The sequence below is a fragment of the Esox lucius genome, chromosome 2 (assembly GCF_011004845.1).
Source record: "Esox lucius isolate fEsoLuc1 chromosome 2, fEsoLuc1.pri, whole genome shotgun sequence".
Lineage (NCBI taxonomy): Eukaryota > Metazoa > Chordata > Actinopteri > Esociformes > Esocidae > Esox > Esox lucius.
Window position 1 is genome coordinate 7,458,980 of NC_047570.1, and position 115,703 is coordinate 7,574,682.

Below are 115,703 nucleotides of genomic sequence, written 5' to 3' on the forward strand. Positions count from 1 at the left end.
TTTTTACTTGCTTCCTCCTCAAAACCCATGTAGGAGAGCCATCTGGTCCTTCAGAGAGGGGGAAGTGAGAAATATCACAATCTTTTCAGGCAATCCATTTTAGGTTGCTAGTGCATTTTCATTCATAACTTTTTTTTTTCTATTGTAAGTACATGTAGTGCAGAATAGCAACACCGTACATCCAATTGTTTCTCAACGTGACAAATACCATATACGTATTTCCTTAATAAGTTGTAATAAGTGAAGTGCTACTAAAATACAAGTGGGAGTGTACAAAGTGCATCTTGTAGAACTGTTTTGAATGCCTTTCTGTCGTTATTTGTCATTATTTCTTTTGTACATTGTTTACATACCCTGATGCAGAACCTTATCACTGAATACATTTTTCATTGAGAGCAATGCTACCATTGAGCTTTTTTCATGAATAATTGGTTCTTTAACTGTACAAATCATAGAGACACAGCAAACAGACCAGCTTCTCTGTAGCAAGAGCACGACAAACCCGGAACACACACATTGCACATAAAAGGGGAAGAACTCAAAGCTATTTCCTTGTTTTCACTTTCAACAGCATTCTTTTTCTCTGTACTGCTCTCGCCCCTCCCCCTGTTTTGTTGAGTGGAGTAGCAGGATCTGGTGACGCATGCCTTTTATGACCTGTGAGTAGAAGCATGCTTCCATCTAAGCATTGGTGGTTCAGTGGTAGAATTCTCGCCTGCCACGCGGGAGGCCCGGGTTCGATTCCCGGCCAATGCAGGAATCTTTTCCCCCCTTAATGTTTTCTATAATGAAACTAAGGTGTTAGATTTATAACGTTGACATCTTTTTCCTCAAACATATGGTGAAGATGAGCAAAAATGCTGTGTTTTGAGTTTATATTGATGATGTGGATCTATGCAGGTATATCAGGGAAAGTGAGTATTTCCTCGAAGCATTTTAAATAATGAAGTGGATGCATTTATGTAATTTCAAACAACACAACCAAGTTGGAAGTCAGTTCTCTGTAGTACAGAGACACCTTTGTTCATCACACAAGTCCTCAAAGCTGATATCAGTTGTCACTAAAAAGAATTTCACAAGGGTATCCATTCCATAAACTTGTTTTGATAATAATAATAATAATTGTAGTGTTGTTGACAATACTTCCAATGCATTTGCTTTATCTCACCACTAGAGGATGCTGCTCCTCTGGTGGTGAGATAAAGCAAGTACAATACAAGTATAACATATGTTACATGTGTCAAGTCAAAGTTTATTTATCAAATGCACCGAATAACACAGCATCATTCTGCACAATGAAATTATTCTGACATGGCACACGACATCTAGATAATAAGAATTAAGAGATATATAATGCAAAAATATAGCAATAATATACATAACAATGTATATACAGTAGCAGCAAGGTAGTGTGTGGAATATGAACAATATGGGTAGGGGTATTGAACATAGATATGGCATAGATAGATATAGTAAGTATGGCAATAATATACATAACAATGTAATTTAGCAGCATTACTAAACAAAGCAGGATGATTAAAGTGAACAATATGGGTAGAAGTCTTTAATTTTAGATACCGTATGCGTGTAATATGTGTAGGATTTATAGGTGAAAGAAAATGCAAGTATCAAAGCTATTCTAAATGTGCAATGAAGGCAAATTGAAGGTGCATGTGCAACTGAAATGCAGGGATAGCAACAATGAGGTTTCTGGGGTAAATATGAAGATATGTAGCAACTGAAAACCTCCTTATCCGACTTCGCAAAGTAGCATCAGAATCAATGAAAGTTTACAAGTATTAAGTATAATGTAATTTTTAAGTGGGATGTGTAGATGTGCAGTGAATGCAAATGCAAGTACAAATGACAATTCTAAATGTGCAGTGAAGGCAAATCAGAATCAAAGGCAATATCACACTTTTCAAAGCAGTATCAGAGTCCAGTAGTACAAAGAGAGTAGTGCAGCAAGGCCCCTGAGAGGCAGTATTAAGCAGTGGGCGGCTGGGTATGGTTAGTGTTGGGTCCAAAATTACAGTTGCTGGGAAGGAACTGTTCCTGAACCTGGTGGTGCGGGAACAAAGAGACCTGTACCATCTGCCTGAGAGAAACAGCGGTAAGCAAGATTATTGGAATTAAATCCTGACCCAAGACCATATACTGTATACACCGATCAGCCATAACATTATGGCCACTGTCAGGTGAAATTAATAACACTGATAATAACATTATCATGGCACTTGTCAGTGGGTGGGATATATTAGGCAGCTAGTGAACATTTTGTCCTCAAAGTTGATGTGTTAGAAGCAGGAGAAATGGGCAAGCGTAAGGATCTGAGCGACTTTGACAAGCGCCAAATTGTGATGGCTACATTGCTGGGTCAGAGCATCTCCAAAACTGCCGCCCTTGTGGGGTGTTCCCGTTCTGCAGTGGTCAGCACCTATCAAAAGTGGTCCAAAGAAGGAAAAGAAGTGAACCGGCGACAGGGTCATGGGTGGCCAAGGCTGGCCCGTGTGTTCTGATTCCAACAGACAAGCTACTGTAGCTCAAATTGTTGAAAAAGTGAATGCCTGTACTGATAGAAAGGTGTCAGACCACAGTGCATCGCATTGGTTTTTATCCTGAATAACTTAAATTTAAATAATTTCATAGTACATGAATATCTGTAAAACATCCAAACTATTCTCTGGGCTACTCTCAGAATATTATAATAATTTATTATTGCTACATCTGAAATGCTGAATGTGTATGCAATATTTGCAGGGCCATTTTTCTCAGCTTCATGGGATTTTTTTTTGAATTTCAGGAAATTAGCTTTAAAATAACAAACATTCATAGAATTTCAGGAAATTGTTTTAAAATATTATTACGGTAGGGAAGGGCCAAATCACCCATAAATTATGTTTTGTGAGAAATGGAGGTTTGGAGATGGTGTTTCAAGAGGCTGGCTACAGTGTGGTGCTGAGGCCGTGATGATGAGTTGTTCTGTTTGACACAAAAAGGCAATTTATTATTTTGGCCAATAAAAAATATTCTTGGCTGGTGGATTTTTTCATCTACCCATCCCCTTGGCAGGTCAGACAAAAAGTAAATTTTTGACACTGCCTGCACTTAAATCATCAGGTACTCCAGATTGGTGGGAAAGTGACTCCTGGTAATGTGTCTGTACACCATGCTTTGTTTACATGAATGCACAGGCCACCTCTGGTCTTATCGGAGTCCTCTGCGGTATGATCAGCCCTGAAGACGTCTCGCCCCTCTAGCCCAATTGTGTTGTTGGGTATGTTTTTTTTAAGCCACGTTTCTGTGAAAATCATGGTGCTGCAATCCATAATCCTTTTTTGTGAAATGATTCTTAGTCATATTTCGTTGGTTTTCGCCAGTGACTGTACGTTAGCGAGGAAAAGGCTAGTGAAAGCCCATGAGGGTTAGCTTTAGCCTAGCCCGGAGGCCACCCCGCTTCCCTCGCTTTTGTTTACGATCTCGACGCCGCCTCTGGGCACTTCCTGTTGGTGATGTAAATTGCAGACAGGGCATGTCCGCGATCTCCAGTGGAAGTTGGAAGTTTGTCAAAAACTCTTTCTGTGCATTGTGTTCCAATATCCAGGAGTTATTTTCAGCTATACAGAGTGTATGTCAGGCTTTGCTGACTGAATAAACTAAGAACTATTAAGTACATTTCTGGTAATTTGCAAAAATCTGGGTAGACACTGCCATCTTGGAGAGTATGGACACGTCAAATTCTCTGACTTCAGTCTGCACTTCTAGACCTCACTTGTGCCACAATTGAGAGGTGGAGAGAGTGGAGGGGTAGGTTGACTAGCAAGTCATCATAAATCACTCATAATAAGGGGCAGTGAGAATCAACCAGGCTGGTATATCAGAGGTCTGATGTTAACTCAACATTTGTTTAAGTGAATGTTGGATTATGTAAAACTATCTGCCCCCCCGTCTCTCACTGTATTCTGGTGGAAAACAAGTGTGATTGAGAAGTGTGCACTGAGGTGTTCTCGACTGACCGTCCATGTCTGTGTTGGAGAAGAAGGCAGAGGCCATTAGCGCCTCAACAAATGGAATCCTCTATCGTTGGAACAGTAAAGCAGTGAAATGACTCAGCAAAATGGGATTATGGAGGCACCGCTGGCTGTTACCTGGACCCAGTTCATCAATACCCAGCAGTGTTGTTAGGCCTGGGCATCCGTGTCTATAACCCCGGATCTCAAATAGATCAAAACATTTTTTTAAATAAGAAAGTCCCTGATCTATTCATCTATTATTCCGAACGCACATTATCATAATCTTTGCATATTGGCCACTAGCATGCGCTTAGACATTTTCTTATAGCATGTAAATTCAGAACCCTGTACTTTCAGTCCGGGGGGGGGGGGGGTGGGGGTTCAGCACTGAATGTATTGTGATCCTAGCAATGCCTCTGTCCATATCGCAGTGTATTACATAACACACACAGGGAGGCCAGTCCCTTCATTCATGTTTAAATCCTGTTGTTTTCCACTGTCTTCTGTTCACCTCTATACATTGCCAAAGCAACTTTCACTCAAAATGTCATAACTACTCCGTGCACTAATTTCTTTGCTTCTGCTTTCTCCATATGAACCAGTGTTGACCAGTTGCGGACAGATGTTTACCTCTGCAAATATCCAACAGCAGACCCCTCTGACATAAAAACTACAGACAGGTAGGACTTGTGCATTCCTTTTCCAAATCACTGCATGATTTTGGAGCAGCGGGGTCAGGTTACATTTGCTGGCTTCTAAGAATGATATGCTGACTATTTTCACCATCTGAGCATTGGTGGTTCAGTGGTAGAATTCTCGCCTGCCACGCGGGAGGCCCGGGTTCGATTCCCGGCCAATGCAGGATATTTTTTTGGTTAAACAAGGTGATTACATTCACAAAATGAACAGTCCTTTGTCACGGAACATATGGTGAGGTCGTAGTAAAAAGAGTAATTTGTGTTATATGGATTATGCAGGACTGCGGAGATCTTAGGGGAAACAATAACTTTGGAAACATGAATAATGAAGATTTGAACTGAACAAGACTATGTATATCCTCATAGAATAGACCAGTGCTCTGCATGTAGTATAGAGACAGGCCATTTCGACAGAATAACTTACATTCCGAACTTTACTCTTCAGCTGGTCAGATACCGTTAGAAAATACCTTTCTGACTTCGAGTCATCAACACTAGAACCCTCTGACATTAAAAACTATAGACGTTTTGAAAACACTGTAAACTGTAAATGTACTAGGCAGAATGAACATGACTAAGCCCTAGATTTTTGTTGTTGAAAAAAACTATTTCTTAACTTCATGTCAAATATTTGTGGGACTACTTGGGAACTGATTTAATTTATTTTTACATTTATTTTATTTCACTGGGGGGTCCTAGGAAGGTGTGCGTGTTGAAGACTCGTCATTTGATGTAAGGCGCAAAAAGCTCACCCCTGAGCAATGGAAAAAAATTATGGTTCAATAAGACATCTTTCACACTATTTCCTACATCCGGACTGTTTTATATTTGGAGAAATCTAAAGGATGTTCTAATATTCCAGGATGATAATGTCCCCACACACACTTCTAATCAAATTCAATAGTTTTTTTTTAACACCAGGATGACATCAAACATCTTCCATGGCCTCCCCCAAGCACCGGATGTGGACATCACTGAACCTTTGATGAGGAGTTCTGGAGTGCAAAGTAGACTTCCACTTCCTTCATCCTTGAAAGAACTGAAGGCTGTTCTTCTTGAAGAGGAATGTCCCACTACACACAGTTCAGGACTTGTATGACAGCATTTCAAGAAGCATTGTAACTGTTCTGAAGGTTTCTGTTATTTTTTCCACCCCCTGTGTATCTTTATTGTTTCTAAGTTTCACATTATTGAATTGAGTCAAGTAACATACAAAGACCACCGAGTGAAAGCCAAAGTACAACGTTTTTTAGGAAAGAGCCTATGGGATCTGCATCATCACACATATACAAATAATGAAAAACTGTCACAGGCGAGTATATCAACTGTCTAATCATTCTACTTACATCATTATTACTTGTGTTACCTGGAGGCCAGTAGACAGTCTATGCCACTGAAAGCCAGCCATACACTGAGGGACAAAAGTATTTGATCCCCTGCTGATCTTGTATGTTTGCCCACTGACAAAGAAATGATCAGTCTATAATTTTAATGGTAGGTTTATTTGAACGGTGAGAGACAGAATAACAACAAAAATATCCAGAAAAACACATGGAAAAAAATATATAAATTGATTTGCATTGGAATGAGTGAAATAAGTACTGGATCCCCTCTCAATCAGAAAGATTTCTGGCTCCCAGGTGTCTTTTATACAGGTAACACACTGAGATTAGGAGCACACTCTTAAAGGGAGTTCTCCTAATCTCATCTTGTTACCTGTATAAAAGACACCTGTCCACAGGAGCAATCAATCAATTAGATTCCAAACTCTCCACCATGGCCAAGACCAAAGAGCTGTCCAAGGATTGCAGGGACAAGATTGTAGACCTGCACAAGGCTGGAATGGGTTACAAGACCATCGCCAAGCAGCTTGGTGAGAAGGTGACAACAGCAAATGGAAGAAACATAAAAGAACTGTCAATCTCCCTCGGTCTGGGGCTCCATGCAAGATCTCACCTCGTGGAGTTGCAATGATCATGAGAACAGTGAGGAATCAGCCCAGAACTGCACAGGAGGATCTTGTCAATGATCTCAAGGCAGCTGGGACCATAGCCACCAAGAAAACAATTGGTAACACACTACGCCGTGAAGGACAAAAATCCTGAAGAGCCCACAAGGTCCCCCTGCTCAAGAAAGCACATGTACAGGTGCTGGTCATATAATTAGAATATCATCAGAAAGTTGATATATTTTAGCAATTCCATTCCATTTATTCCACACAGACTGATATATTTTGAGTGTTTATTTCTTTTAATTTTGATGATTATAACTGACAACTAATGAAAATCCCAAAACTAATGAAAATGTGAATATTGTGAAAAGGTTCAATATTGAAGACACCTGGTGCCACACTAATCAGCTAATTAACTCAAAACACCTGCAAAGGCCTTTAAATGGTCTCTCAGTCTAGTTCTGTAGGCAACACAATCAAGGGGAAGACTGCTAACTTGACAGCTGTCCAAAAGACGACCATTGACACCTTGCACAAGGAGGGCAAGACACAAAAGGTCATTGCTAAAGAGGCTGGCTGTTCACAGAGCTCTGTGTCCAAGCACATTATTAGAGAGCCGAAGAGAAGGAAAAGATGTGGTAGAAAAAAGTGTACAAACAATAGGGAGAACCGCACCCTGGAGAGGATTGTGAAACAAAACCCAGTGCTTCAAGAACCACCACGCACAGACGTATGCAAGACCAACTATTTACAAAAATGTGAGGGGTGTACTGTATGTTCTCCCTCAAACACATTTCTGAAAATACAAAGTCTGTCTGAATTCTGTTGGGTTATAAGGGAAGAATGCCTTTACTCAGCCCTTCAACTGTTTGTTAATGTCAGTTCTGGTAGAAAACAAGGGGATAATGGGTCAGAGTTCACTAGACTCATTGACTGAGCGCTGCAGTTGAGAAAAAGCGGATGTTAAATAATCGTGGGAATGAGGGGACTGGGTAGAAAGGCTCCTTGAGGCCCTTCAGACTGGCAAGGACATGGCAGCGAAGTGCTACAAAGCACAGTGGTGTGAGTTGTTCTCTTTCCGTCTAACGTCAGATTTATGACGGTCTTTAGCAGCTCTGTGTCTGTCTCTGCTCTGTGCTTGACTTGTCCGAAATGTCATCAGAGGACTTTCCCGACTGGGCCAACAGAGCTTAAGAAATACACATTTTTAGAGTAACCTTCTCCCTAGTCCTTACCCATTGGCCTGACCTCTTGGTAGCCTTCAGTCATTCTTATAATCTGGATAGGATGAGTACCAGTTCTGTTGGTCAGAAGACAACACAGTCTCAGGTGACAGGTGCCTGGTGTTGTTACATTATTGGGACATCGACTACTACAGGTCATGGTACCAATATCACTCTGCTTCTTAGTCCTGTAACATTAGGTACAAATGTATACAGCTGTGCTCAAAAGTTTGCATACCCTTGGATAATTGGTAATATATGTACCATTTGTAAAGAAAACATGAGTAAGCAGGCAAAACACGTCTAATGTTCAGCTGTAGGTCATAACAGAATGGCACAATCATAAAATAAAACATGGCAACAAAGAAAAAATGTACTGACCCCTGTTCAAAAGTCTGCATACCCTTAGTTCTTAATACTGTGTATTGCCCCGTTTAGCATCAATGGCAGTGTGCTGTCTTTTGTAATAGTTGTCTATGAGGCCCGGAATTCTTGCAGGTGGTATAGCTGCCCATTTGTTTTGGCAAAATGCCTCTAGGTCATGCAAAGTCTTTGGTCGTCTTGGATGAACCGTTTGAGATCTCCCTAGAGTGGCTCGATGATATTAAGGTCAGGAGACTGTGATGGCCACTCCAGAACCTTCATCTTTTACTGCTGTAACCACTGGAGTGTCAACTTGGTCTTGTGCCTAGGGTCATTGTCATGCTGGAAAGTCCAAGAGCGCCCCATGCTCAACTTTCATGCAGAAAAATGCTAATTGTCTGCCAGTATTTTCTGATAACATGCTGCAATCATCTTGCCATCAATTTTCACAAGATTCCCCGTGCATTTAGAGCTCACATCAATGAGCCACCACCATGCTTCACAGTGGGGTGGTATTCTGTTCACTATAGGCCTTGTTGACCCCTCTCCAAACAGAGGTTTTGACCATAAAGCTCTATTTTGGTCTCGTCACTCCAGATTAGTGTGCCAGAAAGCTGTGAGGCATGTCAAGGTGTTGTCGGGCATATTGTATCCTAGCTTTTTTGTGGCATTGGCGCAGTAAAGGCATCTTTCTGGTAACTTGACCATGCAACTCATTTTTGTTCAACTATAATCGTATTGTGCTCATTTAAACAACAACAGTTTTTTTCCAGAGCAGCATGTATTTCTCCTGAGGTTACCTGTGGGTTTTTCTTTGTATCCCAAACAATTCTTCTGTTAGTTTTGGCTGAAATCTTTCTTGGTCTACCTGTCCTTGAACTGTTGATCAGTTGATCCCCGAATGTTCCACTTCTTAATTGATTGAACAGTACTGACTGGCATTTGCAAGGTTTTGGATATCTTTTTATATCCTTTTCCATTTTTCCATTCCTTCATAAAGTTCCATTACCTGGTTACACAGGTCTTTTGACAGCTCTTTTCTGCTCCCTAGGGTTCAGTATCTTGCCTGCTCAGTGCATCCATTTGAGAGCTAACAAACTCATTGATTATTTATACACAGACACTAATTGCAATTTAAAAGGCCACAGGTGTGGCTTATGAAGATGCTGATTAGACAGCATGATTATTGCACAGGTGTGCCTGGCCACAATAAAAGGGTTACGGTTTTATTGTGGTTTTATTTTTTTATTGGGGTTTTATTGTTTTTAGAGTGGCCTTTTATTGTGGCCAGCCTAAGGCACACCTGTGCAATAATCATGCTGTCTAATCAGTATTTTGATATGCCACACCTGTGAAGTGGATGGATGATCTCGGCAAAGGAGAAGTGCTTACTAACACAGATTTAGACAGATTTGTGAACAATATTTGAGAAAAATAGGCCTTTTGTGTACATAGAGAAATTCTTAGATCTTTGAGTTCAGCTCATGAGAGCAAGATACGGTAGCATGGGTTGTCATTTTGATTTATTAGCAAAGCAATGATTGCCACCTGCCATCATTGTCTCATCTTTACAAAAATATGCTACGGTTTCTACTGAGCGAACTATTTCAACAAGGGTGGCGCGCTGTCCTCTGTGGTCGTGGGGCGCTGTCCTCTGGTCGTGGGGCGCTGTCCTCTCTGGTCGTGGGGCGCTGTCCTCTCTGGTCGTGAGGCGCTGTCCTCTCTGGTCATGGGGCGCTGTCCTCTCTGGTCGTGGGGCGCTGTCCTCTCTGGTCGTGGGGCGCTGTCCTCTCTGGTCGTGAGGCGCTGTCCTCTCTGGTCGTGGGGCGCTGTCCTCTCTGGTCGTGGGGCGCTGTCCTCTCTGGTCGTGGGGCGCTGTCCTCTCTGGTCGTGAGGCGCTGTCCTCTCTGGTCGTGGGGCGCTGTCCTCTCTGGTCGTGGGGCGCTGTCCTTTCTGGTTGTGGGGCGCTGTCCTCTCTGGTCTTGGAACGTTGTGTTGAGTTGTTGTCTGCTGAGTTCACTGTAGTTTGACACACTTACTGGCTCAAACCATAAAAGGCAATATCAGACAATTAAATGCACTTCAATTTACACGTCTTAGATCCATTGCAAGCATTGTTCAGTTCTCATCTGACAGACATATTATTAAGCTCTTACTGGAAGAGTTGTGCTATGAAGGATCCAAGAGACAGAGACATCCAGTCAAAAGGAAGCAAGAGAAACAGAAGGAGAGAAATAGAGACAGAGATGTGGACATGCATGCTGATAATGGCCTCCACATTCTTGCCAGTTGTCATGGCGACACTGCACTGCCTCCTCGGCCTTGCTGCGTGCTGTAGGATGTGTGTGTGTTTGTGTGTGTGTGTGTCAGGGTGAGAGGAAGTGCTTGGCCACACGAGAGATGCTGTGTGTTTGCATTCGATGGTCTGCTGTTTGGAATGTTAAATTGAGAAACAGTGTTCTGGTCTTTGATGGCAGAGACAAATGTTGGTCTTAATAAAGAAGTCACATCTTTCACCATCCTCTCAAAGCTGATCCAGAGACAGAGAAGGAGTGTGAGGGGAAGGAAGTGAATGAAAGGCAGATGATCGCGAAAGAGCAGAGGAGGGAGGCAGATGTAGCTGTGGCTGAAAGGAAATCCTGGCATTAAATCTAGTTGGCCTCCACCTCTCTTCCTGTCTTAGCCATGGATCAGTTAGTGAAGTCTATAAGTATATTATTTTTCACATTTACCTTTAGGAAAAGAATAGTGTGTATGTTTGTGTTTATATACAAGAACATAAATCATGTTTGGGACCTGGTTGATGGTTATCAAATGTTAGAAATGCTGACTATTCAATGTTCCCAGAGGAAATTCAGGGACTTATTAAATCATCATGGACATGTTAACACAGAAAACATATTGAAACTGAAAACATCAGGGAGTCATTACTCCACACACAAATAGTACCACAGGCGATGCACTTTCCCCATGTTTCTTCACAGAGCAACGTCCTGAGGACGTTCCTTCTACGACTCCTGTCTGGATTGGAGGTAAATAGCTGAACATTGAAATGGTTAGATAAATGTCTTAGATATCTTTTTGGGTAGTGGATCATTTCAGTTTTTAACACTTCTACATTGTCAAATGCAGAGTGCAGTAAACAAGTCTCCTGGTAAATATTTGTGCTGTGAGGTCAGAATGACTTTGAACAGAAATAGGAGACTGGGGGTGCGAGTGAACAGGAAAACCACACATTTGTTTTCCCTTTCTCTCTTGGAATGTCTCGAAATGTGAGCACTTGATTAAGGACATATTTTTCCTCATCTACTAGAGACATTGGCTCTGATATCGGGGTTGGTTAGTTTATTGAATTCCTTCTTAAGTAGCTTTCAGGGACTTTTGAGTTGTGGGTTGTTGTTTTTAATGTTTCTCCTTCTCCAGAGTGAAATAATCCAAATACAATCTTAAAACCGAGCATCCATAATATCTGACTGTATGGGTACCCATCCTCATTTCTTCACGGTGGGTCTGGCACTGCATCCTTCCCCTACTAGATGTAGAATGTGACCACACACAGACTTTTCTGACTTGTCCCAGTGACTGATGGCTTTCACCAGAACCAGCTGACATGATAATGTTATTAACTTGATAATCAGATTGTCTTGAAGAAATCTAACCAATCTAATTTGTCACACTAAAGACTTTCTTGGATTGCAGATTCAGACTGTAGCAATTGATATATCAGCTGGGTTACAATCAGCAGAGTCATCATGCAACCCTATCCTAACCCTTAAATCACAGTGATTAATATGATTGTGAAGAGATGTAAAAGGCAGGATGCTGTTTTAAAGCCTTAACCTTGACTCCCAAATCAGCTGTACTTTTCTCTCAGCTGACTTAAGCTAATGGCTGCTACTAAGGTAATGCTTTACGGTTCTACTGTGCAACAAGAGTGTTTAACTTTTAATAAAACCTTTCATGAGAAGTGCTGCAAAAGCTTGAAGTTAATCAGTTTATCAAAGGAAACTGCTATATACTCTTTGCTTTGATAGTTGGGCTCCTTATTCCATGCGAGGCTCAAGCCAAATCCCCTTCAAGCCTAGTCCATGTAACTTTTAAGAGGGGAACCCATTGTGAGGGTAGTACACATGTTTATTTACATCCAGACCTTCTCTTACATTGCTTTTCTCCCATAGCCCTAACTTCCTTTATACTCTTAAAGTAAAATGTTACCTTTTTATACAGTGGTTTGGTTGTTTTTAGTAGTCCTTGGTAGACATTTACAAAAAAACATTTTTCAAAGCTCTAGTCTAGATATCTAGCTTTTAATGTGACATTAACAGGTGACGTTCTGCTAAAGTTGATGGGATGATGTTGACTGATCAAAGAGTTCAATAATAGCTGTATAGACCGAAATTACCTGGCAGTGCAAGAGTATGACTGGTGCACAAGGCTGTGCTGGTTGCGTTCATGGGGTTTGTCATTCTTTGATTGAGATCTGTATGCTTCAATTGTGTCCCCTTCTTTGTTTATCTCAATATTGTGAACATATCCTTCCACTGCATATTGCAATGCCTTGATTGCATATTGCCTTGATCTGGAGGATATTGCAGAGGTATTAATCCAAAAAGAATCACTTACACAGACTGGTAATATACTGTACTACCTTTTACCTTCACACTTGGCTGTTTACAGCAGTTGCCGCTTACAAAGAAGCGCAGCTTGATGTGCGTAGCAAGAGTAACTAAGATAGGCGGAGCTTTTGAGAAAGGTCAGTTATGACTTGTACATTCATTGTAAATTAATTTTAAACATATGTCATAGGCTGCTACCAAAATGTATTTGTTGAAGAATAAAATATGTTTCTGAAAACCCTGTAGCGCCAATTGTATACTATTTGCTACATGGGTTTCTGAGACCTCTACGTCATCAAGCAATCATCTGTGAAAACGTTCGCCAGTTGAAACGGCTTTTAAAATGGAAATTTGTATATTAACGTAAACATTTTTACGAATTGTGCGTGAGGTTGAGAGGTTCCGACTAGAGATAGTCGGGATCACCTCTATGCACGGCTTGGGCTCTGGAACCACACTCCTTGAGAAAGGATGGACTCTTCACCACTCTGGAGTTGCCCATGGTGAGAGGCTGCGGGCTGGTGTGGGTTTGCTTATAGCCCTCCAGCTCTGCCGTCATGTGTTGGAGTTTACCCCGGTGAACAAGAGGGTCGTATCCCTGCGCCTACGGGTCGGGGATAGGTCTCTCACTGTTGTTTGTGCCTACGGGCCGAACGGCAGTGCAGAGTACCTGACCTTATCTGGGAAGGGTGCTGGAAAGTGCTCTGACTGGGGACTCCATCGTTCTACTGGGGGACTTCAATGCCCACGTGGGCAACGACAGTGACACCTGGAGGGCTGTGATTGGGAGAAACAGCCCCCCTGATCTGAACCCAAGCGGTGTTCAGTTATTGGACTTCTGTGCTAGTCACAGTTTGTCCATAACGAACACCATGTTCAAGCATAAGGGTGTCCATTAGTGCACGTGGCACCAGGACACCCTAGGCCGTAGGTCGATGATCGACTTGGTTGTCGTTTCATCTGACCTGCGGCCGTATGTCTTGGACACTTGGGTAAAGAGAGGGGCGGAGCTGTCAACTGATCACCACCTGGTGGTGAGTTGGATCCGATGGCGGGGGAGGAAGCTGGACAGACTCGGCAGACCCAAGTGTACTGTAAGGGTCTGCTGGGAACGTCTGGCCGAGTCTCCTGTCAGAGAGATCTTTAACTCCCACCTCCGGCAGAGCTTCGACTGGATCCCGAGGGAGGCTGGAGATATTGAGTCCAAGTGGACCATGTTCTCCACCGCCATTGTCGAAGCGGCCGCTCAGAGTTGTGGCCGTAAGGTCTCCGGTGCCTGTCGTGGCGGCAATCCCCGAACCCGGTGGTGGACACCGGAAGTAAGGGATGCCGTCAAGCTGATGAAGGAGTCCTATCAGGCCTGGTTGGCTTGTGGGACTCCTGAGGCAGCTGACTGGTTGTGGAGGCAAAAACTCGGGCCTGGGAGGAGTTCGGTGAGGCCATGGAGAAGGACTATCGGCTGGCCTCGAAGAGATTCTGGCAAACCGTCTGCCGCCTCAGGAGAGGGAAACAGTGCCCTACCAACACTGTTTACAGTGGAGGTGGGCAGCTGTTGACCTCAACTGGGGATGTTGTCGGGCGGTGGAAGGAGTACTTCGAGGATCTCCTCAATCCCGCCGTCCCGTCTTCCATTGAGGAAGCAGAGGCTGAGGTGGACTCGTCCATCACCCGGGCTGAAGTCACTGAGGTAGTCAAGAAACTTCTCTGTGGCAAGGCACCGGGGGTGGATGAGATCCGCCCTGAGTACCTCAAGTCTCTGGATGTTGTGGGGCTGTCTTGGTTGACACGCCTCTGCAGTATCGCATGGCGGTCGGGGACAGTGCCTCTGGGATGGCAGACCGGGGTGGTGGTCCCTGTTTTTAAGAAGAGGGACCGGAGGGTGTGTTCCAACTACAGGGGGATCACACTTCTCAGCCTCCCCGGGAAAGTATGCCAGGGTAAAGGAGAGGAGAATAAGGCCGATAGTAGAACCTCGGATTCAGGAGGAACAGTGTGGTTTTCGTCCGGGCCGTGGAACACTGGACCAGCTCTATACCCTCTACAGGGTGATGGAGGGTTCATGGGAGTTTGCCCAACCAATCCACATGTGTTTTGTGGATTTGGAGAAGGCATTCGACTGTGTCCCTTGCGGCATCCTGTGGAGGGTGCTTCGGGAGTATGGGGTCCTGGGTCCTTTGCTAAGGGCTGTCAGGTCCCTGTACGACAGAAGCAGGAGCTTGGTTCGCATTGCCGGCAGTAAGTCAGACTTGTTCCCAGTGCATGTTGGATTCCGACAGGGCTGCCCTTTGTCGCCGGTTCTGTTGATAATTTTTATGGACAGAATTTCGAGGATCTCCTCAATCCCGCCGTCTCGTCTTCCATTGAGGAAGCAGAGGCTGAGGTGGACTCGTCCATCACCCGGGCTGAAGTCACTGAGGTAGTCAAGAAACTTCTCTGTGGCAAGGCACCGGGGGTGGATGAGATCCGCCCTGAGTACCTCAAGTCTCTGGATGTTGCGGGGCTGTCTTGGTTGACACGCCTCTGCAGTATCGCATGGCGGTCGGGGACAGTGCCTCTGGGATGGCAGACCGGGTGGTGGTCCCTGTTTTTAAGAAGGGGGACCGGAGGGTGTGTTCCAACTACAGGGGGATCACACTTCTCAGCCTCCCCGGGAAAGTCTATGCCAGGGTAAAGGAGAGGAGAATAAGGCCGATAGTAGAACCTCGGATTCAGGAGGAACAGTGTGGTTTTCGTCCGGGCCGTGGAACACTGGACCAGCTCTATACCCTCTACAGGGTGATGGAGGGTTCATGGGAGTTTGCCCAACCAATCCACATGTGTTTTGTGGATTTGGAGAAGGCATTCGACTGTGTCCCTTGCGGCATCCTGTGGAGGGTGCTTCGGGAGTATGGGGTCCTGGGTCCTTTGCTAAGGGCTGTCAGGTCCCTGTACGACAGAAGCAGGAGCTTGGTTCGCATTGCCGGCAGTAAGTCAGACTTGTTCCCAGTGCATGTTGGATTCCGACAGGGCTGCCCTTTGTCGCCGGTTCTGTTGATAATTTTTATGGACAGAATTTCGAGGATCTCCTCAATCCCGCCGTCTCGTCTTCCATTGAGGAAGCAGAGGCTGAGGTGGACTCGTCCATCACCCGGGCTGAAGTCACTGAGGTAGTCAAGAAACTTCTCTGTGGCAAGGCACCGGGGGTGGATGAGATCCGCCCTGAGTACCTCAAGTCTCTGGATGTTGCGGGGCTGTCTTGGTTGACACGCCTCTGCAGTATCGCATGGCGGTCGGGGACAGTGCCTCTGGGATGGCAGACCGGGTGGTGGTCCCTGTTTTTAAGAAGGGGGACCGGAGGGTGTGTTCCAACTACAGGGGGATCACACTTCTCAGCCTCCCCGGGAAAGTCTATGCCAGGGTAAAGGAGAGGAGAATAAGGCCGATAGTAGAACCTCGGATTCAGGAGGAACAGTGTGGTTTTCGTCCGGGCCGTGGAACACTGGACCAGCTCTATACCCTCTACAGGGTGATGGAGGGTTCATGGGAGTTTGCCCAACCAATCCACATGTGTTTTGTGGATTTGGAGAAGGCATTCGACTGTGTCCCTTGCGGCATCCTGTGGAGGGTGCTTCGGGAGTATGGGGTCCTGGGTCCTTTGCTAAGGGCTGTCAGGTCCCTGTACGACAGAAGCAGGAGCTTGGCTCGCATTGCCGGCAGTAAGTCAGACTTGTTCCCAGTGCATGTTGGATTCCGACAGGGCTGCCCTTTGTCGCCGGTTCTGTTGATAATTTTTATGGACAGAATTTCTAGGCGCAGCCAGGGGCCGGAGGGTGTCAGGTTTGGGGACCACACGATTCCGTCTCTGCCCTTTGCGGATGATGTTGTCGTGTTGGCCCCTTCAAACCAGGACCTTCAGCATGCACTGGGACGGTTTGCAGCCGAGTGTGAAGCGGTTGGGATGAAAATCAGTACCTCCAAATCCGAGTGAGGGAAGGATGGAACGGGAGATTGACAGACGGATCGGTGCAGCTTCTGCAGTAATGTATCGGTCGTGATGAAGAAAGAGCTGAGCTGCAAGGCGCAGCTCTCGATTTACCAGTCAATCTACGTTCCTACTCTCACCTATGGTCATGAGCTTTGGGTCATGACCGAAAGGACAAGATCCCGGATACAGGCGGCCGAAATGAGCTTTCTCCGCAGGGTGGCTGGGCGATCCCTTAGAGATAGGGTGAGAAGCTTGGTCACCCGGGAGGAGCTCAGAGTAGAGCCGCTGCTCCTCCACATCGAGAGGGGTCAGCTGAGGTGGCTTGGGCATCTGTTCTGGATGCCTCCTGAAAGCCTTCCTGGGAAGGTGTTCCAGGCCCGTCCTACCGGGACGAGACCCCGGGGAAGACCTAGGACACGCTGGAGGGACTATGTCTCCCGGCTGGCCTGGGAACGCATCGGTGTCCCCCCGGAAGAGCTGGAGGAAGTGTCTAGGGAGAGGGAAGTCTGGGCATCTCTGCTTAGACTGCTGCCTCCGCGACCCAGCCCCGGATAAGCGGAAGAAGATGGATGGATGTTTACGAAATCCACGTATAAGCTGTGGTTTATAAACGGGAAATTACAGTATAAGTAAGGATTACAGCAACTTTTACAGTGGTTCCCAAAAGAAAACATGGCAGAAAATGTATGTAAAATACTTAGGCAGTAGTAACCATACATTTCTATGTTATGTTAATATTAAAAAGTCAAGTCACTACATCATGTCTGATTCACGGCACTGCAGTATTGCCGCACCCAGGGATTAAATTGGGATTTGGGAAGCGGGGAAGACCTACTTTCTTCGTTCCAGTTGTGTCTAAAATATTAAACTGCTGGCCAGTGAATGGGAGCTCAGCTCTCCCTAGGTCTCCTTTCGACCATATTTGCAGATGCTAAGCTCCTGCTGGCTCCCGACCAATTTAACCTTGGCTGCGCCATTACGGTCAGGTGTAGGACTCTTGGTTGCATCATTAATAATATACACCAGTGTCCAGCATAGGGTGAGGCAAATTGTCTGAGCACTTTCCTGCTGTCAAGGGTAGATGTTGAACAGGGCTGCCTTCAACTTTAGGGCTGCATATCGGCTTATAAGAGAGATTCTCCTGAGAATCAACGCTGGAGGACAGTCGCAAACCATTTGACTGATAAATACAGTTGAATGAGTAACTACAATGGACTTAAAGAAAGGTCACACTGACAATGGCTCTGCAGTTTGTAGTGTTTTGCTTACTATTGTTTTTGTATTTATTTTTGTTCATGCTGCACTGTCGCTCATACAGTATGATTGACAAGCACTTTTGGATATTCGTTCATCATTGAACACAGACTTTTACACTCCTCACCGGAGTGACTGCTGCAATTTTTCCGTGGGAATTCAGCTCCGCTATTATCACAGTGGTCTGTTTACCCCTGCAGGCGGATATAACTTTGCACGCTGGAAGTCTTATATGGATTAATGGGCTAGAGGACACCCACCCTGAGGCATCTGCTGTTTTTGGCGATTTTAATAGAGTAGATATGAGGAAAGTTTTACCAAAATACCACGAACACATTAACTTTCCTACCCGGGGTAATCAGACTATTGTCATTCATAAATACAGAATGATTACCAACCCCTCCCTTGCCCTGCATTTGGGAAGGCAGACCACACCACACCTTTCTTAGGCAGTTCAATGCTGGAATGAGGGATCCAATACTGCTCTACAGGACTGCTTTGAAAGAACAGATTGGCAGATGTTCTGTGATGTAGCCGATGGGAACATTGATGAATACACAGACTCTGTCTCAGCATATATCTCCCAATGCATTGATGATATCATCCCGAGGGTCAATGTCAGGACTTTCCCAAACCAAATGCCCTGGGTAAATGGTAATGTCCAGGCTAAGCTCAGAGCATGGTCCTCTGCCTATAGCTCTCGGGACCTGGAGGCCTTGAGGTGATCCAGATATGACCTACGGAAGGCTATCAGGGATGGACAAAGAGACAAAAGAGAATTCAGGGATAGGTTGGAGTTTAATGACCACAGCTCTGACCCCAGACACATGTGGGTAGGTCTGCGACACATCACAGAATACAAAGGGAGAAATAGCAGTGATGCATGTCACGCCGCCTCACTCCCTGACAAGCTCAACTCCTTCTATGCACGGTTTGAGGTGACCAACACAATTCCTTCAGGGAGGCTTGTTGAGGACCGGGACGGCTACACTCTGTCCTTGACCACGGCTGACGTGAGGAGAGTTTTGCCATCGGATGAGCCAGATGGCATTCCAGGCATTCCAGGCCATGTCCTCTGGGTGCGTCAAACAGACCACCGTCGTCCCTGTACTCGAAGAACCCTTCCATCAACTGCCTGAACGACTACCGCCCTGTAGCACTGACCTCCACCATCATGAAGTGCTTTGAGCGGCTGGTCAGAACTCACATCTGCTCCACCCTTCCTGACACCTTGGACCCCTTCCAATTCGCAAACCAATAGATCTACGGACGATGCCATTGCCCTGACGACACACCGCCCTCTCCCACCCAGAAAAACATGTATGTGAGGATGCTGTTTGTGGACTACAGCTCTGCATTCAACACTATTGAGCCCACCAGGCCTAAGTTCAGGACCCTGGGACTTAACATCTTCCTCTGCAATTGAATCCTGGACTTCCTGACGGGCAGACCCTAGGTGGTGAGAATGGGCCACCTCACCTCCTCTGCACTGACCCTGAGCACTGGAGCAGGGGTGCGTACGCAGTCCCCTCCTGTACTCCCTGTTCACGCATGAATGCGTGGCCAAACACAGATCCAACATCATCCTCAAATTCAATATATAAATTGGCTTGCTTGCTTGCTAGTGTTGTATGCCACCATTCATAAGCTTATTGCACTCATATGTATCTATAATAGTCAATAACTCTACCAATTACTGCTTGTTCACACTTATGTATATTACTGCCAATACTTGCCATATCTAAACGTTCAATAATACTACCCAGATTGCTGCTATATCAATAATACTACCCAGATTGCTGCGAGTTAACAGTACTCTTTTTGCCGGACTGTGTAAGCGAGCCGGCCAAGAAGAGTGAATGTCTCTTGGTAGGGATGGGCGAATCAATACCAAAGTATCGATACTTTCGATTATCACTTTTCTTTTTGAGAATCGCTTTTAACATAGAAATCGATACCAAGTGCTCTCTCTAATCAGTTATTATTATTATTTATTTTATCAATTTGATGTGTTTTTGGAGCTGAAAATAAGTTGTTCATAGGAACTATAAGTCCTGCAATCTGCCAAAAGATGTATGCCTCATACAGTAGCTACTTCCCCTTATCATTTATAAAAAACCTGTATGTCTTGAGATTTGCCTTGTGCTTACTTTATTATGATCATATTAGCTGTACGGACCTAATTTGAAGGCTGGCTCAATCCCGTCGCAATATATTGTTTTATGTAAACTTAGACGTTATTTCTATTGATTTGTAATGGGAGAAAACAAATTATATTATTCCAAATTACAGTAATGTGTTGTCAAATTAAAGAAGAGTGCATGCTCTTTAAAACAAAGTTAGATATTCAGTCATTCCAATTAATCCAATAAAGCTCTATCTCCCAGAATCAGACTTTTTATCTGAACATAACCCAAAATGATGATGCTATAATGATGCTTAAGGCTGTTGTGTTATTTGTTTCATTCATGTTTTTAATTGCTTCAAAACATTGTTAAAAAATAAATGGTAATTACTCAAAGGGTATTGACATTGTACATAAAAATTGAGATATCTATAGTTTTTCACGCATAAACTAAATCTGCAGTAGTCTGATGATTTTCCACAACCAACATTGTCAAAAAGTTTCAGTAACCCTCGACACGCAAATGCATGTTTGCAATCAGAAACACCCAAATAAAAATAAGATTTACCTGCGTGAAAGTAACCAGGGATTATTATGGCCACCAGTGATGGATTTTCTAAATGAAAATGAAAGAAATAAACTGAGATTATAAACCTGCACTCTTAACTTAAAGCAAATGACGTCAGCAGCAAATGATAACCAATGAACCCAATTTTCAGAGCTACAAAGCAAGCAGAATCACATGGCCTACCTGTATGGCCGGAGTTGATGTGGCCGCGTCAAATACAAATAATCATCCTTTGGCAGAGTGTGTCCCAACACACATTTTCTCCTCAAATGTGGTTAATTCCATATAATGTTTTATCTCAAAGTCAGCGCCATGTTACAGCTATCTAACAAATAGTTGCCTAATCTTCTAAACTATTTCTGTAAAAATTGTATGGTGCAAATCGTCCTGGCTGTGATGTTCGGTGCATTTGACAAATAAACCTTGAAACTTGAAAAAGATATAACACCAGGTAGGCCTATCGCCTATCACTGTTCTGAGAATTATGCGTAGAGTAGATAACTAATCTGTTACATGTAACACATTACTTGTAATCCGTTACTCCCCAACTCTGCACGGAGGCTACTTGTTTCTTCAAATTGGAGATAATCCCCCTACCCTTCTGTTCACCTACCCATTTCCTCTTTTGAATTCCATGCTGTTAGTGTGACCTTTCCATTCAAGCTTAACGTTGTCGTCATCTATCGTCTGCCAGGCGCTCTTAGCTTGACATGATTATTAGTTCATTCCCAGATAATGGCTGAGCTTTCATATTTTTGGGTGACTTCAACCTTCCAACATCTGCCTTTCAGTTGTTTCTTTCCCATTCTTTTTCCCACTCCATTCCGCTTCTGTCCTCACCCTTGTCAGCACCTACTCAAGAAGCAGGCAATGCACTCAATCTAATCTTTACTAGATGCTGTCTGCCAACTAATCTCATCACTGCAATGCTCCAATTTTCTGACAACATCTTTGTCTCGTTCACTCTCTCCTTCATCGGTACTTTCATCCCCCTCCAATGTCTTACGCTGCCACAACATTCATTCACACTCCCCAACTCCTCTCTTCTCCTCAATCCTATCATCTCTCCCATCACCTAAATCCTTCACCCTTCTCCAGTCTGCCTCTTCCACCCTCCTCCTGTGATTCTCAGTGTCCCCTTTCCTCCTGGCCGGCACGGCCTTCCCCTCCTGCTCCGTGGTTAAGGGATTCGATAATGGAGTTTAAACAAAACTTCAGAATTACCTAGCATCCTTCCAATCTTTACTTGTGACCTTATCTTCCTCCCTATCTGCTCCTAAAGCCAACTTCTATCACTTGAAATTCCAGGCATCTTCCTCTAACCCCAGGAAACTCTTTCCCACCTTCTCCTCACTCCTTTACCCTCCACATCCTCCCCTGCCATCTCTCTCTGCAGAGCTTTTTCCATCCACTTTCGGACATATCCATACCTCATTCACTCTGCGTTGTGGGGCCACTGGTTACTCACGCATCGAAGTAGGCCATGCACTAACTGTTTTTTCCTTGCTCTTTCCAGATGATATCCTGCATCTAGTGATGGCTGGCAAGCCAAAATCATGCAATCTTGACACCATTCTCTCCTTTCTTCTCCAGACCACTTCAGAAGACCTTCTCCCATTCCTCACCTCCCTCATCAACTATTTGCTAAGCACTGGCTGTGTCTCAGCGGACTTCAAAATGGCCAGAGTAGCTCCCCTTTTAAAGAAAACAATACTTCACCCCTGTGATGTCTAAAAACGATGGCTGGTATCCCTCCTGCCTTTCCTGTATAAGACACTTGAGCACACTGTCTCCACCCTACCTCTCTCAGAAAATTCCCCTCGACCTTAACCAGTCAGGATTCAAAACGGGACACTCCACTGAAACTGCTCTTTTCTGATCTGTCTGCTGCTTTTGACACTGTGAACTAAAGCATCATACTCTGATTTGGGCATCTCAGGCTCTGTTCACTCTTGGATTGCTTTCCTACCTGGCAGACTGCTCCTACCAGGTGACTTGGAGAGGATCGGTGTCAGCCATGGAGTCTCTTTCTACTGTTGTTCCCCGTGGCTCGGTTCTTGGCACTCTCCTCTTTTTCTATACAGTCTCTTTGCTCTATCACATGGACTTTGCTATCCCTGCTATCACTGCTATACAGATGAAACATAGCTTTTTTTCTTCTTCCCACCTTCCAACACCCACATGACACCATGCATCTCTGCATGCCTGGCCGGCATCTCCGCTTGGATGTTGGCCCACCATATCAAGCTCAACCTTGATAAGAGTTCTTTGCACTTCCTCCCAGAGTGCAAAGAACCTTGGCGTGATTCTCGATGACACTGTCGTTCTCTGCTAACTTCAAAGCAGTGACCACAGGATCATGCTCTACCTCATTCATAGGCTACTGCCTTACCTCACTCAGGAAGCAGCACAGGTTGTCTAGGCATTTGTTATCTCATGTCTGGCTTACTGCAACTCCTGGTGGGGCTCCTGGAGTGTGCATCCTAACCCCTTCAACTCATTCAGAATGCAGCAGACTGCCTGGTGTTCAACTTTCCCAAGGTCTCCCAAGTTCTCCCTCTTCTTCGCAGTGTACCCTGGCTTCCAGTTGAAGATTGCAACAAAACACCAAACAAGGTAGTATCTTTTGGAGGGCCAGTGTTTCCTCCCTTCAGTAGAGTTCCAGAGATTTGTTGAATCTTTGCCAAGGTGCATTCATGTTGTTCTGGTGCCTCGTTGCGGTGCAACACCTTACTTTGTTTTTACTTACCTTATTTTGAAGTGAATTATATTATGGATCAAGGATACATAGTTTTCACCAGTTTGTATTTCATTTAATATATATATTTTTTTTAATTGTCAAGGATATAATGTATTTTGTTTTGCTAATAAATATCTAGTGTAATATAATCTAGTGAAGCTGAATCATTGTCATGTTCTGTAAAATAATCAGCAAAAATGTATAGACTGCTGATGGGCTATGTTTGATGTTTTGTTTCACTCTTAATGAACGACAGTTATTTTATGAATTTGATTTGATTACTAGGCCTAGATGTAAACCACAAAAGGAACCAGGCAAGCAATCAAAAGTGATAAATGTTCTTGCCCTCCCACATGAGAGGCTGCATCTTTAACCACTACGCCACAGTATAAGTTCACCCAGTTGCTAGTACTATTAAGCATTGTGTTAAACTGACTAATGGTTCTTCTTATGTTTACCTCCACCACAAATAGCATCCATGAACTGAATGGCTTTTGCCACTGGCCGTTTTAACAGCTTATTAGCCGTTAATAGGCTTACTAGTATGTAATAACATACGAATAGTCATATGAATTGAGCAGTTCATTGTGAGACTGAAGATTACATTTTCCCTGCCAAAGCTATTTCAATTCATGGCACAAAAACATTCGTTTTTTCTTCATTTGTGAATGACATTGATACAATAACTATCAATAAAGATGACGATAACTGACTTTTTCGTCAAGTGAAAAGACGAGAGAATCGTGGAAACCCCTACTCTTTTTCTCGCCAAGGGGTTTTGATAAAGCCAATATTAACCCCAAAAGCATGCACGGAGGCATACTTCGAATATCCACCAGAAAGAGTCGCTATACTGTATAACCGTAAACAGTTTTAGTTTAGGCTTACTATTACGTAGCTACTGAATGTTGTAGCCAGCTAGGTTTTGTGTGTACTGACCCAAAAAGCATGCACAGATGTGTTCTTTGTAAATCCCCCAGAAACTGTCGCAGTATAAAGGTAAACCGTTTTATTTTAGGCTTACTGTAACGTAGATACTGAAGGTTATAGCCAGCGAAGTTTTTGTCTATCCGGAACAAATCCTAATGCATAATTTGTTTTGACTGTGAGAAGATTTGAACACAGGACCTATAATTTGCAGGTCTTCTGCTCTAACTACTACGCTACTTAACAATGGTCAGTCATTCACTCACTCACTCTTTTTAGTTTTTTCGACATCCTTCTGACAATTTCTTACTCATTGTTAAATTCAATCAAATTCAAAGAGGGTGATTACTGCCTGGATGCAGCGATTAGCCCTGCCTGGGTACGAGTGCAAAGTGCCATGTGATTTTGTAGGATTAGGTAGGAATTGTGTAGGATTTAGAAATACATGTCTTTTGAATGTGGAAGTAATAGTAATGATAGTCTCCTCTGCCTGTTGGATTTCTTGTCGGTGGTGGAGTTCTTGTCAGAGTTGTTCCTCTCACAGGAGGTCGAGACCTCACAGGTGTGCCTGGCATGAATTTAGACTCCAACATGACCAGACTCTCCACCACAGTAGACCAACTCTCCGCCACCACAGTCTAACCAGGGCCCCTTGGCTCCACCTTTGCCCATACCAGACCAGGGTGAACGGCTTCACTTCAGCTCTTTCCAGGACTCCTCCACAAACCATATTAAGGCCCTTCCTCCACCACTCATACCAGGGTCCCTCCACAGCCTATACAGGGGCCCTTCGGTCCATACACAACCAATACCAGGGTCTCCTGCTACCGGTGTGTGTTAGATATTTGATCTATTTAATATTATGTATTTAACCTAATATATTACATATTACACTTGTGCCCCGGGGCCTCATAGAATTTAGATTGGTCCTTGACCGCAACGGTATAGAATTTGCTTGTCAAAAGAAAACTATCAATGTAAACAGTCATTTATCATCAAAAATGTGTCTTAATGATATTGTTTGGTGGTAGGGTATATAAGGGAGATAAAAATTATGTGCTGTTTACCAGTGAGATCTGTGTAGTTACTTATGAGTACATTAGAGGCACAAACAAACAAAACGTGAAAGAGCACTTTCCTGTGTTTGCGTGTAATTACTTCAGTCATTTTGTTAGGTAGGAGGTACTTAGAGTTGCTATGCATTCTGGAACGTGGTATTTTACGAATAGACCAATACAGAGGAAGTGGAATTATGTAATCATAATAGGTATGTAATCATAATTTAATAATGACAATTGATTTCCGTACTTGCAAAACACTCTAGAAAGAACACAAGTATGCTTTTTGAAACACAACCAATTTTGCCAATTGGTTGTACAGCATTTTAGTAGTCTTAAAAGTTTTCTAATAAAACAGCTTAGCGAAGTGCTCTTATATGATGATAATTGCTAGCTAATAAATCAGCGAGCAAGGGGAGCAGATAGATAATATAAACATTAGCCAGCTTGTTAGCCTAGCTACTTCTGACATTGGCAACAACATCTTGTTACTAATTAATTTCCAGATGTGTAAATCATGCAAGCAAGTTATATTATTTATCATCATCATCATCTTCTTCCGCTTATCCGGGGCCGGGTCGCGGGGGCAGCAGTCTAAGCAGGGATGCCCAGACTTCCCTCTCCCCAGACACTTCCTCCAGCTCTTCCGGGGGGACACCGAGGCGTTCCCAGGCCAGCCGGGAGACATAGTCCCTCCAGCGTGTCCTAGGTCTTCCCCGGGGTCTCCTCCCGGTGGGACGGGACCGGAACACCTTCCCAGGAAGGCGTTCCGGAGGCATCCGAAACAGATGCCCAAGCCACCTCAGCTGACCCCTCTCGATGTGGAGGAGCAGCGGCTCTACTCTGAGCTCCTCCCGGGTGACCGAGCTTCTCACCCTATCTCTAAGGGATCGCCCAGCCACCCTGCGGAGAAAGCTCATTTCGGCCGCCTGTATCCGGGATCTTGTCCTTTCGGTCATGACCCAAAGCTCATGACCATAGGTGAGAGTAGGAACGTAGATTGACCGGTAAATCGAGAGCTTCGCCTTGCGGCTCAGCTCTTTCTTCACCACGACAGACCGATACATCAACCGCATTACTGCAGAAGCTGCACCGATCCGTCTGTCAATCTCCCGTTCCTTCCTTCCCTCACTCATGAACAGGACCCCTAGATACTTAAACTTCTCCACCAACCTGAAGTGGGCAAGCCACCCTTTTCCGACTAAGGACCATGGCCTCAGATTTGGAGGTACTGATTTTCATCCCCACCGCTTCACACTCGGCTGCAAACCGTCCAAGTGCATATATTATTTAATGACAACCAAATATACCAGGATAAGTGACAGAACTGTGGAACAAGTGTTCTAATAAGAAATACGTGAGTAGCTTGGGTCATGTCTTAAACACACCAGAGAAATGCATTTTGCTCACGAAAATATGTTGCAACAAAGAGTTTGTGAAACTCTGGTAGCATTGATCTAGCTTGTAATGTTAGCTTTGCCGTGCTAACATGGCTTGCTTAAGTGAGCATTATTTGTGTTTTTATCCTTCTGTCTTCTAGCTAATGAACTGAATAGAATACAGGGCAAACTTAGTTTGCCTTGTTTTTCATGACAGGCCTGTGAGATGTTACAAGTGTGCTGTTGTCTGTTTTTGAATGCTTGCTTGAACCAGATGTAAGGTTTATCAGGTCCCATCTGCTTTCTTTTTTTTCTCAAAAGGTCCAATCTATAGAGTGCTTGATTTTGAAAACCAGACATTCTTTTCAATACCCCAAAGGTGTCTATTAATAATGTGCTGTTGATAGTGCTGGTAAAGTACTTACAATGTCATCGGTGCAGACCTATTACTATGCAATCCAATGGCTCTGTGTAAAGCCCAACACTTGAGCTGCTGCTGGCAGGATAGTAGGTAACTAAAACGGTTGTTCTCAACAATTATTTACAGTTATGTTGGTAACATTATCTATAGATTACGTTATTATGTTTTTCCATCATTTCTTGATGAAGCATGTAATTATTTTGTAAGAAAGAGCTTTGCCATCATCATGTTGACACATGCACTTTAGATGGCAGTGTTAAAGGTTTGTCAAAATAGCTTAGTGAGCTATTGTATTTTAGTTAGCCTGCCACTGCATTGTGTTTGGTCATAAAAAAAAGTGTACACCAGTTTAACCAGTTGGAAATTTCATGTCAATGTGTAGAAGGTGTTATGTTTTACAGAAGGTATTCCTGTCAATTATGTTTTATTTGCAGATGACATGGGGGGTAAAGCATTAACTTAGCTGTGTATCCAAGTACAGTGTTTGCTTTATTTACAGTACCTGTGTTCCTTCTCTCTTTACGTACTCACTGTATGTGTGTGTTTCCGACCGAGCTCCTAATGGCAGTGAGACAGAGGACATTATTCTCCCTCAGGGATATGGGTCTCTGACAGATGGTGCATCTCCGGATCTGGGCTAATGTACTAGCACTTGCTCATGCTTCTCAACACTGTTTTAATGTCTTTTTTTAAATGTTATATTCAGCTGGATATGGATTATGGATATGGCTGTCAAATACCCAGCATTTTTGAATAGTGATTTAGGTTAGGCATTCAATCTTAATTGTAGGGTAACTGCAATACCATGATTTGCGTTGGCCCCTAGGTGAAAACATAAATGTAAAACTCAAGGTGTCTTACAAAAGTATCTTGCCCCTCAACATTACAAATATTTTCACATGACCCTCCCCTTGTACCGGAATACAATTACACTACCTACCCCCTTATAAAATGTATTCACAATAATGATAATGACTGCAAACAACAGTAACTGTTTCATAACTGTGTTTATAAACGTTGATGTCAGCTTTTCCACTTCAGTGTGGTTATGTGGTCAATGAGCTACAGGCCAGAAGGTTGAGGGTTTGCCAATTGCCGTGGCTGAGCTCACTTTCCCATCTGTCTCATTACTCTGCAATTAGAGCCTGCTACAGACAATGATAAGCTAGAGGGGAATCAAATTTTCAAAATGTTTATGCTACAGTATATTCATAATTTCCAAGAAGTGAAACACATTCTCAGATTTCTGTGCCAATGCACCAGTAAGTAGCACATAACCGCATACAGATGCAACACTTCAACATCCATCAACACCCAAACAGATAATGAGTCACCTCAAATTATAATACATATTTAAAAATGTTGTAATAACCTGTCATGTTTGTCAAATTTGATGCTGGATAGTTGACATTAACATCTAAAAGCCTGTCGACATGATGCACAGTATGGTCAGATCAAATTGATTACAATCTAAGGCAGTCAGCATTTTGAAACAAGTCAACAATTAAAGTAATTCTTAAAAACATGTACATTTTACCTAGTTTGATGATGCATGCGTACTTTGTTTCATTGTAGCCTAGCCAAAGTGTTCCCATAGACATCAGGTTATTATTATATAATCCATTCATCATAGACCATTTAGCTGCATTATTTTCTGTCATTTAAAAATTAATTGCAGACTTTATAGAATAAAAAAACTTAACGTTTCTTGTTTGGCCAAGCACTTTTTCTTCCTTCCACACTTTACTCTCAACGAGGAAATATTTGCTGATATCCATATGCTTGGAGAAGAACGCAATCACCACCCTAGATAAAAATTAAGCCAGATTAAGCTTGCAGAGGCCACCACCATAATTCTCAAGAGTGCGACAAGACCAGAATGCAAGAATTCAAAGAAGATAAGGTAGTGTGGTGCAGGAAGATTAAGAAACGTCAGGATGAGGAAGTGGAGTCGGAGGTTAGAGTCCCTGCTGTTGCTCAAGGGGCAGAGGTGTGCCCCTAACGCTGGTCCCAACCCCAGACCACCCCAGTGATTTGCCAGACTGCAACCTGGGCGAATCACAGGCACTAGCAAAACTCTGCCATTATGCTTCAACCAGACTTTGCACTCTTGGCCGCAATGACCCATTCAGTGCCTGTGAGGCACTGAATGTACTGATATGTTATGCTGGATAAATTTTTTGTTCATATTTAATAAATATTTTGGAACATACATTAAAACCCCCCGCACGTGCTTTGTTCTCTCCCAAAGCAACAAGACCTACTTGTGATTTTTATGGCTTTTGGTCAGACCTGCGATAGACAGACTACACTGGAATTGATGAGATCCACTAATTAAACTGCACTTCCCTGTGGATTCTTTTCAGTGAAAGGACCCTCCCTTCCAGACTCCTCTATAGCACTGACAATGTAATGTTCTTTCTGAAGTAGACCTGCCTGAAACCGTGTCCTTTAGGAGCCCTCAAGAAGGTAAATCGTTTCTTCTCCAGAGTAGACTGATAGAGATGCTCCAGGCTTTCTCACACTGCGGGAAGGGGGAGAGACAAAAGAGGACACAACAAGGTTGGATGTTTGCTGCGTAAAAATGCATCTAATTTTTTAGTTGACTGAACAAGGAGGAAGGTCACAGGCCATCAAGCCAGGCTCATTACCACGGTGAGACGGAGGTGGGAAACGTGAAATCCTTACTCTCTGTTCTATACTCTTTCTCCACGCTCCTCTGAAGCGCTGAGGGACTGCTAAGTGTCCTTTTTACTCTTCCACCAATTGTTTTCTATCTCTCAATTCTCAATCTCTCGCTTTAGATGTTCCCAGCCTTGCTCAATTTCTCTTACATTTTATGTCTTTCCACCACTATTACTTCTCAGTCTTATGCTCTTTCTCTCTCCCTCTCATGTATAACACTTTGATCAGATCTCGCTCCCATTGGATATCAAGAAGTAGAGATTTATCTAGGCCACGCCGGAGACATCAGAGCATTAGTAAGGTGTTTCTACTTTTTATTCTACAGAACTTGACAAGTTTCTGCTTCGCAACTAGCACACTATGCAAAAACCTTGGGAATGGTAACAAAAGATTATTATACAAACAGATTTTTCTTAACACTTCTATGCAATACTTCTGATTGGCTTAAATAGAAATCAATAGAAATATGATGAAATAAGGCTGTTCTGTCTCTTTTTAAAGCAGCGTGGTCAACACAGCAATTAGTGAATTTAGTTGTAAACACTCTCAAATGCCATAAACCAACATTTTTTTTCTTTCAGGTTCTATTGGTTTTAAACATTCACTGTTTAGCAAAGGCACAATTGTAGTCATATTTCAAACCCATGTAAGTTGTTCCGGCGGTTTGGAATTTGGAATGGATTATCTACCCCATGAAGTAGCTCCCATATGCAGTGTATTTGGAGAAAGGGATTTTTCACTGCAGTGAGCACAGAAAAATGAAAGAAAACCAGAATATGGTATGAGGAGGTCAAACACAAGATTGTAGCCAAGCATGGAAAACTCAAGGCTACGAGTCCAGCTCCGGAGATGATGTTCCTGTTTTTACTGTACGTAATGTTAGTCCCATATCACTAGCCAACCTCCTTGGGCTTGGCCTCAAGAGAAACCATGATGGAAGATTGCAGCGAAGAACTGTTTGAATGGCAGAGAATGCACCTTGATCAGCTGCCGCACAGATTCAAGCTGACCTTCAGACACAAGTTATGACAATTTCAACCCCATCCATCACCAACATTGAAAGGCACTTTCTAGTTTAATTTTCTCAAACATGGCTGGGAGACAGATCTGCCCTGAAGGTAGGAATGGATGTGATTGTTTGACTGAATGGAGACATGCATTTGAGACAATTGAATGGTAGACATTTGACCACAGTTACTTCTTGTCCATAACCAAAGTTCAACTTAATCCTAATGCTTGCCCCAACTGTTTTAGAAATATACTTAAATTGAGTGATTTCTGAGTTGGAATGTAAGTTCTGCCCCTTACATGTAGTCAACCAATCACATGAATTTCTGCCTCCAGGGCAGATCAGCCTCCAGAACATATTTGAGTGTAAAATGCACTTTCAAATAGATTACATTACCTGTATAAATTATTAGATCAGCTGCTGTTTTATTTATTTTTATGGTGGCAGATTTGTTGTTGCCTAACCTCACCATCTATCGGTGGCCCGTCAGAGAGTGTTCAGTACCTGGATCTTGAGCTTAGTGATAAGACTAGTATGGTGTTAAATGCTGAGCTGTAGCTCATTAATATCATTTTTGACAAAGGGACTATGATTGTTAAATAGCTAACCAGAATTCCCCACAAATATAGTAAAAAAAAGGAAAATGTTATAATGGAATATGTATTAAACATACCACAGAACTGACTAAATTGTCTTTAGATAGGTTTTATACATATAAAAAAATAGATAAACACTTTTATGTCTAATAATATGGATCTTGAGTAGAATATAATTACTTGCAAGCATTCTGGGTGCTTCACATTTACATGATTTTACTTGATGTGTGTTTTATACATGGGCAGCTCTGCTGTGCAAGACCCTTCAAATAGATTATTGAACAGAGAATATAACCATCTTGGGTGGTGGGTGTGCTGCGTAGCAGCTTCGACACCTCTGTAATCTGTTCCGGAGGGAGGGGGGTGTTGGCCAAGAGCAAATCCCATCAGAAAGGCCGGAATCCCGGGAGGGATACCTCAGGAGTGGCACATCCAGAAATGATGGCTGGATATGGCTGCTGTATCAAAGAAAGAAGCCCAGATTGTACAGCTACATAAAAAAAAAAATGACTGGGGGTTGTTAAATAATTCAGAGTGAATGAAAGTGAAAGATTAATGAGTGCAGCTTTTTTTTTGCAATGCTCCTCTTCTCCTAGCCCTCTATGTTGTCTGTGCCTTAACTGATCCCCCCCAGCGCATATTCTGTCTGTTTGCCTGTGTCTGCCTCCACGGATTCCCCCCACTCCACATTCTGTCTGTTTGCCTGTGTCTGCCTCCACGGATTCCCCCCACTACACATTCTGTCTGTTTGCCTGTGTCTGCCTCCACGGATTCCCCCCACTCCACATTCTGTCTGTTTGCCTGTGTCTGCCTCCACGGATTCCCCCCACTACACATTCTGTCTGTTTGCCTGTGTCTGCCTCCAAGGATTCCCCCCACTCCACATTCTGTCTGTTTGCCTGTGTCTGCCTCCAAGGATTCCCCCCACTACACATTCTGTCTGTTAGCCTGTGTCTGCCTCCACGGATTCCCCCCACTCCACATTCTGTCTGTTTGCCTGTGTCTGCCTCCAAGGATTCCCCCCACTACACATTCTGTCTGTTAGCCTGTGTCTGCCTCCACGGATTCCCCCCAGCCCCAGATGTTGTCGGTCTGTCTAACTCATGGGCTTAACACTCCTTATGAGGTAGATGTGTAGAAAGAATGCTGGTAAATGTTGTGTTGTTCTTGGTTCCTGTATGTCCCTGTTAAGCCATGACAGATTGTTACTATATTAAAATGTTTCATCGACTAATTTTCTGAAATGTGTAACATTAGGTAAATTCAAGGTGCCTTTTAATCATAATTAATCATAATCATATAATTTTTAGTTCATGTAATGGAATTGACCTTTTTTAATAGGATTAGTTCCCATAGAAAATCTTATAAATACTCAATTCAGTAGACTTCACTGATGTGGAAAGATGTTATTTACATTGTCAAAGTATACATGAAATTAGAGTTGTCAGATCAGTGTCAGACAAGCAATAAAAATAATGAAATCGTTTCCACCATTTACAGCTGGTACAGCAAAAATAATGAGAATAGTAGTGCAATAAATACTTATAAATAAACATTAGACTGATATGGTATGGTGCATGTTTTGAAATTACTAAAAAGCTTCAAGGTATAACATTAAAAACCAAACAAACTGTATAACTGTCTCTCAACATATTCTTCAGTCCTTTCTAAAATCAACAAAACAGTGAGGGTGTAACATGGAGAAGTGTATAGATCATGTGGATTAAAATCTTTCTAAATTACGCAGCGTGTATAAAAGGTTCAGGCATTTAATATCACAGGTTTTGCATCACTGGTATAGTTGCTATTTAAAATATCAAACAGAAGTATTTCATGAAACAACTCATGACCTGCATCTAATAGAAAGTTACTCTCCAACATTGTGTTCTTATCATTGGCACTTAGTTGTGGGGGGTCATGATAGCAGAGGCTCGTGATCACATTCGCTGGCCTTTTACCCTGTCCAATCAGCCGTGACCTGGAAATGACAGAAGCATCTATATTAAGGCATCATACATCAAACTCCATGACTCTTTCCACTGATCAACTGGCTGGTCAGAAATACATGTTTTTGGAACTTGGACCAATCCAGACTGTCATTTTAAAGGCCAAACCAGCACAATGATAAGGACGCCTGCCTGTATTTGGTTTATTTTAAAATGAAAACTGGTTCCCTAGTGTTTGAGTAATTGTGTTGGGTATGTTGATGTTCCTGGAGGTTTGATAAATGAACAAGTTTCCATGTCATGCATGTGGGCAGACGATGTTAAATGATACTGTATTTATGTCTGGCACTTGTCTGTTTCTCTCCGTGTGTGTGGGTGTGTTTGTGTGGGTGAGAGAGAGTGTGTTTGTACAGTATGTATTTGGTCTTTGTGATGTGTCAGGAACTGGGGCAGAACTGATTGTTGTTGATTGCTGTAGGCAGGCAGAGACCTACATTCTGCAGAGAGATGGAAGGAGGGGTGGAAATGGATGGAGAAGCCATGAGAGGGTCTCCTGCCTCTTGACTGGCCGGAGGGTTAAGGGATGTTCTCCGAAGCCAGAGCGAGAAAGAAAGAAAGCAAGGAATCCTTTTCGTAAATCACAGGTGACAAAGACAGACCCCTCTGTGGGTCATATCAGACAGATTAACGCATGAGGAGTGGCTATACTCATTCGTTTCTACACTTAGAAGGGATAATCATGACTATGACTATTTGATGTAGGCTATAAAGATAAGGATGAACTAGAAGTCAGAATACATGGAAGGATGTACATTGGTATGTTGAGACTGAGGACAAGCTAAACATTGCAGTTGGTATAAAGAAAACAAAAGCAGTTGAAAAAATATCTAATAAAAAGTGATCAAACGAGAGAGTTGTCCCATTGTCCCAGGCAAATAGCGATATGAAGGTGACTGAGCTTCCTGTCTGGCAGCAGGTGTTGGATCTGTCACCCCCTGGGCTGAGCAAATCTGTTCACTCCTCCTTGTGCTCCTCTCCTTGTGCGTCTGCCAACCCAGCCCACGACAGGATGGAACCCTTGGTGCCACCCCTCCTCTGGTGACATCACTTCCTGTCAGGGGTTATCACGTTATCTCAGAGGACAGCTGGCAGATGGTCAGCCTGTACCAATCCCTGTATCCTCAAATACTAAATCCTTTCTGGGGTGTCTATATTTTGATTTTCTTGGATAAATTACTGCTTTTTTATTGCATTTTCTTCTCTAATCCTCCATTGGCTCTGATTGTGTGAGAGTTATGCAACTGAAAAGTGAAACCACATGGCAGTCTTTTCAAACTGTACTAACTCTTGACATGTGCTTCCATGTGTGTTTTGATGAACTTGAGTTGACTTTTTGTGTCTGGGTATACCTGACAAAAACACACACAGGATTTCATAGTATTAACTCCATATAATAGGGGAAGCATGTTTTTTTTAATTATTATTATTTACTTGCATATAGATGTGTCATCATTGAATGAACCATAAATGATTCTTTGTATGAAAGAATCTTAAGAGTAAAATTCAGGCTATCCACCCATGGGTTGAATAGGAAGCGCAACTGTGTCATGCAGCAAGACAGTTATCCAAAACTCATGAGCAAGAATGACAACGGAGTCACTAAACTGCAATACATTTAGGGCCGGTTTCGCAGAAAGAGATTAAACCTAGTCTAGGACAAAAAATCTAGTACAATAGAAAACTCCATTGAGCTTGTTTTTTAGTCCTAGACTAGGCCTAATCTGTGTTTGTGAAACCGCCCCTTAAAGCTTTGAAATGGCAAAGTCAATTTTCAGAGTGAAAACGAATTGAGATGTTGTGCCTACAAAATCAGGGGTGCATTGAAGAGTGGGAAAATTCTTCCACAGCAGGTCTGTGATTGGCATGGAGGTCTAAGTCACTACCTTGCATCGCTGTGGCCGGTAGTTCGAATTTTGGTCACATCATACCAATACTGCCCTGGGGTCCAGCAGAGGGCGGCGCAAATTAGCTCAGCTCATTGCACACAGCCAGTTATTGAGTGTAACGGATCAATCACAGGGTAGCATTGGGTGTTGCATAATTTGGCAATTGCAAATGCAATTGTGTTATTTGTTTACTGAGGTTCCCTTTTTGATTCAACATCAGGAATCCATGCTATATTGAATAGAGACAGTGGGGGAAGATAGAGAAGAGTAGCTTTGCTGAAAGTGCAATGGGCCAGATTCAAACACACCAAAGACAGTGTGGCAGACCACCAGATCACATCAGTGACTGAAATGTGTAGAAGAAACTCAGTAAGGGTACATTTGTAGGCCTACTATATCAAACACAGGAAATTATATGTTTTGGACACCCTGGTCGACCTTCATTGGACCTTCATTGTCGAAAAGGCATTTTGGCATTTTAAGTTAGCCTAAAATATGTGAAATAAAGTTGATTTAGTTTATTTTTGCTTACATGTTATTGAAATAAAGTTATTCTTTCAGTATCCCATTAAAGTCAATGACATCTCATTGAATAGATCCCATTCAAGTGGATTTAAATTTCAACAACAATGTCAACAATGTTAAGTATTTTTAAATGTACAAAATGCAATGCAAGCAACCTGGTCCTGAAAGGACTTAATGTTTGAACAGTGTCTGTAGCTTAAACACTGGGAGGAGCAGTGTGCTATATAATAATAATAAATAATAATAATAAATCATTTGAAGATTGAAGCTGGGGGCTCTTGCTTCAAAAGCCCCAGTAATGATTGCCAATTAGTTTCTCAATCTTCTAGTCCACAAACCTGAAGAACTTTAGAACATGATCTGAATTAAAATCTTCAATGTTTCTTACAAAAATGCAACATAAAAACGTGTTCGGCTGGCAACAGCATGATCACCAAGTAAAAAGCTTTACTTTGCCCTAAATAAGGAAATATGTGCTTATTTATCCAGATTATATATGCATACATATTTTCTAAATAATTCAGGGTTCCTGGCTGGCAGTACTGTGGGGGGAGGTGATACAATATTTTAACAAACCTAATTTTGTTCCCATTTTGCATAGATTTAATCCTTTTCATTTTATGGGTTTATCTTTTATTGTAGGAATGGTAGTGGGACTTGTTCAAACATATATGGTACATCTCACAATAAGTTTGAACACACAAACACAGTACCATCTGCTTACATATCATTCACCTCCTTGTATTGACGTGCATCTGTCACGGTGGTGTCGTCGAGGTGTGTGTGAGAAGGGCTGTTTCTTTTTCTTTTTGAAAATGGCACGTGTAAAACAAGAGCGCACAAGCGCTAAACCAACGTGCAGACAGCTTCACACTTGTAACACCAAACATAGAACAATACCTCACAAAGACGCCCAGGAACACAGGAACTAATATAGGCAACCTAATGAGGGAATGGACACCAGGTGTGTGCAATAACAAGACATGACAGTGCCGTGGGAGGAGGAACGGCGTGACTAGAAGGCCAGCAATGACGCACGCCGAACACCACGCCGGGAGGGAGGGTGTGCGTCTCCCACGCGAGTCCTCGTTACAACACTGATCAGCCTTAACATTATGACCACTGACAGGTGAAGTGAATAACACTGATACACCGATCAGCCATAATATTATGACCACTGACAGGTGAAGTGAATAACACTGATACACCGATCAGCCATAACATTATGACCACTGACAGGTGAAGTGAATAACACTGATACACCCATCAGCCATAACATTATGACCACTGACAGGTGAAGTGAATAACACTGATATACCGATCAGCCATAACATTATGACCACTGACAGGTGAAGATGAATAACACTGATGCACCGATCAGCCATAACATAATGACCACTGACAGGTGAATAACACGGATGATCTCGTTATCATGGCACCTGTCAGTGGGTGGGATATATTAGGCAGAAAGTGAACATTCTTTCCCCAAAGTTGATGGTAAGCATAAGGATCTGAGTGACATTGACAAGGGCCAAATTGTGATGACTGGGTCAGAGCATCTCCATAACTGCAAGGGTGTTCCCGGTCTGCAGTGGTAAGTTCCTATCAAAAGTGGTCCAAGGAAGGAAAAGCAGTGAACTGGCGACAGGGTCATGGGTGGCCAAGGCTCACTGATGCATGTGGGGTGCAAAGGCTGTCCCGTGTTGTCCGATCCAACAGACGAGCTACTGTAACTTAAATTGCTGAAAAAGTTAATGCTGGTACTGATAGAAAGGTTGCAGAACACACAGTGCATCACAGTTTATTGCATATGGGGCTGCGTAGCCGCAGACCAATCAGGGTGCCCATGCTGACCCCTGTACCACAGCCAAAAGCACCTACAATGGGCACGTGAGCATCAGAACCGGACCACAGAGCAATGGAAGAAGGTGGACTGGTCTGATTAATCACGTTTTCTTTTTCATCACGTGGATGGCCAGGTGCGTGTGCGTCGCTTACCTGGAGAACACATGGCACCAGGATGCACTATGGGAAGGAGGCAAGCCATTGGAGGCAGTGTGATGCTTTGGGCAATGTTCTGCTGGGAAATCTTGGGTCCTGCCATTCTTTTGGATGTTAATTTGACACGTACAACCTACCTGAGCATTGTTGCAGAACATGTGCACCCTTTCAATCCAATCGAGCATCTGTGTGATGTGCTTGACAAACAGGTCTGATCCATGGATCTGATCGCAACTTGCAGGAGTGAAAGGATCTGCTGCCAGATACCACAGCACACCTTCAGAGGTCTAGTGGAGTCCATGCCTCAATGGGTCAGGGCTGTTTTGGTGGCAAAAGGGGGACCTACAAAACATTATGTAGGTGGTCATAATGTTATGGCTGATCAGTGTAGGTCTGCACTTTGTAAGTCATGCAGCCTAGCTGAGACATGTTGAGTGACAGATTGAGTTAGAGTAAAGATTTGACTTTATTCATGGCAGTTTTTCAACATGTGCATATGTCTTCATGAAGGACAACCTATGGTCTGGTTAATAGCCTCTAGTCCAGTGAGATATAAATATTTTGGGCCGGTTTAACACACAGATTAGGCTTATGAGATTCCCCAGTGAGCTTGATTTTTGAGTCAAGGATTAATCTGTGCCTGTGATACCATTCTTTGGTGTACTCAGTGACACCAACGGGGGACTACCGTGAACATTGTCCCGGCCCAGGCCTGGGGGGCCCCATTTGTTGGCCTAAATATAATTATTAATTAGTCACTCAATAACTGGCTGTGTGCAATGAGCTGAGCAGAATTGCAGTGATGAAGGGATTCATATATTTTCTATTTGCAGTTTTTTTGTACAGCATAATGATTCACCCATTTTCTGTAAAAATTGTTTGTTCTACCAACAGTGATACCCTAACTCCTAGTGTAGGACCCTCTATTATCGGCATAGCTCACATCAGTTTTGAAATATATCTTCTTGACCTGAATAATAATTTGATCCAGTTGTCGAAGTTTAGTGATTATTGGTGACATAAAAATTTTAACTAGCATTTCTACAATGTCAGTGAAATTAATATTTTCTGATAGTTGGTTAGCGACGTGGCAAAAAATACAACCCCCTATAATCAGCCACTGTCCCCTATTATTGGCCACTTAACTATTTTGTTCAATAACGTTTTCTTTTTCTTTTTAATTGTGTTACAAATTGTTTACTAGAAAAGTTGTATCTACCTTTAAAGAAAAATAGTCATTACATCTGAATACTTTGATGTTGCATTATGTCTGGTCTGTCGCACAAGTTGAATTTCACTATTTGCAACTTGTCTAAAACAATCAGCCAAAGTGATACCCTAACAATACCCTAACACACAACTTTGTTAAAGCTGCACTAAGTAAGAAAAAAAACTAAAGTTAAGTGCCAGTGGAATGTCAATTTATAATTTTTGGAGCATGCCGCTACTTCCAAGCCAGTTCTGTTCCAGCAGTCCAGTTCCAGCCAATTGCCTTCTGCAAGGCGGGCATTCCTCCTTGGCTTATTTTGTGAATGTGAATTTTACCTGGATGATATATATATATAGCATAATACGCCAGAGGGAGCATGTTTGCATACTGTAATGTCAGCTAGAGACCTGGATGACAAACTGTCAGTTAATCGTCTACTACAGCATACACTACAAAAACGGCAAAGAAGCAATAGAAGACTCTCTATAACTAGCTGCCATCAACCCTAAGCTAACGTTAGCAAGGCCAAGAAGAACATCGAACTCAGAGTTAGAGATTTTTTTGGAACAGGTAGGTTGGAATAGAATGTTTATGACCTGTTTGTAATATCATTACTATTTATTACCATTTATGTTTTGGCCCGTGGTTTGGGTCCTACACGTAAAATCCTGTCCTGGGACCTTGGATTCCTGTTGGCATCCCTGGGTGTACTGACAGCGAATCTGGGTTCCAGGTCAAGGTTTAGAATGGATCATTTAGCATAGTCAACATTTGGGAGACAAAAAGTCATAGATGCTGCTGTGATTTAGTAATAACATTACTACATTCACTTGCACCATTCGTACGCATTTTAGAGAGATTGAGCATCCCTGACTGATTTCCCTTCCAACCTTAGGCATGATCCTCTATTGCTGATTCCATGAGACTGTAGACATAGACTGCCTCTGTAAAGTGCTTCCTCTGGGTCGTATGTGCCAATCTGAGTCACAAGGCTGTGGGTTGCTGTGTGTTGTCTGGCAGGCTGGCCGATTCCTCCTGGGATCCGTCAAGCCTCTGAGAAATGGAAGGAAAGGAGAGGAGTGGGCCGGTTGGATGTGTCATCATGACCCACTTAACACAACAAGGTGGTTAAGCCGGCATAATGCTGAAATATGGTAATGAGGTTTCCTACACATGCAGATAGAACTGTAAAGGACTTTACATCTTTTGAAAGAATATGCAGTTTTCAGGTTTCTCAAGCCAATTCTCTTTTGTAATCATTTTGTTGAAGATGGGTGAATGGATTGAATTTTAAGTATTGCGTTTTAAAAATTGACTTACTGTATCATCTTGTATGACTGTATATTTGAAATAATTCTTAAAATGTCAGAGGCCCCTTGCTGAAACAGCCTGTCACATTTCTCTCCAAAAATAGGAATAAAATGTAAACAGAGGAGAGACACAAAAGCAAGACCAGAGCTTAAACTTAATCAAAGTGTCATCTTACTGTTCTTCAATAGTCCAAAACCACTAATAGACTCAGGGAGCAAAAGCCATTACATTATAACAAATAAACTGCCTGAAATTGACTTTTAACATTATAATAATAGAACATTTACATTCACATTTTCTCCGTTAGCAGACACCAGAGCGACTTATAGTTGTATTAAAGAACCAAGAAGAAAGACTAAATAGTATTTCAGATGTTTTATTCAAATTTTCAAAGTCTGAGAAACACAAAAAAAAATGTCCACTTTCTTCTCTGGGATGAGATATTAATAGAATTAGGGAGAGCATTTAAAGAATAGAAGATCTAGTCTAGAGCTGAACCAGACCTGATAAGAAGACGAGAGAGAGAAGGAGTTTCTGGGAAATAAGCTGGGGAAAAGTATTATGATAGCATGTGTAATATATTTATATTCCATATATAGTGTTCTTGTAAGTAGTGTCACCTAGACTGTGGTATGGATCCCCAAAATGAGACCGAGGTTTGCTTTGGCTGGCTCACTTTGAACAGTTTCCCAGAAATACTTGACATATTAAATCATTTTATTATTACTTTCCCCCTTCCATTTAATGTGGTCTTTTAACGGGTAAGTGACATCGGAATGTTATTAATGTTTTTTTTGTCAGTAAAATTGATCTGACTCAAAGAATTTCCTTGACTGTCCTGCATGTGTCCGATACATAGTCAGTTGTCAGTTTGTTAGATATACCCATACACTGTTTTGCTTGAAACGCACAGAATAGAGCCCTTTTTTGGAGATACAGGAACGAGTGAGGTTGCCCCGGAAACATGCTCATCATTACCTGGCACTGCACATATCATCCAATTGCTCAACTTCAAGCAAAGTTGGACAAAAAATATCTCACTCTTGCTGACTACTGAGAAGAATGGTCACAGTTCTGGTCTGCTTAAGGGGTTGCTTTTCCTTTGGCACAAATGCTGTCATTTTTAACCAGTAAAAGATTACCCTGTGAGATGTCTCCTTTCCTTTTCTCTGTGTTAAGCTATGATATTTTAAAACAGCTGTCTAATTCTGAGATGAAAACTAAAGAAACCTGTTGCTCTATAGGACCAGGACCAATAAAAAAATTGCTAGATAATTGTCACCGTATACAATATGAAATTGTCAATATTGAAGGCAGGCAGACATTTTGGATAGATTAGCTGTGTTGTTGCTGAATTTGAGTAGAAATAGAATATTTTGATGGATATTTGATTGGATGATAAAAAAATAACATATACAGTAGTATGTTGCTTTGTTCATTTGTGATAAAAATGCACAAAGGTATAAAACTATTCAGTAATTCATTATTGACATAAAGCTTGTGTCAGTTACTGCACATTACAATATACAGAATCCCTACCACTTGATAAAACATTTAGTCCAAATTCATTTGTCAAGACCTCTCACATTGAAACAGAGCTAAGAGCAATTGATCTGCTGTGTTTCGCTTTTTCAAATGTCCCCTTGAAGAAGCCAGTTCACTGGAAAGAAATTCTGAGAGATCTGTAAAGATTGATCTATCAAGATGGAATATTGAGTGTGCCTGAACTCTACTTTCACCTTCAGCATGTGGGAAGAGATAGCTGTTGCTACAGTCGGGAAAAATGCCAGGCGATGTGTGTTGCTGGTAATTTCTACCAACCTCTTTCTTCTTAATCTCAAGGTCACCACAGAAGTTCTCCAGCCCTTCACACATACATCTCAAAGATATGTTCAGACAGCCATATCTACTGGCCTCCCTCTGGATCTGCTAACGTCTCTATTTGCAGGATGTGACAGTTCTGCCAAAGTGAGCTCATTTTAGTCCCAGTCCTGATTGTGTCATCATCCCCTCGGAGGAACAGAAACAATGAAGGACGCTTCCTGTAACTCTAGGTTTAATGTGACACTGCAAGAGACCACTTTACTCTGCCTTTCATTGGCTTCTCCGTGGGCCTTGTTCAACTCTCTCTAATTCTATAATCCTTGTAACAAGCATTTATTTAAGATTCAACAGGTAGCACAATTGGACTTTCCCCAAATCAAATAGTACAGCCACTGCAATAACAAACAATGCAGATCCCAATCTTTTTATGCTGTCTTTTATACGTTAAAGGAGACAATGAGTGGCACGCCGGCTGGAAGCGACAGATCTGATAATATAACAAAACCGTGGTGTGGAAATGAGACAGGCCGAGCCAGGCTTGAGATGCTTTATGGAGATGTGGAAGTTGGTTGCTGATGCCACTGTTTTCAGGCCAGGCTGCTCAGTAATATGTTCCCTGCAGGGCGGAGGGCGAGAGGATCAAGCAGAAGGCAGAGAGACCCTGCCAGCTCCAGGGATAAGGGACGTCGTTTAGCTCTCAGAGGACACCCGGACCTCCGCGTCACCTCTAACTTCTAACTGCCATTCAGAATGCGCGGCGTCGTCAGTAGTTCTGATGCTGACCTTAAAACTGGAAATCTGCAGTTGAAACAATTACAAAGTGTTATAGCCGCCTTTTTTCACTGTGAAAATCTGTGGCATGAGGCTGAAGAATTGAACCACTCAAAAATTAATAGACAGAGCTATGGGTTCAAGGACCTATGATATCAAAAGAATAGTTTAGACATTTTTTAAAAGATGCATAATGTTAGTTTACATTCACTTTGTAGAAGCAATGGCTGTAATACAAGCTGACAGAGAGAGAGAATAACAACAACAAAATCTAGAAAAACGCATGTCAAAAATGTTTTAAATTGATTTGCATTTTATTGAGTGAAATAAGTATTTGATTCTCTCTCAATCAAAAAGATTTCTGGCTCCCAAGTGTCTTTTATACAGGTAACGAGCTTAGATTAGGAGCACACTCTTAAAGGGAGTTCTCCTAATCTCATTTTGTTACCTGTATAAAAGACACCTGTCCACAGAAGCAATCAATCAGATTCCAAACTCTCCACCATGGCCAAGACCAAAGAGCTGTCCAAGGATGTCAGGGACAAGATTGTAGACCTACACATGGCTTGGTGAGAAGGTGACAACAGTTGGTGCGATTTTTTGCAAATGGAAGAAACACAAAAGAACTGTCAATCTCCCTGGTTTGTCTGAAGTTTGCCAATTAACATCTGAATGATTCAGAGGAGAACTGGGTGAAAGTGTTGTGGTCAGATGAGACCAAAATTGAGCTCTTTGGCATCTACTCAATTTGCCGTGTTTGGAGGAGGAGCAATGATGCCTATGACCCCATCCCCATCTTCAAACATGGAGGTGGAAACATGATGCTTTGGGGGGGTGTTTCTGCTAAGGGGATAGGACAACTTCACTGCAAAAAGGGACAATGGATGGACCCATGTACCATCAAATCTTGGGTAAAAACTTCCTTCCCTCAGCCAGGGCATTGAAAATGGGTTGTGGATGGGTATTCCAGCATGACATTGACCCCAAACACACGGCCAATGCAACTAAGGAGTGGCTCAAGAAGAAGCACATTAAGGTCCTGGGGTGGCCTTGCCAGTCTCCAGACCTTAATTCCATAGAAAATCTGTGGAGGGAGCTGAAGGTTCAAGTTGCCAAACGTCAGCCTCGATAACCTTAATGAGTTGGAGAAGCTCTGCAAAGAGGAGTGGGACAAAATCCCTCCTGAGATGTGTGCAAACCTGGTGGCCAACTACAAGTAACGTCTGACCTCTGTCTACAAGGGTTTTGCCTACAAGGGTTTTGCCACCAAGTACTAAGTCATGTTTTGCAGAGGGGTCGAATACTCTCATTAAAATGGAAATCAATGTATAACATTTTTGACATGCGTTTTTCTGGATTTCTTTGTTGTTATTCTGTCTCTCAGTGTTCAAATAAACCTACCATTAAAATTATAGACTGATCATTTCTTTGTCAGTGGGTAAACGTACAAAATAAACCTACCATTAAGATTATAGACTGATCATTTCTTTATCAGTGGGCAAACGTACAAATAATTTTTTTCCCTCACTGTACAAATGTTTAAATGAGCTCATGCTTTTATAAGTTAACATCTTAAAGAATAAATGGATAAATATGGATCATTTATTGGTCCAGAAATGTATGCAGCTACTTCAGATTGCTCCTTTAATACAGTCATGATTAGAACTCATAATGGAGTATTTCATTAGAATTTCCACACTGAAATAATCAGTGATAGACAGATTGCAGCTCTGAAATTATGCTTTGAGTAAGCATTGTTTGACAGACTATCTTCTTTGTATACCACACCTGATTATTATATGGCAAGTGTCTGCATAGTAGTTAAAGACACCTATATGTTTCTGGTTTGAATCCTTGACTGAGCAAGCCATTTGGCCCTAATTCCTCATGCAAGTTGCCCTGAAAAAAAGTACAATAGGTGTAAAACTGAATTAAAGCATAACATTTAAAGCCATGGTCAAAATGAATCGTCGCTGTGTAGTTCAATGTCAGTGGTATAGAACACTTTTTTAAAATCTGTGTATTGCACCAATGCAGTTTTTGCATGATGGCAAAACATCATATGGGTAGACCATAGAGACAAAGGCCGTGACACAGCATATACCCAGTGTGGGACATGATTTCTAATACAGAAGATTTAATGAGTGCATATGACCGCATAATCTTCTTGATCCAAGAATGGATGAGACAATTATGATCCAGTGCCCTGCATATAAAACACTTATTAATTCACCACATTAATCATACTGGTGTAATTCTGATGACCAGTTCACAAACAGGGTAAGCACTTGTCAGAGATGCCTTAAATATCCCCCCAGCTTTTTCGTTTGGTGGTTATTCCAATAGCCCCCATTGTTTTTAACAACACAATAAAATGCATGCTTATTGACCCAGTACTGTTGTGCAATAGCTATACTGTGTGAAACGCTTTAATGAATTCAACCACAACAACTGAGCCATCACAAAGCCTTCCACCGCGCATATGCGCATTCGGCATGCGTCCCCATGCCATTGTTTGCTGGTAGCTAAATCTATTTGACGTTTCCTCCCTCTTGCATTGAAATTTGGGATGTGCTCGCTTGCATCGCTGTGTGTGAACGTATATGTATGTATGCGTGCGTGAGTGCGCGCACACCCACACCCATGCGCGCGCGCATCCCCTCCCCTACCCAACACTACGTCCATGTGACAAGAGCTCCTCGGCCCCTTTCGATTCCCATGGATCGAATTACTGGCTGCTCGCTCCACAGCGCAGCCCACCGCCTCTGCTCCAATCACGGGCAGGCTCGCGCTCCCCCCGTTCTCACCAACCTACTGGTTCACAATTTCATACATCGGTCTGGAGGTATTGCCTCACATCAACCCAACTTGATTTCTCATTGCTGTCTGAAGATGAGAGTATCCATCGCGGTGCCATCTGCATGCTTGACCTATCTCGGGCTCTAGACCCGGAGCTGGGAAGGGAGGGAGAGTAACCTCTCTCTTCTGTCACCATCGCTCGCTTTGCGTTCCACGGACACCGGGAGCAAGCCGACACTCGATTAGGAGAGAAATAATTGAATCGTATAGCGAATTTGTATCCTTTCTCTCTTAAACAAGCATCCTAATCCAGTCTTTCACACTGGAAACATATAAGCAGTGAGAAAATAACTAGTCTCAGTAGCCGCTATTTCTGCCGTGGAAATACAGTTGGTAGGGTGTTGAGCCCTACTCGTATTTGGTGAACCCTGGATTTAGTGAACATGGAGACGGTGGAGAAGGAGTGCGGGGCGTTAGGTGGACTATTCCAGGCTATTGTCAATGATATGAAGGTAGGTTGGAGATCCTTATTGTTCGCAACATGTCAGTTATTTTCCAAAAGCAATGAGGTTCCCCAATGATTACCGCATTTATTTTCCCCTTGATGAAATGGAACCGCTTTTCTGTCATAGTTGCGGCGATAGGCTATAGACGACCAGACTGTATTCATCCGAAACGACTTTCCCCTGCAAGGTTTGCGCATTCGTGGCGCTATATAAATGTTCCTTTGACAGGCACAATAATTGAATCCAATTTCTAGAGTAGCCTACTATTTCATGTGTTTTGTGTGTCAGCGTTGGGCTGCTCATAGATGGATACAGCTAAACCTAGTCACCATGTATGCTCGGTTTTAAATGCATGTGTGTGTTAGGGTGAATAACACACATTAATGGATTGTGGCTGTATGTATGATATAAATACGTTTCCATATAGGTTTCATTAACATAATAAATGCATAGTGTCAGATGTAGGCTAAGCACGCGAAACTCGCATGCCCTTATGATACCCTTCCGGTATGTTGCGCGTCTGTAAATATAGTCGCATTGTTTTAGGCTTTGTGTGTGAGAAACAGCGACTTTTCTCCCGCTTGTAGAAGGAAGCGCCATTGATTTTCTGTCAAGTTAATTTTTAAAGAGGCCGTGTGAGGATGAGAACTCCGACAGCCGTCATGCGTCCAGCAGTGCACGCCTCTGTCTCTCTAGATTGCCCCATAGTGTTGGCCTAGTCTACTGTAAGGTCAGGCCTTCAGGTTTTAAAACAAGGGTCCATTTGAGCAGCAGTGGTCCAGATAAGATGTCAAGCCATGCTCTTATCTACACCCTCAGTCACTAGCCTTTAGATTATCGGACTTACTAATGGGACAGTGTTACTGTCTTGACTGGAAGTGTCAGCTCTCACATGGGATGAGTAAAATGACTGATATTTCCATCATGGCCGTATCATGATCAGTGCCTTTGTTTCCTTTCTCTGAAAAACCATGGCTTTGAAGCTAAGACAAGGGAATTCTACGTCATCCGGCAGCCAGTCTCATGTGAATAGGACCGCAGTTAAACCCATGTTTTTCTTGGTTATTATTTCTGGATGCACCCTCTGGCTGTTTGCGCATCACAGGATTATGAGGAGCTAGGGACATGTAAAAATGCTACCTCAGATTAACAACATCCCGTATTAACAACCCATGTCACACACTCCACTCTCATGGTTACATCTCAAGCTCTCTCCTCTATCTTTCTATCTCCCCCTTTCTCCTTCTCTACTGTACACACTCATCTCATTAATAATTGAAGCCATATTTTCCATGGTCTTCATCTGATCTCTTACTCCGTGAAGGATACCTGAAATATGGGTCAAGTGGTCATGGCAGCAGCATTCATTCACCAGTGGTCACCTCTTATGTTGGTCATTGTAATACTGTTTTTGGTGGGTGTTCCCACAACAGAGTGAGATGCCGTCTGGTAAGATCTAAGCCACTGGCTGCCTGCTGTGTTAGTCCTCTAACTCCAGAGTGCAAGTTGTCACTTATGACCCACCTCTCAGGGGGCTCTTGTGGAGGCAGACGAGAGGAACATGCAGAATTCCCTATGATACCCAGCTGTTTGTCAGAGATTGTCATGCGAACAAGGGCCTCACCTGTTTGTTCTTTATAACTGTCTGTGCTTAAGATGTATTTACACTGGTAATAGTGTGGGGGGATGCTGGCATAGTACTCAACGATAAACTTGCACGATTACACCACCAGCGGTCAATGATTCTTTGTTGCAGTTGAAACATGGCCCACATGACAGCCTTAGACAAAAAAGAATAAAACATCTCTAAGCAATAGAATGAAAATAAATTTAATCACACACTATACAGACTTATCTAACTGAGAAACGCATTATTTTACTACTCCAGTTTTACATTCCTAAACAGTTGACCCTATACAAGTCTCAGGTAATCAGTTTCAAATGGAGCTGGTTTAGCTTCCATTCCTCTCATCTTCACCATCCCTTTGTTTCTGAACCAAATGAGACAGCCAAAGTGCATGCACAGCCACCAGTCAAATGTCATGTGTCTCCTCTCACTGGCTATGTTTCTACTCACACTGCAATACAGTAGAGCGCCAGGACAAGTGAACCAAGGTCCTCTCTGATATTTAAAAATACTGTACTGGAGAATGTGCATTGCAATCTCAGTGACATCAAGGACCCCCCCCCCACACACACAGTTCTTTAACGTAAGGGGTTTAGCTCTTTGTTTTCCCATCTTACCGCATGTGTGTAAAGGTGGGGTTTGTCAGCCTCCCTGTAAATAGATGCTGAGGCAGTGCAGGCTTAACATCCCTCAGGGCTAAATGTTATTATTGCATGGTTGTTATCTGTGTGTTAGTTCGATCAAGGATTGTGTGAATTTCATTTGAAGGTATGGGAGGGGTCAGATTCGCGGTGAGCTTTGTCTCCCCTTGGCCCCGGGCCGGTGTACTTTCAAATGCTCAGTGGGGGGCCAGTGGAGACTGCCAGACAGAGAGTCAGCAGTACATATGACTAGAGCGAAGATTTGGGCCTGGAGACCATGAGTTCGCTGCGGTCTGTCCACCAGCTGGACCAGTCGTTGATCCCTGCGGTTGACATTCTCAGGGCCTGCTACACTTCTCTCCAAGGTGTTTGCCTTCGCATGAGCACACAAACCCACACAACAGGCAACAACCATCTGTGTCAAAGGTTTTCTATGGTTGGGGGAAAAAGTTAGTGCACCTTGTGGAAATATCTGTATTTTTTTCAACAGCTGGTGTTGCACCCTTTGGCTAAAATAACTTCATGTAGCTCTTTGTTGTGACATACCTGGACTAGGAGGACTTCTTTGCATTACTGCCTCAACTGTGTCATATTCAAAGGCGTTATTGCAAGCACGGCCCCCTTCAACCCCCCCCCTTTTTTTTTTTGACACATAGCCTCACATGCTCAAGAAATCTCTGGTACAATATGGAATTTGTGATTGACTCAATAAGTTGACCAAGCCCTCAGGGAGCAAAGCAGCCCCAAATCTTCCTCGCTTTACGGTTGATATAAAGTTCCTTTGTTCAAAGGCTGTTTTTAATTAGGGTTAAGGGTAGATCTCACAGCACCGGGGTTAAGGTTAGGGTTAAGGTTTGGCCTACGGGTTAGGAAACAAAAAGGTTTAGGTTAAAGTTTGGTTAGGGTTACGTCTCACAGCTCTGGGGTTCAGGTTAGGGTTAGGTATCACAGCACTGGGGTTAAAGTTAGGGTTATGGTTTGGGTTAGGATTACAAAAAAAAATCACTTCAAACAAATTTTTGTTGTGACAACACCAATGGCCAAGGCAGGCTCCAGGTTCCTCAATGGAGCATTGGGTCACGCGCCTTTCTAGGATGCGGAAGGTTGCTGATTCAAACTGTGGTTACTGCTTTTTTTTTTCTCCATTGCGACGTTATTTTAACGTTATTTTACTGCACGTAATATATCTTACGAAATTCCCTGCCTAAAATGTACGTAAAATAGTCTACGTCATCCTTCTGAGACCAGGTTGTGTCTTGATATACTTAAATGAGATAAGCTGTAAAGCCCCAGTGACATTCATTGTGGCTAGAGAGGCCTGTAGATCCTTTATTGTTACTCTGGGGTTCTTAGAGACATCTGTGAGCATCTTTCTGTCAGCTCATTGGCTGAATTTGGTGGAACGACCTGTCCAATGTAGAATTCCAGCAGTCTACACTTTACTCCATTGAAAATCCATCAGACAGTGGAATTATGTACTTTGATTGCTTGAAATTTGGCTTTGTTAACCCTTCCAGTCTCACCAGCATCAATGATCCTTCTTCAGAGGGTTTGTGACCTTGGCATGATGTGTTACCACGCACCCAAATGCTTAAGACCAATCTAGACCAAGTTTCTAGTCTTCATGGAAGGCTAGACCCTCCTAAGTTTCTCTTTAATTATTTTATTTTCATGTGCACCTGTTTTGGTGCACCTGGTCCTAATTTTAGCCATTTTACATGATGAAAAGGGCAGGATTGTACTAACGTTTTTGCATTGCATTTCTGTGTATTTTAAGTCCACAAATGGTTTAAAAGTTTTTGTGTATTTATTGTTTGACTTGATAAATTGGGTTACCTTTATAACTAATTATGGCTGGGACTTAGCTCAAATATCCATACTTAAAAGAAAAGAAATACATTCACATGATTCAGTGTGTATGCGTGTGTGTGTGTTCTGTATAGATTGCCTTCTCAAATTAGTCTCTTTAATTAACAATTACTTTTAACCATACCCAGTGATGTCTGTTATAGATCATGTGGTTATGAGATGTATTGTTTGTGAGTGTTTATACAGTATCTATGTGTTTTATTTTTTGTGTTTACTTTCATCTCAACTGGGATGGCAGATCGCCCTGTAGTTCATTTACTGAAATCCTTGCTTCTTTGAATCCCAGAGCTGTCAAGGTAAAACATCTGTTGTTGTGCCCTTGAGCAAGGCAGTCAAACCTTTAGGATTCTTTAAGTCACTCTGGATATGAATGTCCTGAAGTGGCAACAACAACATAACTAAACATGAAAGTGTCTGATGAATCACAAAGTTTGTGCACTTAAAAAGACATTTAAAGTCTGACTTTTCTTCCTATGACTCATTGCATTAAAAATAGAACATACAGGCAGTGTGTATTTGTATGTGGGGTCTGGTTAGCTTGGGGAGATCCCATAGCATTGCTCAGAGTGCGTGTTAATGGCTACACATGTGTCCCGTCTCTGGACACTGCCTTTAGGCAGAGAAGCAGAGAGGACATGCATCCTCGTGACTCATGCATCTGCATTCCGTCAACTTCTCATCTCTTTGTTGGGGCCATTGATGCTATGACTACGTGCAGGGCCCCGGACCTCCAAATGAGCATGTGTTCTCTGTCTCTCATTAGGCTTGTTAGAGATGAATCGACTGGTTTCAGATTGAAAGATCACATTGGGACAGTGCCAGTGGTTCCCAGAGCAGGCTTTGTTGGGTCTGTCAAACTCATTTCATCAAATTAATTTGTTGACTGTAAAACCGGTCAGTACTGTGATAATTATGAACAGGAAAATAAATGGAGCAATCAATGTTTCTTTTTTCAAAATCGAGCTTCTCGAAGAACAAATTGAAGTGGTTGGTTTCTTATATGCACAATACAATGTGCTTTTCACAATTATGTCATGCATAAACTATATTTGTGTAGGTTCCCACACACAAGACCCTATTATTTTACTATGGGTCTTACTAACTACAGTTCAGTCATGCTCACCCATTTCCTCAAGGTCACCCCACCCTCCAACAACATCCACCTTCATTCCTCGCTGTCTCTTCATGACGGACAGCCATCAGTGACCAACCCCAGAGTTCTACAAAAACCTTTTTATTCCTCTGTATCAAAGTGGTTTCTGTCAATCAAACATAGAACCTCAGTGAAGACTCCCAATACATTAGGCTGAGTGGGGGCGGACCCATATTTGCACTATACGGATGCAACCATGTCTCTCTGAACCATGAAGATCTTTGCCTACCAGGCCAGAGAGCTAGAGTTAAGATGGACCACTTGAGCAAAGGCAGGATCTATCGTTAAGTATGACTGAGAGATGATAGGAGAAAATGAAATAAAATCAATAAAAACACATATAGGGAGAGAGAATGAGAGCGATAGACTGAGAGGGAGGCAGGGATTAGAGGAAGCGAGACAGGCATGGAGGAAGAGAGACAGGCATGGAGAAAGAAGCGGTTCCTCTCATGTTAAGTCATTTCCATTATTCATTTCTGCATGGCTGCAGGCCACTGTGGTAAATGGCGAAGAGGGAGATTATTTGCTACCAGTGAGTGAGATGCACTGCATGGGTGGGAATATGAGATTGAACCAAACCTGCTGTTTTTATCAAGTGCCTAGAACAGCCCAATACCACGCTACACTAAATTGAGATAGGATAAGCTGCAAATGCCCCAGCCAGACAGACCCAAACAGGCATCAACCTCCACCTGCCAATCCTCCACCCCCTTGGCCAACTCAGCTCCTTTCCATCCTCATCTCAATTCTTCCTTCAGCCTTCCATGCGGCTGAAGACTTAGAAAAAGAACTAGAAGCGGGTGTGAGCATTGGACCGTCTCAACCTTATCTGTTTAGAATGTCTGGAAAGTGGAAGGTCAAGTTCCGACGATCAGAGAATCATCATGGTCTCACAAAGACAACTGAGAAAGGTTTTGAACCAAGCCCGAGGAGAATGTAGAATGTGGCGAATGCATTCGCATATTTTAAAATTCGAAAGACTTCAGCGGTGTCTATATGTGATTAACCTTGCCCCGTAACAAAAAGTATGCATGGAATCTTTCCCACTTTATTAACATATTTAGATTGATAAGATCCTCGTCCTCATAATATTTCTGTTTTATCTGACAACGACGTGTTGCCTGCGTCCTAATGTCATTTGAGAGCAGCATTTCACCAACATGATGTCACCATCACCTAAAGCATTGGGACAGATTTACAGTGCAGTTTAAAGGGGTTTGGATGGTGACACGTTCTGTACTCCAGCACATTGCATTTGAAATGAAAAAATAACTATGTGGTTAAAGTGCAGACATTCAGCTTTATTTGAGGGTATTTATATCTGTGAACCAAGTGAAATATAGGTTGGGTGAATGATGTTTCAGAGATTAAGTGGTATGCTTTTTTTTTTTTAGCAAACTGTAACCTTCTGTACTTGAGGCTTACCAGTCTGTTGCATCTGGTGGTAAACTGAGGTCAATACTGGTATAGTCTTCTCTTCATGGTACTTTGACACATCTATGGTTACGTCCTTAAGAGTGTTCTTGTTCTGTTCGACAGATTAAAATAGGTTTTTCTTTACAATTGCAAGGACTCTTCGGTCATCAACTACAACTGCCTTCCGTGGTCTGCCAGGTCATTTGTGATTGTTAAGTTTAACTATTCTACATTCTCAAGAAAGTACCAAGATTTTTTATTCTGACACGCCTTATGTTTTGGCTGTGTGTGATGGATTTATTCTGGCGTCATGATTGCCTGTGGTACCGGCATTGACACCTCTTTTCTTATATTTAGAGACAGCAGCAAAATACTCCAAATTACAATGCTACACATAGAATTATCTCTAAGTACACTTGGGCAGCCAACGGGAACTTTTGTTTCCCTAAAATTTGGAGTATATAAAACAGCGATTCTTCCTACTGGGATCAAAGTTTATGGATGTAAATACTAGCAATGGACTAAAAATGATTGGCCAATGACGATATATAGAAAACACAATCGGCCAATGGCAATACCTATGTTTTGTCTTATCTGTACTTGTTTAATTAAATTAAAATGTTGCTTATTTGTACACTATTCCTTAAAATGGATTGGTACCAGTTGCTGGCTGATATACTGGTGCATCCTAGGGCAGGGTGATAATTTGATAAATATCGTTAATAATAAAAAAAAAATCAATAATGAAAATAGCATAATTGTTGATATCATGATATTTCTAATTCTGCTATTAATTTATTCAGAATTGGAAAGGATATATAATTTGGCATGAAGTTGTAATGCAGCCCACCAGTGTTATTTTATTTGCACTACTCCGAGTTTTAGTTTAGTTTGTTACAGAGAATACTATTAGTTAAAGTTGTACAAAACAAAACTTGACCTCTTGCATTTAACTTAAGGTTAAACAGTATATAAGTATGTTTTAAGATTATAATGACAACATAGATATACAAATAAATATATCGTTTGAATATATTGAATCAATGAAAATCTTGAGTATATCGGGGTTTGGGCCACACCCCGAGCCCTAGTGCATCCCTAGTAAAGTGTCCCAAATGTTTGCTGACACTTTAACTTCTTAGTGAATGTTTGCTTTCAAATCCAGTGTGGTGGATTATATCACCAAAACAACAAAACCTTTATAACTGTATATCTTTCTTTGTGTATTGTTGAACTGCAGAGGGCCTGGCAGTCTATTGTATTTAGTTAGCAGCTGGAGCAACAACAGTTGAGGCTGGAGTCACCTGGCAGGCAGATTGTTCACAGTATCTCTCCTTGTGACAGTTGGTACAACGTTTTAGAAATGCCCTAATCCTGAGTTTGAATCATTGGAGAATTGGGTTTGGTCTTGAAACTTGATGACACCAGTGAGCATCTTGGGAAATCTGAATGCTTCCATTGAATCAAAGTCAGTCATTTACTTGTCAAGTGCACAGAATAGCATACGTCATTATGAACAATGAAATTCTTGTGACATGGCACGCAACTTCTACATAGTAATTAAGAAATATATAAAGCTAAAATAATAACAGAAAATACAAAATATACATACCAATAGTGACTAGAAGCAATTTCAAATAATGTTGAAAGGGGAATATGGACAGTATGAATAGAAATCTTAAATATTATAAATATAATTGTTGTAGTGCCTATAGATGGATATATTAATGTACAGAGAAAGTGACCAGAGCATATGAAGTGTACTTGTGGACAATAAGTCCACTCCTTGTTGAGGAGCCTAATGGTCTGGCGGTAAAAGCAGTTTTTGAGTCTGGAAGTGTGTCCTGATGCTCCGGTAACGTAAACCAGTCTTGTCATTTCGTTTTGCCTGAGTCCAGAACTTCAGCTGTCTTCATGAGGTCTATGGACTTAAGACAAGCCCTTGGAGAAGTACTGTCTTGGAACTAAGTATCAGGAGCTCTCCTGGACTGGAGTTTATGCAACACCGTGTAAAAGAGTATGTGCTGTGCCTGCGTGTTAATGTGTATCTCAGCTTCCAATTATTTAATCAAGCTTAGCTGCATGTACCAATTAGTCTTTTGTCGTTCACCCGTCTGTAGCCTGTCTGGGTTTCCCACAGCCTATAAAAGGTCATCCCAATAACCCAGGGCCCATTGACTGGGTCCTCGTCTAACAGTTGCTATTGAGGTTAGAGTGCGGTCAGGGAGATGCCTATAGCACCCACCCCAGCCCATCCAAAATGGGATTCACCCCCCCCCCCCCCCAAAAAAAAGCCCTGGATAAAGAACTGTGAAATTAGACTCTATTGTTGGGATGTTTTATTTGTCTTTTAAAGTCTGAATTGGCCTGATTAAAGAGCCGAAATTGGGCTAATCCAGTCTCTCTACTGAATCTGTGTTTTATGTCATCCCTCAGAGAACAAAAGAACAAAGGGATGAAGCTGTGAGCTTTTCATCCACTTGAGTCAATATGGTTGGTAAAAAAAAAAGTGAACTGAGTTTAAATGTCCTTTTTGCACAAAAATAGGTCAGTGGCCGGTAAAAGCACTGGAGAATTCTGCTGAGTCTAGCTAGCCTGTGTAACCTTTAACCTTTCACCTTTGAGGATGGAGAGAGTGCTGATGGAAGAGAGAGAGAGAGACAGAGGATTTGCTGCGTATGCGGGAGCGGTCGGGCGTGAGTTGTTGCAGTGGCGTTTTCTGCGCGCTCTCACGACTGTCCGGACGTCTTTATGTGCAGGAATTAGTGATGTAATGTGTTTTCAGTGGCTGACTGGCCGTCATGGGGAGAGCACAGCTGCAGACCTGCCCTGTGGCAGTGGGCCTGCTCCGGCAGAGCACCAGCACCCACACCAGTGGTTCCATCAACGTCGCAGTTACGTCAAGCTGCCGTTTGCATGCCTTTACCCCCGGTGATGGGAACTGTAACGGATCGCCAATGAGACACCGCCGCTGTCGTGTAGAAAGATGCATCACATCTGCCTTCTTTTAGTTGCCTCCGCTCTACGTCCTCAATCTGTGTCTGAATTTTCACTTCATAGATTTAAATGACTCTCCAAGTGTTCCACTTGGGTTCCACTTGGTTAAGGTGAAAGGGAAAGAGCCCGCTGTATTTACCTGCGAAAGGTGCATGCTGGCCAAATGCGTGGAGGGAAAGCGGCCCTTATCTCATGGTTTTTGTAGGTCACGTAGCGACTCGAGTGGGGGCGTTTGAGCTTTTTTTTGAGGATGGAACAGGAATACCTCAAGCATGAAAGGAACCCAGCGCGAGACATTACACAATCAGGGACTGCCAGGCTCTCCTCAATTGGATTAAAATGCCCTAATATGCTAATAAGGGACAGGCCAGCAGGGTTGTTATGGGGGGTGTGGGGGGGGCGTTGCCCACTCCTTATCTCCCATCCACAAGGCCCCTCCTGATGGACGTCAGGCATGCCACACAGATTAGAGTGCTTCAAACACTGACGGGGAGGCCGTGGGGAAATGGGGCTCTGATTTCAGACCAAATTAACTTACATCAAACACTGAGAATGAGACGAGGGATCAAAGGGCGAGGCGTCCGCTGTAGCCCCCCTGTGACATCACCACGGTTGGGCCCCTTTTCACTTCCCCTCTCGTCTCCCTCTCTGCCCGACTCCCTCGCTCCCACCCTGTGTTTTTTCGCTGTATCCACCTTTCCCATTATCCTCTTCCTCTCTTTCCTTTTACTGTATCCCTCTTTCCTATTTTCCTGGGTTGTTTTATTTTGTCCCTGGTTCCTTTCTCTTCTACCCCTCTTTCTCTCAGCATGCAGGGGGTTTGAAGGCGGGTGGCAGGAGAAGGGTGGGGGGGGTTGTTTGGCGGTACTTGCTGGCGGAGATCTCCAACCCCCAGCTGTGTGGTGGGGTGAGGCTTATTTTGCCCTTGGACAGACCGCAGTCTGATGTGCTGATAACAGTGGCAAAATGAGGTGGGGGGGGTTTGAAAACATGCTCTGCCCTGCAGGTGGAAGAGATGTTATAGTCGACATGTAAGAGGATGCACTTTCCTGTTCCTTCTGGATAATTGGCGTGTGATAATGGCTGCGACCGAAAATAAATTGCATTTATCTAGGGGGTGGAAAAGAAGAGGACTCTGTAGTGTCATTTCTGGGGGAGAAAATAGGCTTTGATTTGTGTTGCTGTTCACTGGTCCCTTTGATGCCTGCAGTTGCTAGTGGCCGGTGGAGACAGAGGCTGCGTTGCCCAATCACAACCAGTGATGACTCAGACCGGAGAACACACTAGACATATTTGTCATCCTGACGGTTTGCCGTAACGTCACTCAGCCCAGGAGTTTGTTCTCTTCACAGAAGGTGCAATGTAGCTTATAAAGCCATCATAATCATATTAGTGAGCATACACAGGTGGCGTACGCCATTGGGACCAACTCCATTGACATAAAGGACGTGCGTTAAACCCTTCAGTCCTGATATTTTCACTGTTTGTGTTGCATACTAAAAATCCACCCCTAACGTATAGTTCTCTCTGTTTCCAGTGCTCCTACCCGGTGTGGGAGGACTTCAGTGCCAAGGCCACCAAACTGCACTCACAGCTCAGGTAAGCCCCAGCCACTGTCCTGTGTATGGATCAGTACCAGTCTGTAAGCCCCAGCCACTGTCCTGTATATGGATCAGTACCAGTCTGTAAGCCCCAGCCACTGTCCTGTGTATGGATCAGTACCAGTCAGTAAGCCCCAGCCACTGTCCTGTGTATGGATCAGTACGAGTCAGTAAGCCCCAGCCACTGTCCTGTGTATTGATCAGTACCAGTCAGTAAGCCCCAGCCACTGTCCTGTGTATGGATCAGTACGAGTCAGTAAGCCCCAGCCACTGACCTGTGTATGGATCAGTACCAGTCAGTAAGCCCCAGCCACTGACCTGTGTATGGATCAGTAGCAGTCAGTAAGCCCCAGCCACTGTCTTATGTATGGATCAGTACCAGTCAGTAAACCCCAGCCACTGTCCTGTGTATGGATTAGTACCAGTCAGTAAGCACCAGCCACTGACCTGTGTATAGATCAGTACCAGTCAGGAAGCACCAGCCACTGTCCTGTGTATGGATCAGTACCAGTCAGTAAGCCCCAGCCACTGTCCTGTGTATGGATCAGTACCAGTCAGTAAGCCCCAGCCACTGTCTTATGTATGGATCAGTACCAGTCAGTAAACCCCATCCAGTGACATTAACTGCAATGTAATCCCCGATCTGTCAGTTCTGAGGCTACAGGTGAGAGCGTTGGTGTGTTCATTGCCAGTCATGTGTGTTCTGGTTTGCTCTGTCTCCACTCTCAGAACCACAGTGCTGGCAGCAGTGGCATTCCTGGATGCCTTTCAGAAGGTGGCGGACATGGCCACCAACACAAGAGGTACGTGGGCTTCCGGATGTGTATGTGTGAGCGATCTCTGGGGACATGAGTGGGCTTTTACTGCACTGTATGGTCTGAATGGGCCAGCGAAGGAGCATGGCTGTAGCAGACGCCATTGGGGGGTTTGGGCATGTTGGCTGGAGGGTAGGGGTTGAAGGGCCTTGTTCTGGGGGTATCCCAGCCGGGTTCACGTTTAAACCCATGCCAGAGGATTAGGGATCACTTCTCCTGTAGTTGTGAGTGTGTGAGTGTGTGTGTGTGTGTGTGTGTATGACTGAATTACATCCGTCATGCTTGGATACCACCTAAGGGAACTGGTCCTGCTGAAGGACGCTCCATGCGGATGGGAACGGCATCTCATGTTAATTGTATTAAACAGGCACTTAAGATGCTATCGGCTTTTAGAATTTTGTTAACCGATTAAAAAGTTACGTTTGGTGCCGGAAGTTAAATTCTCCACAATCTTTGATGAGTTTTCTGCCACAGAATTAGCTGCGTTTAGGGAGTCCATATGGAGATGAATAGAGCGCCGTTCCACATGAGTGTGTGAGGAGCAGAGAACAAAGGCTTGGTTTATAGGAGGAGATGTGGTAGGTGGGTGGGTGGCAGGGTTATTCTTGGCCGGGGGCATTGTTAGGATACTGGGCCGAGATCCTCTGAGGAGCCCTACCAGGCTATGTTCTATGGAGAGAGGGACAATCGAGACTGGAGGCGTTATTTTAGAAACATTGTTTTTATTAAGGGAGGTGGTTTCAAACTGGGTCTTATTGGTTCTGGTTCTTAGTGTGTGTGTGTGTGTGTGTGTGTTTTTCCACACAGGATGCATTTGTGTGTGTATGTATGAGAATGAATGTGTGTGTGTGTGTGTGTGTGTGTATGTGAGAGTCTTTTTTTAATGAGCTGACAGTGGGTACCTCCTGTCTGGGCTGTAAAACAGTATGGGGAACATCCTAATGACCTATATCCTCAAGTGACCACAGGAGACCTACCTGAGGCAGAATACACACTCACACACAAATTAACCCAAAACCTAACCTTAAAGGGATATTAACATTTTTAGGACGTTAGACTTCTTTTTCCACATCCTTTTGGTGTTAAAGCATCATCTAGACATTAGGTTTGGTCAACGTTCCATTCTTAAGATTGATTTGGCTTTATAGCTGCATGGAAGACCCATACTGCTGTAGCAGTCAACAGAATAATATTTCTTCAAAATGTCCCCACAATATACTACCCAACCCTATCATGGTCTTTGAGGTATATGTACCAGGGCTCCACAATAACGGTGGCCCGGTGGCCCTGGGCCAGTAAAAAGTCAAATTGGGACTAATAAAACTAGCATGTCACTGTCCCGATCGGGCCACTGCAAAATAAATGGAGATTAAAAAAAATAAATAAAAAATCCTCCTATTGTTTCATATCTGGCACACGCACAAATAAATACCTTGCAGCTCCTTTTGCGCACTGTTGGCCAGTAAAGCGTGGAGCAGTGATGTGACGCGTAGCTGTCTGGTATTGTTTTTCAGTAAAACATTTAAAAAACTCAAATCACTCAACTGCAGACAGCGAAGGATAACTACAAGCTCGAATTTTTTTTTTTTTACCTCAGTGCAAAAAACAATTGACCTGTTTTGACTTTGATGGAACTCACTGTACCGTCTGTCATACGTTCACGGCTGGAGCGGACAAATGTGGGCCTTTTTACAAAGGCACTGACAAATTTCACAAACAATACCTGACCCTGACCAGTCATGCCAATAGCAAACAGCACCTGGTCTGCATGACAGCCAAGCAGGTGGCTGGCAATCCGTCTTCAGGGCCCTTGACCGTACTGGTCAGGAATTTAAATGCAGATGCCCCCTGGGTGATTGCACAACTTATAACACATACCTAGTAACTAAGATGGACCAGCCACTCACTTTGTTCTCTGGGGATGAATGAGTTAGTGTTTTGTTTAAAAGTCAAATGTTTTTTTTTATGAATGTTTATAATTAGAAATATTATGAAAATATTTTTTTATGTTTTATATATCCAGAATGCATTTCATAAAGGATTAAACATATTAAGTAACGAAAATATTTGGTTATATGTTGTAACACTGATACATTTTTCTTCCTCCTCTGCCCTTGTATGTGAGCTCATATCGAAATTTGCAGAGACTCTACGTGAAATCCGTGTAGAGTCAGTACTGGTACACAAGGCTAATGCAGCAGTGACACTACAGGGGGTACATGACTAGAAGTACCATGGCTGAACATTTTAGTCTTTGGAATGTTACATTTTGCAGTTTTTGGGTGAGTGTGACCACTGCAGTTTATGTAGCGAGCATGCAACTAGAGAGCCGAATAAATCTCCGAAATGGAACAATGTCCAAAACAACTGTCTGGCTGATGCTAGCCTAAACCTAACAGTTAAGCCAGAACAGATCATTTTCCAAAATGGGGACAGGGAAAAATTCACCCATGTATTGAATTTTCCTAGTTTACCACAGTTTACTAGACCCCATTTAGATAGCAAAACCTGTTCACACTCAAACATGCACTCACATATTAAATACCTCTTTTGACATTAAACAGTCAATGTTCTTTCTGCTGCTAAGCCTTTGATGCAGAACGGTACCTCCTAGTTGCTTTGCCTTGGTTTTAGACAGGATTGCAATCTGAAGGCCGAAACCTCTGAACTACCAATGTACACTGATACCTAAAGACGGTCACCAGGTGTTGGTGGAGTCTGAAAAAACATTATGCACCCCTGATAAAGGTTAGCAAATAGGAAAGTATTAAAAAATATCAACACTAAACAGTATTGTAAGTTGTTGAGGCTATATATATTGGGCCTGTGTGTGTGTGTGTGTGTGTGTGTGGTGGAGCCTGCATGACTGGTCAGTGTTGTGGCTGTGACTGTGGCAGATGCTGGCTGTGATTAATATAGATTTGTGGGGCAACCACAAGGCACTGTTGCCTCATCCAGTGTGGTTCACAGTCCTACTTGCTCACACATGCACACACACACACACACACACACACTCAAGCACAGTGTTTATGTGGCGCGCATTACTAGGTGGACTGGACTGAATGTGGTCATGGAAATGGGGGATTTATGTATGTGATAATTGCAACCTTTCTCAATGCTAATACACAATCAGCCTTAGGCCTTTCAATAGACTTTCCAGTGAATGGAGCCTGTTCAACTTTGTCTCTGAAGTAATTGTCTCTTTAGGCCGTTTAGAATGGAAATGTCTTATTGAGAGAGCATTTACAGTAACTGGCTCCGTCTGTCTTTTTGTCTCAGCGCCACAGGGAAAATATACGCTCTGTGTCTCTTGTCTCTGTCTGTCTTTATGTCTCTCTGTCTCTGTCTTCTCAATTTCATTTTGAATCAAAATTGGACTTCATTGGCATAGGATTTTGTTTTTTGTGGAAGCAAGTGGAAGAAACATTTAATACAAAACTGTGAAAACAAAAATAAATTGTAAACAATCTGAAATACTCAGTATAACATTACGGCCATATTTTTGAGTATTATTTTAAGATATGTACAATCTAGTAAAAATGTACAAATAGTTACGATTAAGCTTGACATGGAAAACAGGTAAATATAAGAATACTGGTTGGATTTACAATGTCAGTGCTCCAATGCTTGCTATGCTTTCACCTAACAGATACAGGAGTTTATCAGTGTTTGATTTTATTTTGAATTTTGTGTGACAGTATTTTCTTAGAGTAAAATATCTGTTTCCTACATTTTGCAGGAAATGCAGCTCTATTTCCACCTATTTTTGTGGACAGTGTGCGCTTTGTCTTCTCTGGAGAGCCTGGTCTGCCTGTGGAAGCCTCTCTTGATAGCAAGGCCATGTTCAATGAGTCTGTACATAGTCAAGGTTTTTTCTTAATGTTGGATCAGTGACAGTGGTCAGATTTATTGCCTCTGTCTACTACTCTCTGTTGAGGGCAAGATTGGATTCCAATTTGCTTAGTTTTTTGGTTTATTCTTAACAGTGTGTCAAAAATATATTTTTCTCATGATTCGGTTGGGACTGACTGTGTTGCTCTCCTTGGGGCTATGCTGCTGTCTCTCTGTTTTTAGACAAACTGTTCTGAGCATCCACATTTAGTCCTAGTCCTTCTACGGTACAGACCCTGTAATTTCCTCAGGCTGGGTGGTGACCAGTGGTTCTCGGTACTGAACCATTCCATATTAGTGGTCCCTGAATTGAAACCATTAGCCCGGAATTGAATGGGCCATTCTGTGCCAGCGGAGCTACATCCATTCTCTTGGCCCAAACATGTTTTACCAAACCAGATCTGGATCCCCTCAGCTGTAATCCGACCAGGTGTTCTGCAGAATACTGTGTGTGCGTTATCTTTGCGTGCGTCTTGCTGTCCAGACCACTGTGGTCCAGTTGGGATGAAACGGTGTTGTGCGTTGTCTTTGCGTGCGTCTTGCTGTCCAGACCACTGTGGTCCAGTTGGGATGAAACGATGTAGTGCGTTGTCTTTGCGTGCGTCTTGCTGTCCAGACCACTGTGGTCCAGTTGGGATGAAACGGTGTTGTGCGTTGTCTTTGCGTGCGTCTTGCTGTCCAGACCACTGTGGTCCAGTTGGGATGAAACGGTGTTGTGCGTTGTCTTTGCGTGCGTCTTGCTGTCCAGACCACTGTGGTCCAGTTGGGATGAAACGGTGTTGTGCGTTGTCTTTGCGTGCGTCTTGCTGTCCAGACCACTGTGGTCCAGTTGGGATGAAACGATGTTGTGTGGAGGTATTTGAGGAGACGGGGCTGAAGCAGCCGGGAGATGACAGAGGTTGCCCGTTGGATCCCTGGGCCCCTCTGAGGAGACTTTACCAACTGACTGACTGACTGGGAGCACTTCAGACACATCATGAATGGACACAAAAGGAGAGGAAAATGGGATGGGAGAAAGGGAGTGATCAAAACGTACTGCGCCGTGACATGAACTATGGAGGTGATTAGTATTAATTATCACTTTTTAGCTCTGACTTATACTCCGGACGGATTCGGCTCTATCTAAGTGACTGAGCCTGAAATGTCTCCCTGGTCTCCCTTTTCACTTGATGTGTACCACACATTTGTGTCACAAATGATTTGATATTTACAGACGTATTAGGGACGTCTGTCTCGTTAGGGAACACCACCTCTGCAAAAAGGTTGACACATTCTGGTAATGCGTTTACTGCAACGGCTTTGATTGACACATTCTGGTAATGCATTTAATGCAGTGGCTTCGGCTGACGCATTCTGGTAATGCATTTAATGTAATGGCTTCGGCTGACACATTCTGGTAATGCATTTAATGCAGTGGCTTCGGCTGACGCATTCTGGTAATGCATTTAATGTAATGGCTTCGGCTGACACATTCTGGTAATGCATTTAATGCAGTGGCTTCGGCTGACACATTCTGGTAATGCATTTAATGTAATGGCTTCGGCTGACACATTTTGGTAATGCATTTAATGCAGTGGCTTCGGCTGACACATTCTGGTAATGCATTTAATGTAATGGCTTCGGCTGACACATTCTGGTAATGCATTTAATGTAATGGCTTCGGCTGACACATTTTGGTAATGCATTTAATGCAGTGGCTTCGGCTGACACATTCTGGTAATGCATTTAATGTAATGGCTTCGGCTGACACATTCTGGTAATGCATTTAATGTAATGGCTTCGGCTGACACATTTTGGTAATGCATTTAATGCAGTGGCTTCGGCTAACACATTCTGGTAATGCATTTAATGTAATGGCTTCGGCTGACACATTCTGGTAATGCATTTAATGCAATGGCTTCGATTAACACATTCTGGTAATGCATTTAATGCAGTGGCTTCGGCTGACACATTCTGGTAATGCATTTAATGTCATGGCTTCGGCTGACACATTTTGATAATGCATTTAATGCAGTGGCTTCGGCTGACACATTCTGGTAATGCATTTAATGTAATGGCTTCGGCTGACATTCTGGTAATGCATTTAATGCAATGGCTTCGATTAACACATTCTGGTAATGCATTTAATGCAGTGGCTTTGGCTGACACATTCTGGTAATGCATTTAATATAATGGCTTCGGCTAACACATTCTGGTAATGCATTTTATGTAATGGCTTCAGTCGCCTGGTTCGCAAGATTCTGCTCAACATGCTAAAAGAAAATTGGTGGGGCCAGCACAAACAACGAAATCAGGCGTTGTGACAAAATTAAAAACGCCTGTGTGATTTGTTGTCAGGGAGCTGAGAAAGGGACTCCCGGACACGGTGCAGAGTTATGGAGAGTGTGTTAGTTCAGAGTGTGTTAGTTCAGAGTGTGTTAGTTCAGAGTGTGTTAGTTCAGAGTGCGTTAGTTCAGAGTGCGTTAGTTCAGAGTGTGTTAGTTCAGAGTGTGTTAGTTCAGAGTGTGTTAGTTCAGATGTTCTCCTCTCACTCCTTCACACTTTCCCCGGAGCAAACACAGGCCAGGGGATGGCTGGAGGGGGTGGCTGGGTTGACAGGAAATCATAGGAAGACGGAAGCAAACTGTTACACACACACACGCACACACACACACACACACAAACACAAACACTGGAGACTTCATGTTGTCTGGTGGGGTCTTGATGCGTTCTCATTTTGCAGTCTTTTGGTCATCTTCCCCCTCTTCCACAGACAAATGGCTTCCTTTTACAAATGTACTCATCGCTCACTCTCTCTTCCACACCCACCCAGACAAGCTAGAGGACTATTGAGTTTGTAATGATTTCAACTGCATATTTTCATTTCCTAAACAAATATAATTTGCCAAACCCTGTCGCAGAATGATACTTATTGAGACCTGTAGTAAGTACCAGAAGGAGACGTACTCACTGAATGGCTGAAATAACTGTGGCCTCTACACATTCAAACCAGTGTGTATGGCCCTTTCTGAGCTGACAGAACCTTTCTGTCAGACTAATAGCTAATCCATTTCAGAGAATTCAATTGAGAAATGCATTTTTTGGCTGTGACATTCTGGGTTCACAATGTACAGTCTATCTCTCTCTCCGTCTCAGTCTCTCAAAGTTCAATCCCCCTTTCTTTTAACCTCTATATCTACGTCTCTCTATCTCTCTCTCCCTCTGTTCTTGGCTTCCACAGTAGCACAGTAAAATGGGGGGCTATCCCAAAAGCAGTGCTACCTCCCCACAATCACGGCCAAGGCAGCCAGGTCATAAACGTTCCAGCCAGATGTGCTCAGCCTGTGATGAGCTCGTACACGATTTTATCTGGGTGTTTTACGGCCTATGGGTTGAATAGGAAGGCCTATAATGAACATCATAAATCTGAGTCATACGAAAGGGTGTAAAATGGCTCCCCCCAAAAGGCAGAAGAAACATGGCTGCCGGCTCAGCAAATGGTTGCACGGAGCCTAATTGAGGGAAAGACGAGCAAAACAGTTAGTGTTTGCATATGTGACTTCTGGATAATGTTTAATGCTAAGAAACATAGAACTAGTTTGCTGACATGTAGATTAAAACGTAGGTTGACAGTGAACAGGCTTTCAACAGCTGCCATGTATGTTGTCAAAGATAACATCAAATGTAAGAAATCAAACAGGGATGGGGTGTTGTGGGCGGTAACAGATGCTGTACCTTAGGAAGATCAGCCTGTTGTTGCAGGAATTTGTGGTTTAAAAAGGCCCGCATTTTCTTCCTTGTACTATACGGCATTTAGTATAATATAAAGATTCACAGACTTGGTTTGGCGTAAATATATTGAAATAACCCAAATTACAAAGATGTATTCAAATTTTTCATAAAATATGTCAAAAGTAATGTTGTCAAGAACGAAATAGTTTCACCAAAAACTCTCATTGTAAGATAAATGCTTTTGCAGACTTCAGTTCCTCAGTTTTGTCCATCAATAAGCTCAGAGAACAGTGTACCAAAGGGATGTCTACATGCAGTTATAAACATGAATGGGTTGATTATATTCCTCATAACAGTGCACAATTAATGCTGCAAACTGGCCCAAATCAGCTACAGCATCTGTAAACTTCTGTAATATAATTCTCCTAACATTTCAATGGCCTGAGCATCCTCATGGCTTGGCACGATTATATCTGTCAGTGGAAGCTTTGTGACAGACGTGTAAAGGAAAACGACATTCATTTGCAAAAGGGATGATTACTGCAGGCTCATACTGGTCTGTGTAATTTCATTTGAAGGGAGGAGGCCTTTTGAAAAGGCAGCATCTTGCTGCTAATGCGTCTGTCTCAGAGACAGAGACGGATGTTGTGTAATTGTTTCTGGGAATAGAATGATAGATAGACCCAGAAAGAAAGACGGGGGTGGCATGAAATGAACAGAACAATGTTCTGTTGGCTGGAGTCAAGGTCAAGAGGAAACCCTGGATGTTGTTAGCCTGCGTGCGTGTGTGTGTGTCTGTCTGTCTGTGTGTGTGCACGTGCATGTGTGTGTGTGTCTGTTTGTCTGTCCGTCTGTGTATGTGCGCGTGCGTGTGTGCACGCTGTGTTCCTTCAACACTCCCTCATTAGGCAGTGCTGGGTGGGCGTTCCATCTCCACATGTACTAAATCAGGACTGGGTAATAACGATGCCCCCCCCCCCCCCACTGGCTTCATCGTGGTCGTCCTGACTCAGCTGCTTTGTGCCTCCCCCCAGGGAACACCTGCTCCCCCTCTAGGGGGAGTTGATGTTGGGATCAGCAGTCTAAGGCCTCCCCCTGGTAGCCCACAACACCAGCACAACATCATTAAGACGGAGACTAAACAAAACCTTATCACGGACCGGCCAGGGTTTGTTGTCAGAGCGCCGCGGTAAAAACATAACAACACGGTACTCTGTGATATCTCCTTAATACAGGCTAAATACACTTAGTGTCCTAACTGGAACTATCCTTTTACTTACTTTGAAACAAACAAAAAAAAAACACGTCTCCTTCATCTCTGCAATACAAATTCTTGAAATAATTAAAGGAGTAGAGTTACGGAGAGGAGGAAAGACGAAGAGGAGAGATGAAAGGCGGAGAGGCCGCTGTGATGACCTCATGTTGACCTTTGAGTTCACAGGGGTCGTACCAGGCGCGGCCTTGATCTGAAACTTAATCCCTAAACGCTCAGTGCTGGTCGGTCGTGATCGTCTAGCTGGTGGCGGGGGGTTCCGTTTAACTGCCCCTACAGCGCTCTTTCACCTGGATTCAGCTTGTTTTCTTGATAATCTAATTGATTACAAGAGAGAATATGATTTGTGTGAATAGCGCCCTAAAAGATGTGCTAGCTTCTAGAAATTGCCGGTGACAGCTATTGAATTAAAGAGCACTCTCCCCATTGGTTGACTCTGTGGTTGTTTGACGTGTGTTAGACATGATGTAGCTTCTGTAAAAGTGCTGATGGTTCTCAAATGCAGGGGGGAGACAGACGTGGTCGTGTGTGTTTTTCCATGGAGGCTTAGTCTACATGGGCCGGTCTGATTACAACCTCCAATGCTCCTCACGGAAAACCTGATGAGACCTGGAGCGAAGAAAGCCAAGCGTGAACACCGAAGGCAGCAATGGGAATTCTCTCTCCCTGCTCTCTCTTTCCCTCTCTCTCTCTTTGTATTTCTCTCTGTATTACTTGTCTGTCTACCTAGCTATTTTTCATGTCTGCTGTCCCCCGCTCCTCATCTAATGATATCTTGCTGGTTGATTTTTACAGTGTAATATGGTCAGCATGCTGGTTGTAATGTGTTAATCACTGTCGGGTTATGGGGGAGGCTTCAATGGCGACTGTTAGAGAGAATTCATTTCTAGTCCTTTACCGAGTGACTTGAACGTGTATTTAGAAATGGTAGATCTATGATTGCAATATTAGGGTAACTTCTCTTTGGGAAAATAATCAATTCAATTACTAAAATGTAATAATCAGAAATATTGGGTAAATATCAAACACAACATTTTTAAAAGGATAAACGCATTTCAAGTGTTATTTATTAGCTATGAACAGTTGCCCTGACAAGCAACTGTCTAACTCTCTCTGCCTGAATTATTTCTTCTATTTCTCAATGTTTCTCTCTCTTTCTGTTTATGTCTCGCTCTCTCTCTGCTTTCAACCAACCAACCAGAGAGAAGGTGGATTGCAGGCCCAGTTGCCAAGCAACGAAGAGAAAGAGCGAGTGAGTGGTGGCAGAAAAATAGCTGTGTTACCAACCAAGTGAGAGGAGAAATTTGAGAGATGACTTCTAGTATTTTAGAAACGACGGGTCAGCCGTTGGGGGATGGTAACGTTGACTCCAACATCACTGTGCACATCCTGCTTTACCACACCGTCGTATGGCCACTGGCCTCAGTTTTTGTTGATGGGCTGTAGGCTCCCCTGTGAAGTCCAGTGCCTGAGAAATGAGAGGCTGGGATGGGGGTGGGGAGATGGGGAGTACAATGTTTGGCGTTCCCTGCACAGCTCTCTCTTCCTCTCACCCCTCCGAACTCTCCCTCGTCTTTCTCTTGCTCTCTCTCTCACCCCCCTTTTCTCTCCCTCTCCCAGTAGCAGTCTCTTCTCTCATTAAGAGGAGACTTGGCCTTGGCTCTGAGGACCAGTGAGCTTCCCAGGTCCATAGAGCTGGCCTTGTGCTGGCCGCCTGGGGACAAAAGAGGACTGTGACACCAGGAAGTGTCCTCGCAGAACGGCCAAAAGCACAGAGGAGGGAGTGAGAGGGAGGAATAGACAACCATTGTGACTGTGGCTTAATTGAAGACAATAATGTTGTTTTTGTTCCCCCGAAGACAATCTCTGGAAGTGTCGATGGCCTACTTAGAAGGGAGAGAGGGGGAGTGTTGATGTGTGGGAGGTGAGAGACAGGGATAGAGCGAGTTTGTTTCTTGCTATAGCTCATTGGGTCTGTTAGATTCTCTGTTTGTGTGTGCCCTGACACTGTGGGGGGGTTGACCAGCGTCAGCTGATTAGTTGTGATCACGCCTGGGCATAGTTGACGGAGGTTCTGACCCTGTCAGGTTTCTCCTTGCTCCTCTGTGTTTATAGAGGGCTGAGAAGGTCAGAGGTCACATAGACACCGGTTATTACTGAAGTAGACCGCTTTGAACCTATTAACAACTCTTGAATATTTTTTTTTTGTTTTCTGTCAATGAATGCTAAATGATTCCAGTAAACTGAGCTTTAAGGAAAAATAAACTTGAATTTGATTTTGGATCAGGTCAGTGAGATCGACTTGTGTGTTTTTTTGTGGAGTCACATGGCCCTGTCCCGGCTCGGCTCAACCTGACCTAGCTCCAGCCCACTCCAGCTCCGCCAGGCCTAGTGTAGCCCATGGCACAGCCCATCCTAAACCAGCCCAGTGTAGACCATAGCCCAGCTTAGCCCAGTCCAACTGCAGCTTCCCAGCCTATGCAGGTTATGTTGGCTCACTAGACAGGAGGGGTGTAGGGGGTTGTTGTAGGGTTAAGGACTGTGTGTGTGTGTGTGTGTGTGTGTGTGGATCAGACAGGCCAGACCAGGGTAATCCAGGGTATTAAGTGTTGGCAGTCAGGCGTGATCTCCCCACTCCTGCAGCTACTGCTGGCTCAGCTGGACCTATCATCACACATTATATTAACCCTGGCCTGCCTGTCTGTCTCCCTGGCTTCCTGTCTGTCCCCCTGGCCTGCCTGTCTGTCGCCCTGACCTGCCTGTCTGTCCCCCTGGCCTCCTGTTTGTCCCTCTGGCTTGCCTGTCTGTCCCCCTGGCCTGCCTGTCTATCCCTCTGGCCTCCTGCCTGTCCCTCTGGCCTGCCTGTCTGTCCCTCTGGCATCCTGTCCGTCCCTCAGGCCTGCCTGTCTGTCGCTCTGGCCATCGCTTTGGCCTCCTGTCTGTCCCTCTGGCCTGCCTGTCTGTCCCTCTGGCGTCCTGTTTTGTTGCTCTGGCCATCGCTTTGGCCTGCCTGTCTGTCCCTTTGGCCTGCCTGTCTGTCCCTCTGGACTGCCTGATGGTCCCTTTGTCCTCCTCTCTCTGCCTCTGTCCTCCATTCTGTCTGTCTGTCTATCTGTCTGCTTTCCTGCCGCTCTGTTCCATCTCGCTGTTCCTCCTTGTAATTTGTATGGTGTTTTGTTAGGGCAAGTACAATCAACACTGCAAGAAATAGCCCTGGTTCATGATCGGACACATCTTAACACACATTCCAACAGCATATGTCAGTGTGTATCCAAATGGGTCCAGGCTTATGTTGGAATGTGTGAGGAGAAAAAAAAACTATAAAACAGACTTTACACTGATATTGGATTCAAAATATTACATGGTCTTCAAATATGAATATTGCACTACTCAATAGTAACATTTTGGTGAGAAGTAGATTGTGCAGCCCTCCTGTCTGTCTGTCTGCTATACTCCTCTCTCTGTTCCTCTCTCTTTCTTCACCCCCGTTCTCTTGAGACTGAACCATGTCTGTAACACACACACTTAAGTCCCTGTCACGTTTCTTTACTCAGTGCTCACTGCCCATATAGGGTCTTGTAGAAAGGGAGACCAGTTGAGCTTGCAAGTCCCATGGATCCAGACCAGACCAAACATACCAGACCATACCAGATCACACTGCACCACACCAAACCACACCACACCTTACCAGACCACTTCGAACAACACCAGACCTTACAAGACCACACCGAACAACACCAGACCTTACAAGACCACACCGAACAACACCAGACCTTACAAGACCACACCGAACAACACCAGACCCTTCCAGACCACACCGAACCACACCAGACCAAACCAAACTACACCAAACCTTACCAGACCACACTGAACCACACCAGACTTTACCAGCCCACGGCAGAACTTAACAGATTACACCAGACATAGATTTGTGTTCGTAAACATTTGGAAAACATTCCCATGCTGGACATTTTCCTTTAGAGCATCATGGGTTCCACACAGGATCAGCACAAAAAGAGCGAATGGTTTCATTAGAGGGCCTGTATTTTGGGGAGTGAAGGGATTAGTTGGTGGGTACATGTATTACAGGATGGAGGGCATGACACACAACAGCAGCACAGCAGTTTGACAGAATCTCCTTCTATAGCCCTGTTTCCCTCCCCTAACACTCTCTTTCTCTCTCTTCCGTCCCAAATGAAAGCATTTATAGCTACTTGACCCCCCCCCCCCCCCCAAAAGGCTGTCAGTATTTCTTTTCTTCGTCTCATCTTGGTCTCCATTCCTACCATTTTTGCCCCTCTCTGTTTTCCTTTTCATCCATCTCTCTACAGATCACTCCCTCCATCCCTCCACTGTCCTCCTCCTCATGTTAAAGGCCTTAGTGTGGCCCCATAGCAATGCTGTTATTCTTTTGGATTCGGGTTGACATGGAAACAGTGGCTGTATTTTATGAGGAAGGGGTCGGCCCGGCATATTTGGTCTCTCGGTTCTTTCCGCTGACTGAACCCGTGTTTCACGTCTTCGACACTGGATTTGTCCTGGCTTGTGCTGTTAAGATGTGCTCTGCTTGATTATGTGGTTGTTGTTGTTTTCTTGATGCGCGACGAACTAGAAGAGCAGCAGGCTTCTCTGTCTCTTCTGCTCTGCTTCCCATCCTGGTTGTCCCTTAGCCATCGCTGGAGGGGGCAGACTTCAGTCCAGCTGCACATGCTCTGCTCCAGTCTGTCCCCTGCCTGCGGGAGAGTTATTCAGAGAGAGGCCACTGCACCTTTTTCTTTCCGTTCCAAAAAAGTCAAAAAGGAAGGTTTTGAGTGAGAAACAGAAGTGTTAAAATTAAGAGACCACTGCAAATTAAACCCTCTGTTCCTCACTCTTTGGAAAAGAAAGAAAAAGGTGCATTGGTCTCTTGATTTTTTCTGGAGCTGTATGGGGAGGGTGATAGCCACTGGGAAATAGAGGGAGATAGAGACGGGGATTGGTTTGGAGCAGAGTTTTTACAGGGGACTGTTTGATATGTGCTGGCTGTTTGGGTGAGATACTTGAACTTTCCAGTGGACGGCAGGGAGTCAGGGAGAGCGTGGGTGTTTGGAGCCTGTCTCACTCACTCACCCTCTCGCCCCGCCCCCTCACCGGGCTGCGGCAGAGTCTGGGAGCTCCTGAAGTGGAGATGAGGTGGAGTGGGGCAGTACGGATTCCTCTTCCAGGGGGGTGAGGTCGGCCCTAAAAGACCCCTTTTTTCGCTCCCGGTGTGTTCCCCTGCCCATTGTCCCGCAATGTTTTAAACTCAGAACACGAAAGGTCGGAGGGAGCTCCTGTTCTTCGGGCCTGTTGAAATGATTCGGTGTCTCTGGAGCTTGGTGCCGTTTCCCACAGCCTGTAGAAAGACTCTGGAGGGCAGCCAACCAGGGGCTGCTTTAAGCTGTTCTCAGGGATGCTGCCTGGCCCCCTGACCTATCACAGGGGAGCTGTAAAGGGGCGGGGCTAAGGGTACTGTTCTGTTTGTTTGGGACGATGTCAGCGAGTCTTCTCTCTGTGGTTGTTGGGCTGAAAACTGGGCCTCTTACTAAATCTCCCCCTCCCTCCCAAACCTCCCTCCCACCCTCCCTCCATTCCTCTGTGTCTCTCTCTCTGTCTTTCTTTCCCTCTCTTGCTGTCTCCCCCTCTCTCTGAGAAGAATCAGCTGTGAACTAGTCCTGCTTGATTTACATTTCCATTCTTATTCTTTCATTCCTCATTCTGTCTCTCTCCCTTTCTCTCCATCTCCCTCTCTCTTTCCGCTCTGCCAAGAACAACCCCTCTGCTTCTTGTCCGCTTCTGACAGGAAGAGTGCTGGAGTCCCTAACCCAGATGTCCGTTCCCTGGCCACGGTTCAGTGTGACGCATGCTGAATGCCTAGGGTGACACAAAAGGTCACTGGTTCAGAAGCCTGCGAAGACACAGGATGCAGAAACAACCCCAGTTGCTATTACTGTCTCCTTGGTTTATTATAAAGAATATCTTTGTTTATGGGTTTCGTTTATGTGTTCAGCAGTTTAGTTTACATAGTTGATAATTGTTTCGGGAATTCACTGAACCCATTCCTGCCTACTGTCTGCGAAACACACCATGAAAGCTGTCACGGGACCATCTGAAGTTGCATCTTTTGAAAAGGGTTGTGAGGAAGTGACGTGTCAGTGCGGTGTTACTTTACGCTGCCTTGTCATCCAGTGGTGATGGAGTGTGTGCGTCTTCTGGAAAGTGATGTGACACAGGTGACTGTGGAAATCGAAAGACTGTAGCGTTGTTGGCGTTGCTCCTTAGCCCGGAGCCCCAGGGAAAAGCCCCCTGTCTCTGGATATGACCTGTACCGCGTGACAGCGCCCGGAATAACCATGTGTGTGTTTGTGTCTGTGAGCTGTACAGGGACTTGTATGGAGGCGCTTGTTGGTGTGAAGAGGTGATTATGAGACGGTTGATGTGAAATTGCCGTAGATAGTCGTGGGCAAAGAGAATTCACGTGAGCATGTGTGTGTTTGTGTTTATTGTTTTTGTGTAATCCTCTTTCCCTGGCTGTGACACACACAGCGAGTTTTGGGGCGTTTGCGCTTGTGTGTGCGTGCGTGTGTGTGCGTGGGCACGCGTGGGTGCATGTGTGTGTGCGCAGAGAGGGTGGGTTATCATGCCTTTAAGCTGCACTGGTGGTGGTTGGTGCCTTTGAAAGGATTGCTTAACACGTCACATGTTCGTGTTCGAGAACTAAAGCTTGGTAGGCTCCACATTGTGGACGGCGAATGGTAGAGACAGGCTGCAGCTTTCTGTCTGTGGTTTTTTCAGAGAGCACAAGGAGAAAGCGTTAGACAGCATGTTTTCCTCATCCCCTCTACGCCTACGAAGAGCTGGCTGTGTCTGGTGTGACTCCATAGACCGATGTCGGTATTGATTGAGTGACATTAGCCTGTTCATACAAAGTGTTCTCTGTGTATCTCCCGGCTTGAGGCTTCGTGGGCTGTGGTAATGGCCACTGAGGACGGTTTTGATGGTCCTCGCAGAGCTATTCCGGTGGCTCCTCAGCTGATTAAGGGTCTTTAATCTGACAGAACCAGCATTTAGTGTGTTATCTGTTACCCCCCCCCCCCCCCCCCACTACCTTCGGTACAAACCCACAGACTGTCGGGATGGGGCTATTAACTCCTTGTTGGGTGAAAGTGAATGACCACTATTTGAACGCTATATGATGCTCCCTTAACCCTTTGTGAAGGACAGATGAGTCACATAGTTTGAGGCTCACCGTGAGTATGGAGCGACTCAGATCAGCTCTGCTCATTCCGCTCTGGCATGGTTAGGCCAGAGTCCTTATGGAGCCAGCAAGTTGTCATATTTTCCACGCAGTCAGCACTTCTCCTGCCCAGGTCGTCTGGACGCCGACAGACATTTCCACCCAACCCCCACCAGCAAACCCTTTAGCAGCAGCCTGGGAATCCGAGTGGAAGTCGAGTTCAAGCCCTGGATGTCTGGAGATCGGATTGGGAAGCAACCCCCTCTTCCTGTTGGAGCGTAACCCACCCACCCACAGGACCGACCCACCCACCCACAGTACCGACCCGCCCAGAGGAACCTTGAAAACAAAGGATCACAGAGGAGAGGGCAAGAAAGGATGAGATCAAAACCCTCAGTCCAGGTCTTACTAACATTTGTTGTTTTTTTAATGCAAAATATGATATTACAGACGCAGCCGATAAATATCTGAGAAGCAAAAAACAGCGGGTAAGATGCTTTTTGTGTTGGTGAGCTGTGGCATTGCCCTGACCATAGTTACTGGTATTGACTACTGTATAAAATGACACTAGTGTCATCTTCCGCGCTTTGTGACCCACATAATCCCCTATACGGGGTACAGATTTGATGGCAGGACCAGTGGCTTTTATGGTTGTTAAGTGACACTTGAGCTCATAAATCTGGAATGTGCTCAAACACACATTTTCAGTATGTACATGTTAACAAACTATTCACAAGCTCAGAGTGTGGTATATGTAGGTGCATCTAGCCCACACACAAGCTATTAGACACTAGGGAAGGATTTATTGTACTTCTGTCAACGTAGTTCATGTCTCAGTGTTTTGCAGGAGACCACGTGTTGTTTGAAGCCAGAGTGTAGCCTAGAGTTAAATCATTACTGTGTATTTGGGCCAACAATCACATTGAACTGTATTCACTAGGAATTCAGGTGGGAAAAGAGCTTGTTACACGGGAAGAAGACTGTTTAAAAATCATGCCAACATTGTTTAGTTGTCAATAAATATATTTACATTTTGGATTGTGCGAAAAAGTGCGATGTGGTAAAAGAACGAAACAACAACGAAAGAGCAACATTTAGCTGCTATAATAGTCTGTTTGTGTCCGTTAATCTTTTTACATAGAAGGCATGGGGAAAGTAGAAAATTCCCTTCCTGTCCTGGGAGTTTGCGGGTTCCAGGGAAGGCATTGGTTGGGATGTGTTTTAGCAGCACTGTGGAGACGATAGGATCAGTGGCCTGTGTGTATGGTGCTTTCTTTGGGATGGAGATGGTGAGATCATGTCCTGTGAGCCGTGTTTATGTAGCTTACTATACACGCACGGAGCCTCTGCCGCTCCGGCCATGAAGTCAGCCGCTTTCCATAAATACTGTGGCAGCCATCCCAGAGAGAGCCAAGAGAGACAGACAGTGAAAGAGTGAGAAAAAGAGAGAGAATGCAAGAGCGAGTAAGAGAGCAAGCAGTCCATTTGCTTGTTCGGTAGTTGCTGTAAATGGATAGCTTTACTTTTTTATTTTTCAACCCTTTTCGGATTGTAATGAAAAGCACATCTGGTTGGGCAGTGGTAGTGTCAGGGTATTTTTAGCAGCAAGTCCCTTGCCAGGAACTTCCTTTTGGAGTAAATAAAGGGTGTCCGCCCTGTCCCTCGCCCAACCCTCACTCCCCCAGGAGACACTTTTAAAAACTCTTTAATCAAACCAAGGGAATTACATTCTTTCTCTGGCCAAGCTGATTCCACTCTTCCCAATGGCCCCGGCACTATTCCATATCTGGCCTGCTGATTGGTCCATGGGTGAACTGATGGGGCATGCACCAATGGACTTCCTCTGCTCTCCTTTGAATTTTTTATGTAGTAACTCAAGCTCTTTGAAGTAACAGTTGCCAGCCAAGCTGCCTCCTCTACCCTGGTTGTTCATCTGGTTTTTTATCTGACACACATGGGGGAACTGTGAAAAGCTGTGCTGCCCTGGTGGTGTTTAACAAGGCCAGCCTGCCTCACAGCTTTTTGTGACCAGGGAGCCAATGATGTTATCTTCATTAGTCGGCTACATTGTCAACCACCATCATTGTCCGACCCTTAACCCCTGACCTTGCAGCTTCAGTCATCCTCTCTTTCAGATGGACAAATGAAAAACACTGAGATGTTCTCTCCGAGGAGGGGGTACTGGTCAGCTAATTCTCTGGTGCCAGCCAGACTTAAGAGAATCCATTTGGTGTTTACCGTAGACAAGCATTCCCCTAACAGGAAACATTCAGCATTGGTTTGGGTGACATTTGCTTTTGAGGAGCATTTGTTTTGCCTCAGCTTCCAATTAAATTACTAACACTGCTTTTCTGTGTGGACTTTCCAGTGAAATGGCCTCCAGTCGATGGCCTTCTGAGTAGATGTTTTTTGAATGAACCAGCCTCCGTTATTTGGCCTTCCAAAGAGATAATGTTTCGCTGATATGGCCTCTCAATTAAATGGACTCGCTGAAGTGGTGTTTCAATGAATTTACCTCTGAAACAGCCTTTCAAAGAACTGTCTTTCCTTGGATGGCTTTCCATTTCATTGAAATGGCCTTCTGATAAAATGGCTTCACTCTTTAACTCATTAATGAAATTACCTCCTGTTGGGACCATGATTCAGTGAGCCATACTTCCTACCATAATGAATCCTGATGAGGACCTCTGAGTACACAAGTATTTGCGCTACGACTAACAAAATTTAGGTTTGTTTCTGAGCATGATCAGTACATCAACTCATCTTTGTTCTGCAGATTGTGTTGACCACACCTACCCTTATTCTGTTCTCCATCACATAATCAAAGTCCAGTCAACATTTCTCTGGGCTTGCTTATATACAGGGTGATAGAGAAAGAGTAGGGTTCTGACCCACTTACAACTGGTCCCTGGTGGGGACTGTTATCTCCAGCCATGCCTGGCAGCTATTTCAGCCCAGGCCATTTGAGTGGGTGGTCAAAGGGGATGTAGTCCCCTAATGAGTCCTCTGGCTTGGTGGGCGGTTAACGACACGTGCTGTAACCACACCTTGGCTCCTCGTCCAGGGAATGATGACTGCTCTGTGAGGGACGGATGGTCCGCGTCATGGTAATTAGGAAGGTGGGTGGAGCTTGAGCCCAGCGCCTCTTGCTCTACCAGCCACCTCAATTGGTCAGCTGGTTCCCTCAGAGAGACCTTGCTCTACGAGCTGGGATGACCCCTGGTTCACTGTGCCTGGGCCATCAATTGTTGACGATCATTTAAGGAAATGCTAGGGCCCTGGGAAATGTGAAAAAGTCTCGTGAGGAAAATGGGAAATGTCTCATGAGGAAAATTGGAAATATATTAATTATTCAACTGTTCTAGGTCTGAGAAAATTGTAAAAGTGAGGTGTTATAAAGGGTGAGTAAATGACAAATGAAACACTAAAATCTATTGTTTTGTTTGCTTATAGTAGGCAAAGGAAATTATGTAACTCTTTATATTTACCTATCCTTTTTAATCATGAAATAACCTTTTACTGACATTCTTTATTGGGAATCTATAGTAAGCGGAGCCAGCTAAGAAGAGCGAATGTCACTGACTGACTGACTGGCTGCTCAATTCTTATGCTTATTCCTAAGAAGTTATTACTGGCTAATAAGCTGTTCAAATGGCCAGTGGCAAAAGCTAACAGCTAATAGACACTATCTCTGGTGGAGGTAAACTGAATAAGAAACGTTAGTTTCAATGCTCAATAGTGTTTAGCGACTATGGTTATGGTTAAAGACAGTGCCTTTCAAGTGGAAGGCTCAAGTTCAAATCTATTGTGAACAACAACATTTATTTATTTTATTTCCACGATTCTCTTGTCGTTTCACTTGATGAAAAAGTTAGTTATTGTCACCTTTCTTGATAGTTATTGTATCAATGTAATTCACAAATGAAAGAAAAAAGTATGTTGTTTTGCCATGAAAGAAAAAAATATGTTCTTATGCCATGAAATTAAAAGGCTTTGGCAGAGTCGCTAGCAATTGCTCAATTCCTATGACTATTTCAGTAAGTTAGTAGATACTAGTAAGCCTATTACTGGCTAATAAGCTGTTAAAACGGCCAGTGGCAAAAGAGGATCTGTTCAGGATAGAGGCTATACTGACACGTGTTGAATGTAGAGCTCTGTGGTGTAGCCTTTCATGTGGGTGACCCACGTTTGAATCTCAAGAGGGCAATACTTTCTGTTGCGGTCCGGCTGAACTAGGCTTGTCTTGTTTTTCAGTGGGAAAGTTTGAAAAGAGAAACTTGAAACTGTGACACAAAGTACTGTTACAGGTACAGTATACACTGTACATACAGTTATGATAACTGGCCTTCCACCCATGTTGTTTGCTTGGAAATGGAGATCGGTACATAATAATCATTGCGTAACCTAGCGTTTATAGCAGCTACATTTTCATAGGCTGATTATCCTTTTACCACAATCGTTGACAGAAATGTATTACTGGATTTGATTTAATATAAGATGTATACTAGACAACTTTCATATATTCTGAATGTCTTACATTGACTACTTTAAGAGAGAATGATTGATATTTAAAAAAACAGTATTTTTATTAAACAACTTTTTCTTTAAATAGAATAACAACAAACAACAACAACAATAATTTATTTTACAGTTAGTTTAACTTGTATTGAATATAGTGTCCAAATGTTTGGGGTGGACCGGTTGACCTCTACAAGGCCAAGTTGTCTAGTCTCAGTGAAAGAAAGTACACCCCACCCCCGCCTTGGAGACTGTAGTCTATATATATATATGTATATTTCCACGAGTAACCAGTCCCAGGCACCTATTTACTGCTCATTCCATAGCTCCTCATTGATCTGGGGTCAGCAGCATAACGTTCTGGGTGTCCCGTGTCGCCCTGGCTACGTTCTTAGCCTGCTCTCCCTCCCATAGCCCGTTCCATGTCATGCCATTCCATCCCCATTTAAATAGAGTGCACATTTCCAGCTCCTTCTGGCTCTTAGTAAATGAACAGGGCTGAGCTGTGAGTAGGACGGGCTGGCCAGCTATTCAGCATAGACAGCCTTGAGCCCTGGGCATTCTTGGGATTGCATTCTACCAGTGAAAAGACATTACTGTGGAACCCTCTTCTCCTTGTACTTATTGTATTCATACTCGCTTCTCTATGCTCCAAGGTTCTAAACGCTTGCAGCTGGACCTGTGTTCTCCGTCAGTGGTGTCTGTTTCAGCTGCATTGTCAGACGTTCTTTTAGTCCGTTGTTCACTTTCTCCTGCGTTGTGTGTAGTCCAGTCAGAATGTCATCTCATCTGCTTCAGAACTATTTGCGATTCCAGTTGTAGTCACTTGCGCCACAGTATTGGTGGCTCCAGTCTGGGGTGTGAGGACTATGGAGGGGTAGTTGCCTTTCCTGTCTCTCTCTCATCCTTCTCTCATTGTTGCTGTGTTATGGGCTGACCTCTCTCTTTATAGATAGATTGCAGCTGCAGTCTCACCTGTGAAGGTGATATCCTCTGGGACCAAAGCTTGGTCATCCAGCCTCCACCTCTTCCCCTTAACCCTCCTAATTTATTTTTGTGACTCTGCTTCTTTGATTTGCATGTCAACCCAAATTAATGCATTTAAAATGCTTATTTTAAATTTGTAGCTAGCCATGCTGTGTTGAATGCCTCTTCAATAAATGAGCTGAAAATAAATATCAGACTATTTTGTTTAAAAGAGAGCGTTTGCACACGTTGTTATAACAATAATGATAATTGTTGGCACTTTTTCAACAATGTCAGTAAAGTTCTGACATTATCAACGTTGAGGACACCTCCAGCGTCATTTGGCAGCCTTTTGGCTTTCCGCGGGACTACAACAGTGATGGACTGAGGTGTTGATAAAACATTAACTTCATGTCGCCTCTGCTTGACAAGATAGCCTACACCAGAAAAGCCTACTCCAAAATCACTACATTATCAATATCCCCAGAACTCGGATACAAAAAGAAACAACAAAACTTCGTCTGCCCATTTAATTCATGTCGCCCTTAGCAACAGTCTGATCAGGCTAGAGAAATAACAAACTGCAATACGTAATCCTAAATGCTATTCTAGAGTACTATAGGACTCCAAGTACCTGTCTTTTAAAGAGTGGGCTGGGTGTTTTCACCTAGGAGCAGGCATTGTGTGATAGTGTGTGATCCAGGCCCGGAATTATATTATTTGAATTCTTATTCAGCCCATCTGTCTTCACTTTGACTTTTAATCTCTCTGATCTGGGCCTATGCCTCTGGACTTCCAATGTTGGCTATGGTGGGCGTCTAATGTCCTGATCTGTGGGTGTGTTTGTGTACATCTTGGCTCAGATTGACCAGGGGTTAAAACCATACGGTCGCACTGGGGATTAGGAAGCTGCTTATTATATGTGTTGCAACACATGCCTGTATGTCTGCATATTAGTGTTTTTTTAAGCTCCGTATCTCAGTGTGTTTCAGTTGACTACAGTGCGTGGGTAGGTCCTGTCAGCTTGGTTGTTCTCACAGGGCCAGTCTACCATTCCACCCTGAGGCTAATGTTTGGACTGATGGATGTGGGACAATGCTTTGTCTGACCAGACCGTCAATGAAGACCTTCGTCAAACACAGGTTGTGTTCTTGTGTATGTTGGTCTTTGTGTCTTTGTTTGTATTGTTGTGCGTGCGTGTGCGTGTGTGTGTGTGTGTGCGGGTGTGTGTGTGTGTGTTGAGGATATGAGGGCAATACACGCAGGGTACTCAGTCACTAGTGAAGGCTGAGTTCCCAAACATTGTGCATTAAATCTTGTTCCATGCTCTTTGGGGTTTCAAGCTGGGTACCTGTAAAAGCACTTTGTGACAGCTGCTGATCTAAAAAGGGCTTTATAAAATGTGTTTGATTTATTGAATTTGATATACTGGGCCTACCTGGCATATTGTGACGGACCAAGATTTTAAAAGAGAATTTCATCCAACCAAATCCTAAGGTTAGAGGATATAATTTATATACGTGAATAACAAAGCACTCAGACTTGAACTTTGTTAGTTATTAGAGAATTAGATCCAGCCCTATCCGTTACGATGGTCTATGTTCTGTCACTAACATCATTTTGAAACCATACACATGATTCCATAGCCATGCCAAACAAGGTCTGTTTCTTCATCAAAATGGAATGATCAACCATATCAATAGCCTTTGACAGGTCAATAAAGAGAGGCACAAAATTAAATGTTTTATCCTGTACTTTTGTAATAACATTTAGAACAAATGTAGTAGCAGTAAATAGTACAGCTCCTAGGTCTAAAACCAGATTGATATGGATTCAGAATGCAGTTGTCAGCTAAAAAAGAATGCTATAATGTTATAATTTTAATGTATTTCTTTTTTATTCACATTTGGGGTAGTAATGGCAATTATATCAAATATAAAATGGTGATCGAAGGCATCACCAATTTTAACCAGTAATGAGCACATAGTCCAAAACAATCTGTAACTAGGTGAGCAAACTGTATCAGGGGTCTTCATTGTTTTCCAGAATTTGGCCAGATTCCTCTTACAATCAGTGTGTTTATATAGTATTACAATGTTACCTTTCAAACAAGCTTTATACATACAGTTTCTCAGTTGTTTAAAAGTCGACCTGTTAGAAATGTAAGCCTTTTTTCCAGTCTTTGACCCTGCTATATTTATTTTCCAGTCTTTGCCCATGCTGTATTTATTTTACGAGTAGTAGCATCTGATATATATTGAGTGAACAAGTGGTTGGATCTGTTCTACACCCTAACACTTGCAATGTATAAGACCTACAATTGTAACATTACAAACATTACTTAACTATTCAAATTGCTTAGGAATGGAGATAGACTTTAACAGAGAGATTCTTATTTTTTGTATTATTGCAAAACCTCCAACTTTACCCATCCTATCTACTTTAAATACATTGTATCCATCTAATGCCATATCTGCATAATTTGTCTTTGATAACCATGTTTTGGATAATAGGAACATTTCTGAATCTGACAGAGATGGCACAATCTCAATCAAGATCCAATGACCATCTACGAGCAGTAAGAAAGTCTTAGGGCTTCTCAAATAATATTATTTCACTCAACATTTAATTCAATGTTCTTGGGTTGGGGTGGTCCTTAAAGGGAAATGGCCAGTTGATAGAAGATAGTCTGCCTGATGGTGAGAGACCTGTCAGCCAATGCGATGTGCAGCCATTGGTGTGGAGGAGAATGAGAAGTTAATTAATGTATGCTAGCTATCTGTTTGTTTGGCAGAGCAGTTTCTTCCCAGTAGCACTCAGGGAGTAAGCAGTTTTCACACTGAAAGTCTAGGCCTGGTTCATGTTTATCTCAGAACCAGGGCAAAATACACACATACATATTTTCTGTCTAAAGTGTCCAGCATTGCAAAACCAATTAAAAAAATAGTTGAGGATGAAATTGCTAAATCCGGGACACACAAACTTGCCGTCCTCGTCTCAAGGCCAAAATGTTGCTTGTTAAAATTCAGTATGAAACATTATCCTACAAAATGACATAGAAATGAACTCAATTTAAACAAAGTAAAAAGATTTAAAAAAAAATAGTAAAACAAATAAAAACAAGGCATTAGTAAACATGTTGTCCCTTACTTTTGCTGTTTTACCGATAGTACTGATCTCAAACAGTTTCATTGGGGTATGTATTTAGATCTTCTTGAGTTGTACAGAGACACGATCACCACTGGGTTACACAGCAGTCTGGCGCAACAGTTTGGCGCAGTGAGCAAATTATCAATATATAAACAAGCAAGCTGCAAGATATATTATGTACAGTATATGATTGTGCCAATCAACGCGTAATTTTGAAAATGCCAGATCTCAACGGTAAGACATCATTCCAAAATGTTCTACATTACAGAACTGAATTTATTAGCATAGCGTGACAAAAGACATCACTACACTCAATCGTAATGACAATTTTTCACTCCCCAGAAGGTTTATCAGCAGGTTCCCTCTAGGGAAAATCTGATTTCCGGCTTAGAGGTTAGGCATTAGAGCGAGGTTAAGTCCAGATATAAAGGTTAGGTTTTTGAGTTTTGGCATAGGTTAAGGTTAGGACCAGGGGATCAGGAACATGTGTTTCTGGGTTTCAGGTCCCCACAAGGAACGAAGAAACGTGTATATGCTGGGTTTCTTAGTAGCAGTCTAATCCTGTGTCTCCCTCCCAGAAGGACTGTAAGTCATAAAACAGCACTATTAATTCTCCCAATCCTACAGAGGCTGGCTCAGGATAATTAGCAGCAGACTTCTCACTCCGTAATGCCCTACAAGTCTATTCTCATCCAATCATCCATCTATCATCCATCAGCATCTCTCGGTCTTTGTCTTTGACTATCTATCAACATATGCACAAATACACTCCCTCTTCTGACTGAGGAAGTAACAGGATGTAGAGTGGATGAGTTGGTCAGATGACTCCTCTGGGGAGATCACAGACCACAGGTGTAATTTTGTGTGTGTGCGTGTGTTTCTGTGTTTGAATGGCGCAGAGGAGGAAAGGGGCTGACGAATCCCTCTGCAGATTTCATCTCCCCGTTGCCATGGAGATGCTCTGGCGGGAAGGCCACAAAGCCTGAGGCGTGGAGAAAAGGGGAACGTTTGTGTGAGTCAGAGAGAGAGAGCGAGAGGAAGTGGTGATGGCGGTACTGAGTCTAAAGAGGCTCATTGATATTCTCTGGGAAAGGGAAGAAGCCCTCGCTGGGTGTGTTTGTGGTAAACAGGCCAGTTCGAGGAGATCTGTCCATCCCTCTCTCCATTTTCCCCTCAGTCACACACTCGTTCTTTCTCTCTCACTTAATGAAGAAAAGAGGTTTGTTTGTGGGTGTTGGATAGCTGCATTAACCCATGGTTATGCAGTGGGTAGCCATTTCCTCTCCCACCTTTAACCAAATTTTCCCTCCCCTTAACCCTGTCAGTCCTCTCTTTGACCCCTGGCTTCACTTGCTCCCGGTAGCCTTCAATAATGACCCAAAAGTAAACTCCTGAAACCACATCACTATCTTCCTTAGCTCAGGTCAAATTGTGTATATCACATGCATCGTAAGCAGGTGTGGACTGACAGTGAAATGCTTATTTACAGTTCTTGATCCTCAACAAAGTGGTGGTAAAAATGTTGAGACCGAAAAGAATAACACAAGGACTGTAATGAATATTGATTAATACGTCACACTCACCTGCTTACATCTATATTCTGGTGGTACTGTCTCGATGTCGATGTGATGGAGTACAATGTTGTTGAGGTTTGTTTACAGGCAGGGTTGAGGTGAAATACGGGGGTGGGGCTTCCTGGTAAAAGCCACCTCACTCTGTGATGTCTTAGCCCAGTGGAGCAGGAGATGGGACTGCAGGGAGTAATGCTAGTGAGTCTGGTGCAGATGTGTGTGTGTGCGCTAAAGAGCTATTTTCTACCCATGCTGTAATCCCTAAATTATGAATATCAACTTTATGATACAGTGTGTGGCAGTCACGACATGGGTGTGCGTGCGCTGGTCTTTCTGTTTGTTTGTGTGTGTTTAAACTGCTTGTGTGTTTGCACTATAGCACTCGAGGAGAGTGTTCCCTGAGTAAGCACTCAAACATGCGTTGGTGTGTTTTCGGTGTGTTTTAATGTTGGTGTGTTTGTTTGACATGTGCGTGCGACCCGTTTTCTCCATCTCTGAACGTGGAGTGCCTTTCAAGTTGTAGTGTCAAAAATGGGGGGTTTCTTTGAAGAGTTGCGGAGACGTTGGTGGGCTACTTGGGTACATGAGGCAAACATGGGAAGAGTCGGGCCTGTCAGGCCATCCTACCTGATCCACCCTGACCTTGTCACGCACGCTTCCTTGACGCAATAGACACAGGACCTCATATTATGGGATGTATCAGCGACGGGCTCAGTTCCATGCGACGGGCTCAATGCAATTTATTTTCAATTCTTCTCAATGAGGAACATTGGAATTTGAGTTCTGAAGTGACTGGAATTGAAATGCATTGACAGGAATTGACCCAGGGAGTTACTTGCATCGTTGCTAAGACACTGTACTGTTCAGCAAGCATGTGAAATCAGTTGCCACGGAGGCGTATTTCTCCTCGCCGCGGTCCTAATGTCATTACACAGTGGGAACTGTGACGCTATTTCCTGATCAGATGCTCTGACTGTTGACTTGGATGCGAAGAGACATTGAAAGAATGGGTAGGAGGTGTGCTTGACTATAGTGTTTGCTGTGCGCCTTAATGACGCCAATACATTTCATGGCGTTCCCATCGAATGACATGGGACAGCATGTGAAACCGCAGCCACCCACCTTGTGTAGGAGCAGAACATGTCTGGGTGATGTTGTGACAAAAAAAAAAACACAGGCAGGGAGAAAATGAGACAGGGAGACCAGTACGATCAACCATCTAGCATCCTCTAACCAACTGTCTGATAATCCGCCACGCTGATTTGAATGTAGACTCGTGCTCATACATTTAGAGTGCCTGGTGTTTAATGCACTGAATGTGCTGTTGGGTGCAGAGGAGTGGAAGCCTACTCTGCCACTGTGGCCTTGGTAACAGACAGCCTCCCACCGACAGTCACGAGGAGGACTGGGCGTTCTGCACTGTCACGGAAACCAACGTCACTGTCAGTCTGAGGGGGGCGCTGATAGACCACGGGAGGGAGGTGCGATTGGGTGGAGTCTGTCTGTCCGTCGGTCATTGTGTCTGTTTTTCTGCCTGTCTTTGTCTGCTCTGGTTTGCTGACTGTATCTCTCTAATGAGGAGGAAATGAAACTGTTACCGTGTATTTCCCACCCACTGCTATCCGCGTGGCTGTCCTCGCGGTGAACCCACCTGCCAGTGAGGCTTGCTGTGCCTTCACCAAGTTGGCATCGGGCTTTAGCGAGTATTGGTTTCTTGCCAGTTGCCAGATACAGAGTTTATCCTCTTAGGTTATTAAGTTCATCCACAGTGCAGACGGAATGAAAATGATCACTCGGCCACTCTCAAACGCGGATGAAAAGAAAACGCTTGGCACCTAGACGAGGACAGTGTGTAGCTAACCCTGCAATGTTTTGGGCTGTTGAGATAGCGGGTGCACTTTGTCAAAACCTGTGCCACCTGTAGAGCAACCCTCCCCAGCAGATCGCTGACCCTCCTTTGCTGCAGGGTGGAAGAATGGCAGCCAGATGCTGAGTCATGGCAGGAAATGGGGGAGGGAGGGAAGCAAATAGAGGGAATCCCTTCAGGGAGTCCCTTCCTTTCCCCTCCATTCCACCGAACCTGTCAACACCCAGCACAGTCGCACGGGGACACAAACACAAGCCCTTACAGCCATCTGATTGGGGACATCCATTAAAATCCTGTTTACTCACCCTTCCCCATAACCATAACACCTAAACCTAACCCCTAAAACCTAAAACAAACACACTGTAATAATGTTCATCCATGCACTTACCTCTCCTCCAGGTTTGTTGTTGATAGTGGCCTATCCCTAATCCCTGTTCCTCAAGGGGAGTTATACTCACAAACACACACAGACATTTCTTCCGCTATTTTATTGTCTCTTAATATGAGACCTACAACTTCTATAAAGCGTTACTATGTGACCCGTGACCACTGGCACGGATCCGTACCTTACTAACTGCTTTTCATTCCTTTTGTAGGCTTGCTATCTGCAAGCCATGTACTGTCAGTCTGTGAACATAGCACAGCTTCACAAGTATCAGAAATCACAAGTTTTATGCTGACTCCCAGAGCTGTTCAGGTGTTACTTGAGGGCCTGATACTACAGTCGGGAATTGTTCTGCTCTTTGTAGCAGTCATATTGACAGCCCACTTCCAGAATGAGGACCTCCCTGAAACACAACTTCCACTGAAATACTTCTACATACAACGACCACTCTGAACAATACACACGCGCGTGCTTACACAACCTATGGCATCACCATGATAAGGTGAAGCACTGTGATCTTGGGTATGGATCTCTTTTAATCACCTTGAAAACAGACACGCACACACAAGGAGAAGGTCCTGGTTTTTACAATGATTTATGACTTCAGCATGTCGAAATCCACTTGCCATAAACCCTGCAGCATGCCAAGTGCCCACTGCATCTACCGTATATCATATGCAAATCCGAGCATACACACAAAACTCAAAGATGAAAGGCAGTCTGTGTGTGCCTGTGTATCTGTGTGTGCCTGTGTATCTGTGTGTGCCTGTGTGTGTGTGCGTGCCTGTGTATCTGTGTGTGCCTGTGTATCTGTGTGTGCCTGTTTATCTGTGTGTGCCTGTGTATCTGTGTGTGTCTGTGTTCCTGTGTGTGCCTGTGTATCTGTGTGCCTGTGTATCTGTGTGTGCCTGTGTATCTGTGTGTGCCTGTTTATCTGTGTGTGCCTGTGTATCTGTGTGTGCCTGTGTATCTGTGTGTGCCTGTTTATCTGTGTGTGCCTGTGTATCTGTGTGTGTCTGTGTTCCTGTGTGTGCCTGTGTATCTGTGTGTGCCTGTGTATCTGTGTGTGCCTGTGTATCTGTGTGTGTCTGTGTATCTGTGTGTGCCTGTGTATCTGTGTGTGTCTGTGTATCTGTGTGTGCCTGTGTATCTGTGTGTGTCTGTGTTCCTGTGTGTCTGTGTGTGTCTGTGTTCCTGTGTGTCTGTGTGTGTCTGTGTTCCTGTGTGTCTGTGTGTGTCTGTGTGTCTGAGTTTGCCTGTGTGTCTGTGTGTGCCTGTGTATTTGTGTGCCTGTGTATCTGTGTGCCTGTGTGTGCCTGTGTATTTGTGTGCCTGTGTATCTGTGTGCCTGTGTATCTGTGTGTGCCTGTGTATCTGTGTGCCTGTGTTCCTGTGTTCCTGTGTGTCTGTGTGTCTGAGTGTGCGTGTGTGTCTGAGTGTGCGTGTGTGTCTGAGTGTGCGTGTGTGTCTGAGTGTGCGTGTGTGCCTGTGTGTGCGTGTGTGTGTGTTTTAGGGCTGTGGTTGGGCACACACAAGCGGCAGTGGCTTAGTTTTGCCATATTCCTCTGCGGTTGACCCCCATTCCTTATCGCCAGGAAAGAGTCTTGAGGAGATCTTTACTAACCACCAGCAGCTGTGACAGAGAACAGATGAAAAGACAGGGTCAGGAATTAGGATGTACTGTATGATAACAAACGCACATTTTCCCATTCACCCATTTCCCTACTAGCTACAGTATCAGTCAAAGGTGTGGACACACCTACTCATTCAAGGGTGTTTTCCACATTGCAGAATAATAGTGAAGACATCGAAACTATGGAATAACACATATGGAATCATGTAGTAACCAAAAAAAGTGTCTAACAAAAAAATTAATTTATATTTTAGATTATTATTTTAGATTAAGTAGCCATCCGTAGGCTTGATGACAGCTTTGCAAATTCTTAACACTCTTTAAATCCACTTTAGATTAGATTAAGATTAGATTCAACTTTATTGTCATTGTACAGTACAAAATGCAGTCAGCATTTAACCAGAAGTGCAGCTAGAGGAGGGCAGAAAATGTACAAGTATTAAGTATATGTATATTACCAGTGGAATGTGTTGATGTGCAATAAGGCAAATAGAGGAGGGCAGAACATTTACAAGTATTAGGTATATGTATATTGCCAGTGGAATGTGTAGATGAGCAATACTAAATGTGCAGTATGTCAAATAGAGGAGGGCAAACATTTTACATGTATTAGGTATAGTGTATGTTACAAGTGGGATAATAGTTGTTCATGTAGAAATGGCAATTTCCAAATGGCATTCAAGATGTGCAAATGGGGTAAATGAAAGAGTGATGTATTAAGGTAACATGTGTCCCTGTGATCCAGAGATAGCAGCGATGAGGTCCCGATGTAGACGTGTGTGTAACAACTGTAAAAATGCAATGACAATGGCAATTCTAAATGTACAAAGAGGCAAATTGAATGAGTTTAATGGCAATTTCCAAATGACATTCAAGATGTGCAAACGGGGTAAATGAAGGAGTGATGTATTAAGGTAGCATGTGCAACTGAAATGCAGGAATAGCAGCATTGAGGTTCCTGAGGTAGACACATACTTTTAACAACTGAAAACTCCCATTATCAGGCATAGCAAGGCAGTGTCAGAGTAGTACAAGGGAGTAGTGCAACAAGGGCCCTGAGAGGTGGGGGGTGTATGGTAAATGATGGTTCAAAGTTTTCTCTGGGTCACAGAGTTCAGCAGGGTTACAGTAGATGGGAAGGAACTGTTCCTGAGCCTGCTGGTGTGGGACCAAAAGATACCTGTACTCCCTGCCTGATGGTATGAGGGCAAAGAGTTTGTGGCATTTGGGTGAAGGGTCCCTGATGATCCCGCATGCCCTGCGCACTCTGCTTCCGCTGGAGGTCTGCGATGGCAGGAAGTTGGGCACCAGTTTTCACCACCGGTTTTCACCACCCGTTGCAGGGGCTTCCGGTTGGCTATGGAGCAGCAGCTAAACCACACTGTGGCGCAGTTTGTCAGAATGCTCTCGATTGTGCAGTGGTAAAAGTTATTGGTGGACAGGCCGGTTTTCTTCAGCGTCCTCCAAAAATACAGGTGCTGCTGTGCCTTTTTGACCAGGGCTGAGGTGTTGAGGGTCCAGGAGAGGTCCTCGGAGATGTGGACACCCAGGAATTTGAAGCTGGACACACTCCACCTCAGTACCATCAATGAGGACTGGGGCAAGGCTGTACCCTTTAGACTTCCTGTAATACACAATTAAATCCTTGGTTTTCTTTGCACTGAGGGCCAGGTTGTTGTCAGAGCACCATGCCGCCAGGCGCTAATCAGGCCTACCACAGTGGTGTCGTCTGCGAACTTGACAATGGTGTTGGAACTGTGTACAGGAACGCAGTCGTGGGTGAAGCTGGAGTACAGGAGAGGGCTCAGTACACAGCCTTGTGGAACACCAATGGTCAGGATCAGGGTGAAGGAGGTGAGGTAGTTTAATCTGACAGACTGGGGTCTGTTGGTTGGGACGTCCAATGTCCAGTTCCAGGTTATGGAGTTTGTTGACCAGCCTAGAGGGGACGACTGCCCAGCACATGCTCTGACACCATTAGGACCAGCAGCCTTTCGTGCATTCACCCTGCTCAGTGCAGACGACACTACTGCGTTGGATAATCTCAGGTGCGGGGGACGTCTGGGTGGAGTTTAATGGCTGGCTCTTTGTTGTCCCTATCAAAGCGAGCGTAGAACCTGTTTAACTCATCAGTGAAGGCGATGTTGCTGGTTGCAGGGGTAGGGTTTTTTGGCCAGTAGTCAGAGTTCTGAGGTTTTGTGGAACTGTTCCTCGATCCACAGTTTGTGGTCATTTTTAGCCGTCTTAATGCCCCTTTTCAGGTTGGCCCTGGATAAGCTGTAGGCCTCTGCATCGCCGGATCTGAAAGCAGCATCACGAGTCTTTAGCAGTTGTCAGACCTCTCTGTTCATCCACGGCACCTGGTTAGGGAAGGTCTTTATTAGTTTATGGGTGGTGACATTGTTGGTGCAGATGTTGATGTACGGAGGAAGCATGTGCTTCATTGTCTGTATGGGAGTCAAGGACTACTTCACTTCATGAGGTAGTCCAAATTAATGCTTTTCCATCAGTCATGAAGGGGTTCCCACATATGGTGCAAACTTGTTGGCTGCTTTTCCTTAACTTTGGGTTGAGGTCAGGTGATTGTGGAGGCCAGGTCATCTGATGCAGCACAATTAAACTCTGTGAAGCATTTATTTGGGCTGCAATCTGAGATGCAGTAATTTGCCGATTTCTGAGGCTGGTAACTGTAATGAAATTACTTTCTGCAGCTGAGGTAATTCTGGGTCTTCTTTTCCATCATAGCAAGTTTCATCAGACTCTTAATGGTTTTTGTGAGTCCACTTGAAGAAACCTTTTTGAAATGTTCCAGATTGATTGAACTCAATGTGGAAAATAGTATAACTAAAGAAATAGCCTTGAACGAGTAGGTGTGTCCAAACTCTTGACCGGTATTTTACATAACACAGTGCCTGCCGATAACTTCATGTAAGTTGAGTCCTATAGCTATTTACTTAGATCTCTGTATTAAGGAGTGGTCAGGTTTGGCTGGAGCGGGTGGTTGTTAACTATTAGCATCACAATGTGTATTTGAAAAGCTGCCTCGAAGTGATGACTTAGCTTATTTCGCTGTTGTCGTTCCAATCTCCAAGGTAAATCCTCACTGTGGTGACTCAGACTTTCTTCTTTTGACAAACCAGGAAAGGAGTCAAGTCATGTCCTTCTACTGGGAGAGATGGTCAGAGATATACAGAAAAATGCCTTTATAAGCCTATTTGTGGAAGTCCTCACAAGTACAAATTATACATTTACAAATACTACGAATATCCAAATCAGGAAAGACAAATTATTCATTTTTTGCATGAATCATTCTAAGTAGAACTCCAAAAATATGAAAGTCATGTAAACAGAATATAAATAAATGGAAAGGGGCCAATATTCAGCGTCAGTGTTTACAGTTCTCACACAACAACAGAATAGACTGTTTGTACGTGTGTGTGTGTGTGGGTGAATATATGCACAAATAGGGATCTAGTTTAGGGTTAAGGTTATGGGTTAAAAAAAATATAATTGAAATACATTTAGGTTGCAAAAATGTAAAAACGATAGGAAAACTTGTGTGTGTTCACGGATAGTATTTGTGAGTGTGTGCATGTCAAGTTTGCAAGGATGGGTTGAAGTGTGTTTTGAATGTGAATGTGAAGAAGGGCCAGGGGCCAGAGTTATGATGCTCCTGAACCGTTTGAACAGCCCACAGCTCAGGTGGCTGAGGTCCACGATGATCTTTGTGACCATTCCTGCAGCACCATATGGAGTGAAGGTAAAGCAAAGGAGAGCGATAGACGGAAGTAAGAGCGACAGACTGAATTGTGTGAGTAGCTTCGAGGTGGCAGCGGCCTAACCGGCTATATGGCTGAGGGAACTGGGAGAAAACTAATGCCAGCGGAAGATGACTGATCGCTCCGTTCCTGCCCTTCATTCCCCACGTTACGGCCTCCTCCGTTACGCCTGCCCTCTCCCTCCCTTTCTCTCCCGCTCAGTCACTGTCCCTCATACCGACCCAGTGCTCCCACCCGCAGCTTGCTCCCCCCGCTCTCACCCCGACTTCCCTGGCCTCCTTCCAATTTCCCCCTCCCACTTTTGGTCCTGTCAGGGTTTCTTAGCCACGGCGCTGGTGACTGAATGGCATGAGAAAAATCAATATGTGTCTGCTCTCGGTGGGTTCACTGTGGGAGGGTTAGGGTTGCAGGGGGGGGGGGGGGGGGGGTAGAGTCCCGGAGGCTAACAGATTCATGTTAAATACAGGCTGGCTAGCCTGAGGCTCAGTCAGGAGCCGATGGACATGACAACCATCGGTCGATAAACCAACTTACTGGATAGGAGTTTGTCGCTGGTGTGTGGAACTTTTCGACAGAGATTAGCCTACAGTCCAACTAGAACCATGGAGTCTAGATGGTGAAACAGAAGGAACTGTGATGACATGGAGTTTCTGATGAGGGTTTTAGGGTCAACCAAATGACAATAACCATTCAAATAGCGGAAAACAAAAGTGGCGGCTAGGTCTGTTTGGAACAGGGTGGGGAAACAGTAGAAAAGCTGTTTTTCTATTGTTTTTAAGGTACATTATTATCCAGAGAAGAGCGAGTGAGAGGCAGTTGTAGTGGATCTCTTGCAGATGTTGTTAGCGGAGAGAGAGGAAGTGAATTAGAGCAAACAGGAAGAGAATATAATACAAGGTGTAAACACACACCCACACAGCCATGGTGATTTCTCTCCCCATCAGTCCGGTCATTAGAATGTGTGAAGAGATTCCTCTCAACGCTTGTGCTAAATGTGTCTCTGTATATCTCTCTGTCTATCTCCTTCCACTCTTTCTTTCTGATCCGCCCTCTCTCAATTTTCCATGTCAAGGTGCTTTATTGGCATGACATTAGACACAATTTCAAAGCATGGTCCCTTCCCATTTGTGTGTGTTTGGTGGGGCTGGGGGCGGGCGAGGGTTGAGGGTAACTGCTGTGTAGGGGGAGGGGAGTTTGCCCTGGGCTGGATTAATGAATGGTTGCTGGGTAGAACTGGGGGCATGAGGCAAGAATGTTTTAATTATGAATGGATCTTCACTCCGTTTCTTGACAGTGTGTGTTCATTTAGACTGGGGTGGGTGAGTTGGCGGATCTGGCATTTGTGTGTCAATGTGTGTTGCATAGTAGTAATCTCTGATTTGACTCTAGCCTTTAACGTGAAGGAGAGTCCATGAGGCTAATTGCTTTGCCAGCCTGGTCAACAGTAAATCCTGTCCTCGTTGTGTCAGCAATAAACATTCTTGGTTTGGTTAATCTCTTGGGAACATTTGTCAAAAACAACTGTCACAAATGAGCAGGTGCTTTTGTCCCTCACTTGTTTTACATTGTCCCCTTCTAGCTAGGTTGTCAATGTGTGGGCTATATGAAGCCCATGTCTGTCTCTAGTTCTGTATTCATTACCTTACCAAGGCTAGGCCAAGGTCACTGGATCCCCAGATCACCTGCGTGTTGTGGGGTGATGTAACGATGGGGCCCAAGACAAACTCAGACAGGATCCTGCCGTCTCCCACCTCCGGTCATTCTAAGGAAAACAAAATGTCAAGTAAATGAGCTACGAGATAAAAGGGCCTAGTTTGATAATATTACAAAGTTGAGGGAGCTTGCATACTTATCTGATGTGGACAGGGGTATATTAGTTGGGGTAAACACACCTCCTTCTCAACTTCTCCCTTGGTGCATGTGTAGGGACAAGGGGTATAGTCCCTGCCCCCCGAGGGAGGGATATAAAGGTGTGTGGTTTGCCTTGTGCCCTGTGAATACAGCCCAGTCCCAGATTAACCCCTTTAGCGGCTGGATCTAGGACATAATGGGTCAATCTTGTCAGTTGTAAAGCCTTTGTGTTGCATCCTGAAATCTTGGATCAGCTTTAGCTTTTAGCTTTGAACGTACAGGCCCAGCTTTAGGCTAGTGGACGTGTTTCCACCAGTATTTTCCCCCAGGTTTTTCTGTGTCAGGAGTGTGGAAAAAAGCAGGGACCAGGAAGAGGCTGGATGTAACCCTCACTATCGCCCCCTGTTGATCTTCCATGGTTTTCCCCTCTTAAAGACAGTTTGAATGACCTGATCAAATCTCGGCATCAAAAATGCTAAGAGCTCACCCTGAAGCTGAACGTTATCTGACTGAAGAGAATGAATTAAGCTGCTTAAGATACCATGACTCCAGATGCTTCACATCCTCCCTACCCAATAACAGTCACTGGAGTACATTACTCCTTCATGAGAGGCTCCCTGAGGCGGTCTCTAGCCTTTAAAGTCAGCAGTTGTTGATCGTCAGCGTTGCTCGACTCTCCTTCTTTAGAAACAAGAGCAGTGGCTTTCTCAAACTCAGAGGTCAGCTTTTCCAATGGTGCTTTTCAGCTGAAAAAAGCCTGATGTTTATTAGAGTACTAGGTCACACACACACACATGAAGACCTCTGAAAAGGCTGTCTTTAATAACATTATTTGGACTAGGCAGAAGTGCTTATATTACCTCCTGGTTGCTGCTATTTCTGTAGTAAATATTTCACAGACCTGTGGTTTATCTGAAGGTCTGTCCATCTGTGGGGTGGTCTGTATACTGATGCTGTGTCTTTATTTGAGCCAGTTAACTACAGGTAGGAAAACAATCCGACATTTAAGGTGTTAAATGTTCTTTGATCCTGTTCTGTATTATCAGTGTAGTTGAGGTCTGTGCAGATTCAACAGATCCACGTGACTCGTTGGTCAGGGGTACTACACATTAAAGTGAATGAATGTTTTCCCTCATCTGGTTTGTGTCGTGATCTCTTCCAGGTGCCACCAGAGACATAGGATCAGCGCTGACTCGGATGTGTATGCGGCATCGTAGCATTGAGGCCAAACTGCGCCATTTCACAAAGTAAGTTAAAGCCATTAGTCCAAAAGTGAGGATTGTCCCCATGAACTGTCAGTCAGTGCTCTGCGTGAGCCAACACTAATAGTCCCTGGTCCCTGGCTGACCTTTGTAAGATTTGGATGAGTTTTGACAAATTGTGAACCAGTGTTTTTGTTCAGAGGCTACAAAAGCACAGGAATGAGAATGGCCTATCCAGCCATAGTCTATCCAGACTCTATTCAAGCTAGGAGAGTAAATTCATGTGTCATCTCCCACTGAGTAAGGTCTCAGTCATGGGTTTCCCTTACAAGCCATCCCAGTGTTTTGGATTGTGTCCGTGATAAATGAAAACAGCTCATCAGAATGCTATGTCTGATTTAGACACGCAATCTCTTCAGAAACGGTTAATCTGTCTAAACAACACCACGACTGGAACGTTCTCTTCCCGAAAGTGATGATGCAGATACAGAATGAGACGGTGGGGGCAATAACAGAACTCCCCCATTCTCTCTCCCTTTCTCCCTTGAAATCCCAAGCACCTCATTATAGGACATCTGTAGGCCATTCGCTCAGACACTTAGGCTAAATGAATGGAACCAGCTCGCTCTGCTGTAGACCAAAGTAAACCACAAAGAAAGGAATATTTTTTTCAAGGGTGTTTTTTCCTCCTGTTTTAGAACAATTATGACTTTCCCAAATCAGAGGCTATTACAATGGTGATCATGGTAGTGGTGTCTGGGAAATGATGATGTGGGAAGAGAACCGTCATGATGTTGATGATGTGTCTTTTCTGGTGTGTTTACATTCCTGACCAAGCATTTTTTGAGAAACTAACATTTCCACACCAAAAACAGCTTGTCTCCTCACCCATTTACGCTATGGCGTGCTATAATCAAGGTTGAAGACCACACCGTCACCACGGCGCGAGCGCTCCACTGGCAGACCCGGAGCCGCAAGCTTATCCGGTAGTAAAAATGGGGTGTGCAGATGTGCCACACAACAAAAATAGTGTCGTCTGGGACGACAAAACCAAAGGAGGAAAATAGCTTTCACATACCAAAGACCTTAGATGGTGGATATTCTGTTTTCCATGATTCATACAGTAAGAAGATTTTTGAGAATGAATCATTGCACAGATTAACTTTGTCCGTGGGTTCTTTACACAGTGGACCAGGGTTTAATATTTCTTTTTCTAAAGTAAAAAATTATGAATCTTCCACTTGTACGATTTTGGATCCATCCCGCTGTGCCTATCTCCTCACTTTCTCCCCGACTTTCTCACCTTTTTGCCAGTGCCCTGATGGAGAGCTTGATCAACCCTCTCCAGGACAGGATTGAGGATTGGAAGAAGAATGCCAATCAGCTGGACAAGGATCATGCCAAAGGTCTATATCAATCATCACAAATATAATATTGGAATGTATTTACATACAAGGTGCCCCAAAACACTTTAAATAATAATGGGGCGGGGTCTGACCTCATACACCGTAAATGTGTGGCGTACACCTGGCTGACACACTGAAACGAGTTTTGTGTGATTTAAGTTGGAATGACAAGTCAGTTTGACTGACACCCTGTCTCCTCCTCTTCCAGAGTACAAGAGGTCTCGTCACGAGATCAAAAAGAAGTCCTCAGACACCATGAAACTACAGAAAAAGGCCCGGAAAGGTAGGCTCCTCCTTTCTCTCTGACAACTGGCATGGTTCAACAACCCTGAATTGCACTCCTAGTTATCCAGCACAATAAATTCCTAGTTTGTGAGCATTTGTTTTTGAGGGCGCCTCTGTAACAATACACCCTGTTGTAAGATTTGTTTTATATTTCAGACTAGTTTTGCCAAAACGATAGAAGTATAAACCCCTACAACTATGTAGTTATTTATTATATTAAAGTTAATATGTTTATTAGTTTAAATGTCAAGGTCACATTTTCAAGGTGAGATCCTTTACCAATGTCTTCTGAAGGTATCAACAGGTTTTCTCAAGCTGTGTTTCTCAAGGCTATGTATGCAACTTTTGGACATTTACAATTTGGACAAAAAAGATCCCTGAAGCAGTTAGAGTACGTCTTTAAAAGGGCTCAAATCACTGAACAGAGGAAGAGAGTTCAACAAATCCGCAGTGAGGAGGAAGAAAGACTTTGCTAAATAGAGCAATGCTACCCTCTCGTGGTCAAGCTGAGAATGACAGGTCCTTCCTTATTCGTCAATCAGTGTGCTATCTTCACCCAGTGGCCAATAATCACTGTTGCCTATTTAAGGCTATATCTACACAGTTACCAGGCAGATTTAAGAACTCAAAGCTGATATGTTTATGTCATAACCGGTTGAAAATGTGTCTTTGGGTTGCTTTACCAGGTTAAGTAGGTTTAGATAGTGCACACCTTGGCCGTGAACTAAGCTGTGATGGCCTCCTTGTACTAACCCTAACACTGAGCTCAACTATTTCTGCTCTCTCTATCTCTCGTCCCATCTCTGTCAACCCCTGACCTCCTCTATGTCACCCAAATCCTCCTATTGTCCTATCTTTTTCTTCCCTTCATTTATCCTTTTTTTACTTTCCTCCTCCTCCCTCTCTTTTTGTTCTCCTCTCTTCCCTGTTTCTCTCTTTCTCTTTGATTTCCCTTCTGTAGAAATCCAAGGTAAGTAGGTTGTTCGCAGCCCTGCTCCGCTACTGCATGATCTTCACATGATTGCGTAGACAGGCTTTAACCACACCAATAATTCATGAGTTAGTAAGAAGATAAATTAATTACTGAAATATATTTCACCTGATTCACTCTTCTTCGGCTAGTTAGGCCTATTAGCCGTGACCGTCAGATGTCTCTCTCATCCTGAGGTGTCTGGAATGTTTGTCCCAGGGGTCCTCCAGGCTCCAGCATGCCTTGTGCTTCATAAGCTCTTTCTGCTCACAGCACTGGTCGCTGGGCAATTCCACAGCAACAGGGAATTGCCTGTTGTGATACCGAGACTCTGATTGGCCGCTGTGATTCATCTCAAAGTAACCCCAACAAGAAACGTTAACAAAACATGCCATTCTTTGTAAACATTGAAAGTCGGTTAACAGCGGCAGTTTCTGTTCGTACCAACTTGCCGTTCGTTATGTAACTGTACATCTGCACCTCCTTAGGGAAATAATCTTTCAGTCGTTACCCTGTTACTGTTGAGTTGCCCTGCAGTTTACTGAGGTTCCTTGTCCTGTCATGTCTGTCCCTGCTTACTGCCTGCTGCATGAATTAACACTACCAAACATTTTGATATCCAACTTAGAACCTTATTTGGTTTAACTCCCATGAAGTGTCAATATGCATTTCTGTTTAGCTCATCTAGATACAAGTCTAGTGTTTCTAGATCACTCTGTCAAGTGTGTCCCTGGCTTGTGGGACTGAGTGCAGACGCTCCGAAGCTTCCAAAGCCTTACATCTCTAATCTTCTCATTCTCTCCTCCTGCTCCTCTCTCCCGCGCCTCACGCTTTTGGATTTCCCCCCTAATCTCTGTCACCCCGCCACCCCCGCTCTCCCTTGGGGTACCTCAGGCCGAGGGGACCTGCAGCCCCAGCTGGACAGTGCCATGCAGGACGTCAATGACATGTACCTGCTGATGGAGGAGACAGAGAAGCAGGCGGTGCGCCGGGCTCTGGTGGAGGAGAGGGGGCGCTTCTGCAGCTTCATTGGTTTCCTGCAGCCTGTGGTGGTGAGAGGGGGGTGGGGGTGGGGTGGGGGGCAGACGGACGGACGAAACAGGAGCACCTGGTAGGGGAGACCAGCTATGCGAGGTCTTTTAGGTGAAAATCAGCTGATAGCTGAAAATCTGTTGACATTGCCCTCTGGTGTTGAATTGAAGCTATGCAGTGTCCGTCATTCACCTCAGTCAGTGCTATGGGTGCAAGGCTGAGCGACTGAACATGTCTGTTGTGTTTTTACTAGAATGGAGAGATTGCCATGCTGGGAGAGATCACTCACCTCCAGGCCATTATTGATGATCTCACTGTACTGACCACCGACCCCCACAAACTGCCCCCTGCCAGTGAGCAGGTACTGCCACTTAGAAGACATCTGCGTGATAACAATCTAGTATTAATAGATTGAACATTGCATTGTCAAATCGCCGAATATGTGCTGTCCGCTGCATTAATGTCCATTTGTGTGTTGTTCGACTGGTGATGCCTGAGCGTGCAGCTCGCCAGCTCATTGATTAAAACCTTCTGATGTTGAGGATGCTGTACCCACCTGCATCTTCAAGACTGTTACCCAGTCATGAGCATAGCCTTTACTGTATATGGTTTCTGCTGGTTCATCATCCTCTGTCTCTCTCTCCTCTCAGGTGATTAAGGACCTGAAGGGTTCAGACTACAGCTGGTCCTACCAGACTCCTCCCTCCTCCCCCAGCAGCTCTGGCTCCAGGAAGAGCAGCATGTGCAGGTACGGACCCCAGGGACACACCGCTCACACGGAACAGGATCACTAGACATCAGTATTGACATGGATTCATTTCGATCTGATTTCCGACAGATTCAGAAATGCTAAAGTGTGTTAGTTAGAGATGTGGTTCAGATAAATTCACTTTCTTACAAAAAGAGGTGCCTCTGCTTTCTAGCAGCATGTTTGTCTATTGGTCGGTTCTGTTCTACCAGTCCATTTGTCTGTTGTCATGTTGTATTGTGTCGTTTGTCCTCACAGATCTATGCTAACAAGTTCAATTGTATTATAGCATCACACGCCATGCAACGCTAGAGCACTACATCATTTTAATGTTGTGCCTATTTGATAGCAAACAGCGCAAATAACATGTTACAGTTATTACTTTGAGGCAAACAAAGTAATTGAAATTGTAGGGAACAGAATTCACATGTTATAATACACATGTGATAAAGTCAGACGGTGTACTCTGTTCTTAAAAGGCATCTCAGTCTCAGACTAATCACAGCAGTACGCTGAAGTAGTGCCACGGTCTAACCACATGTCTGTTACTGTCTGTCTGGGGGCGGGGGGGCATGTCTTAGGGCATGCCTGCTCCGGTTCCCTGTGACTTGTCTTAACTAGCCAATCCATGCTTGATTCTCACAGTCTCAACTTGTCTCTTCCACACCCCCTCCTCCTCTCCCCTCCCTATCTCTGACCTATCTTTGACCTCTGGCCTCATCGCCCTTTCCTGTCTCTGACCTGTCTTTGACCTCTGAACCCCCCCCCCCCCCCCCACTCGTAACATTTCCGTCACCATCCCTGCACGTGTCTGTTTCCGCCAATCGCTTCTCGCTACATTGACCCTCTGTGTCTTCGGCCTGTTTTCCAATTCCTCTGTTCTTTTGGTTCCTCTGTGTCTGCACCGCCTCTTCCTGTCGGTTTGGTCTCTCTCTGTGCCTCCTGTCTGATTGGGGTCCCCAATGTTACTCTACACACTGTGGCTCTCTTCTTTTAACTCCAATTTGGAAATGTCGTGTAACTTCTGCTGGCCAAATAATCTCTCCTTCTCCCTCATACGAGCTGTCCCTCACCTCCATTACTGCTCTGTCCCCTGCTTCCCTGCACCCACCCTCATCTGGTTTCATCTGCCTCCACCCATCTCTCCCCTAAACCACACCTTCTCAACTTCCTGCTTTCCTAAATGTGGTTATATGATGTCCCACGTCGCCCATACCCTTAACCACACCCCCCTCACCGTCGCCTCCTACCTGCTTCCCCCTCCCCTCCCCCCCCACAGCAGTGTGAACAGCGCCAACAGTAGTGCCTCTCGCTCCTCCGGAGGCTCTCAAACTCACTCACCCAGTTCATCCTATCGCTACCGCAGCCTGGCCCAGCCGCCACCGGGGGGGGCCCATCGCCTCAGCAGCGTCTCCTCCCACGACTCAGGCTTCATATCACAGGACGCCAACGTCTACTCCAAGCCACCTTCGCCCATGCCCTCTGACATCACCAGCCAGGTAGCTTGAATCTCCTTTGCTACTTTGATGTTGTTCAACTCTCCCAGCTGACATGACACCCCTTGGTCTTCCCTTCTTTGGACCGTCCATCTGCAGAAGTCATCGAGTTCAGCTTCCTCCGAGGCTTCTGAGACATGCCAGTCAGTGAGCGAGTGCAACTCTCCCACAACGGTAAATACAACAGCAAATGCACCTATCTGGTCTTTGGCAACTTTTGTTTCTGATATTACATTTCTTTCAGTCATTCACATCCTTTAACCGACTTAAAATATATACATAATACGTGTGAATGCTGTGATATTAATATTTGGCCCGAGAAAATAGCAATAAATGAGGAAACATTGTAAAATCAACAGGAATTCAGAAAACATTTGATCAGTTTAAGGCAATTAAATGTTTCCACATTACGTGATTTTTGAATGTGATCAAGGTTTTAAATTATTGATAATTACTCAGTTCTAGGGAGTTTGCATTGCAACAACAACTTTTGGTACTAGTATTTCGGGCAGACGACCATCGCTCTGATAGAAATGGGCGTGCGGCTGACAATAGGGGTGTCTGCATTACATCCATGCTAGTTACCGTAGACTGTTCATTATGTTATCGTGTTCATCAGTCCAGCTCTGTCATTGCTCATATCTTTTCTTTTAGCTCTTCTCTTCTGCTACTCACAGTTTGGGGATGTGTGTGCGTGTGTGCGTGTGTGCGTGTTTACATGTTTTACTATACTATACCAAAAATCCCCACAACTGTAAAACAAGGAAAATGTAACCTTCAGGAGAAATGTTTGTCTCTGAGAAGAAAAGATATATTCATATATATTTAGGTTTGGGGAAAAACGTTTAAGGTTAGGGTTAGAATGAAGTTTGGGGTTACGGTTGTGGTTAGACTTTGGGTTTGGGGAATTTTGAATTGGAATGCTTGGGGCCCCGACATGGATAGTAAAACATAAATGTGTGTTTGATGGTGTATGTGTGTAAGCTTCTGTGACCCAGAGGTCACATCGCAAAGGCACCGCCCACAAGCCTTTGCGGATGATGGACGCTCTGACGATCACGATCTTGTCTCTCCGTTCCGCAGTTTGGCTCGTCCTTCGCTACCTTCCGCCCTGCTCTCTCTCACACTGGCTCCACCAGGCCTCTCTCTGTCATATTTCCTGCGTCCCCACCCTATAACTGCTCCCCAGGATCCAACACTTCCTCTCCCACATCAAAGGTTCCTTGCTGGAAGGTTTGTTTTCATCTGCACACTTTTTAAGTTTCACTTCTTTTTTTTCCTTCAGTTTTGTGTTTTAATTTGCACTTCTCTATTGAATGCTTGGTTAGCAGGTTTTTCTTTTAATTTCATCATCTGCTTAACTCATCCATTACTTCATTACTTTGCTCCCTAACCCATGAACCTTTTCTGGGGCCAATGGCCATCAGTCTCAACCCCTCACCCCGGTTTCAAATCTCCCTTGTGGTGATTTGCTAAACTGAACAGGCCATGTGTGGCATCCATTTCACATTTCAGAAGGCTTCAAGCCAAAACCCTCACTCATTTGGCCCAATACCAAACACCCCCACACACAAAATAAGGAACCCCCCCCGACACGGTCCCCCCAACTCTGCAACCCAGATGAAGGGCGTCAAACTGCTGGATAGTGGACGGGTCTCTTCACTCTGGTTCTTTTCCCAGCATTTTAATTACTTTACCCACTTCTTCAGGATTGGTCCAAGACCGGTCCATATGAGCAGCCATTGGCTGCCACACTTCAGCGGAGGAAGGAGCCCCTGGATAGGCTGAGGGAGAGTGAGGTGTCCCCGAGCGCCCAGGGATACACTGGTGCTCACCCGGATGACGGCCAGAGGACCCGGATGACGCCCGCCACCATCGCTGCTAAGGTAACAGAAAATATCCAGATTTAACTAGTTTTGGCAGGCACATGCTAGAAGACAACCTGGATTTGACCCTGGTGGTTATAGTCTTGTTATTGCGCTTGCTTGGTGGTGTTCTATGATAATTGTTTGCAAGGGCTCTTCTGATTGACTGAAGTGATTTTCTTGAAAGTGTGAAACATCAAGAAACTATTTATCATTGATTGCAATTTGGACTCGGGAAACCTTTGAACGTTCAATTTAACAATCTGAATCTTGTGTTTACAGTTTAACAAGCGTGTTTTGAGCCATTGCTTTGTCTCCACTGAGTTGCTAGTCATCCTTTGTCCACTACATCTTTGGGAGGTGTGTCAAGGGCACGGTGAGTGTGTTGATCGTGTGTGTTCTCCCAGCATGGTGAAGAGGTTTCTCCAGCAGCCAGTGACCTGGCCATGGTGTTGACCCGTGGGCTCAGCATGGAGCAACAGAAGAGCCACAGGGACTCACTGCAGTACTCCAGCGGCTACAGCACCCAGACCACCACCCCGTCATGCTCAGAGGACACCATCCCTTCTCAAGGTAGCACAGTAACAAGTAGACTCCGGAAGAGCAATATGGTTCAGACAGAGCTCACATTTATGGAGGTGCATTTGTGTCTTTTTGTTGACAGCTAAATCTTTTTTATTTTGAATCAAAAACAACTGTTCTGAAAGCAAAAACAAGGCTTCAAAGTAAAAATAAATGAATTGGCAATCAAATATTTTGTTACCGAGCGCAAACCTTATTTCCCAAAAATATTTTGAGAACAAAAAATTTACTTGAAACAAAGTTTAATTTCATGACAGTGTAATGTCTACCGTAATTTCCCATTTATAAACTGTGGCTTATACACAGATTTTGAAAACATTTTATACTTCAACATATCAATTTTGGTAGTGCCCAATGACAGATGCTTAATATTAATGCACCATGTATGTACGAGTAATAGTTGACCTTTTGGCAAAAGTGCCACCTATATTTGTTACTGTTATACCCGTCAAACTGTATTTCTTTGTAAGCGACAACTACTGTAAACCGCCATGCACAGAGGGGAAAAGTAGCATATTACCGGCCTGTGAAGTAATTCTTTTTGGAGTATTACCTCGGCAATATCCTCCAGATCAAGGGATTGCAATATGCAGTGGAAGGGTATGCTCACAATATACAGAAAAACAAAGGACGGGGACACAATAATTTAAACAAGCATACATATTTCAATCAAAGATTGAGAAACCCCATGGACTAAAATGTGGCACAGCCTTGTGGACCAGTCATACTCTTGCACTGCCAGGTAAGATCTGTTCATACAGCTATTATTGAACTCTTTTATTAATCAACATCATCTTAGCAAGAAAGTCACTTGTTCAAGTTAAGCCTACTAGTGCCCTGATGTAACAAGCTAATATTAGAGGTTGCTAGCTATCTAGCTAACGTAGTAGTAGCAGCAAGTAATTCATATGGTCACGTTAGCACAAATAACTATAAAGTCAGCGTTAGATAACATTGTTATCTAATGAATAATTATGTATAAATGTTGACTAAAGCATTTCACAACCCAAGAGAAGTCACTGTAAATAACTCTCCCCTCTAAAACCATTTGGGTATCTGCTGTCGGATTTACAGCAGGTGCTGTAACGAAGGCACACTGTTTCACCATTTTGAGCCTTAACAACAAAACCTTGACAGACCTTCTTCAAGTAGTGACCGGTTGCAAAGGTAGGATTGGACAAGGACCATTTGGGGAGGGGTTTTGCGAAAGGTCAATTCTCTGGGCAAATGCGGTTTATGGGTGCGGTTTAAACACACAAAGCTATAAAATGAATGGTAGATACACCGTACCATTTATACACGGTGCAGGTTTTAAACGAGGAATTACGGTAGTTGTGGCCATCCTACATTCATACTTTAAGAACAGATGACATCTTCATTATAGTGAAGGGACAACATTGTGTGTAAGAGACCGCTGCTGACAACTTTAATAACCTGTAGCAGACATCAACAACCTCCTGGGGAACATCATTATAATTTAACCCAGCTCAAACAAACTGGTGTGCACAGGTGATATTCAATATAATAATCTGCTGATGATATATCTTAACCTATCTCTCAACCTGATCAACAGTTGCTGTGCCATTCTTTCCTGCAATGAAACATCCCAATTAGTTAATATACGATTAAAAACAATGCACATACACCGATCAGCCATAACATTATGACCACTGACAGGTGAAGTGAATAACACTGATACACCGATCAGCCATAACATTATGACCACTGCCAGGTGAAGTGAATAACACTGATACACCGATCAGCCATAACATTATGACCACTGACAGGTGAAGTGAATAACACTGATACACCGATCAGCCATAACATAATGACCACTGACAGGTGAAGTGAATAACACTGATACACCGATCAGCCATAACATTATGACCACTGACAGGTGAAGTGAATAACACTGATACACCGATCAGCCATAACATTATGACCACTGACAGGTGAAGTGAATAACACTGATACACCGATCAGCCATAACATAATGACCACTGACAGGTGAAGTGAATAACACTGATACACCGATCAGCCATAACATTATGACCACTGACAGGTGAAGTGAATAACACTGATACACCCATCAGCCATAACATTATGACCACTGACAGGTGAAGTGAATAACACTGATACACCGATCAGCCATAACATTATGACCACTGACAGGTGAAGTGAATAACACTGATACACCGATCAGCCATAACATTATGACCACTGACAGGTGAAGTGAATAACACTGATACACCGATCAGCCATAACATTATGACCACTGACAGGTGAAGTGAATAACACTGATACACCGATCAGCCATAACATTATGACCACTGACAGGTGAAGTGAATAACACTGATACACCGATCAGCCATAACATTATGACCACTGACAGGTGAAGTGAATAACACTGATACACCCATCAGCCATAACATTATGACCACTGACAGGTGAAGTGAATAACACTGATACACCGATCAGCCATAACATTATGACCACTGACAGGTGAAGTGAATAACACTGATACACCGATCAGCCATAACATTATGACCACTGACAGGTGAAGTGAATAACACTGATACACCGATCAGCCATAACATAATGACCACTGACAGGTGAAGTGAATAACACTGATACACCCATCAGCCATAACATTATGACCACTGACAGGTGAAGTGAATAACACTGATACACCGATCAGCCATAACATTATGACCACTGACAGGTGAAGTGAATAACACTGATACACCGATCAGCCATAACATTATGACCACTGACAGGTGAAGTGAATAACACTGATACACCCATCAGCCATAACATTCTGACCACTGACAGGTGAAGTGAATAACACTGATACACCGATCAGCCATAACATGATGACCACTGACAGGTGAAGTGAATAACACTGATACACCCATCAGCCATAACATTATGACCATTGACAGGTGAAGTGAATAACACTGATACACCGATCAGCCATAACATTATGACCACTGACAGGTGAAGTGAATAACACTGATACACCGATCAGCCATAACATTATGACCACTGACAGGTGAAGTGAATAACACTGATACACCGATCAGCCATAACATTATGACCACTGACAGGTGAAGTGAATAACACTGATACACCGATCAGCCATAACATTATGACCACTGACAGGTGAAGTGAATAACACTGATACACCCATCAGCCATAACATTATGACCACTGACAGGTGAAGTGAATAACACTGATACACCGATCAGCCATAACATTATGACCACTGACAGGTGAAGTGAATAACACTGATACACCGATCAGCCATAACATTATGACCACTGACAGGTGAAGTGAATAACACTGATACACCGATCAGCCATAACATTATGACCACTGACAGGTGAAGTGAATAACACTGATACACCGATCAGCCATAACATAATGACCACTGACAGGTGAAGTGAATAACACTGATACACCGATCAGCCATAACATTATGACCACTGACAGGTGAAGTGAATAACACTGATACACCGATCAGCCATAACATTATGACCACTGACAGGTGAAGTGAATAACACTGATACACCGATCAGCCATAACATAATGACCACTGACAGGTGAAGTGAATAACACTGATACACCGATCAGCCATAACATTATGACCACTGACAGGTGAAGTGAATAACACTGATACACCCATCAGCCATAACATTATGACCACTGACAGGTGAAGTGAATAACACTGATACACCGATCAGCCATAACATTATGACCACTGACAGGTGAAGTGAATAACACTGATACACCGATCAGCCATAACATTATGACCACTGACAGGTGAAGTGAATAACACTGATACACCGATCAGCCATAACATTATGACCACTGACAGGTGAAGTGAATAACACTGATACACCCATCAGCCATAACATTATGACCACTGACAGGTGAAGTGAATAACACTGATACACCGATCAGCCATAACATAATGACCACTGACAGGTGAAGTGAATAACACTGATACACCGATCAGCCATAACATTATGACCACTGACAGGTGAAGTGAATAACACTGATACACCCATCAGCCATAACATTATGACCACTGACAGGTGAAGTGAATAACACTGATACACCGATCAGCCATAACATTATGACCACTGACAGGTGAACTGAATAACACTGATACACCGATCAGCCATAACATTATGACCACTGACAGGTGAAGTGAATAACACTGATACACCGATCAGCCATAACATTATGACCACTGACAGGTGAAGTGAATAACACTGATACACCGATCAGCCATAACATTATGACCACTGACAGGTGAAGTGAATAACACTGATACACCGATCAGCCATAACATTATGACCACTGACAGGTGAAGTGAATAACACTGATACACCCATCAGCCATAACATTATGACCACTGACAGGTGAAGTGAATAACACTGATACACCGATCAGCCATAACATTATGACCACTGACAGGTGAAGTGAATAACACTGATACACCGATCAGCCATAACATTATGACCACTGACAGGTGAAGTGAATAACACTGATACACCGATCAGCCATAACATTATGACCACTGACAGGTGAAGTGAATAACACTGATACACCCATCAGCCATAACATTATGACCACTGACAGGTGAAGTGAATAACACTGATACACCGATCAGCCATAACATTATGACCACTGACAGGTGAAGTGAATAACACTGATACACCGATCAGCCATAACATTATGACCACTGACAGGTGAAGTGAATAACACTGATACACCCATCAGCCATAACATTCTGACCACTGACAGGTGAAGTGAATAACACTGATACACCGATCAGCCATAACATGATGACCACTGACAGGTGAAGTGAATAACACTGATACACCCATCAGCCATAACATTATGACCATTGACAGGTGAAGTGAATAACACTGATACACCGATCAGCCATAACATTATGACCACTGACAGGTGAAGTGAATAACACTGATACACCGATCAGCCATAACATTATGACCACTGACAGGTGAAGTGAATAACACTGATACACCGATCAGCCATAACATTATGACCACTGACAGGTGAAGTGAATAACACTGATACACCGATCAGCCATAACATTATGACCACTGACAGGTGAAGTGAATAACACTGATACACCCATCAGCCATAACATTATGACCACTGACAGGTGAAGTGAATAACACTGATACACCGATCAGCCATAACATTATGACCACTGACAGGTGAAGTGAATAACACTGATACACCGATCAGCCATAACATAATGACCACTGACAGGTGAAGTGAATAACACTGATACACCGATCAGCCATAACATTATGACCACTGACAGGTGAAGTGAATAACACTGATACACCGATCAGCCATAACATAATGACCACTGACAGGTGAAGTGAATAACACTGATACACCGATCAGCCATAACATTATGACCACTGACAGGTGAAGTGAATAACACTGATACACCGATCAGCCATAACATTATGACCACTGACAGGTGAAGTGAATAACACTGATACACCGATCAGCCATAACATAATGACCACTGACAGGTGAAGTGAATAACACTGATACACCGATCAGCCATAACATTATGACCACTGACAGGTGAAGTGAATAACACTGATACACCGATCAGCCATAACATTATGACCACTGACAGGTGAAGTGAATAACACTGATACACCGATCAGCCATAACATTATGACCACTGACAGGTGAAGTGAATAACACTGATACACCGATCAGCCATAACATTATGACCACTGACAGGTGAAGTGAATAACACTGATACACCGATCAGCCATAACATTATGACCACTGACAGGTGAAGTGAATAACACTGATACACCGATCAGCCATAACATTATGACCACTGACAGGTGAAGTGAATAACACTGATACACCGATCAGCCATAACATAATGACCACTGACAGGTGAAGTGAATAACACTGATACACCGATCAGCCATAACATTATGACCACTGACAGGTGAAGTGAATAACACTGATACACCCATCAGCCATAACATTATGACCACTGACAGGTGAAGTGAATAACACTGATACACCGATCAGCCATAACATTATGACCACTGACAGGTGAACTGAATAACACTGATACACCGATCAGCCATAACATTATGACCACTGACAGGTGAAGTGAATAACACTGATACACCGATCAGCCATAACATTATGACCACTGACAGGTGAAGTGAATAACACTGATACACCGATCAGCCTTAACATTATGACCACTGACAGGTGAAGTGAATAACACTGATACACCCATCAGCCATAACATTATGACCACTGCCAGGTGAAGTGAATAACACTGATACACCGATCAGCCATAACATTATGACCACTGACAGGTGAAGTGAATAACACTGATACACCGATCAGCCATAACATTATGACCACTGACAGGTGAAGTGAATAACACTGATACACCGATCAGCCATAACATTATGACCACTGACAGGTGAAGTGAATAACACTGATACACCGATCAGCCATAACATTATGACCACTGACAGGTGAAGTGAATAACACTGATACACCCATCAGCCATAACATTATGACCACTGACAGGTGAAGTGAATAACACTGATACACCGATCAGCCATAACATTATGACCCCTGACAGGTGAAGTGAATAACACTGATACACCGATCAGCCATAACATTATGACCACTGACAGGTGAAGTGAATAACACTGATACACCGATCAGCCATAACATTATGACCACTGACAGGTGAAGTGAATAACACTGATACACCGATCAGCCTTAACATTATGACCACTGACAGGTGAAGTGAATAACACTGATACACCCATCAGCCATAACATTATGCCCACTGACAGGTGAAGTGAATAACACTGATACACCGATCAGCCATAACATTATGACCACTGACAGGTGAAGTGAATAACACTGATACACCGATCAGCCATAGCATTCTGACCACTGACACATGAAGTGAATAACACTTAATCTCGTTATCATGGCACCTGTCAGTGGGTGGTATATATTAGGCAGCAAGTGAACATTCAGTCCTCGAAGTTGATGTGTTAGAAGCAGAAAAAGGATCTGAGCGATCTGAGCGACTTTGACAAGGGCCAAATTGTGATGGCTAGACAATTGGGTCAGAGCATCTCCAAAACTGCAGCCCTTGTGGGGTGTTCCCAGTCTGCAGTGGTCAGTACCTATCAAAAGTGGTCCAAGAAAAGAAAAGAGGTGAACCGGCGACAGGGTCATGAGTGGCGAAGGCTCATTGATGAACATGGGGAGCGAAGGCTGGCCTGTGTGGTCATAATGTTATGGTCGATCGGTGTATATATATACAGCTCTGAAAAAAGTTAAGAGACCACTGCAAAATGACCAGTTTCTCTGGTTTTACTATTCAAAGGTATGTGCAAAATAACAAAAAAAATATGCATTATTGTCAGACCTCAAATAACGCAAAGAAAACAAATTCATATTAATTTTTCAACAACAAAATACTAATGTTTTAACTTGAGTTCAGAAATCAGTATTTGCTGGAATAACCCTGATGTTTAATCACAGCTTTCATGTGTCTTCGCATGCTCTTCATCAGTCTATCACATTGCTGTTGAGTGACTTTATGCCACTCCTGGCACAAAAATGCAAGTAGCTTGGCTTTGTTTGAAGGTTTTCAATGGGGTTCAGGTCTGGAGATCGGGCTGGCCATGACAGGGTTTTGATTTGGTGGTCCTCCATCCACACCTTACCTGGCTGTGTGGTATGGTATTGTCCTGCTGGAAAAAAACTATTATCAGAGTTGGGGATCATTGTCAGAGCAGAAGGAAGCATGTTCTTCCGGGATAACCTTGTACTTGGCTAGATTAATGGGTCCTTCACAAAGACAAATCTGCCCAACTCCAGCCTTGCTGAAGCATCCCCAGATCATCACCGATCTTCCACCAAATTTCACTGTGGGTGCGAGACACTGTTGCTTGTAGGGCTCTCCGGGTCTAAAGTCTAACCATTTGACGAAGATGTGTTGAGAAAAGCTGAACATTTTACTTGTCAGAGAAGACGACCTTACTCCATTCCTCTACAGTCCATTCCTTATGGTCTTTTGCAAACTTTAGCCTGGCTCTTCTTTGCTTCTCATTGATGAAGGGCTTTTTTCTAGCTTTGCACGACTTCAGCCCTGCCTCTAGGAGCCTGTTTCGAAGCGTCCTCGTGTACTTCACCCCAGCTGCCGTTTGCCATTCTTTTTGTAGGTCACTTGATGTCATCCTACGGTTGTTGAGTGAAGTTTGATGGCCATCACGGTCAGTGGACAGTCATTTTCGCCCTCTGCCAGTCTGTAGCTTTGTTGTCCCCAATGTCTGTTGATTGACCTTGTTCTTATGAACCGTCGTCTTTGAAATTTTCAGAATGGAAGCAACTAAGCAATTAAGTAAAATGAGGTGTGCCTGTGTTGGAATTTAACAGACACTGGAATGGCTGCCATACATGTAGAGATGCTGATTTAAGAAAAATTAGGAGTGGTCTCTTATTTTTTTCCAGAGCTGTATATATTCCAGTGGGGGAAAAAATAGACTGGAATTGAAATGGAATTTAGCCCAACTCTGTCAATCACTCACAGCCTGGATCAGAATGTTCTGAATAACACACAGTACCCCTGTATTTCTCTGCCCCGTCCTGCCTCTTCCCACCAGGCTCTGACTTTGACTGCTACTCTGTGAACGGAGATGCTGAGGGCGAGGCATCAACTGACTTCGACAAGTCCTCCACCATCCCCCGCCACAGCAACATCGCCCAGAACTACCGGCGTATGATCCAGACCAAGAGGCCCGCCAGCACCGCCGGTCTGCCATGTGGGGCCCAAGGTGGAATGCATACAGGTGGAGGGGGCGGCGGGACTCCCGGCACTGCCACCATCCGCAGAACCCCATCCACCAAGCCGGGGGTGAGGCGAACCCTGTCCAACGCGGGCCCCATCCCCATCCGCCCGCCTATAGTCCCGGTGAAGACGCCCACCGTTCCAGATGCACCCGGGGGTTATCCTGGCCCTCCGGCACGTGTGGGCAGCGAGGAGTGTGTGTTCTACGTGGCTGATGACGCCTCCCCCAATGCGCTGGAGTACGTGAAGGCCTCTCCCAAGCGTCTGAGCCTTCCCAACACGGCATGGGGGTCTGGCGGAGGGCTGGAGATGAGCGTGTACACCCAGCAGGTTGGTTCCGAGGAGGACCAGATGATCGCCGCCAACCGCCACAGCCTGGTGGAGAAGATAGGAGAGCTGGTGGCCAGCGCCCACGCCCTGGGGGAGGGGCAGTTCCCCTTCCCCAACCTCCCTGATGACCCGCCACCCGGCCCAGCCCCAGAGCAAGACCCCCAGGCCCCCGGGTCAGGCACCGACGTGCTGGTGTCCATCCGTAGGGGTGTGCGGCTCCGTAAGACCGTCTCCAACGACAGGTCGGCGCCTAGGATTTTGTGATGGCCTACAGCGGAGAGGAGCGTGGGGGGGGTGGGGGGGGGGTCGGGGGGGAAGCAGCCTGTAACCGTCGGCAGTAACCCATCCCGATGCACTGACTCTGTTGAGAAGAAAATATGAAAACAGAAGATTACCACAAAAAAATAAGTTTAAAGAAGTAATTAGAAGTAAATGATAAATAACAAATAACAATGCTGATAAATAAAAAAAGTTAAATCATGAATAATAATGACAGGCTCTGGCCACTGTAACTCTAGTGTGTCTGGACGCATGTTTGTCTTGTTAACAACAGCATCACCACTACAGGATCCTCAGACTGTACAGAAACACTGTCTGGATTTGATTGACTGACGAGAGAGAGAGAAAGAGAGAGAGAGAGAGATATACAGTTTTTTTTAGGCACCTGGACTTCCAGCCACCCTCCCCATCATATCACTTCCAATGCCCTGCCCCACAACCCCCCAGTCCTCACCTGACTCAGAGGACAACAGGTGGCAGAGAGACAGATGAAAATCCGGGAAAATGGGGGTCTGGACATGGGGGTCTCCATCTCGCCACTCTTGGATTTTAATCATGGTAACCACCCTTTGTCTGTGTGTGTGTGTGTGTGTGTGTGTTTGTAAGAGGTGGACAGAGCTCTGCTGCAGGTCAGCTGGTTGTATTTGAGGGTAGGGCTTCTTTCCTCTGTGTCAAGTCGTAAACCTGTTTTTATTGTGACATTTGATTTCCTGTTACCACTGTTTGAGAAATGACTAAATTAAGCCAAGCGTATATATTTTATAGATTCAGAGAGAACATGATAATATGAAATGGAGCAATAAATGTGTTTTGTTTTCAGTTTGCAGAGGGGAGGAGAAACAGAAGCTGTTATCTTAGGTTTAGGTTCTTTTTTTAACTTGCAGGCAATCATCAGACTTGTTCAAGAACATATGACGGTGGCTTTCTATCTTTCGCCCTGGGCTTTCTCCAGCCTGTGCCTGATGTGTTCAAAAACAGAAAAAACTAGAAAACTGAAGCACTTTTGAAGGTTAATTTCTAATCTCACCACTAGGAGTCAGTGTGGCCATGTCGTGTGATGAGTCGAATGTGTCGGGGGAGTGAAAGTCAAATGGCTGGTTGTCAGGAAGTGCACTGCTGCGTCCCGCTGACCAGTGAGCGAATCGCAGGTCATTTGGGCAAGAGAATATGAAGACTGAAAAAGAAAGTGACAAAGAAAGGTGGAGAATTAGAAAAGAAGGACAAGGAAGGGGAAAGGGGGCATGGATATGTAGGGTTTCGCACCAAAAAGGTTGAATTCCAAAAGGGATTTATGGTATAAAAACATAACATTTATGTGAAGAGGGCAGGGCGTGGGTTGTTTGGCTCATTCACAGCCTTAGCTGGCTATAGCCTGGAAGGAACAACGAGTATATGTCAGGGGTTGCCATATTCGGAGGAAGGAGCAGGGCATTTATGTTTACAGAAGAGAGTTGTCGCAGCAGGCGGAGATGGAATAAGCGTTTCACTGCCTGTTCACACTGGAATTCCCAGTGTAGAGATCCACAGGAGGACGTCAAGACTAGCAACTGTATGAATATAGATGAACCTGTCAGAATATGATGTTGCCATCTTTTGTTTTGTTTTGTTGCAATAACGTAATACTGTAGTCTTTTGTCGATAAAAAAAAAAGATGCATTTGCATTGGAAACACAAAACAGAGTGTTTCAGTGACATAGGATCTAAGCAGGAAGTGAGAGCGTTATCCTGACCATTGTACTGTAGGTTAGTTATAAACTCCATGGATGTCTGCTTGCTAGCAGTGACTGTTGACAACGATGACCATTACAAATGTGTATCTCAATGCTCGTTTTCCTTCTAATTTTGAAGTATTTATTTTTGCCTAAATAGAGCACTGTTTTAGAAATGGCTGTTTTAAAGTGACGATCTGCTTTCAGAAGACGAGGAACGCCTGCTTTTGTAGGATATCACTCCTCTGCTTGACTGCACTTCTCACGAACTCTGAAATAATACTGAGGTTTTGGGGCTCTGTAAGAGATGGTTTGGCTGTGACAGGGCACGGCGGGGCGGGGCAGCAGAGAAACGTTTCAAGGACCAACAGTGTGTTGGGTGTGGCCTGGGGTGGAAGTGACCTCACCTGCCCTAATGCATTCTGGACCAGAAGATGATAATCCAGAGAATTTTTCGCAAAGCACAGGTCATAATGTTGTATATTTA

General features: G+C 43.9%; 1 protein-coding gene and 2 non-coding genes across 8 annotated transcripts; all 3 read left to right on the plus strand.

The window, feature by feature from the left end:
- The first annotated feature begins 685 nt into the window (after positions 1 to 685).
- Positions 686 to 756, plus strand: trnag-gcc. Its single transcript has one exon. It is a non-coding gene; the product is annotated as a tRNA-Gly (tRNA).
- Positions 757 to 4,803: 4,047 nt separating this feature from the next.
- trnag-gcc lies at positions 4,804 to 4,874 on the plus strand. The gene has a single exon. It is a non-coding gene; the product is annotated as a tRNA-Gly (tRNA).
- Positions 4,875 to 45,848: 40,974 nt separating this feature from the next.
- On the plus strand, positions 45,849 to 113,515 carry mtss1lb (MTSS I-BAR domain containing 2b). 6 transcript variants are annotated; one of them, XM_020055107.3, is made up of 16 exons: positions 45,849 to 46,435; positions 57,670 to 57,731; positions 58,463 to 58,536; positions 95,561 to 95,645; positions 96,915 to 97,006; positions 97,215 to 97,289; positions 98,253 to 98,261; positions 99,156 to 99,313; positions 99,547 to 99,654; positions 99,944 to 100,041; positions 101,408 to 101,540; positions 101,637 to 101,711; positions 102,621 to 102,770; positions 103,247 to 103,423; positions 103,810 to 103,975; positions 112,714 to 113,515. In XM_020055107.3, exons 1-16 carry the CDS (start codon positions 46,367 to 46,369, stop codon positions 113,490 to 113,492), a joined length of 2,310 nt encoding a protein of 769 aa, XP_019910666.2. In that variant the 5' UTR covers positions 45,849 to 46,366; the 3' UTR covers positions 113,493 to 113,515. The 6 variants fall into 6 exon arrangements, with proteins under 6 accessions (XP_019910666.2, XP_019910669.2, XP_019910660.2 ...); XM_020055101.3 differs by having other exon boundaries at positions 45,850 to 46,435; positions 101,321 to 101,540; XM_020055110.3 differs by lacking the exon at positions 98,253 to 98,261.
- The last annotated feature ends 2,188 nt before the right edge of the window (positions 113,516 to 115,703 follow it).

Excerpts from the sequence above, each read along its gene's own strand:
- mtss1lb (XM_020055101.3), top strand. The coding sequence starts at position 46,367 with ATGGAGACGGTGGAGAAGGAGTGCGGGGCGTTAGGTGGACTATTCCAG. Across the intron at positions 57,732-58,462 it reads AAACTGCACTCACAGCTCAG|AACCACAGTGCTGGCAGCAG; the intron begins GTAAGCCCCAGC and ends CTCCACTCTCAG. Across the intron at positions 100,042-101,320 it reads AGGAAGAGCAGCATGTGCAG|CAGTGTGAACAGCGCCAACA; the intron begins GTACGGACCCCA and ends CCCCCCCCACAG.